Genomic DNA, 130,253 nt, shown 5'->3' on the forward strand with positions numbered 1-130,253 from the left:
TTTTTTTTGAGACGGAGTCTTGCTCTGTCACCCAGGCCGGAGTGCAGTGGCACGATCTCGGCTCACTGCAAGCTCTGCCTCCCGGGTTCACGCCCTTCTCCTGCCTCAGCCTCCCAAGTTGCTGGGACTACAGGTGCCTGCCACCACGCCCGGCTAATTTTTTGTATTTTTAGTAGAAACAGGGTTTCACCGTGTTAGCCAGAATGGTCTCGATCTCCTGACCTCTTGATCCGCCCACCTCGGCCTCCCAAAGTGCTGGAACCACCAGTGTGAGCCACCGCGCCCTGCCGCATTTCCTTAATCTTACCTAAAGGGTGAATAAAAGGATTTTTAGAAAACTATGCTATTTTTATTGATATCTAGTATTCGAGCTAAGTAAAAAATATACAACACAACTCTTAAGACATTAGCATTTTCCCCCACTTCTGGCCAGACCGTCACCCCTAAGCTCCTTCAGTAAAAATTTCTGTAACTATAACTGACCAGTGGAGAGGCCAGTGGGTAACCCCAAATAGCACCTGCCAGAGTTTCTCAACCAGTGAGGTGTTTAGTGCTGCTTACTTTTTAAAAATTTGATTTGAATGAGGAGAGGACCTTGAATACTAGAGCACAGGGTGCTGGGAGGATACAGACTGCAAGAGTGCAAGGTTTGGGACATAAGGCGCTGGGGGACAAGAGGGAAGGGTTCATTTGTATGGCACACACTAGTCACTGCTACAGCAGAGGATTTGAGAAGGACCACAAGCACGCAGTACCAGGATGCAGAGTATTAGGAAATGCACTATAGCAATGGGATGTTTAAGTGTAAGACACATCAAAGAATGCTTGGACATTAGATATGAGGTTCAAGGGAATCAGGGCATGGAGTCTGGGGAAAGCAGAATTTGAACAACCCATAGACTCATCTGGTCAGAAAATGGCACTGCAGGTTTTCTCCGTGAACTTCAATGATCACCTGCCAGGCTTTCTTTGATCTTCATTTGACTGTTAGGATTGAAAGGTTCAGCTTGTCCCTCTCTCTCTGATCCCCTCCTCTCCTTTCTCTCCTGGACCGGTCATTACCTCTGTGAACAAAAGGCATCTGAACAGCAGGGCAGACCCAGGCAGAGTGGGCACAGCCTTCCAACCATCCAGAAACTTGACCCATCACAGCTCATGGCACCTTACTTGTCTCTTCCTTATAAAAATTGGGATACTATTTTCTAGCCTGATAGATGGGAGGCTGAACCAGATGTCTTCTAGCTCTAAACTCTGGAACTCTTGGAAACAAGTCAGAACTCTAGAGCCTAAGTCTTGTTACCAAAGTGAGATTCTCCCACAGAGATTTCATGGTTCATCACTATCCTGGCTCCACCACCCCCAGCAGCCGTCACACCCTGGTCAGAACAGAATCCCACCAGGCAACTACGCATGCCACACCTGCACAACTTCCCCACCAACCCCCAACCCCTGTGAGACTTCATCCCCTTCAGAAATAACTGCTTCCTTCTCCGGAATGTAATCCTTTCCTCTTTCCAAACCCTACCCAGACATTCACTCTGCCATGAAACCTTTCCACACTAACCACCCGGAAATCCAACCATCTCATTTACTCAACAATCTCAGCATTTTCACCTCCTTGCACAACTGCCTTTTAAAACCGTTTTCTTGTATTATAAAAATAATAGTATGCTTTACACCCTTTCTGTGTGTTTGCATACATGTTAGAGTACTAAGCTTAATGTTAAGCAAAAAGCAGGGTCTCAGTAAAAATGGGCTAGAAAAATGATCTTCTCAACATCTCTGTGAGGAATTAATGATAGTTAACATTTATTTTGCACTCCTGTGCTAAGCAGTTTATATGCAGTATCTCATTTCATCAATAACCCTGTAAAGTAGGCATGATTTGTATTCCCCATTTTGCTGGGTTTTTTTTTTAAGCTGAAGCATGGAAGATGCTTAAAATATAGGCAATCTTACTTCAAACCCCACACTTTTGCCACTGCATTTAGACTGTCTTTCCACTTAACCATTAAGTAAACTGGGGTACACAGGCATTAAGTGAATTACTTGAAGTCACATGGTTGGGGCTAGAAATTATGTACTCTCCACCAGGTCTCGTGGCCTCTTTCAAGCTTTGCAATTAGATTCTCCTTTCCATGTGTGCCTGAAACAGCAAAGACTGTAATGCCAGGCAGAGCCTCTATTTCCTGGGAGGGTTGCTGTGAGGATTAGAACCAAGAAATGCTCTCAGACATGGCCTGGCAGGTGCTAGGTACTCAGCGGCAGCCTTTGACCTCTTCCCTGCTCCCCGGCTTCCTCCCTTCCACACACTCCAAAGCCTTGAACGTCCTTGTTCAACTCAAACTCTGATGTTCGGAGCCAACATCAGACTCAGCTGGCTGCCCCCAGGGTGTTCATTGAGGAGGGTCCCCCTCTCAAATCATGAAGCTGCAGTGCAGAAATGAGGTCACAGGGCCCACGCTGCTCATGCTTCCTGGAGCCCTCCTGCTGAGTGGTACGGACTTCATCCAAGAAAAAGAAAACCACCCAGTACGGACTGGAGGAAAGCATCTGTTCCATAAAGACCCTCCCCTCCCTCTGTTCACAAGGCACCTCTCCTCTCTAGTCTCCCTGTAAACTCTGCCTGTGCACCCCAGTTGCCCTCTCCTATCTTGCCACAGTGGCATAAGGCTAAATTAATTAATGTGGGTAAACCATGTGGAAAGGCCTGGCTTGCCAAGTGCTCTCAGTAAGTTTGAAATACTATTGGAAGCAGTGGAAATTGGCACGGCTACCTAGAACAAAATTAATCTCACCCCCAGGACTCCTGAGCTTGAATTTGGTTAATGGAGGCATGCTCAGCTAGAACACGATCTTCATTCAAAACACTGCGGGTATATTTCAAACTCTTATTGGGGAACAGGGAGATATTACAATTAAAAGGGAAGGAAGATGGCCAGAATGGGCATTTCCTGTGATATATGAAACCCAATGGGAATTACCCAGGAGTTGAACAAGAGAAGGGGATAACTTACAAAGTGAGGTCTGTAGGGCTATGTTGGTTTGGGTGTCTCTGGGAGACAAGAGTCTTCCTACCGTGGCATGTGTGCGTGTTCCCATCAGGAAGGGCAGCTGAACTCTTGGGCAAAAGCTGAAGCTATTGTTCACATGCAGAATTTCTATTTTCTCAAGAAAGCTTCGGTGCTACTTTTCAGGCTTTTCGACTGATTATATCAGGCCCATCCAGATCATCGAAGGTAATCGCTCTTAAAGTCAACAGATTATGAAACTTAATACAGCTACAAAGTACCTTCCCATACCAACACCTGGATCAGTGTTTAATTGATCAACTGGGGACTGTGGCCTCACCAAGATGACACAAAAACTGCCTTCACAGCTGCTCTGCACTCCTCACCACTCAGCCCCCACCTACCTCCTCTACCATTGGACCCTTTTACTGCCTCTGTGCTTCTATGATGTCCCATCCCCTAGAAATGGCCTTTGGGCCATCTATTAATCAATCCCATCAAAACCTCAGACAGGTCTCCAAAGAAGGTTGGTTGCAGCCGGGCACGGTGCCTCATGCCAGCACGTTGGGAGGCCAAGGCGGGTGGATTACTTGAGGTCAGGAGTTCGAGACCAGCCTGGCCAACACGGTAAAATACGGTAAACACCATCTCTACCAAAAATACAAAAATTAGCCAGGCGTGGTGGTGTGTGCCTGTAGTCCCAGCTACTTGGGAAGCTGAGCCAGGAGAATTGCTGGAACCCAGGAGGAAAAGGTTGCAGTGAGCCAAGATTCTGCTACTGCACTCCAACCTGGGCAACAAGAGTGAAACTCCATCTCAAAAAAAAAGAAAGAAAGAAAAGAAAAGAAATGGAGTTTACAGTGACAGTCTTTTATCCACCCATTCAGTAAATATTATTTGATTATGGCATTTGTTACAGACCCTGCTCTAGGGAAGGCCTCATCCCAGTGACTACCTGGTAGTTCCCCAAGAATGTCAGGTAGTGGTGAGTGTTTTGGGGAAAACGGTAACTAAAAGGGTTGGAAAGTTGGGGGATGAAGGCAGGAGGTAAAAGATGATGTCAGAGAAGTGGCCAGAGGCCAGGTCATGGAGACCAGTAGGACATGGAAGGACTTTGGCTTGTGTCTGAGTGAGCTGGGAGGTCCCTGCAGAGGTTTTGAGCAGGAGAGGGACTCTGCTACATATTCAAAGGAACGCTTAGGCTGCTGTGTGGAAAATGGACTGAGGGCAGGCACAAGAGGATGCAGAGAGACTGGTCTGCAGCCTATTCACCTAATCCAGGAGAGGGATGGTGGTGCCTTAGACTCAGTCACTTAGCAGTAAAGATGATGAAAAAAGTACATTCCGGATATAATTTAGAGGTGGCATTAATAGGAATTGCTGGTGCATTGAGGTGTGGTGTGTGAAAGAGAGGCCTGAGCCACCAGGCAAGTGACAGTCCCTTGTACTGAGACTGGGGAGCCTCATGGGAGGATGGGTTGTGGGGAGGTGCAGGCCAGTCATACACACCCAATCAGAGGTTCCCAATACATTTTGCGTTTTACTAAATGGGACTTTCTACAAATGGGCAACCCACACACTCACACAAGTTACAGCTCACACGTACTGTACTGTAGAGACCCGAGGCCCAATACCTCCTCAAGGGCCTTCTAGTCAAAATGGAGCCAGCCAGCCCCAACTGTTAGCATGTCTGTGCCCATGTAGGTTATCTCTGTCTCATTTTACCCATCAGACTAGATTACCGAGAAGCTCGAGTTCCCTGTTTGAAATGATCTCTCTGTAGAAACAAAAAGACGTTCAAGACCCGAGGGCTTCAAAGCAGTGGAGAAGGGGAGGGAGAAATGACACGGCGCTGTAGCTTGGGTCTACTCAGGAGAGTGGCCCCAGCATTTCTCCTACAAATTTCTTAGGTGGGCTACACGGACGGCGCTGCATTATGACTGGCGAGGGTCCTAGACGCTTTCCTTTTTAAGTCCCTTCCTCCATAAAAATAAAAACAAAAATTATATTTTATGACTGTGTTGGTATTGAGATAAATATAATGCAAGCAAGATAGTACGCATTTTTTTCTTCTGATTTTAAAAAGGCATTTTTATGGGCCCCTAAAAATATCTTGGGCTATAGGCATTGTGCCTCCTGTACCCAGTGGATAAGTTGGCCTTCTGTCTAGGAAGGAAAAGAGGTGGGTCTGCATTGGCGGTGGGCATCAGGGACCTGGACTCTTGTCCTGACTTTCTAACAATTCGCTCTGAGACCTCCCATCAGTCCCTCCACCACTCAAGGCTCCTCTTTCCTTATCTTTCTAAGGAGCATCTCTCAGCTGCCTTCAGGCAATAATTCCTCAATATTCTAACTAAAGCACGCAGACCGCTTGCTTCATTTTTAACTTTCTTACCCCAAGGGAAGGCTCTTCCTCCCAAGTATAATATTAAACTCGTTTTCTCTTTCTGGATCTTCTTCTCTCATCAAATCATGTGCTGGTATATGCAGCCACTGGTTTCCAAAAAGAGGCCATAAAACCATGATGAGTATGAAGATACCAATGTGAAAATGACAGAGAGAAAGTCATAAACATTCAAATAAATAGATAAATATAAACAAGTCTATAAACCAAACCCTGGAGGCATTTTAAACACATAATGTAGCATTTATATCTCTTACTTTGCACAGCAGAACTTTCAAAGGAATTTCATTTAATTCTATTGCTCACACCCCTAACCCCCATCCAGGAGTAATCGCTAATAACCAGCACAATTACTGCCTCCCTCTTGATCAAGGGTTCATTTCAGAAGCTCATTCTTGAATTCATTATCCTGCTGGCAATGAGTTGAATCACAGCAGATGTGGCCATATGACAATCCCCCTTGCTCTTCTTCCAGTTAGGTTCAGCGAGATGCCTGACAGTCCTGGCTGCGACCTGCGCCGCGACCTGCTCTGACTCTTGCAAAAGTAGTTACCTTTCTGTTACCTGGCCCAATTTAAAGAAGTCAGTCAGGACTTAGGAAGTGAGCAGACAATTCTGTTTTGTGATGGGCTTGTGGAATGGAGGGACACCCTACCATGGAACATGATTGTGTCTGTCTCTCTCCAGAGTGCAGGGAGCATGACCCAGCCACTCTGCACCTCCAGCAGGGACACGGGTAAAGAAGACACTGAGCAGTGTCTGAGCAACAGGCACTGTTCCGAGCCTGTATTAGTCTGTTCTCACACTACTGATAAAGATATACCTGAGACTGGGCAATTTACAAAAGAAAGAGGTTTAATGGACTTACAGTTCCATGTGGCTGGGGAAGTCTCACAATCATGGCAGAAGACAAGGGGGAGCAAGACACATCTTACATGGATGTCAGCAGGCAAAGAGAGAGCTCATGCAGGGAAACTCCCCCTTATAAACCATCAGATCTCGTGAGACTTATTCACTATCACAAGAACAGCATGGGAAAGACTTGCCCCCATGAGTCACCAGGTCCCTCCCACAACACATGGGAATTCAGGATGAGATTTGGGTGGGGACACAGACAAACAATATCAGAGCCCTTCTCAGGTACTTGCTCATCTGATCCCCACAACAGCCCATGAGGCAGATATAGACCCAGCTACAGGATTTATGGGTGCAAAATGAAAATGTAGGGTGCTTGTTAAAAAAGCAGAGAAAATAAGAGGCGGTTAAAGATACTAAAATATAAAACTTGTTTCTTTCTTCCGCGAGTGCTCTTTTTCTCTCTCCCTCCCTCTCATGGTGTTTTTATTTGCTACTTATTGTCATACTGCTTGGGACACAAAAATACTTGCTAGGTGAGTGAAGACCATCACGGGAACCCAGGGGTTCCATCCTGCAATTCAGTGTACTCCCAAATGGCCCACTGGCCACCAGGTCCCCCCAACACACACACCAGCCATCAGACTGACCTGCTGTACCCAACCAGGAGTGGAGAAATTGAGTCAGGCATCCCTTCTTCTCACAGGCCCTCCACCTCCACCACAACACACAGTGAACAGGCAGCCTCAGGGTATGGTAATCTTGATGCCAGGATACACTTCGCACCAGGATTGGGCTAAGATGCTGCAGGGTACATGCACTCAACTCTGACCCTCACCTGTGCACACCTCTGCACGGAGAGCAGCAGCAGTCACTGGGTAAGGGGCAAGGAGGAAGAGGCTGGGCAGGTCCTTGGGCTCCAAGAGGTGGGGAATAGGCACTCAAGAACCATGAACCAAGGGAGGCAGCAGGAGGTAGGACTGAGTGTGAGCAGAAGATCTAGTGGCTCGTGCTCCATTGTCCCACTGGACTTCCCTTACAAAACGCAAATTCAAGCTTTTAAATAATTGAAAATATTTGAATTATTGTGAATTTCAAGATGGTGACTGTAGAGCCCTGTTTATACAGGGCCATATGCAAATTGCACTTGTTGCAGGTCCATGAAGCCAACCCTGAGTCAATTTTATGACCATCCTCATTTGAGGGAACTCATGCTCTGTATTCTGCCCAGGGTCATAATGCAGTGAAGTAGGGTAGGATGGGAGGGGGGACCAAGACTCAAACTCAGTCATCTGCCTCCAGAGACTCATCTTTACCACTTCCCTAGGCTGTCCCTTATTCCACCAAACCTGACTGCCTCCCCTCAGGATGATCAGTGCTGCACCACATGGTATGGTGGAAAAACAAAAGACAATGCACGGCCCAACCTACAGCTTCATTCTAACTGGCTACCAACTGGCTTCATGACCTTGGCAAGTCACTTTACTTTTCTGAGCTTTATCCTAACTTACCACATGGAGGTGCTGCAGAGAAAAACCCATGGGGTCATAAAGGTACAATTCTAACAAAGCCTTTAGTGTCTAGTGGGAGAACCTTACTAAGCAGATCCCAGATCTCTCTGTCATCTCCTCCTTTCCTAGGCTTTTCCCCACCCCTCTGGGCAACTGACTGAATGTCCAAGAGGACACTGTGCATGCTCTACCATCGAATTGTTCTATGGCCACATAGTAAGAAAGGGACAAGGTTGGATCCATTCCCCACTCAGAGCTATAATATTTTCTGGGTCTGTGTACAACTACTTTGACTTTGTCATCTTAATTCCAATGGGGTTTTTCTTTCCCCTCTATCTTTTCAGTCCAACTGGCTAGTGCTCTCCATTCATGACCCAGAAGGAATCTCCCAACTGAGCCTAACCAATGTTTTCTAAATGAACATCATTGAGGAAAATTCTGACAATGCTTTTTTCTGAAATCAATTGATCAGACTGGCCCATTAATAAGCATTGACTTGAAGGGACTCCAAGTCTGTAGCATGATGAAGCAACACCATGGTGATCCTCAATCTTTAAGTCTTTTCAGCTGAACTATGGTGACTTACACTTCCTTGGACAAGATTGCAAGCATTTTCTTTGGTCTTATCCAGGAAGCATCTGCTTAGGCAGGACTGGCTGAAAGACCTGAATGGTCAGAGCCTTTGGCATTGGCCATTCTGTTGGGTGAGGGCATGTACGGTTGTGCATGATGCCCAGGGGTCTCCTTCTTTCTGGGATCCAAGTCCCACTCTAGGAGTACTCATTCACGTCCCAGATTAAGCCAAAAATATGCAAACTCCACCAGACCTTCAGTTCTAAACCTCAGTCAAAGAAGCTTATTTCATAAAATATCAAAAGGCCATGGATGAGCCATACAATGGTAGATAGATATGAACATTAAAGGAGATAGTGTGTGTGAAGTGCCCAGCACAGTGTCTAATACACAATAGGTATTCAACTAATGTCAGTCCTTAATGAAAACATCATCTCTCTTGGAGAGGGTTAGTGAGCAGAGTGATTTGTGACTCATTCCTTATGGAGATTGGATATCTGCCCTGGAGAGGGATAGAATGAGGGCACTGGATACCCTAATGAAGGTGGAAGAAGATCTAAAAAGGAATTTGAAGCAGGGCAAGGAGGCTGGAGCAAAGATTACAGAAAACTGAAAAGCCACTTCACCTACTGTGTGGCTTTTCCATGGATGAGCTCTGGCCTCACCCCAAGGGTGGAGTTAGCATAGGGGTCTTTGGTGTGATGTGAAAAACACTTTCACCCCCATACTCACTTCAGCTGCTCTACCCTCTGCAGAGACTTGAAACATGACTGTTATGGGGCAGAGAAGTTGGTCTTTCCTTGAAAAACTCAGACCCTTGCAAGAGATCAGAAGACACAAAATTTCACTCAGGCTCTTTCAAAGAATTCTCCTCTTTTTGTATCTTAAGGCCAAAAGCCTTCTGCTTCCTTGTGGTAAAATGCAGACACTTGTGTGCTTTCTTCAAAGCAAACACTCCCCGCTAATGGATTCAAACATTTTGACTGAACTCATTCAAATTCCCATCAGTTTAGCCAATTGATGTCATCTCAAATATCTGTCAGCACAACCAGCCAAGTCGATTAGACACCTGGTCTTTTTAGTTAGCTAACTTGTTATTTCCAAAAACAAAAATAAAAAATCAAGATAAAAATAACCCATCAATTTAGTTAGCAACTGACTGATAGATTCTATCAAAAAAGTACATTTTGTCAAACAATTTTGCTTTTTTTTCACTGAATCTACTGAATCAATCAGTTGTTGGGATGGAGTGGTATTGAGCAGATGTGTCAGCTTGCTGAACAAGCAGGGAGGGGAACATCACAAATGAATCATCACAAAGATTCCATCAGAATGGCCACTGCTCAATCATTCACAACAGTGAGAAATGGAATCCTGATAAGCGTACAACAGGTGATCCCCAATCACAGCAATTTTGTGCTTTGAAGAGCATTTTTCTATTCTTTCTAGAAATTTGCTCTTCCTGTCTCTTGTTGGTCCATAATTGATAAGAACATGGGTGTGGTTTCCCAGAGAGTGGTCTGATCTTTGTCCTAGATTAACCATTGACAATCAACAAGCAGATGACAGAGTCACTGAAAACTGAGAGTTCACTGTATTTATTGGGGTCTCTTGAATAGTGTATTACATTGAATTAATTCTGAAAGATGTGAGTCCTACCCAAGACCAGAGAGTTATGATAAATTCAGTGGTTGATGTAGTCTCTAGGGTTACAATCAGGGTATTTCTTTGTCAAAACTGAAACCATTATAACTAGCCTTTTCTATTCTCCTCCCTCTGCCTTTACTCTTTTTCAACCCTAGGCTCTCATCCCCTCTCACACAGCCCCTCCCAGGATGCCCAGAATCCTAACACTGTGCCAGAGCTCTCCCAGTGGAGGAATCATCTAATAGACTAAGTCACCCTAAAGAGTCATTGACTTGATGTGCTAACTCTTACCAGGGGTGCTTGTTTTTCAAAAGAAGATACCTGAAGTGGTCTGTGCTTACCCCAAAGGAGTGAGTCACTAATGGTATAATTTCAGATGCCAGGTAACTGGAGAGGGTCTAAGAGTCAGAAGACATGCTTTTAACAAAACCATGTATTTGAAGAACAGTCTTACTTAGAGAACCAGAACATATTTACTTTCAAATGTCTTCATACATAATTAAGTGGCTCACTTTTGTTGGATTCAAATTTTCCATTGGTCAGATTTTCTCCTGGTCACAGACACTTCTGCAACAGGAATAAGTTGATTATTTATTACTAGTCACTCACACCTATAATTCACTTTTCCAGTTTTTCTCTGTTGCCTATGTAGTGCCATTTTGTCAATCCCCGTGGTTTACTGACTGAGTTTTGATGGCTGGGGTAAACAAATTACTTCAAGAATGAATATGATGCAAAAAGGTCATTTCTCACAGCATTCTAAATGATGAAATTGGTGTGAGATCCAATTAATCCTAATGTCAGGAAGCCATTCACCATCATGTGGAGGCACGTTACCATAGCCTCCTATCAGCAGCATAACTTTGTATGGTACATAATATTTACCATTTTAAAATTCTAAGTAAATATCTGACAATATCCAGATCAAATGATTTTGCAGTTAAAATACTCCATGCAGTCTACTCCTTTAAAACCCATTGAAAATATAGCGCAGAGAAACAACCCTGCTTTATAAATGCATCAGGAACATCAGTAACAAACGGGTCCACATTCTTATGTTACATCAGAGGATACGTATGGCGTCTAGTGAAACTCTGCACAGTCAGAACCAAGCATGTGCCTACTTCAGTGGTCTCCAAATTTATTTACTGTGCAATTCCATTAGAAAAATATTTTTGGGCAGTCACCCCTAATATGTTTCTTTAAATATAAATTACATATGTGTACATACATCAGCTAATATGTCAAGGCACAATGCACACTTAGGTGAGGGTCATCTTTAATGTCAATGAATGTAAATCCTTGTTTAAAGTAGACTTCACAGTTTTGGCACTTTGGAGGGCCTATTCTCATCATGGCTGATCAGATTATCATTGCCTTTACTTTTACAGTGTAGATGGTGATGAGCTCATAATCAGAACAAAGGAACCAATAGCCCTACCACTTTTGTATAAATTATTTGGGCTTCTATTAGTCTTCTTTGCAAGAGTCTGATTAATATGAGTGTCAATTTTGTGTACATCCTTCTGCACAATGAGGCTTCCACTCTTCCCCGCAGTGATCATCATCATAATACAATATTGATAACCAATAGGAAGCACTAATCAAGGCAGTCTGGCTCCAGGGCCTGCATGAGCAACCACCAACATCTTAACTTTGCAATGCTGATCTTCACGCACGGTAGACAAGGACCACATGTGACAGGTAACAACTTGAAAGACAATCCTAGCCAGGCTAGTAAAGCTTGATTTCCTTCCTAACCTTTGAATAAAAATATACATAAAAGTTCTAATATTTTCTACCCATGCACTGATGGACTGTCTCATGTACCCCTCAGGGCAAACTCCCCACTTTGGGGACCACTGGTTTTAGTTCACCTTAAAATATAACCCCCTCTGGAGAAGAGGGTGAAGATGCCCACTGACACAAATCAGACTTTATGTTCTGCCAGGACTTTTGACCTCCCGGGGGCACAAAGAAGCATTGAAGAGTCTTAAATGAGAGGTGATGGGATTCAATGATTAGATCATTATTCTGATTGCAGTAAGAAGAATGGACTGTGGAGGATGCACAGATAACAGGAGAAATAATAATGGTCTGAGTTAAGGTTGCAGCCTTGAAACTGGAGAGAAGTGGGCAGAATCACAAACTATTAAAGATTTGGTTATTAATTAAACTTGACCAAGGTTAAACAGCTGGTAGGCAGCAGAGCTAAATTTAGATCCCAGGTCTCCTCACTCCCAATGCAATGATTTTTCTTCTGATTTGCCATGTCAGAGAACACCTGGTCCCTCCATTTTATCCTCTCCCAGAAAGATAGGTTATCAGGAGCCTAGCATGGAACAGCAGCCTGCAGTCTCCAGAAGGGTGATGAAGGAAGGCTACAGGAGAGGAAATGCACCGCCTTTTCCAGATACATTTATCTTTGCAGGATCCATGAGACCACTACATGAAAATCTGTTTTCGGGGTATTGAGTTCCATATTGAAATAACACATTTCCCACTGACAACAAACAGAAACTCCAAGTAACTATTCAAGTCCAGACTTTAATAAAAGCCATAACCCATCCAGCTGGAGGGGGGGAGGTGATGAGGAAGTATCAAGTTGGGGGAAGGAGAAACAGCCCCTTTTAACCACTCCCACCAGGGAACCCTCATCTCTCACGGGCTATTTGAAATCCTTACTCCTTTATGCTAAAAAGTTACCTCCTCCAAAAATTCCTTTCTAATTATTCCATCCCTCCCCTCCTCTCCCCTGCTCCAATCTCATGTAACACTATCTGGTTCCTTTCTTATGGCATCTATCAGTGAGAGTTCAGCATAGGAAACAGAAATCACTACAGGTATTTTAAGCAGAAAAAGATTTAATAGAGAGATATAAGGGCTTACAAAATTTGGGGCAGGGTTGCAGGAGGGAGCTCTAGAGGTGGGTCGGAAATTATTCCTGGAACTCTGCAAAACTGATCTACCATAAGAGCCACTACCTCCAAGGCCACCACTGAAACTATTGCATTCAAGAACCCACCACTGTATTCTAGGAATCAGTCAGCCACAATCACGACACCACTGTAGTTACTGCTTCTCAAACCCCGTAAAGCTGGTGGCTGAGCACTGAATGGCAAGAAAACATCATATGCCCATGACCTTACTTTCATCAGAAAATAGCCAAAAAGAGCAGGAAAAAATCTTTTGTTTCACTCTCACCTTCTAAATTTTACCTAAATGCCTATAACTGACAAAGTCTAATTAAAAAAAAAAAAAAAAAAACACTGGCTGCAAGGAATGCTAAGAAATCTAATTTTTAGTTATCTAGCCTCTTGGGTATAGTAAGGTACACTAGGAGGAGGACTGAGCAAGCCAGGCTCAGTTTCCACCACAGGAATTTTCCACATAATACATCCTACGTTGTTTTTATGTGTCTGATCATCCCTCAGTTCCTGGAGGGCAGGAATCATGTATGTCCCATCCTCAAGGCTACAGACATTGCAAATGAGAGGTTCTTGCTAAGGATAGACAAATAATTAAATGATGGAACACTTTGACTGTTTTAATATTTTCTTACTTTGCTTTCTGATTTTTTTTTTCATGCATTTAAATGTTGTCTCTGCATTCAATCTCGCTGAAGGCAATGTTGGTTAAGTACTTCTTGGGTATGTCCCCAAGGGGTAGCCAGAGGGTTTGGTATGTAATTCTTCAATTAGTGGGTTGTGTCTTCAAAACCAATCCCCAGTCAGGGTTTTTTCCCCTAGAGACATTTATGCCCCATAAGACTCAACCAATAGGAAACTAACTTCCTGCAAAATTGTGAAACCAACAGATCTTTCTTACATGGTCTGTCATCCCATTTTGTCAGCAGACTACCTCCAAATGTATAGGCAAGTGCTCTCTACACGATTCTACATGGTTGCTAGGAAGGATTAAATAAGATAACATAGGTACCAGTACCTACCACATAGTCGGTACTCAGCAAATATTAGTTACTTCCTTTCACCAAGAACCTTTTCCTCCATAAAAAGTATACCTTTTTTGGGTTCCTGCTAGGAGACCACCTTATCTGATCCTTAAAGAGCTATTAATGGCTAATGTATTAGTTATCTATCAAGGTGTGACAAATTGCCCCAGGTGTGACAAATTGCCCAAACTTAGCAACATAAAATGATAAACACTTATTATCTTCTTAATGTCTCTGGACAGGAATCCAAGAGGAGCATAACTGGGTTTTTCTGGCTGCGGCTGTCTAATGAGACTGCAGTCAAGATGTCAGTCAGGGCTGCTGTCACCTGAAGGCTTGACTGGGGCTGGAAGATCCACTCTCAAAGTTGCTCACTTACATGACTGGCAAGTGGATGACAAGAGCTCTCAGTCCCCCTGTAAGGAACTCCATAAGGTTGCTTGTGTGTTGTCGTAACATGGCAGTAGTTTCCCCCAGAGCAAGTGACACAAGAGTGCCTCTCAGTCCTTGAAACAACCAAAAGATTCTCTCCAATGCCTCCATTCTCTACTCCTACCCTACAGTGGGAACTGCTATGACCCCATTCCTGGGCATTAACAGTTACTTTCTGGTTTCCGTTAGAGTACGATGAATTTTTTCTTGTTCACTGTTGAATCCCCTGTGACTGGTACATAATAGGTGCTCACCAAACACTTTTGAATGAACACTATCTGGTACAGGGTGTGCTATAGAGAAATCGGTGCTTTAGAAAGATTAACCTTCCAAATATTTACTTCAGCAGATCCACTCTCATTAAATCCCTGATGGTTGGAGTCTTTAGCACTTGTGAACAACCCCAGAAAAGATGGGAGGAGAGAGGTGAAAACTGACACTTGTTGATACCTACTATATACCTACTATATACAGTACACTGGGCCTTCTGTGTGTTGCCTTACAAGGCAGTTCTCACCATCCCTGCCTCATGGATAAGGAGGATTCTGTGCCCAACATGGCTCCGGAGTAAGTAGAAGAGCTGCAATTTGGCTCTTGGGTCCATGCTCTTTTTGTTCCAACCGCTATGACCGTCCCAGTGGGTTTTGCTCATCAACACTCACCCTCCTTTTAGAAAACATATCTTCAGAGATTTCACAACAAGCTCAATTTACTTTCCAGTGATGTCCAGACAAATTCCATCTTTTCAGAGTTTTGGCTGTTTAAATATAACCAACTTATCTGTCCCATTACCTCAGTCAAGCTTCAGAGGATTTAGACAACAAGCATCTTGGCAAATGCCTTCCAGCCACTTCCAGCATGCACACATCCCTTAATGCTCAACTAATGCAACTCTAAGTAGCTTCTTTGGGAATGTAATGAAAGCTCATTTTGCAAATCTGGTTAGGCGAGAGGGGGGCATGGAATAAAACTGGAATTTGCAAAGTTCTTCCTTCATGCCAGGTCCCCTCTGCATTTCCTCCTTGGGTAGCTGGTCCAGAGGATGTCTGTTTCAAAGTCTAGTTGGTTTGCCAGGAGCCACAGGGCAATGGAAAAGAAGAGCCCTAATGTTGCTTCTCAGGGAAGATTGTTGCTTCATCCCACACAGGATTCTGGGAGGAGGGGAAGAAGCCCCACCAGGGAGTCTTTGGAGGCTCACAGGCTGTTGCCCCCTTCAGAGTAGGGACAAATGGCTCAGGAGCATCCATCTGTCTCCCTGTCTCCCTGCTCCCGTCTCCTCTTTAGGCTTGTTTGGCTTCCTTGGCTTCCTTCTTGGCACATCCCTTCCTGCCATCACGCCTACTGCTCCTGCACTGTGGCTTCATTTTCTCTCCTCTCCTCCTTTACCCCATTTTCTCCTTATTCTCCTTCCTTTCTTTCTTGTATCTATCTAAAACTTCCCAATCCTTTCACTCTTTCATTCCTTTGTGCCAATCATAACTACATTTCCCTTCTCACTACCTCCACAAAATGTCCCTTTCCACTCCAGGTGAGGCTTTTCATGTCTTTTCTTCTGTGGTAATGCACAGTTATTATTCAACTACTTATGGTTTTTACTAGAGCTCTCCATTAAGGCATCCACCACCCACTGCCAGCATTCCTCATTGGAGTTTATACCAAGACTCCATGAGGGTGCCACAATTAAAGCCTCCTAAGTTTGGTTCACCTCAACCTAAGTCCAGAGGGCCCATGCTTCTGTTCCCATCAGGGTTGGGCAAATCAATAACCGATCTGTCTCTCCTCTCTATTCTCTTGTGTGAGTTTACAAAGAAAAGGTGAGCATTTCATTTAGCTATTTCAGTAACTGAGCAAGACTCCATTTCCAAAGGTGATACACTTTTATTTCTGAAATTGTGTACCACCTATAACTAGATTCCTCAGGAGCATGCCATTGCTTCAACCCTGAGCAGGTTGCTTAGGAAGCAGTGATTTAAATTCCACTGGCCAAGACACAAGCTGAAAAAGACTGAGGTGCTTGCCATTTCCTTTCATCTGGAGATGCAGGATGCAAATGGCATTTAATTAAAGTCATAAATCTAGTTTTTGTTTAGTTGGTTTTGCTGTTGCTAAATCTAATCTGATTTTGCTTGCTTACTGAATGCTTTGACCACTAAGCAAAAATTGTAAAATAAATGAAGATAGTTTCCAGCCCCTCTCCCACCATCCCCTCTCCCTTCTTATAGCTGTCTGCACCCCAGCACTGCCCCATTACACCCCTGAGAAGCCTGTGTGCAGACCTGAGTGAGCCCAGGAATCACCTAAGGTGTTATTCAAAATACAGATTCTGTTATGGGGGTGGGGCTGAGAGCCTGCATTTCTAACAAGCTCCCAGGTGAAGCTGATGCTGAACCCTCATTCACCTGGAGTAGCAAGGGCATAAAATGTGTGCAGAAAGAGCATAGACACAAAGATCTAGGTCAGGGGTTCTCAATCCTGGCTGAACATTACCATTACCTAGGGAGCTTTTAAAAATTCCAGTGCCCGGGTTACACCAATTAAGTCAGAATCTCTGGGGAAGGGACCTGGTCATCAGCATTTTTTAAAGTCCCTAGATAAAGATGACTGTGTGCTGTCAAGATTGAGGATCTCAGTTCTCAGGGCTTCAAGGCAGGAGTGTTCACATCCACTGAACACTGAAGCTGAAAGGGAAGGGGAATGCATTCTAGAAACAAGGCTGTAACTGAACCAAAAGGAACCCCTGTCTCCTGGTAGGTTTCAGCTCTTGTCAATAGACCAGCAGGAGGCATATGTCGGGAATGGTAGGCTTTGCAAAACTCTGTAATTCCAACACCCCATGGAATTCCAGACTGGCCTAGAGTGGCCACACACATCCATTGATGGTCTTCTTTCACCTAGAGGTTTGTTTTGCTCTAACCCTGGTCTTCCCCAACACCCACAGATCACCAATGAGGTGGCAGCATCACCAGCTACTACCTGTCAGTCTTCCACCAAGTCAGGATAAAAGCATGACTTAGGGTCTTCTTGTACAGAAAATGTGTGCTGAAAGCCAGTTTTAAAGGAGTGTAGGTTTACTGCCTGTGATGACCCTAAAACACATTTTGCCAGGATGAGAAACACCACGTAAGGCACAGAGGATCGGCACACCCAGGTGCTCCACTAGGAGAACTAGGGCCCATCAGCTGGTGCTTAAGAAGACCTGAGATTCAACACCAGCCCATTAAGCATTTTCCCTACCCTCGCCAAACACCAGCCTCCTCCCATTCCAAACACCCCCATTCTGACTGCAAGTTATCCTTTTCCCCACCAGGAATACCTTTAATAGTCATCTGACTCTGAGCTTTACCTGAATAAGAAGCTCTTAGGACAGCACCTGATGGTATCTGTCCCGATTTCTACCCCCACCCAGGGACAGCCCTTCCTCTTGACTCCAAAGCCATGTTGTTCTTAGAAAATAAACATCTGTGCAGGAAAAGGGGATCAAGGTTCTGTTGAAAAGGAGGAAGGTAGCTCAAGGGCCTAAAGGACATGCCACACTGAGCCCTTACAGAGGTCAAGTGCAGGAGAAGTGCATCCTCACCAAAAGGAAGGAGAAGGTCTACATACCAGCCCAGCTTGCACAAAGGAAAACCCAGCTTCACACCATGGCACAGCACCTGAAAGGAGACGTGTGTTTATACACATTGAATCCAAAGACAAAAAGCTTAAGCTACATAAGGCCCAGCTCTAGGGAGAAGAATTAAGGACTCACATGCCCACAGTCACTGGATGAGGGAGAGAACCTTAGGGAAGAGTCCAGGGCCCAACACAAGGAGGTTGGGAATGCTGTTGAGCAAAGAAGGCTGAGACAGTCTTAGCTCCTGTGTCAACTCACTGTGTGGCCCATGTAGCAGGTACCCTCACATCGCTGACCCTGCAAAACAAGAAGAAGAGCACCATCTATAGCTTACACCCCATCTTGAGATTGATTGAGGAAATAAATTCAGTTTGAGGAAGGAAAGTGCTTTGTAACATATAAAATACCATGTGCATGGTGACTTCAAACAGTACAGAATTTGTAAAGTTCATAGTCTGCAATCTTCAGTGAATACTTCACTCATTCATCAAATATTTATTGAGCACCTATTGTGTACAAGATGCTATACTTCAAGAAAACAAGGAAATTGCCCATAAGGGGCTCCCAGCTGTCTCCTAGAGATGAGACATATACATAAACAGCAATGACAGATAGCTGAGGCCTGGAAAAGGAAAGATGAAGAGCTCTCAAGCAGTTGCTGCTGCTCCCAGCCTCCATTTAAGCTGTTTACTCAGAGATCTTCCAGCCCAAGGTCAACAGAGAGAACTGCCCAGAGCTCAGTGGGAAAGAGCAAGGATGGCTCAGACTCTGCGGGCTGGCAAGATAAGCAAATCAGCTGGTCAGAATATTATGTGCCCATGACATTCCAACATGGCAAGTTTAACTTCTTAGATCATGCAGAATAGCATTTAAACTCCTTACCCATCTCTCTACTGCCTGAATTCACTTTTGATTGGGGTTCTTGGACAATGGCCCTGAAGATGCTCAGACACACCCACATGAATACATCAGTCACAGCACAAGCATGAACAATTAAAATCGCTAATGTTTATTAGCTACTTAATATATGTTAGGCACTGCACTAAGCAACTTGCATGCATTATTTCTTCTGAAACAATCTTATGAGGTAGGCACTATTATTGTCCTCACCTCACAGACGGGATGAGAAAACCAAGACACAGAGAGGTTGTGGGGCTTCCCCAAGGATGCACAGCTAAGTAGGTGGGTGGTATGGTTTGGCTCTGTGTCCCCACCCAAATATCGTTTGGAATTTTAATCCTCATATTCCCCATGTGTCAAAGTCGGACCCAGTAGGAGGTGACTGGATCATGGGGGCAGCTTCCCTATGCTGTTCTCATAATAGTGAGTGAGTTTTCACAAGGTCTGATAGTTTTATAAGTGTTTGGCAAGTTCCTCCTTCTCACACACTCTCTCTCTCCTGCTGCTATGTGACAAGGTCCAAGTTTGCTTCCCCTTCTCCTTCTGCCATGACTGTAAGTTTCCTCAGGTCTCCCCGGCATTGTGGAAATGTGAGTCAATTAAACCTCTTTCCTTTATAAATTACCCAGTCTTTGGCAGTTTTTTTGTTTTTGTTTTTGTTTTGAGACAGTCTCACTCTGTCGCCCAGGCTGGAGTGCAGTAGCGCAATCTCGGCTCCCTGCAAGCTCCGCCTCCCAGGTCCACACCATTCCCCTCTCCTGCCTCAGCCTCCCGAGTAGCTGGGACTACAGGCGCCCACCACCACGCCCAGCTAATTTTTTATATTTTTAGTAGAGATGGGGTTTCACCGTGGTCTTGATCTCCTGACCTTGTGATCCGCCCGCCTCAGCCTCCCAAAGTGCTGGGATTACAGGTGTGAGCCACTGTGCATGGCCAGCAGTTTTTATAACAGTATGAAAACAGACTAATACAGTAAATTGGTACCAAGATAGTGGGACAGTGCTATAAAGATACTTGAAAATGTGGAAGCAAGTAGGGAACTGGGTAACAGGCAGAGGTTGGAACAGTTTGGAGAGCTCAGAGGAAGATAGAAAGATGTGGGAAAGTTTGGAACTTCCTAAAGACTTGTTGAATGATTTTGACCAAAATGCTGATAGTGATATGGACAATGAAGTCCAGGCAGAGGTGGTCTCAAATGGAGATGAGGAACTTGTTGGGAACTGGAGTAAAGGTCACTCTTGCTATGCTTTAGCAAAGAGACTGGTGACATTTTGCCACCTCCCTAGAGATCTGTGGAACTTTGAACTTGAGAGAGATGATTTAGGATATCTGGCAGAAGAAATTTTTAAGCAGCAAAGCATTCAAGAGGTGACCTTGGTGCTCTTAAAAGGATTCAATTTTATGCATTCACAGAGAGATTGTTTGAAATTGGAACTTATGTTTAAAAGAGAAGTAGAGCATAAAAGTTGGGAAAATTTGCAGCCTGACGATGTGATGGAAAGAAAAACTCATTTTCTGGGGAGAAATTCAAGCTGGCTGCAGAAATTTGTCTAACCAGAAGCCAAATGTTAATCGCCAAGACAATGGGGAAGATTACTCCAGGGCATGTCAGAGACCTTTGCAGCAACCCCTACCATCCTGGGCCCAGAGGCCTAGGAGGAAAAACAATGGGCTGGCCCAGGGCCCCACTACTGCCCTATGCAGCCTCGGGACTTGGTACCCTGCATCCCAGCCATGGCTAAAAGGGGCCAGTGTACAGTTCAGGCCATTGCTTCAGAGGGTGCAAGCCCCAACCCATGGCGGCTTCCATGTGGTGTTGAGCCTGCAGGTGCACAGAAGTCAAGAATTGAGGTTTGGGAACCTCCACTTAGATTTCAGAGGATGTATGAAACGCCAGGATGTCCAGGCAAAAGTTTGCTGCAGGGGTAGAGACCTCATAGAGAACCTCTGCTAGGGCAGTGCAGAAGGGAAATGTGAAGTTGGAGCCCCCACACAGAGTCCCCACTGGAGGACTGCCTAGTGGAGCTGTGAGAAGAGGACCACCGTACTCCAGACCCCAGAATGGTAAATCCACTGTCAGCTTGCACCCTGCACCTGGAAGAGCCACAGACACTCAACACCAGCCTGCAAAAGCAGCAGGAGGAGAGCTGTACCCTGCAAAGCCACAGAAGCAGAGCTGCCTGAGTCTGTGGGAGCCCACCTCTTGCATCAGCATGACCTAGATATGAGACATGGAGTCAAAGGAGATTATTTTTGAGGTTTAAGATTTAATGACTGCACCACTGGATTTTGGACTTGCGTGGGGCCTGTAGCCCTTTGTTTTGGCCAATTTCTCCCATTTGAAATGGGAGCATTTATCCAATGCCTCCTGCACCCCCATTGTATCTTGGAAGTAACTAACTTGCTTTTTTTTTTTTTTTTTGAGACACAGTTTGCTCTGTCACCCAGGCTGGAGTACATTGGCACTATCTTGGCTCACTGCAACCTCCACCTCCCAGGTTCAAGAGATTCTTCTGTCTCAGCCTCCCAGTAGCTGGGACTACAAGTGTGTGCCACCACACCCTGCTAATTTTTGTATTTTTAGTAGAGACAGGGTTTCAACACATTGGCCAGGCTGGTCTCGAACTTCTGACATCAAGTGATCCACCCGACTCGGCCTCTCAAAGTGCTGGGATTACAGGCATGGGCCGCCGCACCCGGCCATTTGCTTTTGATTTTACTGGCTCATAGGTGGAAGGGACTTGCCTTGCCTTGGCTGAAACTTTGGACTTTGACTTTCAAGTTAATGCTGGAATAAGTTAAGACTTTGGGGGACTGTTGCTAAGGCACAATTTTGTTTTGAAATGTATAAAGAACGTAATATCTGGGAGGGGCCAGGGGCACAATGATATGGTTTGGCTCTGTGTCCGCACCTGAATATCATCTCAAATTGTAATCCCAGTAATCCCCATATGTTGAGGGCAGGACCCAGGGCAAGGTGACTGGATCATGGGAGCGGTTTCCCCCATGCTGTTCTCGTGATAGTGAGTGAGTTCTCACAAGATCTGATGGTTTTATAAGTGTTTGGCAAGTTCCTGCTCCACACCATCTCTCTCTTCTGCCGCCATTTGAGAAGGTCCAAGTTTGCTTCCCCTTCGCCTTCTGCCATGACTGTAAGTTTCCTGAGGCCTCCCCAGCAATGTGGAAGTGTGAGTCAATTAAATTTCTTTTTTTTTTTTCTAATAAATCACCCACTCTCAGGTAGTTCTTTATAGCAGTATGAGAATGGACTATTGCAGTGGGGGAGCCAGGATTTGAATCCAGGTATTCTGTCTCCACTGTGCCACCACTGTCTAATAACACTAAAATTAACTACCTAGAGCCACCTCGGGGCAGCTCGTGTATATAAGTATGTGTGCATGTGTGTATGTGTAGGGGTGTATGTGTGTGTGTGTGTGTGAGAGAGAGAGAGAGAGAGACAGAGGGAGAGAGAGAGACTACTGCATTGTGAAATAGTCCACCACACAAGCCAGAGCAGAGGTCACCATGCTCCTAAGAGGCCAGGAAGGCACCATGGCCATGTTAGGGGTGGGTGTGTGAGCAGGATGTGTGTGAGTAAAGGAGATCAATATTCGTGCATGTGGAACTGAATTGGAGGTAGTTGTGGGACCTGAGGAGGCCGCCTGCCCGGAACAGTGGCACACACTGCAGAGAAGCTGAAAATTGTCTTGGGCACAAGTGGAGCACCCCTGGGTAGAACCGAGGGAGATTGAGAACAGTTGCTATCTTCAGAGCTTTTTAACTTCTCCCCCTAAGTAGCCTCAACTGATGGGAGAATTGACACATTACCCCTACATAATAGGGGGGCACAGCCTGAAGCAGCCACCTGCAGACTCTACATTTCTTCCCTTTATATTTCATTTTAATAATATAAAGAGTTGCATTTGACTATTGTATAAACCATGTTTGCTTAAATATACAACTATTATTCTATATTAGTTCACATCAAGCCCAATCAGCATTCCAGAAAACTGTGCTTCTCAGTGCCCTGGGCATTGACTACTCTGGCTCAGAGTTTCATGCCCAGTTTCAGGAGCGAAGGACTCAGACATGGAGAACCTCAGAAGGTTTTTGGGCAGTGGCACGACCAAGTCATGTTTTAAGATAATTTACCCATCACCAGTGGCAAGGTGGAGAAAAACTGGGGAGACTGAAGTGAGGGAAATCAGCTAGAAGGTGACCTGCGTTGGGGAGGGCCTGGCTCAAAGGGAGATAATGGGCTGACCCAGACTGAGGGCTCTGAAGGAGAACTCGATGGCTGAATAATTGCAATTGATGGAATGCAAGAGGCAATAAATAAATTGCCATTTATTCATGGGATGAGAGGGCTCAATATGTGGAACACTGAAGGGTCACCCCACTTTAGAAGTGTCACATAAGGACCGGGTGCAGTGGCTCACACCTGTAATCCTAGCACTTTGAAAGACCAAGGTGGGCGGATTGCCTGAGCTCAGGAGTTTGAGACCAGTCTGGGCAACATGGTGAAACCCCGTCTCTACTAAAATACAAAAAAATTGGCTGGGCATGGTGGTGTGCGCCTGTAGTCCCAGCTACTCAGGAGGCTGAGGCAGGAGAATTGCTTGAACCCGGGAGGTGGAGGTTGCAGGGAGCCGAGATTGCGCCACTGCACTCTAGCCTGGGCAACAGTGGAGACTCCATCTAAAAAAAAGAAAAAAGTGTCACATAAGAAGGGTGTAACGATCTCCTATAAGATTCTTCCAAACACAAGCTAAGGAGGAGCATCAAAAGAGGTCAAGTGGTCTGCTCTCTCCCCCACCTCATCTCACAGCCACTGCAGGCTCCTCAGAGCTTTTCTGCTGGAGGCCAGAATTCCCCTGCCAGGCTCTGGTTAGATTCTCAGCTGCAGAACCCCAGCCCTGGCCCTGCAGCAGAAACCAGAAAGATAAAGCCCCTGGCCCACTGGCCACCAGCCATCTCTAACCCCAGCCAGTCCTCAGAGGACCCAGAGGAGGTGGTGCTGCCTCTGACTCCTGCCCCACCCAGCCTGACCCGCTGGCCCCAGTGAGTCAGTCTCCTCTCAGCCCAGATCAGACTTACTAAGTTGGAGCTGCCAAGAAAACTCTGAGCCACCCCTAATAAAAGCCGGCACTCAGCCAGGCTCTTATACAACCCAGCCCTGAGTAAGGCACCTCTCAGCCCAGCTACTGGACTGTTTACCTGCCTTGTCTTCTTAGTGCCCAGGTGTCTCCTGGATTCCTCCCCTCCCTGATCTCCCTGATGTGTGATCCACTAGTCCAGGGGCCTCATCTGTCCCCATTCTGGCAGCCTGACCAAACATCCACCTAGCCCCACACACCTGATTTTTCACCTCCAGAGTCTACCAACTCGGATGAGTGAAGCCAGTGCTCCCAGGGACCCAGCCTGACTCACTCAGCAAGGTCCTTTCAGAATGATGCTGTCACTGAGATCCTGGTGGCAAGATGGCAGAGAGTCTGGGGGTTGTGTTTGGTGAGCCAGAGTGAAGGACAATCAAGCAGACTGCCCTAGAAAAATGAAGGCTTAGGATCAACCTCTGAAGTGCTCTTAGGTGGGAAAAGGAGTCCCTGGATCCTGCGCAGGTATAATGGACAGAACTGGAAACAGCAAAGAGAAAAAGTCCCAGGGACTTGATGTCAGCTCCACAGATACAAGGGTTGCTAGTAAGCAGGGCTGTTCTCAACAAGACTAACCTGCCTCACGGGAAAGGGACCCCAGCCAGGAGAAACTAGGTATCCAGAGGTGTTAAAGAATGGATTCCTTCATCATTTGAGAGAGGACATCCCTCTTGGTTCTAAGGTTGTAGAAATTTATGGAAACTCTCCTTGCATCAATTGCAAGGTCTTAGGCAAAATGTATCAATCCAACTAATATTCTGGAGAACCTGCTAATCACTTTTACTTCTCCAGAGCTGCTGTGGCCTCAATAACTGAGTTGGTTAGAAGATGAAGTAAGGCCAGGCACAATGGCTCACGTCTGTAATCCCAGCACTTTGGGAGGCCCAGGCCAGTGGATTACCTGAGGTCAGGAGTTCAGGACCAGCCTGGCCAACATGGTGAAACCCCGTATCTACAAAAAATACAAAAATTAGCCAGGCGTGGTGGCAGGCGCCTGTAATCCCAGCTACTCGGGAGGCTGAGACAGGAGAATTGCTTGAACCTGGGAGGAGGAGGTTGTAGTGAGCCGAGATTGCACCACTGCACTCCAGGCTGGGTGACAAGAGCGAAACTCTGTCTCAAACAAAAAAAAAAAAAAAAAAAAAGAAGTAGTAGTAAATGGGGCCATTTGAGATTCATCCCCAGATGACCAGGGGACTGGTATACTTAAGCCCAAGAGACCAGGGATAGGGAGAGAGCTTTGACTCTGCACTAATTCACACCAGCAACTCAAGAAACCCCTTTGAGCATGGGCCCCTTACATCCCGGGGCAGCAGGAGCGTACGAAATAGGCACAGCCCCTCTTCACTGGGCATGGGCGTGTTTCTGCAATTCTACTGGAGATGGATGATCTTTCGGAGAAAATAATCAGGAGAAGAATTTCAAAATTAGTACAATAGAGCAGGAGCCACAGTTTTTCTAACCATTGGAAGAATTTGGGTCCAAACCTAGACACTAAGGACTCCTCACAGTCTGGTTCTCACACCCTAGTTTTGTCTTTGATTGCCTGCTGACATCTCTCCCATGCTGTAGCAGAGTCCATGCTGGGACTTGCTTGCCCAAACCATGTATTTTCTCAGGCATTTCTCTGGAGTGTGCTCCTCTTTCTCACCTGCTTAGCCAAGTCCTGACATGGAAGCTGAGCCCAGTCTCCCCAGGGCTGGGAGGGCAGGGCAGCCGCTCTGTGCTCTCTGCACCGCCCTCTTGCCCTCTGCCCTCTGCCCTTGTGCCTCCTGCTCAGGACACAGTGCCTGCTCACTGCTTCTCCTGGGCACTCGAATGTGAGCCCTTTGCAGGCAAGGACTGGGCCTTCCAGCAATGATCCCTCCAGGGTAGCCCACAGGCGAACGGTAGATATTCAACAAGGAGGGTTCTTACAAAGAGGATGGAGGAGCTGGTCTGTTTTGGGAGCCCCTTGCCAGACATTTGAGGCCTGGTTTTTGGAGAGACGTGGGACTGATCCAAACAGCCCTCTCTGTCCATATTTCTGAAGGAGAAGAGGAGGTGTGGGCAGCCAAGGAGAGTCTGAGTGCGCCAAGCAGATCATTATGTGTTCTTGGAAGCAGGTTTAATGGACTGGCGCTGAGCTGAGCTGGGAACGGGCTGAGGCCCTCAGCCCGGACGTGGCTCGGGCAGGGATTTCACATCCAGTTCTAACAAGTGGCGACGCCTTATGGAAACTTTTGAAAGCTGTTCCGTTTCAGACCAGCCAGCTTGTACTTCATCTGGCTGCTCCCACCCTCTCTCCCTTCAATTTGGGAGCACGAGAAGAGGGAAAAGTAAGATCACTAAGCGCCTACTATGTGCCAGGAACCAAGTCAGCAATTTCACTGTCCTGAGAAGCCTACGTTGCCCTTCAGAGACATGGAGGCCCACGCAGCCCCGAGTGGCAGAGCAGGGAGGCAGGAGCAGCCCCACCTTACAGCCTGTGCTCCTTCTGGATGCGGAGACTTGCTCTCCACAGGGCCATTGGTGCTGCATGTCTCGCCCCTACCCCAAAGCCAAAATTCCCCGTTGTAACAGAATAAACATTCCCGTGGCAAAGGAACGCTGTATTCCCTAGAGGAGGTGCAAGGCCCTGTTCCTGCAGAGGATACCTAGGCTTGAGAAACACAACACCGGGCTGAGGCCCTGGACCCAGGCGCTCAAGGGCCAGCCGCTCGGCTGTGCATGGCCCAGCCAGGCAGTCAGAGTAATGGAGAGCGCAGTGGGGAACTGGGTCTAACCTTGACTCTGCAGCAAACTGCTCATTTTCTGGGTCGTGCAAATGTCACAATGAGGTGAGCTTGCTCTGGAAAATGCGGAGAGCAACATACACATGAGAAACAATTCCTATTTTGCTTTCCAAGGACATGATTTATCTGTAAATGGGAATATTGTCTGCATACAGAAGGGACTCAAAGGTGGAGTACCTTTTCGGACAGTACCCTAGAAAGAACTTCCCTTGTGCGATAATAATAATAAAGGGATTTTTAGGTGTAAGGCTTTCTGCTGGGTGGTATAAATGCAGAAATTAGCAAGGTAATGGCCCCTGTTCTTAAAGGGATTATGAAGTAGACATATTTTTTTTTTCATCAAAAGAAATATAAAAATCTTTAAATTCTTACGGTTAGGAAATAATTTCTGAGTATACCCATTCTCAACTCCTACCTGTATACTTCAGCCCCACCACTTAAAAGAACACTATATTTCCTTGATTATATGATGCATATTATTTTCATATTTTAACATTTCTAAAATCAGGATGCATCTTGCAATTATGAATGGAAGCATTTTCTTCTTTCTTTATGATACATAAAATAGTGATCAATCTTACAGCTGATAACATCTTAGATTCCATGAAATATGTTTAGGAAAAACCTTTATCATTACCACTTTTCAGCTAGACTTTTAATAGATTTCATAGCCGCTGAATTTAACACAAGGCCTTTCCGGAACATATCTAGTTCATCCAGTTGTATAGTGTCATGCAGATTGTGTGTCTAGATATCTGATTGCCCCTGCTTACTTTTCATATGGTTGGCTTGGAGGGAAATTTTTACCAAGGGCCAGGGATGCTGTATCACCTCTTGGCCACCAGAGGGAGAGAGCGCATTGGAGAGGAACAGGTTCTGGGGCTTGTCGGATTTCACTGTCTCCTAAACCTTTCCAGCATGCCCCCTCTATGGCAGTGTGCCCACCCCTTACTGAAACCCTACCTACAGGGTCAGAATACAAGGAAAGGCCTCCATTCCGGAGTTATGGCAGCATCAGGGTTAGTTAGATTTGAATGACATTTGCAGACCTACACAAAAATTCACAGTGGTCTAATGAGCTCCTCCTGGGAATGAGAACGGTGCTAGACATGACAGGGGGTTCTGCCTGCAGAAAATGCATGGCTGGTGGGTGGCCCCACGCTGTTCTGAAACCACTGGAGATCCCTGAGATCCACAGAGATTTGTAAAGTTATGCAGAGAAGTGTTCCCTATCTATCAGTCACCTGTAGCCTTGCTCACAATCGCTTGCTCCCCCCTCCCTCTCTTCCTTCCATATTTATTTATTGAACCCTTACTACATGCCACGCACTGTGCTAGGAGCTGGGGTCGAAGCAATAGACAGAACAGAGGAGGCCACCGTCCTCATGAAACCTAAGTTCTGGTGGGAAGATAGAAACCATACAAATAAATATACAAATCTGCTATAAGGAAAAATACCTGGTCCCATGAGAGTATGTGACAGGAGAACACGGTGGGTGGATCTGCGAGGGTTTATTTAGCAAGTGATCATTGAGACAAAGCCTGGCAGAAGTGTAGGGGTTGACCAGGAAGAGTGAGGGAAAGGTCTTCATGCCAATGAACCAGCACTTGCAGAGGCCCTGAGGTGGAAAGTGTTCAACGCCTTACAAGTACTAAAAGGAGGCCAGCATGGGGCCCGGAGTCATGGAGCCAGAAAGCAAGGGACTTACTAAAGCACAGTGGCAGCTCAGAGCCTTGCACACCCTGTCAAAGAGGTGGTTTTCCATCTGAAACCACTGATGGGCTTTAAGCAGGGATCCAACATGAGATTAATATGGCAACTCTTCCCTGCGGGGCATGGCTTTGAGGAGAAACCTGGGAAAAAGTAGGGATATCCAAATGAAAGTCATTGAAGATGTGGTAAGAAGTGATGGTGGCTAACTGGTGACCATGAACGTGAAGGCATATTTTTTAGAGACAGAATTGTTAAATTTAGAGAGTAAGGAGAAGGGAGCATTAAGTGTGGCTCCTGAGTTTTCTGAAGGAATGGCTTGGAAGGGGAAGATGACTTTTCCTAGGGTGGTCACCTGTGAGGGAGGATAGGATTTGGGAAGGCAACATGATGAGTTGTTTTGGCAAATTAAGGTACTTGGAACGTCTATATGTGAGTGTAAAGTAGACAACTAAATCTATTAATGCAGTGCTCAAAACTGGGCTGGAAATGTGAGTTTGGAGGGTCATCGGCATGGAGATGGAATACGAAGCCATGCTGAGGGCTGACGTCACCTGGGTAGGAGCACCAGGGCTGAGAAGAGGGCCCGGAACAGGGGCCTGCAAAATGCTCCTGTTCCACGAAGAAGAGCCGCCAAAAGAGAGTGTGAAGGAGCAACCAGAGAGGGGATCAGGTATAAAGGCCAAAGAGTGTGTCAAAGAGGGTGATCAACTCTCAGAACACCACTGAGTAGCCTGGCGGGATGGGGACTGAAAGTGGACTTGCCATGGAGGCCTTAGAGACCACAGCAAAGGCAGCCATAGCAGAAAGCAGACTGAGCTGGACTAAAGAGAGAAAAGGGAAGCACCCAGTGTTCACCTGAGGACAGCAATCCAACTTACAGTGAAAGCAATCTACTCGGTTATTACCCTTGTTCTCTAGCCATGTTCAGTTGTTTGGTGAAAGCATGGAAAAGTTAGGCATTTGGGTTTATCCCGGCTGGAATTTCACCATACAAGCATGAGGGAGGGAGACAGGTGTAAGAGAGTTGGAGGAAGTAACATAAGGGGCCATGAAGTTAAGTTGGTCAAGGAGGGAAGGGAAGACAGGTGGTTGTGGGAGCTGAAGGGCTGTCAGAGGGGTCACCTGAGCAGGTGAGCCAAATGTACAAGAGGAAGTGGCCAGAGGAGAGATCTGACTTTCAAGATTTCCAGTGTGTGTGATATTAAGCCCATGGTGGGACTGTGGAAATCAGTTGCTGAAAAGGGGAGATGAAAAGGTTCACTGGAGATGAGAAGGACAAGGATCTGAGAAGCCAGAGAACAGGATGATGAGTTATCTGCCTGGACATCGAAGCTGCTTAAAGTTACTGGAGGGGAATGAAGATGATTAGTAGGAGCATTTCAAGTCTTCACTGAATGACAGAGTGACCAGAGAGTCAGTAACGCAGCAGTGGGCAGTTGGAGAGGGTGGTATGGCCATTTGGGATAAGCCTCAAAGAAAAAGGGTTTCTGCCCAAGCAAGGTGAGTGGTGCTCAGAAGAAACTGTGGAGAGTAAGAATTCCTCTCATTAGGAGGAGGAGAGGTAATAGCCTAGCGAAATGGAACTAATGCAAAATCAGAAAGGGGACTTTATCCCCTTTTGAAGGGAACCCTGCAATCCTTGAGCGGTGTCTGGAATGATGAGTATACGGAATGGTAGTACCCATGTTAGGGATCTGTGATCCCTGTCCTAAGAGAGACTGTCCTACACTGAAGGGATGCAGCATGGAGCACGGAGCAATGGGGAAAGCTCTAGGTCATACTGAGAGGAGACTGCATGCAGGTCCAAAACCACCTCTCAAATAAATAAAGAAAAAGATATAACTGAGCTGGAGGAGGCTAGAGAAGAAAGGCACAAATGGCTGGATGGGAAGGAGAGAGTACAGCACTACCAAGGGGAAGCCAGACAAAACCAGGAAACTGAGGACCTCAGGCAAAGGATGTTCCAAAAGCAAGTCATGGCATAAGCCCTGAACCTGGTGGTACGGGGACAGGAGCCCCATGTGGAAGGGAAGCTCCTTCAGCTGGGATGCACACAGCTCACAGAAGAATAGACCAGTGCTTCCTACTGTTCCTAGGGAAGGGAAAGAGGGACGGGGCTGGAAATGGTAGAGGGAAGAGAAGGAAGACTGGAGATCAATTGTAAGCAATGTAGCCTCCATAGAAATTCAGGAAGAGTTTCTCTTAGACACCCCCCACCTCCAATCAGTACTGGATCTGTGTGTACGTATCAAGGGGAAAATACATGTACCACTAACTACCACAATAGGATGGCACAGCAGGCAATATGAAAGGCAGAGAAAAAACACTCAGTGATCAAGAGAAAAAGAGAGACTTCCATTCTGACTCAGTGGTCAGGGATATCTTCATCGACCAAATGGACATTCTTCTGGACGCGGAAGAATGGGAGGATTTTGAAAGGTAATGAGGTAGAGAAATGTCCTCGACTCTACAGCTTGTGCTGTAGATCCCACGTGTGTCACTGTCCAACCCCCAGGACAGACCTGAGGTCTGAGTCCAGCCTCAGCCAAGTCCCTCTGGGCCCCGTCCTGACTCACTAGCTCTTTCCCTTTCCTTCCGTCTAGTCCATCGATAGAAGAGTGGCTGTGACCCGAAGGAATGTCTGACCCCCACAGCAGTCCTCTCCTGCCAGAGCCACTTTCCAGCAGATACAAACTCTACGAGGCAGAGTTTACCAGCCCGAGCTGGCCCTCGACATCCCCGGATACTCACCCAGCTCTGCCCCTCCTGGAAATGCCTGAAGAAAAGGTGAGAAGTGTCCCTCCTAGGATGTTTCCTGGGAGGGAGGGGATGGGAAAAGTGGGAGCAAAAGATGCCGCTTTCCCACCTTCCCAGTGAACTTAGCACACTGAGGAAGTGCCACTGTCAGTACATGGTGACACCCATGGTGGGTCCTACCTGGCCTTAGATAATGTGGCTCTTTGTGAGACATGATTTTAAGGACAAGTACAGAATACAGGCACTGACTCACCAGTCTTTCAATCAGTCTCCAAAATCTTTCCCCTTAAACCTGCTCCCTTGAACTACCCTACTGTCTCCAAAGGGAAGGCCTTTGTTGAAACGCAGGCCATTAGCATCCTCGGTGGTAGCACAGAGGTAGACTGGCTGGCCACTGCTGCAGTAGAGGGGGACTCAAGACTGCTGGGATGGCCTTCCAGAGCTGTCCTGACTTGCGATGAGGAGGTCCCATATCTTCACTCATCACTACTTTGAAATTACAGAAGGTATTGGATCTGCTGTGCATACATGCATATCTTAATTTTTAGTATGATTATAACTGCATTTCAGTATAATTGGCTTGGTTTGCCGTCCTATTTATCTGATCTTTGCATTTACAAACATTATTCTGAAAAGAAGCTCATGGGCTTCATTAAACTGCCAAAAGAGATCCATGGCACAAAGGTGAAGAAATCCTGCTGTGAAGAAGGTGCATGGTCCTGGGAAGAGCAGGCTTGTACGGGGCACTCTATGCAGCCGCAGACAATGGGCATGTGTTCCACCCTTTGTCTCATGATCCTTTATTTTTATCAAAAAACCTGCCACCCTCCTCTATCCCCAAATGTCCCTGCTCTCAGAAAGCTGTATCATTTGATGTCTGGTTGGTTTCTCCTAAAAGGATCTCCGGTCTTCCAATGAAGACAGTCACATTGTGAAGATTGAAAAGCTCAATGAAAGGAGTAAAAGGAAAGACGACGGGGTGGCCCATCGGGACTCAGCAGGCCAAAGGTGCATCAGCCTCTCCAAAGCAGTGGGCTACCTCACGGGCGACATGAAGGAGTACAGGATCTGGCTGAAAGGTAGGAAAATACCCTGGGGAGAGGCAGCCAGACCAGGCCAGGCCAGAGAGACAACCCTCTCTCCGGTTTGGTCCAAAGCTGCTCCCTCACTCATTCACCCTCACCCTGGGTGGATCTGCCCAGGACTGGACCTCACCCAGGGCTGGAGTCCACAGCTAGGGGAACTTCAGCCCTAAGCTGACTCCAAGGGGATATGATATACCCTACTGGCCTGGAATTCTCATGGTTTCAGAATTAAATGCATTGACCTTAGTTCTTTGCAAATTGCTCGTTCCTATGTGCAATAGATATAGGACAACCATATTAGCAACATATAAGCCATTTCCCAAGCTAGCTGAATGATCATTCCTTCACTCGATTTACTTGTTGCACAGCCATTTATTATGTGCCTGCTATGTGCCAAGAAAATATTGGTATCATCCTTCCCAGAGCTTCAGGATTCTTTCCTTTTAACTTCTTCTCGAACTAAACACTGAAAGGAACGCCACACCCTTCACTCCCACTAGCCCCGACACCTGCACAAGTGGTCGTGGAAACCAAACCAGCAAACAAGGCAGAATGTACGCCCCTCTCCTATACCTGGCCTCCTCCAGGCCCTTACTCAGTACTGATTTTCACAGCTGGGCTACAACAATTTCTTCCCAGTGTCTTTTCTTCAGGCTACTTTCTTTGCTGCTCAGATACCAGCCCTTAACTGAGTCATCCAGCACTACAGAAAAAAGAATTTCCTGCCCCCACCCCCCCACCTTCCCCACCCTTTCTTTTGGACCAATAAATTTCCCTTGGAATGCTCCCGGGGCTTCTTTTCCAACCAAGCCAATGGCTGGAACAGCGTTAAATTGTTCTCACCACGGTGCCTCTGTCTATATGGCAAAAACTACCACCCACTGCAGAATGATTGCTGGGCTACTGAGAGATTTGGGCTGGGCACCAGCCTCCCCTCTACCCCCACCCCTCCACCCTGACCCCTGGCCTGGCTGAATGGGAAGGGTCCTGGCTTGCACATTCCTGTTTGCCTTGGTTGCCATGCCAACCAGCAGTTCAGCAGAGCAGCCCAAGCTGAACCTGCTGATGGCTCACTCTCTGTCTCTTTCAGACAAGCACCTTGCCCTCCAGTTCATAGACTGGGTCCTGAGAGGGACTGCTCAGGTGATGTTCGTCAACAATCCTCTCAGCGGCGTCATCATCTTCATAGGGCTGCTGATCCAGAATCCCTGGTGGACAATCACTGGGGGCCTGGGGACAGTGGTCTCGACCTTAACAGCTCTAGCCTTGGGCCAAGACAGGTGGGTCCCTCTCTATAGGGATTTCAGCAAGATGTGTGGAACAGAAAGTAGAGAGGTGTTTACTTGAGTAATCAGTCAACCTTACCCTCCCAGCCAGCCAAAGTCTCCTGAGTATCAACTTTAAGCAGGTCACTGACAGTCCTTGCAGAATTACACTGCTCCTGCTCACAGCATGTGACAGTGTCAACATTCATTTGACTGTGGAGACTTCTGCAAACACTGCCTCAGAGGGAGGTGCAGAGGAACAGCTAAGCTGTTCTTCCCTCACAGAGCCTACCATCTAGTTGAAGGAGACAAGATTAATAGGCAATAAATGTCTCAGAATAATACAGGACAGTATATAATTGAGTTCAGAGAAGACAGACATTACCAAGTGCTGGGAAGATTAGAGAGGCTACCTCTGAGCTATAAAGTTTGCATATGGGGGATCGGAGAGAAGGCGAGAAGAGAGAGGAGGACAGTGGGGGAAGGGGCACTGAGGAAGGGGAGCAAACAGGGCTGGCAGGAGGCATAGATACAGATGTGGAAGGAGAAGTTGGCCTCGCACTGGCTGGTGCAAAGTCAAGTAACAATAACAAGGGCCAGGCATGGTGGCTCATGCCTACAATCTCAGCACTTTGGGAGGCTTAAGACAGGCAGATCACTTGAGGCCAGGAGTTTGAAGCCAGTCTGGCCAACATGGTGAAACCCCGTCTCTACTACAAATACAAAAATTAGCTGTGCATGGTCGTGCATGCCTGTAATCCCAGCTACTCGGAAGGCTGAGGATCTCTTAAACCTGGGAGGTGGAGGTTGCAGTGAGCCAAGATCGTGCCACTGCACTCCAGCCAGGGTGACAGAGCAAGACTTTCTCAAAAAAAATAAAATAAAATAAAATAAAAAATAAAAGAATAAAAACTTGCATTTTGTAGAACTTGACCACTTCCTCAGACTTTGCCGTATATTTTTCCAGTGGCTCCCAAACTTTCCTGATGGTCAGAATCACTTAAGGTGGTTGTTAAGAAATAGTTTCAGGCCAGGCATGGTGGTTCACACCTGTAATCTCAGTACTTCAGGAGGCCAAGGCGAGTGGATCACAAAGTCAAGAGATTGAGACCATTCTGGCCAATATGGTGAAACCCCATCTCTACTAAAAGTACAAAAATTAGCTGGGCATGGTGGCGCTTGCCTGTTGTCCCAGCTACTTGGGAGGCTGAGGCAGGAGAATTGTTTGAACCCGGGAGGCGGAGGTTGCAGTTAGCCGAGATCACACCACTACACTCCAGCCTGGTGACAGAGCGAGACTCTGCCTCAAAAAAAAAGAAAGAAAGAAAGAAAGAAAGAAAGAAAGAAAGAAAGAAAGAAAGAAATCGTTTTGGCCCGCTCCTCCCCCTTCCTCTCATAGCTATGAAAATTCAGTGGATCTGGGAGTGGGTACTTTTAACAAGGTCCTCCTAGATGCTTCTGATGGTCAGAGAAGTTTGGGAAACACTGGATTATCCCCTATCTTAGTGTTTTTCAATTTGGGGATCACCAAGCCATTTCCAGATCATGAATTAATTGTCAGCAGCATTTTTTAAAGTTAATAGCATAAAATAAAACTGATGAGAATTATCCATATATGGTAATGGTAAATATTATTTGGTGGAATTTTTGTTTCGTTTATGTTGGGGATGTGTGCGTGGGAGAGAGAGAAAGAAAGAAAGTGAAAGCTAAGTCATAATATACAATGCATTTCTTACAGTGGGTTTCTCTCAAAAAAAGAAAACTGAGAAGCACTGTCATAGCTTATTAACTGTGACTCTTACCACCACTGCACAAGGCACAGTGAAGGGAACAGAGTCCACATCTTGCAAGTAAGGGAAAGGAGACTGGAAGGGGGGAGAGCTACCTACCAAAGGTGCCACAGCCAGTGGGTGGCAGGACTTAGGCTTGGAGGCATGACCTGCATCTTCTGGGCTCAAGGTCATGCTGTCCCCATCATGGCACCTGTGAGGACAACATGGTCAGAGGCCCATTGGTGAACCCAAAGTAATCAGAGCTGGAAGTGTTGTAACGAACGTCAGGCCCAGCTGACGTTCCTCATTCCACTGAGGGAAATCCATGAGTCAGCAGCCTGGTCCTGGTAAGAAGTTGCTCATGCACCTCTAGGGTGGCCTTGGAGGACCACTCGGATTCTAGCATGCTAGGAGGCCATTCAAAGTCAGATGGATGAGAGGCTGAATTCTTCTGAGTGCAGATCTGGTGGGTGAGATTAAAAATGGGCTCCAGCCAGGTTCTTGTGTCTCCTTCAGTTAGTGGGCCTCCTATTCCTTGTTCCCATGTACCTATCAACCATGGGCAGCTGGCACAGAACTGAGCCCCTGGCAGATCAGCCCATGCCTCACTGCTTCATCACTGTGTGCTGAAATTTACCTGGGGTGAACTCTGTCCAGCCCACTGCCTTCTTAGCTGTGTGACTCAGGCAAGTACTTCCCCCTCCAGCCCCATTATCCTCATCTGTATAATCTACTGTCCAGCTGAGATGAGCCCAAGACCCTCCCTGCGCTGACACTCTGATTCTTTGATTATCCTCCCCACCATTAATCTACTGGTAAACATGCCAAGCCATTCAGAGAGTCACTTCACAGACTGCGGTTTTACAAGAGGCGATGCACACCAGGCATGCCTAATCCTCACAAACACCCTGATTAAGAATTTAAGATAAATATGCATCAGATAAAAACCCAGTCCCTCAGCTTGGCTCCCCAAGTGTCATTTGATGGGTCCTACAGTACCTAGTGCTCAATCAACATCACACTTGTCCCTAGTTAAGTACTTTTGCTTCTGTGATCCCTGACACCAGCTGTACCTCTGTCTATCTAATTCTACAGTTCCCTGGAATCCTTCCTCCCCCAGGGAGCCACTCCTGATTCCCTCTATGCTCTCTGAACTTTTCTTTCTCTCTGAACAACCACAGAACACATCCCAGTACTAGATTGAATTGTTCTGTAATTAATTTTTTTGATTCTTCTTTCTCTGGATATATTCTAAGCATGTTCAGGAGAAGTTGGTTTCCAATGTGCCATATACACCCACAGTGCCTAGAAAAGATCTAGGCTTTGTTGCTGACAGGTCAGTGTCTTGTTCTACATCATAGGCTCAAAGCTCTAGCCACTGGACACAACATCCATACACGTATCTTCTAATGAGCCACGAGCTCACTGCTGTACACAATGAACCACTGACACAGTTGCATATTCTAAGCATGACCTCCATCACCCCCACTACCCTTTAATCACCCCCGCTGTCCCCACCCCCAATTCCCTACTAGCCTAAGACTATACTTTACAGATGGTAACTGAAGGTCAACAACACCAACGCTGCAGTGTCCTGATGGAATGTGGTCTTAATGGAGACCTTTTTGGCACTGGAGTTGAACCCAATTTTGTATATTTTATAGTCAGGGAGGGAAATCCAGAAACCACCAAAGTTTTAGTAAAAACAAGAGTTCTGGAGGGACACTCTCCACAGAGTGGGACAGCTATTGGCATTAAAACAAAAAAAAGCACTAATTTATATCACCAAACACAAATGGGAAAATGTAGAGAAAATGCAAACCCACTAAAAATAATGATTTTCCCAAAACATGGATTTCTGCTCCTGAAGTGCTCCCCAGTGGTCTTCTCTGCCACCTCCCTCCATCCCACCCACTGCCTGTCTCCAGCTGCCCCCATATCTTCCTGGCCTCTAGAGCAGCTGACCACACAGCTTGTCCTGTGTCCAGTACAAGTGTCCACACATGTGCCTTGTGCTACAGCTTTCTTGGAGGAAGCTGTCTAGATATGCTCTCTCCTGCCCCTTTCCCATCCTCCTGCTCTCCTCTTATCTAGGTCACTAGACCTCCTGGTCACTACAGAGGTGAAAGGTCCTCCCCCTTCCAGACCTAAGCCACAGCCCCTGCTGGGTTGGAGCCCTCCTCTAGCCAGAATTCCCTTCCTGCATCTCAGGGAGCCCTAAGCTTCCAGAAGCTTCTGCCATGCAAGAACAGCCAACACATGGTAAGGTTTAGCATGCCCACATTATTCATTCAACAAATACTAGCTGAGCACCCTCCATGCACAGATACTCTTGACATTGCTGGGTTACTGGGTCACAGCAACGGACACACAGACACACTTCAGCCCTCATAGAACTAAGGCAGGGGCAGAGGGACTGACCACAAGCACACACAGGTCACTCCTTGGCAGGGGCCTTGCATCGCAAGCTGCCTACGCCCCTCTCTCACCCACAGCCTATGCCCCTCACCCGGCAGAGCAATTAGAAAGGTCAAGGACAGTGTTTATTATGATCAGGAGGAGAATTGTAGGTGCACACACCAGCTTCTCCTCTGAAAAAGAAGGAGGGGCTAGACTCATGCTTGGATACTACCACACTTCTGGGCTGCTCCTCACCAAGGGGCACCTGGGAACCCAAAGCTAAACCAGCTTATTCACTCTGGTGCAGACATGCAGAGAGAGAAAGTACGCAGATTCCAGCTACAGAGAATTTTTTTCTTTTTTTTTTTTTTTTTGAGACAGGGTCTTGCTTTGTCACCCAGGCTGGACTGGAGTGCAATGGTGAGATCTTGGCTCACTGCAGCCTCAACTTCCTGGGCTCAAGTGATCCTCCCACCTTAGCCTTCCAAGTAGCTGGGACTACAGGCATGCACTATCACGCCTGGCTAATTTTTGTATTTTAGCAGAGATGGGGTTTCACCATGTTGCCCAGGCTGGTTGAACTCCTGGGTGCAAGTCATCCTCCCACCTTGGACTCCCAAAGTGCAGGGATTACAGGCATGAGCCACTGAGCCTGGCCAACTACAGAGAATTTTACACAATGTAATCATAACACTCTTTCTCCTTCCTTCTCTTCTCTCTCCCTCACTCCCACACACAACTTCCTTGTGTCACACCTCAGGTTTCTATTATATTTCCCTCTATATTTAGCAGTCTAAATCTCCACTGATAAGCAAAGAAGAGCTTAACCACAGACAAAGTGCATAATTTTAATTGTTGATCAGCAAGACAAGGGTGTGTGTGTGTGTGTGTGTGTGTGTGTTATCAGGAAAGGTGCTGGCGGCTATGTGACTGCCCAATATTCATTGAGTGAACTGACTTTTTTCTAAGCATTATTATTAAAGGAATCATCTAAATTAAGCATATCCTCAGAGAACCAGGAGGGAGGGGCCCAGTAACACCACCAACTTCAAATGCAAAATCAGTCTGTTTCACCGCCAGGTCTGCCATTGCCTCAGGACTCCATGGGTACAACGGGATGCTGGTGGGACTGCTGATGGCCGTGTTCTCGGAGAAGTTAGACTACTACTGGTGGCTTCTGTTTCCTGTGACCTTCACAGCCATGTCCTGGTGAGGCACCTCATTTTTTCTGCTCACAGCTCCATGGGGCCCCCAAGACACTTGTGTCTTATACTGGCCAGAGACAGGACATACACATGTGGGACCCAGCCCCTTCATAGCCAAGTTAGCTTGTCTGACACCATGAAAGCCCATGAGTTCTCTTGTAACACAAGGGGGTCATTTGGAGATATGGAATAAGGAGGATTCTTTTGTTTGTTTGTTTGTTTGACACAGAGTCTTGCTCTGTCGTCCAGGCTGGAGTGCAGTGGCGCAATCTCGGCTCACTGCAAGCTCCACCTCCCGGGTTCACACCATTCTCCTGCCTCAGCCACACAAGTAGCTGGGACTACAAGCACCCGCCACCACACCCAGCTAATTTTTTCTATTTTTAGTAGAGACAGGGTTTCACTGTGTTAGCCAGGATGGTCTCGATCTCCTGACCTCGTGATCCACCTGCCTCGGCCTCCCAAAGTGCTGGGATTACAGGCGTGAGCCACCATGCCCGGCCAGGAGGATTCTTTAAACCAACAAAAGACAACATTTTTTTATTGCAATGGTAATCTTCCTGAACGACATTCTTAGTAATAAAAGTCAGAATTTCCTAAGTTATTCCTACATGCTTGACACAGTGCTAAGCAGGGCTTATGCAGTGCTAAGTACGGCTACATTTGCCAGCAGTTTACGGAAGGGAAGACCAAGGCATGCAGAGATTAAGTCACTTGCCCCAAGTTGTACTTTGTGGAAGTTTTTGATGCTGGCATTCCAAATCCAATCTGCACTATTAAACCCCAGGTTGCATGGGAATTGTCTATTATGTGGCGTAACCAAGACCTAAAAGCTGAATACCTGCTTGCGACAGAAGCAGAGAGCTTTCTTGGAACAGAATATTTATATGTAAAGCATAGAATCTTTGAACTGGAAGTATCGGTTGAGATCTTGCTGGGCAATCACCTCATATTCTAGATGAAATAAGAAGGTCACCATGAAAGGGAGTTAGGAACAAATATTCACCTAGCGAAGGGTGTGCTGGGCCATTCACACACATGATCCTTAGTTCATGTAAATTTACAGCAGGTCTGTCAAGCATCTTGGGGTCTCTGCAGTGTGCTCACTGTCATGGTGAACCTTTGTCCCCCAGACCCTGACTTCACATGTGTATACCACCCTGTTCTCAACTTCCCTCAAACAGTGTGATTTATTCTTATTGTCAGCAATAAATCAGACAGGATGATTTACTTTTAACATCTCTAAGAAGTAAATGTCTTTCCTTGGTTTCAAAGTCTGCAGTTACTAAAACCAGTTAGTTTAATTTAGCTTAACTACTCTTTTATTACTTTTTAGTAGTGCTTGCAAATAAATTACTACATTAAGGATTCTGGGCAATTTAGTTTTCTTCTTAGGGTTTCGTTCTTAATCCATTGGGACAGAAAGCCAAGACAGTCATTTCTATGGGGATTTTCTTAATGCCCCCCACGTTCCCGCCTGTGAAAAGGAGAACTTGCCCTCATTTGCAATACATGTGGTTTAAAACTACATAGATTAAGCCCCTCAACACAGCTCCTCAACCACATTGCACTGGCTGGCAATTAGACTTCAGTGCCCCCCATCCCACTTCCCAATTTAAAGGACAAAAAACACTGAGCACCCCACCCTGGGCTCTGTGCTACTACTCCAATGCATTCATCAATCCATTTATGGGGACGCTGAAATTCAAGTCATAGGGTAGGTATTCGTAGTGCCATTTTCCAGATTCATTCAATAAACAAATATCTGTTGAGTGCCTGAACTATTTGTTGAGTGAAAGGTTGACCCTAGATGCTGGGAATATTTGTAAACAAGGAAAAGTCTCTATTCCCTTGGAGCTAACATTCTTCTTGGCTAAGACAGAAATAAACTCATAAACTAGTTAATAAAAGGGATCATTTCAAGATGTGATAAGTGCTTTGAGGAAAGCAAGAGAGGCTAAATGGGACAGCAAATGATTCCAGACATGTGTGATCAGGGAAGACAACTTTGCAGAGGGGACATTTGAGCTGTTGCCTAAATGGTAAGAAGGCATCTGTCATTTGAAGATGTGGGTGAAGGATGTTGCAGGCAGAAGCAGCCCGCAACTGGGGAAGTGTGATGTATTCTAAGAAGAGAGACAAGACTGGTGTGGCAGAAGCCCAGTGAAGGATGGAGGAGTGGCAGGAGGGGAGGGCAGGGACTCGATGAGAGTCAGACCAGGTACACCCTGTAGACCCAGTAAGCCTTTGGATTTCTATATCAGCTGTGATAGAAAGCAGTTAGAGAGTTTTAGGCAGAGATGTGATGGGATATGGTTTAAATCTAAACAAATCACTCTGATTGCAGGATGGAGACGGATTTTAACTGGAGTAAGAGTGGATGCTGGAAGCATCTGCTACAATAATCCACAATTGTCTGCTACAAAACCCCACAGAGATGACAGTGTTTAGATTAGAGTGATATCCATGAACATGGTAAGAAGTGAGTGGGTCTGGGGTATATTTTGAAGAAGATAGAGGCAACATAACTTGTTGGGAGGTTGTGGAAAACCAAGGAGAGGAAAAAAAAAAAAAAGAAAATTGAATACACTCCTTTAATTTGCCTAAGTACCTAGGTTGATACAAAAGACCAAGAGAAGAACTGGTTGGTGGCAGGAGACAGGATACAAATCAAGAATTCTGTTTGGACACATTATACTATAGACTTCCATGTAGAGATGTTGTAAAGGCAATTGGATGTACAAATCTGGAACAGTGATATGATCAAGATTTGGGAGGTGGAAGCACACAGAAGCTTTCATCTATGGTACTAAAGGCTATCACCCAACAGAGAAGATTTTTTAGAAGAGAGAGAAAATATTCAAGACAGAGTCCCATAGGCTCTTCCAACATTTAGAAGTCTGGCAAGAGAGGGGAAAAACCATCAAAAGAGACTAAGAAGGAACAGGCAAAAAGAAAAGTAAGAAAATCCAGTGTCATGGTAGCCCAGACAAAGTATTTCAAGATGGTGGGCAGGTCCAACTGTCAAATCAAAGCAATAGGGAATGACCATGGACTTAGCAAGATAGATGCCATTGGTGAAATGGACAAGAGCCATTTCCATGGTGTAATGAGGGCACACACCCGACTGAAGTGGGTTTGGGAAAGACTAGGAAGAGAAAGATTGGGGATAGCACAGAAAGCCAACCATTTCAAGGGCTACTGCCCGAAGGGGAGCAGAGAAACGGAGCCACAGCTGGAGTGGGCATCAGGTTAAAGGGGGAAGATGTTTAAAGGTAGAAGATACTAGAGCATGTTATATCCTGATGAGAATGATCCAAAGAAAAAGAAGAGATTGAAGCTGCAGGAGAGAAAGGAGAAAATTACAGGAATGAAGTCCCTGAGGCAGATTAGATCCTAGATCCAAAGAACAGGGAAAAGAACTGGCCTGATGAAGGAGCAGGGATGCTTCCATTATGTGAAAAAGACAGAGTGGCAGATTATGTGGGAAGAAAGCAGACAGGGTGTGGATTTTATGGCTGGGAAAACAAGCCTTTCTCATCTTGTCACTTCTATTTTCTTGATGAAGTAAAGCCAGGTGGTTGGCGGAGGCTAAAGGGAAGCAGACAGTAAAGATTTGAGAAGAAAGGTGAAAATGTGAAATACTTGTCTCAGCAAGTCGGAGAGTTAACTGGTGAGGGATGTGTAGGAGGGTTGTCAGGAAGTCTTAAATGCCTTTTTGAAATTCATGGTCATTCATTAAAAGCAGACAATTTAAACACATCATGCAACTTCAGGTTTTGCCCAGCAGGTCACTGAGTGTGGATGATGTGGGGTATTTGGTGTCTAGGGTGGCTGGTGCCTTCCAGAGGAAACTGAAGCTAAGGGAGATTAATTACCTAACATTGTTCCTTCAGCCTGTATGCATAGGAGTGAGTCAGGATTTGCACTAAGCTTCATCTGTCTCCAACATCCATTCTCCTTCCAAGGAAAAGATGAAGAAGACAGAGGGTACAAACAACTGAAGGTTCTATTTTCCCCTGGCAGTTTCCAGAGTAGCTCTAAGTATTTTTGCTGAAACTAGACCTGAAAATTACCCATATGCCATTGCAGCCTCCTCCTAGAGGGTCAGTCTTCTAAAATGTTATCAGAGCCTTGAACAATCGTCATTGTACACCTTGGTGATTCAAAGGCAATACATTACATTTTGTTTAGTTTTCTCGGTTTAAAAAACAAGGAAATATTTCCACTATTTTATAAAGTGTTTTACTCAAAATAAGTTACGATATTTTTAAAATTTGTTTCTCAGAGGTGTAAGCTTATGAAGCAGATGACGATAAATTGGCAAAAAAAAAAAAAAGAAAAGAAAAAGGTAAGAGCTGAAATTGAATACATTATTCTTTTCCCTATCCCAGATCATTGGAACACTGGAGTCTCAAGGGGGCCAGGAATGCTGTGCCTAGGAGAGGAGGCAGTGGATGATACAGTGGCCAGAGCTGCTGAGACAATGTAGACCTCAGGATGTCACAGGGATTAACCCTCTGTCTCTTCCATCTTCAGCCCAGTTCTTTCTAGTGCCTTGAATTCCATCTTCAGCAAGTGGGACCTCCCGGTCTTCACTCTGCCCTTCAACATTGCAGTCACTTTGTACCTTGCAGCCACAGGCCACTACAACCTCTTCTTCCCCACAACACTGGTAGAGCCTGTGTCTTCAGTGCCCAATATCACCTGGACAGAGATGGAAATGCCCCTGGTAAGTTACCCAGCGGTGATGAGTTGAGGCCCCCATATTCCACTGCAGACCTTCTCGCCAACCAATTTGTGGACTATCCATGCTCTCAACTTCTCTAGAAATATCTATACCAGATGATGGGCCTCAGCAGGGTATCAGAAAGGGTTGCTGCCACATCCATAGATCCTTTCACCAGTACTTATTGAGCATGTAACATGGCCTGGACACTTTTTCAGATACTGATAATACAAGACAATGACATCCTGCTCTTATGAAGCCTACATTCTATACGGGGAAACAGATAACATGCAAGTAAACAGATAACATGCAAGTGAACAGATAAGCGTTGACAGTACAGAACTGTGGTGGTTGAGTGAAAGGTATTAGATAAAATGTATAGTCAGATAAAGGGGCAAGATACTAAAATAAACATTTAAAATTGGGATTTTAAAGGCATTAGCATAGAAGACAGAGGGTTAATTTTTATATACTCTCTCCCTTAGTGGTTCTCAGGCAGGGATAATTTTGCCCTTTGGAGACATTAGGCAATGTCTAGAGACATTTTTATTGTCAAGACTAGAGAGGTCCCCAGCACGCTGCTCCCAGGCCACTTCCCTCTTTCTCTTTGAAACAACAGAGAAAGGCCTTCCTTTTCCTTTTTGTTTAATCAGCTTGTTGTTGCTATATAAGAATTATGAGGAGTGTGAAGAAGGCCTGGTGCTTAGTAAATTTCCATGGCACACCTGACTGCCCTTCACACCAGGGTGTCAGCTGCGGCCTGGGAGCAGCGTGCTGGGAGGGAAGGCCACCCTGGGGCACAGCTCACCAGGCTGAAATATAGATCCCAGCGGAGGAAGCTTCATTCTAAACCCAGGCTCCATTCCAAGGCCACTCATTCCCTCATTCCTCTCATTCTTGACCGCTTGGGCTTAAAATCTGCGTTCCCGGATGGAAAGGTGGACGTGAACTCCCCTCAGCATCCCGCATTCCTCAGATGTTGGCAATCATGGGATATTTATTAAATAGACTTCCAGCCTGTTCCCAACATTTAAGCTGAGTTCCCTGGTCTGGTACAAAGTGTTTTCTAGGTTTCTATAAATAAATATGATTGAGTACCCCTCCCTTGCCATTCCTTTCACAAGATTATAAACTCTGGTCCAAACAGCATTTGGTTATTAAAAGGCCATTCATTCAGAGACAAGAGTGAGCAAAGTTTAAGAGCCCTCTAGGCTCTTCAAATACTACTCCCTGAAGAAATCATACTTATTCCAGAATTAAATCAAATTGTCAAAAAGTACAAAATTTGGTCCAAAGGGAGAAACTAAATTATTCCCAACATCTACAGCAATGTCTACAGTAGATCATCTATAACTAATCTCCCATTGCACACTAGACTCACCTGAGGACCTGCCATGCCCCATATCAATTAAATCAGAATGTCTAGGGAAGAGCTGGGCATCAGTATTTGTTTAAAGATTCCCAGGGGATTCCACTGTACAGCAAAGTTTGGGAACCACTGACCTAATCAATTCCTATTTGTTAAGCACCTATGGTGTACCTGGGCATAAAGGGCCCTGTCCTCACAGAGGTCATGTGACCTGGCAATGGTGAAAAGAACTACAGAGTCTTAAAGCTGGAAGATCATCTGCCAAGCCAGCCTCTTGTTACAGACGAGGATGTGACATGCTCACAGTCACACAATGAACTGTGCAGAGCCCTGATGGAAGCTGGAGCCCTCTACTCCCAGGCCAGTGCTCTGTCTGCCCTGCCATTCTCCCTCCTTTCTTTTTCTGCCCTCAAAGGACTCCAAAAATATCGACAATTCAGCCTGGCCACAGAAAAGCCATCTGTCAGCACTGCCAAACAAATCCTCCCCAATTCCAGCACCACCAAGTTACTCTCAGGCTCAGGGATGTCTGGGCTCCAGGCCATTCTCCAGATGTGCCACATACTACCTTTCTACAATGCTATGCGGTCTTCGAGAGCAGGGGGCATGCCTACTGCTCCTTTCCAAAGGCGCACAACCCCCAGTGAATGGGCAGGGGCCGCCAAAGAGGACGTGTCAGCAGTGGCTTGACAAAGAGACAGCAAGGGTGACAAAGACCTCAGACCTGAGCTAGGGGTCAAGCTCAGAGCCTCTAGCCTGCACTTGACCAACAACAGGCTGGGTGACTTTTAGTCAAATCATACATCAAAATGGCCTACTGTATTTTCAATATTCCTAGAATATTTGTATGGATTTCAGAAGGTCTAGAGGAAATCCCCGAGAGCCCTGAAACTCCCAGCGGCATTCTAGGGAGGAGGTGCATTCTGGTCCCCTCAAAGCAGAAGCCGTATGTTCCTCAGAGGCATCCATGCCCAGCCCATGTTGGGGGCCCTGGCTTTGCATGAGGGATGCTCAGATGCCTGCTGGGTGGTAGAGTGAGGAGCTGTTTGTTCCAGCTCATGCCTCCCATGTTCTCTCACATGCTGGAGGGTGCAGTCATCCTCCCGTTCCACTCCATTACTCCCCCGAGGAATGGCTCAAATCTGGCCCTGAGTCTGGTTTTTGCATTATTGTCCCATGCTCCAGTGACCTGTATTCTGTTAACTTTGCAGCTGTTACAAGCCATCCCTGTTGGGGTCGGCCAGGTGTATGGCTGTGACAATCCCTGGACAGGCGGCGTGTTCCTGGTGGCTCTGTTCATCTCCTCGCCACTCATCTGCTTGCATGCAGCCATTGGCTCAATCGTGGGGCTGCTAGCAGGTAGGACAGAGCTCCCTCTCTTCAGGTCCTCAGGATAATTCACTCAAGGTCACTTTTCCCCTACATACAGCAAATCTTCCAGACATTCTCTTCCCTGCAGTTTTAAATACTTTCAGGGAGCCGGGCACGGTGACTTACGCCTGTAATCCCAGCACTTTGGGAGGCCGAGGCACATAGATGACCTGAACTCAGGGTGAAAACCCATCTCTACTAAAGAAAAAAAAGTACAAAAATTAGCTGGGTGTGGTGGTGGGCACCCATAATCCCAGCTACTTGGGGAGCTGAGGCAGGAGAATCGCTTGAACCCAGGAGGCGGAGGTTGCAATGAGCCAAGATCATACCACTTCACTCCAGCCTGGGAAATAGAGTGAGACTCCGGCTTAAAAAAAAAAAAAAAAAATACATGTGGAGAGATGCAAGGGGGTAAGAACCAAGTTGGCCTGCAAACTGAGCCCCTGGAGCTGAGGATGCTGGAGGGACACAGGGGTAGGGGCGGGAGCAGTAACCAAGACCAACTGTGATAAAATAAATGGCCCAGCACTCTGAAATTTTTGGTAAGATACAAAGAAAATTGTTCTCAAACATTGGATTGCCACTTAACAAATGTGCTTTAATATTGCTACCTGTGTATACGTATGTATACACATTTAAATAGGTATTTGCTCTTTCTGACAACAGAGTCAGAGATTGGGGTAGGAGCATTGGGAGTAGGAACCTGTTTTAGACTTCTTCCAATATTTTTCAAAGATTTTTTTGGAAGCAAAACTTTAAAAAGTATTTTTTATTTGGAAATAGTTTTAAACTCATCAAAAAATGGTAAAAATAAAAATATGAGGCATCTGTAAATTCTTTCCCCAGATGTACCCACTGTTCACATCTTACTCCTTCTGCTGTATCATTCCTCTATCTACATATATCCATAAGTGTATAGGGATATTTTTCCAGAGCACTTGAAACAACTTTTAAAAATATTTAACTCTTCAAACCTTTTTGGAAACTTTCTTGCTAAGACTGCAGTTGCTGTAGTCAAAGCAGTAAGAAGGGGCCTAGAATCCCACCTCCTTGCCTCTTCTCACCCAGGAGGAAGTAGTCAGACCTCCAAGTGAAGCCTGTGGCTTTGACAACTGGTTTGGAAACCACTGTTCTCTTTTCATTGAAGGTCTCCTAAGACCGGATGCCATTTGTAGAGGCTCTTTTGATGGGCAGGTTTGGAGATGTGGGGTGAACAACAGCATGGAGGCCACTCTGAGACCTGGCACCAGTCCCAGGGTGGTCTTTGTTCTGTGGCCCAGAATCAGACAGAAATACCACATCTTGTCCCATAGCCCTGTCAGTGGCCACACCCTTCGAGACCATCTACACAGGCCTCTGGAGCTACAACTGCGTCCTCTCCTGCATCGCCATCGGAGGCATGTTCTATGCCCTCACCTGGCAGACTCACCTGCTGGCCCTCATCTGTGGTAGGTGTTCAGAAAAGCTGACAACCAGGTTACTCTGGCTATTCCTTCCCCCCTTGTTTATGTGAAACCCATGGGGACCACTAATCAATACTGTTCAGCAGTGACAGAAAGGCCAATGGCTTGCGTCCTAATGCCAGTGCTGCCCTTAACAGCTGGGGATTTCAGGTCCCTTTTCTGTCAAATGGGATCACAACCACCGAATGGTATTATACTTACACAGTGTTGTAAAGTTTATAAGGAAATCACATATGCATTTCCTTGTGTGCTAATGACAGCATTCCTGCTCTCTATAACTCTTCATTCAACAACTGTTTATACAACACCATCAAGTGCCAGGACCTAGTCTAGGTATAGAAGATACCATGGTGACTACATCCTCATGAAGCCACAGCCTAGCAGGAGAGAAGTAATTGCACAAATAATTACTAAGGCTGCAGCGTCCACAAAGGTTGTTGGAATGATCCAGTGAGGTGATGTACCAGGAGCACTAAAAATCATAACCACATTATGGAAGCTCGATTTCCATAAACAGAGAATATGCTGCCAGAAGGGAAATCAGCCATAGTCCTTCTCATACACCTGTATCCCAGCACCATACCCTGTTATATAAATATACAAACTCACTTAATCCCCCCAAGAATACCACCAGGCATAGCCTGCCTGGCCCATTTTACAGATGAGGAAATGAGGCTCAGAGGGGCTAATTAACTTGCCCTAGAAGATAGCTATTAATGGCAAAAGGGAGAGTCAATCCCAGCCCCAGCTTGCCACCAGCTCTCCTCTCCTGGTATTGTTCTCTGGAAGCAGGACAGGACATTAATAAATAAAACTAGAGTCAAGGAAACAGAAGACTAGCATCTGGAACAGCTTCTCTTTTGTTTTTTCCCACTTATGCATGGAGACTGAGAATGACTTCCATATCCCTTGTATCCCCTCAGCAGCCAACATGAGGCTGGGCATGGAGACAGTAGACCTAGTAAATATTTGTCAAGTTAAAAGTGCCTGTTATTTTGAGGTTCAGACTGTAACTGCCTTTGGCCTTCAGAGAAGTGGCAGATTCCAGTGGCTGGAATCATCTGGGAAGCCTACAGGGGGAGGCTAGGGTTTATCTCAACACTTCTAGTAGGATCTGAGTTGACAAAGAGAGAGGGAAGAGGTGTTCTGGACAGAGAAGGAGAAAGAGCAAAGCTGCAGGCAGAAGGAGTTTGTCCAGAGGCACCAGCTACATGGACGAGCTTTCTTGACTGTCCTCAGGACCCAGCTCCCATGGGGGAACCCAGCTGCCTGGCTCCTGGGGATTGGTTCAGGGGTCTAGTAAGGTTCAGCCCTGGTGAGACTTGGTGAACATCAAGCATCATCACAGCTGCTCACAGTCTTGAATAGGAGGGACCTTGGCAGGAGCTCGTATAGTCTGACCACTCTTCCCCTACAACAGACAATCATCCAGCCTGTACTAGCTCTTCGCTACCATCAGCATAGACTAGCATATGATGTGTATTGACCCCTGACTCCATGCAAGGCCACTATGGAAGCAGGGAGGGGACAAAAGGAAATATATGTTTTAATCTCTGCCCGAAGAATGAACAGTCTGGTGGGAGACTGGCCTCACCTGTCTACAGAGATAACAAATGCCAGGCAAGCATGCCAGGTGTCAGGGCATGGTGCAGAATCTGAGGCTGCAGGAGAGAGGGTGGGGCTCCTGTTCTTGGTCTGGGCTCCCTGGTCTGCAATGGCAGTGGCTTAGGGGGAAGGCCCTGGGAAGCTCACTCTGGTGATCCTTGTTCCTCCACAGCCCTGTTCTGTGCATACATGGAAGCAGCCATCTCCAACATCATGTCAGTGGTAAGTGTGGATTCTCCTGAACACTACCCCAAAGTGCTCTTCCCAGAGCTTCTGGACATATGGGGTTGTGGGGTCTGGGAAAGGAACATTGAGCGGGTAATGGTAGCTGGTGCTCACACGACATCTCTCTTAAGGTTTATCTAAGGTTGTCCGGAGGAGGATTGACAATTGCATACATGTACCTCTAGGAGAGGGAGGTGTGTGTGTGTGTTGAAAGATTGCAACGTAACTAGCAGTGGAAAACACGACGGACAGATGGAGCTGTGTGACTGGACATGGGGGAACATCCTCAGGCCAATTTTCAGCTCCATCATTGAAAGATTCTGATTGTGGCTCAAATTATCTGTTTTGTTTTTGTTTTCGTTGCAAGACAGGGTCTCGCACTGTTGCCCAGGCTGGAATGCAGTAGTGCAATCTTGGCTCACTGCAGCTCCAACCTCCCAGAACTCAAGCCATCCTCCCAGTTCAGCCTCCCAAGTAGCTGGAACTACAGGCATGCACCACCATGCCCAGCTGTCTTTTGTATTTTTTTGGGTCTCACTTTGTTGCCAAGGCTGATCTGGGCTCAAGTGATCCTCCCACCTTGGCCTCCCAAAGTGCTGGGATTACAGGCATGAGCCACTGCATCCAGCCCCAAATTCTTTGACCAACTACTGTGACATTGCGAATCCAGGAATATCAATGCCTTCACTGGAGGGAGGAACTCCATCCTCAACGCCTGTCACATCCTTCTCCCCCAGAGTCCCCAGCCCAACACAGGAAACTAGGAAACTTCTTCAGTCCCCAATGCTTTTGTTTCCAGGTGGGCGTGCCACCAGGCACCTGGGCCTTCTGCCTTGCCACCATCATCTTCCTGCTCCTGACGACAAACAACCCAGCCATCTTCAGACTCCCACTCAGCAAAGTCACCTACCCCGAGGCCAACCGCATCTACTACCTGACAGTGAAAAGCGGTGAAGAAGAGAAGGCCCCCAGCGGTGAATAGCCATGTTCGGGGAAGAAACGCTCTTTGCCTGACCTAATGTCCTCTCCCTGTGTTCTCCGCTCTGGTTCAATCAGTTGCAGCACTCACCCTCTTTGCCTCTCCTTGCACCTGTGTAGAACCAAGCACACCTGTAACTTTCTTTCCCTGAAGCTGATTTTCATTCTCTGCCAGAATCTCCATAACTATCTATTGTGCGACATTAAGGGATGTTGGTATTACAGTAAAATTTCCGGAGTTAGCAATAAGGTGTGTGTCTTAAATGTTGTTGACTTAAAACAAAAACAGTAGTCTTTTGGAAAGGTAATTAACAGGTGATCTTCTTGGCATGTTGAACTAAATAATAGATGCTATAAAATTACACTTGTTGAGTGGTTCCTATGCAGACACAGAGTAGGGGGGTAAGTCAGGGGACACAGGCTAGGAAGGGAAGGCTCTCTAGTGGCTGAGCTAGAGACTAATGACCACAAAGAGACAAAGAGAGGAATTTCACACTGATGGGATTTTAAAGTCAAAACAGGGATGATTGGGGCAGGAAATTATCTAAATAAGGAGTCTTAACCATTCAGTGGTCTTTGTAAGGGGCAAGGCGATATTCCATAGCAGGGAGGAATTAATAAATTAGAATCCTATATATGACTTTATTATGGAGGATAAGCATTTCTTAGTTTAGGTCAAACCAGCATCTCTTTAAAATTTAATTTTTTTAATTTTAAGTTCTGGGATACATGTGCAGAACATGCAGGTTTGTTATATAGGTGTATATGTGCCATGGTGGTTTGCTGCACCTATCAAACTGTCATCTAGGTTTTAAGCCCCACGTGCATTAGGTAGTTATCCTAGTGCTCTCCCTCCTCTTGCCTCCCATCCCCCAACAGGGCCCAGTGTGTGATGTTCCCCTCCCTGTGTCCACGTGTTCTCACTGTTCAACTCTCACTTATAAGTGAGAACATGTGGTGTTTGATTTTCTGTTCCTGTGTTAATTTGCTGAGAATGACAGCTTCCAGCTTCATCCATGTCCCTGCAAAGGATATGAACTCATTCTTTTTATGGCTGCATAGTATTCCATGGCGTATATGTGCCACATTTTCTTCATCCAGTCTATCAAGACTTTGCTATTGTATACAGTGCTGTGATAAACATATGTGTGCTTGTGTCTTTACAATACAATGATTTATAATCCTTTCAGTACATACCTAGTAATGGGATTGCTGGGACAAATCAAACCAGCATCTCTAAGCAGAGATTTCAGTTAAGGAAAGTACCTGAGTTCCATGTGTAAAAAGCTTGGGAAATTTACTTCATTCTTCTATTTGCTTGTGAGCATGGGAGGCTTTATGAAGTGTATGATATTTAAAACAAATAGGTAGCCCTGACTATAGAAAGACAAACAATTATCTATGAATTTCATAATTTTGTTTCTCAACTATAGTCAATAGCTTTCATTTGGTCTTTAAATATATATATATATATATATATACACACACACACACACACATATATACATATATACATATATATACATATATATATGTATATATACACACACACACACATATACAAAGATATATATAGATCGGGATCAGCAAACTTTTTCTGTAAAGAGCCAGATAGTAAATATTTTCTGCTGGGAGGCCATATATTCTCTTTGGCAAAGTCTTAACCCTGTCATCATTATAGCATAAAAGTAGCCATAGACAACGTGTAAATGAATGAGTATGGCTATGTGTCAATAAAACTTTATTAAACAGGCAGTGAGCTAGATTTGGTCCACAAGCTGTATTTTGCAGATCCCTAACAGAGACAGTCTACATACTAATGCTTACAAACTGGTGGGCAGTGCATAGGCCCAAACAGACACCACCAAGTCCCTCACGACATAGCAAAGGGGTTTTACATGCTGGGTGACGGCATGAAGACCCTCAGGAAATGGAGGATACCCAGAAAAGTGACAGTAGCATGACTGGAATCAGGAGGACCTGCTCTGGGGCTGCTGGAGAACTAGGATACCCAGTGATGTGCACTAAGGGGTGCAGTTTTAAACCAAGACCTGCCTTCCACATTGTCTGGGAACTATTTCTAAGATTCACTCTTCTCCAACCTCTCACTCTGTTGTTCTCTCATCTGCCAGAAAGCACACCACTCTTGGACAAAGAAAAACTGATGACCCTTCAGTGCTGGAGTTTTCCAGGCAGGAAGGACAGGGAGGTTCAGAGAATCCCAAGGTTTGAAGGGAGTGTGAAGATCAGGTGGTCCCATCCCATGATGCATGAAAACCTCTATAACATTAGGATAAGGGCTTCAGTTCTCTGCCGGGTTTCCAGAACGGATTCAATTACCCAAAATGGAGGCAAGACTCCCAAAGTATTTTAACAACAGATAACCAGAACCAGAGACCCCATTCATTGCCCTGGAAAATCCCCTCCTGTCTTCATTAAGCTCTTTGAGGCTGTCCACCCAAAGCATTGGGTCTGATTGGGAACTGTCTTTTAGCCATGCTTACTGGATACCCAGGAGAGGAAAACTATTTGGATATAAAAAATTATTTCAGCTGATTTGGACAAGATTATCACTTTCTTTTCCCACCAACTCCCTCCATATCCCCCACCCCTGCCAACTCTTCACCTCATCTCACGAGACTGGAGAGCTCCTGGAGTGATCTTGTCCCACCTTCCCCAGGGCTTCCCCACCTCATCCACCTGCTGAATGGGTAGGTAAAAGATCTCTAAACTTACAGATTCACAACACCAACATGAGGTTGCATGGGGGCAGGCCATGATGAGAGAAGAAGAAGGGTTTGGGGACCCATATTCTGGCAGTTTTTCTACCATCACCCCAAACTACAAGCAACAGCTCTTGGCTGTACAAATGAGAGTGTCTATGTTGAACATAAATATGCAATCATTAAAGATGTGTCAGTTTGGAGAGAAAGGGCCTTTAGAGGAGGCTGTGTCTCAAACTCTTTCCCTATCTCACCCATCTTCCACTCTCCCTCTCCCAGTCTCTGCCCTCCCCAGCACTTTCTCCCATCTTTATCTCCTCTCATACAACACTGATGAATTCTATCAGCCATGACAGTCTTGTCCTGCTGCACTTTAAAATGGCAGATCTTAAATCATCTTTCCAGTTTCTTCCATAATTGACATAGTCAAGTTTTCTGCTTCATCTTGAGTCAAGCTTGAGCATTTGCTAAGATATAATCAATTTCCTTTAGCTTTAAATGTTTGTGGCCATAGAGTTATTTATAATGTTCTCATAGAATAATTTCAGTCTCTCCTGTATGCATGGTTTTATCCCCTTCTCATTTCTACTCTTACATAATTTTGTTATCTCTTTTCTTTAATCAGGTTTGCAAGGGGTTCATTAATTTTATTGACTTTTTCAAAGAAGCGATTTTGGATTTATTTGTCCTTTCTACTTGTTTTGGTTTGTTTTCTATTGATTTATTTTTCCTGTTTTCTTAAGGTTTAAATGTTATTTTCTAATGTTTTAAAATTGATGTAGAATTCCTTCATTTTAGGTCTTTCTAACAACAAAGCCATTTACAGCTATTAATTTTCTCCTGAGTACAGCTTTAGCTGGATACTATAGGTTTTAGAATAAATGAGTCTACATTTATCATTTTTTAAATAGTTTGTAATTTTAATTTGTATTCCTCTTTGGTTGAGGATTATTTAATAATGGGTTTCTTAATTTCTAGCATTTAGGAATCTTTTGATTTTTTTAACTTTGTATATCTAGTTTTATTGGATTATGAGCAGAAAACATGGCCTGTAAAAATCTTTATTTTAAAATTGTGTGAATTTTTCTTCATTGTCAAGTACCTGATTGATTTTGGACATAAAAAATTAAATTTTACTTTGAAAGAAATACATATTAAATTGATTTGTTAATTGTATTATTCAATTTCTCTATGTTCTTATTTTTTTCTATATGGGGTCTTAATTCTGAAAAGGGTTTGTTAAAAATCAACTATAATTGTACAGTTTCATTAGTTTATCTTTGCATTTCTAAAACATTTACCTCATCTAATTAGTTACCACATTGTTTGATGCCTATTAATTTATGACAATCTTTTTCTTCAAAAATTTTGCCTATTATTATAGGTTACCCTCTTTATTCTAGTTAATGCTTTTTTTTTTTTTTTTTTTTTTTTGAGATGGAGTCTCGCTCTATCGCCCAGGCTGGAGTGCAGTGGCACCATCTGGGCTCACTGAAAGCTCCGCCTCCCGGATTCGCGCCATTCTCCTGCCTCAGCCTCCAGATTAGCTGGGACTACAGGCACCCGCCACCATGCCCGGCTAATTTTTTGTATTTTTAGTAGAGATGGGGTTTCACCGTGTTAGCCAGGATGGTCTCGATCTCCTGACCTCGTGATTCGCCCACCTCGGTCTGCCAAGGTGCTGGGATTACAGTCATGAGCCACCGCGCCCGGCCTAGTTAATGCTTTTAACCATCACTCCAACTTAACCAGTATTAATATTGTTGTACCTTCTTTCTTTCTGATATTTTGTTATCCCTTTGTTTTAACCTTTATCATTTCTTTTAATTTTTAACTTTATTACTTTTAACTATATTTTTTAAAAATAACATATAGCAATGTTTCATATTTTTACCTAATCTCAGTGTTTCTGTAATTTAATAAGAACCTTTTCACATCTTATGTAATAACTAATATACTAGCTTTTTTCTTTCACTTTTTTACTATTCATTTTTCGTTTTTTTGTTTTTTCATTTTTCTCGTTTTACAAGTTTGATCATGATACTGCCTCTTTCTTTCTTCCCTTTGTTAATTTGGAAGGTCCACTGTTGTTTTACATTCTGCTAGCAGTTACTGCTCCTTTCCCAACACTCATAATCAAAAGCATATTTGTCTCTCACGAGGTCAGGAGATAGAGACCATCCTGGCTAACATGGTGAAACCCCGTCTCTACTAAAAATACAAAAAATTTGCTGGGCATGGTGGCGGGCGCCCGTAGTCCCAGCTACTCGGGAGGCTGAGGCAGGAGAATGGTGTGAACCCAGGAGGTGGAGCTTGCAGTGAGTGAGCCGAGATCGCGCCACTGCACTCCAGCCTATGAGAGCGAGCGAGACTCTGTCTCAAAAACAAAAAACAAAAACAAAAAAAAGGCATATTTGTCTCTTGTTATATAAAAACAAGATGAAAAATACTTTTCCCTGACAAGATACCCCATTTCTCCAATGATCTTTCCCTACCCTGAGGAACTAAGGCCTTTGAAATAATTTCACTATTCCCCTTCCCAGCGCCCCAGTACCTAAAATGCTTTTACTTCTCCAGCTATCTCCCACTCCTAAATTGTGCTAAGACCATTTATCATTTTTAATTCTTTCCCCTTGCAATATGCCTCTTCTTTTCACAAGAATTCTTACTGAGCCCCTACATCATACATTCCCAGCCATTCTATCATCCATTTGGAGTTTACCATTTGTATTGAACATGTTACATTTTATTACTCTTTCCTCTGTTCTTCTTCCCCTGTCTTGCTATCTCTGTTCCAATTCATTTATTGTTTACAACTCTTTGTATTTTCTTCAAGTAATATATGAGAGAATATGGTGACATATTCTTTGACCCTTTGCATGTCCACGGAGTTTCTTGCCCTGGCAGATGGCGACATTTTGGAGGCGAGGGGCTCCTGCCCTGCAGTCTCTCCCCTCAGTGGTCTCTAGATATTGTTTCTTCATTTTCTGGCTTTTGAGTGTTACACATGAGAAATCTGGTGCCAATCTCATTCTTTTTCCTTTGTGAATAACCTGTTCTTTCTTTCTAGATGACAGTTAGTTGTCCTTTCTGTCTTCGGAGTTCGGGAATTTTATGAAGCTAAGCCCAGGGGCGTGTCTTTTCTCATCAATCCTGCCTCTTAATCTGCAAACTCAAGTCTTTCTTCAGCTTAGCAACTTTTCTTCTAAGATTTGATTATTGGTTTCCCTCCATCTCTTCCTTTTTCTGTTTCTGGAACTCCTATATCCGTGTGATGGGCCTCTTTGATCTCTATTTCGAGTTGCTTATGTTCTTCTTCACAATTTTTATCATTTGTATTTTGGCTCTGCTTTGAGATATTCCTTCCATTTGACCTTCCAGGCCAGTGATTTAGGTCCCAACAATAACCTTTCTTTTCTTCAATTCAATGGATAAGTTGAATTTTTTTAGTTTAAAAATCATGTTTTTAGTTTCAGAAAATCTTTGAGAGCTAAAATAGAAGCTCCATGTGTGTTTATGATATTTTTTTAAATTTTCTATCTCCTCTTGCTCCAGAAATCAGATGCAGCTTCTCACAACTCCTGGCCCCAAGCTTCTGCCCATTCCCCTTAATCCATCACAGATGGGCCCCTGTGTAGCCTGCCCAGGGCCATTTGCCAACTTTCATAAGCTGAGAAACTCTGTCTGCCTCATGGCCTAACCTCATTCACTCATTCATCCAGAAGACATCGCATGAGGAACTATTAATGTGTTACTCAGGCCCCAGGATTGACAACAAACCAGGAAAGAATCAGACCAGCTCCTGCCTTCAAGGAATTCATTTTATGGGAATTTACCTGGCCAGGTGAATAGTCTCACCTGAGGTGAAGATGAGGATGTGGACTGCCTGAGCCCACTGAAAGTCACAGCACCACAGGTGTTTTTTTTTTGTTTTGTTTTGTTTTTGAGACGGAGTTTTGTTCTTGTTGCCCAGGCTGGAGTGCAATGGCGCGATCTCGGCTCACTGAAACCTCCACCTTCCAGGTTCAAGCGATTCTCCTGCCTCAGCCTCTTGAGTAGCTGGCATTAGAGGCACCCACCACCATGCCCAGCTTTTTTTTTTATTTTTTAGCAAAGACGGGGTTTCACCATGTTGGCTGGGCTGGTCTTGAGCTCCTGACCTTGTCAGGCTGATCTTCTGTTTAAAAAGTGTTTTAGGCATGATTTTAAGGGTTCCAGGAAGATTTCAGTGCCTTGTCCCCTTGTATCCCCTATCTTTCCATTACCTGCAGCCCAAGCATTCCCAGCCATTCCTTCAACTTAAGGCTTTGAATCTGTTCAACTGTAAACAGTCCTGAGAAGGTACCACAGTAAACATGATCAATCATTTGTATCTTAGGCCAAAGGAGCCATTTCTGAGAACAGTTCTGATGAAAAGGGAAGAAAGAGTACAAAGAAAAATGGGTGGCACATTTCGAGAGGGTCTTTGGCAAAGGAGGGCATGCCAAGATGAGGCCAAGCTGGATGGATGAGGGTCTGGAGCACCATCATCTCACAGGGGATGATGAAGCTGGTTGTGTTTGGCTTGGAGAAGAGACGAAAGAGCTGGAGCTGTGTGTGTCTGCAGTATTAGGTAATGCATGTGGGAGAAGTCAATTTGTTCAGTGTTTCTCCAGAGCACAGAGGGAGTGCACTAGGTACGAGTGATAAGCAAACGGACTTTGAATCAGTGGAGAAGGGCACTTTTTAACAATGGAAGTTGCTTGAGAGATAATGTCCTATAAGGTCCTAAGATTTCTGCCCTGATAGTGCAGGAGCAGGGTGTGGAGGCCGGTTGGAGATGCTTGTTTTGGGTGGGTAACCAGACCAGATTACCACTGCAGCCTCTCTTTTCCAATTCTCAACGTTCTGTGATTCTATGGCCCTGAGTTCCCATGGAGGAATAAAGAGGAGCTATCACCGAGGTGGTAAAAAGGTAAGAACATGAAGACCATGTGTACCAAAAATATACCACAAGTGCCTTTGCTACTTTTCTAGAGCTTAACCAGTTAGCCATTTGGCCACTTTACCAAAATGCTCAACATGGTTGCTTACATGGACAAAAGCTGGGGACCAACATTATTCAACTCTCCTTGGCATTGACTTCTCCTTCCCATCACTCTCTCTCCCTGAAGGGACTCTCTTTCTGGTCAGCCCTCTAAGATCTGCCTGTCAGGAAACTGTCTTCGCAGCCTGAGTTTGTGGTTATATCAGACCAGTGTGCAAACATCGTGGAACATTTGTTTATGCTTTCCTGTATGAGCCTAAACTTTGTTTTCTTGGGTCATAAAGGTTGTGATGGCCTGAGGACAGCTCTAATCTAAAACCAGGTGGGGGCTGGCAGTTTCAGTATGGGCATGATTTCTACTCAATAAACCATGGTCTCATCTGGTAACTTTAAAGGCATTCACATTTTATGTGAGACTTTTTTTACTTGCCTGGTTTTTCCTGTCTCTAGCCATTCAGAGAAGATGAAAGAATCCACAGGGAGCCCTTCTACCCCAAGTGGAACTAGAAATTCCAAGACCCCAAGAAGGGGGCAAGGGGGAAAATGACAAGTCCTTTTTAACCCTCTGCAAATTGATAACAAGGACCTCCCAACCCCCTTCTACCGCTGCACAGGCTGCTAGAGCAGAATGAAGCAAAGTAAGCAGCCCTTTGGAGAACTTCCAGCTCCAGCTTGCATTTATTCCACATGGACTTGGGCCCTTTCCCTTGAAGGATCTGACCTCCCCAAGTTTAGCTCCTGGTGGTCAATGCAGGCCTCCTCCCTCTGTAAAGTTGAAAATGTAGAATTGAAGGAAGCCACGAGCATTGTGAAGAAAACCTTGTTCTGAAGTGAATTTCAATTGAGCCTTCAAATAAAGAGTCTGTAGGCACAAACTGATCTCTTGAAGAGCCCTTGGTATCTGAGCTCTAGCCTTTATCTAGCTCTAGTCAAGGGGACAAGATTATACCTTGGCCTTCTGCTTTCCAAGGCAGCACTTTATTGCCCCACCCTGAGTCTAGTGTTTGTGACAGATACTCACTACATCTTGAAGAACCACGGTTCCATTTGGCTAATGGAATGTGTATGAACTTCCTGAAAGCCTTCTTAAGCAGTCATTTCCTGTCTTTTCAAATTAATGACATATTGCTCACAGGTGGCTCCCTGTCATGTCTGGAATAGGTGGATGCTTAGGTAGCTGGAGTGAGCGCATCTCAAGAAGTTCAGGAGCCCTTGGGAGAAGCCAGGGCAAGAGAACAAGGGACAGCAGCAAGGACTGAGCCAACAGACCAGCCAGCAGGGACAAGAAAAACGTGAAGGCTCCGTGTTAACCAGCAGATAGCCATGGGCCCTGAACTAGCAACACAAGGACAGGCCTCCATGCAGGCGACCGACCTCCCCTCCACACCATTCCCCACCACTCCTTGGAATGTGGGGGCCTGCTGGGCTCCTCCCACCCCCTTTGTTTGCTTTCCTTCCTCACAAGGCCCTAGTGATTAGGACCCCTCTTCAACAGTTCCAAGACACCTGGCACAGTGGGAAGGGGGCCTTTGACGTCAGTGGGGGAGTTTGTCTACTCAGGTGTAGCTAATTTCCTCAGAGTGAGGTTTTGCTTCTGAACCTGGGTAGGCTGCCTCACACCCCACCACTGAGTGTGTGTATGTGAAAGGGGCAGGGCAAAAGCTTGGGGGTTGATGCATGACCCATCATACTCACAAAGCCAAACAAAACATGTTTGGATTGGGCCCCTTCCCCAAACTCCAGGCCCCCAGACCCTATGGCCTCATGGGACTTGCAATGGCCAGCTCCCTAATATATAGATCTCAGAATTCTTCCTGCTGGTAGGGGTTCGTCACACCCTTCTTGCTCTGAGAGGGTCCTGCAGTGAGCCTCCAGGTCCCCAGGACCCCAGTCAGCAGGAATCAGAAGGAAGAAAGGTCTGAAAATTTCCATAGAACTAGAAAGGTAGCATCTAGTATTGGGCTGTGCAGAAATTTCCATTCAGATGCTGATGGCAATACTGTTCCCCAGCCTGTGCCCTGCCCCTATGGGGAATTAAGGGAGTTTATTGAGGTGGGAAGGCAAATTGGCCCCCTGAGGGGATAACACTTAAATAATTGCTTTAAAGGCAAATGCTGGGGCAAGAATTCTAATGAGAGGTGCAACTGGGAGGTAACCTGTGGGACAACAGGGAAGCTACCAGACAGTCCCCAGCTCTGCCTCTTTAAAGGAAACCTACCTGATCCAACCAGGTCGGGGGAACCACGGTAGCTGAAGCTAGTCCTCCCCAGGGAGTTTAGGAAATAGTCTTTTGGCAGGAAGGCTGGGGGGGCGTGGGTGAGCTGCAGAAGGGGCATTTGTCTTTCTTCTCCCTGATCCTCCATGGTACCCTTCCTCAACTGGCAGACGTGCGCCAGGCACAGGTTCAGGGAATGCAAGCTAGTGAATTTATAGCAAGTCAGACAGAGGATGAGCTGGAGGGCTCAGGGAGGTGAAGGGGTTGGTGTTTAGGAGAAGTCACAGCACCTGAAGTTGAGGACCAGAGACGCCGCCCAATCAGAAGGAAGCTGCTTCTTTCTAGTCCTGATGATCTAGATTCCTCCTACTGCGTGCAGGAAATCAAAAGGAGCCCAGGTAAGAAGTCCTGGGGGAGAGAGCTGAACCAGGTACACGTCCTAGCCAACAAGACCACTTAATTCTTCAAAGGAAGAGAAGAAAGAAAGGCTAGTCTTGCTCTGTTTCTTCCTTCTGTTGAACTGCATCTGGGGAAGACAGTCCTGGGGTGGGAACCTTACTAAGAATTCCAGAGACAACATAGATTTTGGAAGCTTCAGCTGGGTAGGCTTTTATAGATGAGGAAACCACGGCTTGTACAGAGACTTGTCCAGGTGGTAAATGAGGCTGGACAAAAGTCCAAGTATTCATAACCCTGAGTACTTCCTGCTCACCTGCTGATGAAACAGGCTCATCCATCAGCCCTCAAATCCCTCACCACCACACACACCCACTGGATGAGCCTTCTCGTTATTTGTCATCCTTTCCATGACTCTATGACCCACAGCTGTGACATCAGTTTGGTTTCCAGGGCAGCACTGTGCTGAGTTGGGCCTCTGGGATGTCACCTCTGGCTAATGAGATAGAGCTGAATACCTTCTGCCCACGATTCATTACCTGCGGCTTCCAGGGAAGATGCTTCTGCTCCAGGCTCCTTGGCCTCTCTCCTCAGTTCCTGTACCCCTTCCTCAGAAACACCAATAGAACTGGGTTCTCCAGTGTCCACAAATGTCTTAACATCCCAGCTCCTAACAACCTGTCTCCTCAGGGTCCCCCTTTTACATACTCAGATTACTGTAGACCTAGTCTGTGCAGCCACTGACAGTGGATGTGTCTGGAAGACAAATAGCCATGCCATAAGGAACAACATCCCAGGATATTGAAGTTCTCTGATCAGAGAATGGAAAGCCTTGTAAAGTATGTGATATCCTCCAAAACCAGCACCAAATGATATAAGCCTTGGTGAACTTGGTGAGGGAAAGCCATCCTGTGAGGCATGAATGTGCCCAGATGTGATAGGTAGTGCCAGGCCTCTACCTACTATCACCACCCTGGCCTCGTTGGACCCCTTCTCTCAAATGTATACGATGTCCACACCCTTCTGTGTGGCTACATTTACTCTAAAGTGCCTGATTGGTATTGGCTTTCAGGATCACTGTGTTGACAAGGATTCTGAGGCTGTATCTAGACTTACAGGGAAAGAGTGCTGGGATCAATTAGCTACGTCTGCCATAGGTTGCCATAGCTTCTGCATAGCTATGTCTGCCCTAGGTAGCTCAGAAGAAGGCATAGAAGAGCATGTGGAGAAAGAGAGTATGAAAGAGAAGCCAGTATACAATTGCTCAGAACTTTCTATGGCCTTTCAGGGGGTATTGCGATTGGGATGACACACAGGTGTTCATTATTTTTTGGTAATTTTTGTAACTCCTTTTGAGATACAAAATAATTCTTAATTTTTTTAATTTAAAAAGTTGCAAATCCATTGACATCATTTGAGAAGTCTCCAACTGTCTGTAAAACACCTACCATTGCAGGAGTAAAGAATCCAAAACCAGGAGGTCAAAAACTTGCTTCCTAACTGATCAGCTGTGTGGCCTCAGGTAAGCCAATTATCTCTGGGCCTCAGTTTCCTTCTGCCAATGCTCAAACTCAAAGGATCACTTGGTTACACATAATTGCTAATTCCAAATAGTTTCATTAGATTGGAATGTATGTATTGAATACTTTTTATGTGCATTGTAACTAACAATAGGAAACTCCACTGCGGCCTCAACTTCAAAAGGTGTAGTCTAGAGTACCCTCTGCAAATACAATGGGAATTCAAGGGCTGGAATCATCCATATGGCCAAATAAGCCAAGGATGTCTTCATGGAGGAAGTAGAACACAAACCAGACCTTGAAAGATGGATAGAACTTAGGCAAGAAGAGGGATGGAGGGAGAACAGAGGGCCAGTGATAAGGCCAGAACACCTTGGCAGGGTGTGCGTTGGGAAAGAAAAGGGTGAGGCTTGATGAAGTTGTTGTAAACACATCAGGAAAGCCAGGCAGAGGAATTTGAGCACAATATTCTTGGCAATAGGGAGCATGTAGGTTATTGAGTAAGAGAGTGACATAATAACATGGTCTAGCTGCTGAAGCTAAGAATGGATTGAAAGAGGGAAGATCAAAATTAGGAAGACTGATGATACAGACATGCAATTCTGAGGGTGTGGGCCAGGGTAGGAACAGTGAGAAGAGAGTGCAAAGTCATTCTGGAGAAAAATCAGTCAGGTGTCCCGCAGTTAGAGATGGGGTGCTCTGACCTTTGTACTCTCTTTAACCTCATTTATGAGGCTTTATCATCAGGCATCATGAGGTTCAATAAGGCATCAACTTATTTATGCTAATTAATGTCTTCCCCACGGAATGAGCCAAAGACACCGAAAGAAATGAGATTTAGGCTAGTCCTTTGGCCAACAAGTGAGCTGCGTGGGAAGGAGAAGAGAAAGTTTAAAGCATTTGCTATGAGGATGAGTCTCGCTTCTTTCAAGGTAACAGTGACTCATACCCCCACCTTCTTAAAAATAAAAAATTGGCTAATGGATTAAGAAGTTGAGCCTTCCAAGTAATTTTATCTCCAAGTGTTCCCATGGACCTGGTCTTCCTCTTCATTCCATGCATCTCTCATCCACCTCCCAGTCCAGATAGGAAGTCTCAGGAAGACTGGGGTTTTTCTTGAGGAAAGGGAGCCATGGTTTAAAGAGAACTAGATTTGAGAATACCTATCTTAGGCCATTATATTCCAAAGCAGAGTTGAATTGAAAGATTTTGACTAGGCCGGGCACAGTGGCTCACGCCTGTAATCCCAACACTTTGGGAGGCAGAAGCGGGTGGATCACCTGAGGTCAGGAGATTGAGACTATCCTAGCTAACACCGTGAAACCCCATCTCTACTAAAAATACAAAAATACAAAAAAAAAAAAAAATAGCTAGGAGTGGTGGCATGCGCCTGTAGTCCCAGCTACTCAGGAGGCTGAGACAGGAGAGTTGCTTGAACTCTGGAGGCGGAGGTTGCGGTGAGCCGAGATCACGCCACTGCACTCCAGTTTGGGTGACAGAGCGAGACTGTGTCAAGGAAAAAAAAAAAAGAAAGAAAGAAAAGGAAGGAAGGAAGGAAGGAAAGAAAAGAGAGAGAGAAAGAAAGGAAAGAAAAGAAAGAAAAGAAAAAAGAAAAGAAAGAAACTGAACTTCCAATGGGGAGTAAGGTTTAGGGAAATAAATCTTAGACTACAAGATAAGAGAGAAGAGACACCTATGTCTTATCTACACTCAGCTCTGCCAATAGCTGTGTGGCCTAGGGCAAGTCATTCCATTTCTTGTGGCCTCAGTTTCCAAATCTGTAAAATGGGAGAGCTGGACAAGATCATCTCAAAGCCTTTTTCAATTCTAACATCCAATGCCTTAGAGAGTTTAGAGAATGATCTTTGAAAATGTCAACTAAATATAACTTCACAGAAAAAGGTACCATCCCACTTACCACCCACAAGTATACATATCGCACACACAGAGAATAGCCTGGGAAATTACAAGTCTTAGTGCAAAGCTCAACTTCCATGTGGAGAAACATTGTCCAAACTGTGGCCAAAGCATAGTCAGTCAAAGCATAGAACTGGTTGTAGAAAAAAAAAAAGATCAAATTATATGTGATGTGTCACTTCAAAGAAAGTGGTTCTGGTATTGCAGCAAGGAAATTGCCTTGTGGTGTGTGGGTGTGTCCACAAACAACAGATCAGAGGAGTAAGAGGCCCAGGAAGCTGGGGAGGGATGGCAAATAGGTCTTGATGGTAGCCTCTCATGCTCCTTATTGTTGGACATTGCAACTGAAAGATGGACAACATCAATCCGCCCCCAGGAGAGAGTAAATCTTGTTCAAAACCTGAGAAAGGGCCAGGTGTGGTAGCTCACGCCTGTAATCCTAGCACTTTGGGAGGCAGAGGTGGGCAGATCACCTGAGGTCAGGAGTTCGAGACCAGCCTAACCAATATGGTGAAACCTTGTCTCTACTAAAAATACAAAAATTAGCCGGGTGTAGTGTCTCACACCTGTAGTCCCAGCTACTCGTGAGGCTGAGACAGGAGAATTGCTTGAACCTGGAAGGCGGAGGTTGCAGTGAGCCGAGATCATGCCACTGCACTCCAGCGTGGGTGATACAGTGAAACTCCAACTCAAAAAAAAGAAAAAAAAAACCCTGAGAAAGACAACTCACAGAAAGTGTAGAGGCATGGACCTGTTTGGGTAAAGGTTGATTTTCAGAAAGAGGGTAGATTATTATTTCCCCTCTGAAAGAAGTCACATATGATTTAGGTTTATTTTGTTCTTCTCAAAGAAATTGTAATAAGTGTTATAACTTTATTTCACCAGTGGGCACTTCTATGAAATTTGTTTTTTAACCTCTGATATTTGAACAGTTGGCATGAGTTAGAGGCATGAGTCCTTCAGGATCACTACTCCCAAGGAAAGTGTTCCTGAACAAATCATCATGGCTCATAATTGTTCTTTCCTTCTCTGAGTCAATCAGAAGAAAGCACCATTGGCCTCCTGCCTATTAAAACACAGGATGATGGCAATCCTTGACGGCAGGGACCGTGCCCCTGAAATGGTCCTGAAAGGCCCCCAGGGTGAAGCTACATGCACCGGGGCACTTAATAAGGCTTGTTAGAGGAGGGGAGAGCAGCAGCTCCTATACCAAGCAGGTATGCCAAGGAGTTACTCAGCTGCTGAGGCTCACCCACAGGTTTTCCAGGACATGCGTGTAACTGCCCAAGAGAGCCACCCCTGACCTCCAAGCAGCCAGGTGCTGTGGCAGACTCCCTGGGCCCAGGCCCTCTGGCCATAAACATCATCTGTTTACTGCACCATGCTGTACAAATACTATTTTTAATGTGTGCCATGATATTGGAAGTGGGGGGGTGGCAAAAAGTGATTAAGGCAACAATTATTGAGTGCTTATTGTAAACAAAATTTACTCTTGAGCTATAGAATGCCCAGCCTCACCTCAAAAGAGCTTAGGGTTTCACAACCAGACGGAATGGACTTATGTAATATCTTAGGAACCAAAATAAACCACAGGGAGCCAGCTCTCCATCTTCCATGGCCCATTTTCTTCTCTTTCATTAACTGAGTTCTTCCAGCTACTCTTTCAGAGCTCCTGTGTTTCTTGTTAGTTGATCATAAATGACCAACCTTTATATCACCGTCTATAAACTTCCACTCTTTTATCCAAGTAACACTAGAAATAATCAATCCTTGCCCTGCAATTTCCAAAGCCTCACACAATTCAGATATAACTTTTATCAGTCTATGAAGGACTCTCACCTATATTTCAGTGTCTATCAAACATTTAACATTTATACTAAGATACATTATTTTTAAAAAACTGTTTGTACCCTGAAATATCTAATGACTTTGTCCATTATACTAGTCAGAAATTAAAATACAGGCTGGACGTGGTGGCTCATGCTTGTAATCCTGGCATTTTGGGAGGCCGAGGCAGGAGGACCACTTGAGCCCAGGAGTTTGAGACCAGCCTGGTCAAGATAATGAGACACTGGCTTTACAAAAAAAAAAAAAAAAAGAAAAGCCATGCATGGTGAGGCATGCTTGTAGTCCCAACAATTCCGAATGCTAAGGCAGAAGGATCACTTGAGTTCAGGAGTTTTAGGCTGCAGTGAGATATGACTGTACCATTGCACTCCAGCCTGGACAATGAAGCAAGATCGTGTCTCAAAAAAATATTAAAATGCATAGGATAATTATCCCTCAGTAATGTGTTCAACAAACACTTCTGAGTACCTACAGTATACCACATTCATGATAGTTAGTGGGGAGCCAAGCAAGGTAAAATGGCATAATCCTGGCTGTCAAAGATCTCACCATCCTATAAAGATGACGGTCAAGAACATATGGTTAACTCTTAGCAAGGTAAGCGTCAATGCAGGCAGGTGTAAAATGCCAGGTGTGCCCTAAGGATAAAGAGCTATCTTGCCTGGAGCAGAGGGGCCTAGTTCCATCAGAGGAATGTGTCCTCCCTCAGGAGATACCAAATGTTCACACATTTGAACACTGCAAAGTTATTTTCCAGCGCATTTTGTAAGCATTATCTCATCTCCATAACAATATGAGAAAGAAATGGCAGGTACCCCTCTGAGATATCTGTCATCATTTAAGTTTGGATTTGCAAGGTCAACCCTACAGGGTCTGTATATTTCTTTCTGGGAGAATTTCATGCCTGCCATTCAGGAAACTGTCAGTGGGATTATGTGACTTGCAAAACACCATGCAGAAATTAGTGACTTCTGGTTCCCACCAGTGTTACTGTTTTCTTTTCTCCCCACCTCACCAATGGCACACCTCATTTCTAAACATTTGATAGACATGTTCATAATCTTCTTGAAAGTGTCTTTATCCACGATGAAAGTCCTAAGAATTTGTCCCAGAGGCCAGTGGTAAATTGCTTTATCACCTTCACTGTAAGTGTCTGCACAAACTTGAGAAGCTTGCTATTTTATCTCTAATCTTCTTTGTGGCGTCTGTTCCCCTCTTCCATTCTCAACTCTTGGCTGCCACATCGTGAGGAGCTGCTGCCCTCCCTGGGTGGTCTATAGCCCAACACTCCAGTCTTGGCCACGTGAGAAAGGTACTTTCTGTTTTTGATTTTTGCAGCTGGGCCATCAACTCTAGGAACACATAGCACAGAATCTGGGCTGCTAACTGTGAAGAATCAGGGAGTGGAGGCTGAGCCACTGGCCTTCTGTAGCCATGTCAGCTCTGCCAGGGCAATCACCTACCCACCCATCCAAAGACCTTCCATCAGCAAGCCCAGCACTCTCCACCTATGTTACTATGGCTGACTCCTCAGTGAACAAATCTGGAGTATCTTAACAACCAGTAACTTTCCAGGTAGACATTGCCTTGTTTTGTTAAACTGGAGTGCCTCTTTGGATATACGAAGAATAACATTGGTTAGTAAATGGTGTTTGTCATGCCCTCCAATATCCAGGTACAGGCCCTAGACTAAAAGGAAAACTCCTTTCTTGCACCAAACAGGTCTGTGCCATCCAATATAATGCAGCATCAGGGTGGAAAGAGCAGTGAATTGGGAACTGAGAGACCCAAATGCAATTCCTAGCTTTGCCATGATTAATGAACTGTATGATTTGGGTGAGTTAATTTCTCTGAATGGGGAAGGTGAACTGTGATCTTGAAACTCCCATTCAGTTCTGAGTTTATGATTCTAAGGTCAAACTAGGATCACCAAGGGGATGACTGGGGTAGCAGACACTTGGCATATGAGGAACAAGAAGCAGTGGACTGGCAGAGGTGCCTTTCCAGTCTGGCAGACACGCTCTGGGGAATGGCACTATGGGAGAACGCCCCACTTGGTCAGGTGATGCAATGATACCCCTCATCATCCTGCATGAACCCTGCCTGCACAGGCGTCCCAGGACAAGTTGACACTCCAGGTGTCTCTGAAGTGCAGAGTTGAGGGGCACTTCTCAGTCTCAGGAGTTATAGCTCAACACTGACCCCTGGACAGGATGCTGAAACAGTAGCTGCTTCTCCATCCTGAGCCAGAGGGAAGGGACACGATCAGGTGTGTAAACTTTCAGCATAAAAATATAGACATGGCTGGGCGCTGTAGCTCATGCCTGTACTCCCAGCACTTTGGGAACCCCAGATGGGTGGATCACGAAGTCAGGAATTCAAGACCAGCCTGGCCAAGATGGTGAAACCCTGTCTCTACCGAAAATACAAAAATTAGCCGGGTGTGGTGGTGGGCACCTGTAATCCCAGCTACTCAGGAGGCTGAGGCAGGGAATTGCTTGAATCCGGGAGGTGGAGGTTGCAATGAGCTGAGATTGTGCCACTGCACTCCAGCCTGGGTGACAGAGCAAGACTCCGTCTTAGAAAAAAAAAAAAAGTATAGACAAGACCTGCTTTCCTTAATCATACATGCCCCACAGACCCTCTTGTTGTTGGCCCTGCTATGTTCTGAGCTTTGCCATAGTTGTTTCTACATAAGCAGTGTGATCTACCCCAGTGCTTTCCAGCTTTCGTATGCACACGAGTCAGCTGGAGATCTTGTTAAAAGCCAATTCAAATTGAGTAGTTCTGGGGTAGGGCCTGAGATTCTGAATTCCAAACAAGCTCCCTGGTCCACAAACCAGACTGAGTAGCAAAAACGCAGAGAAAAGGATTGGGAGCTGAGTCATGTGACTCACCATTTGTAGGATGCCAAATAAATCACTCTGAGCCTCAATTTTCCACCTTTTAGTGATAATATATAGTGCCCATTCTATTCAAGGCACTACTGAAAAGGCCAAGAGAGTCAACCCAGAAAGCATGCAGATGTAATAGTGTGAATGTTTTCTACTGTTCCAAGCAGCTGCTGGACCATCTAACTCTAGTGTGTACTAGAGCTCCAAGCAAAGCAAGGTAAAACTGCATACCACCCAGGATCACCAGATTCTCCAATTACGAGACCTGGGTGCGGGTGAGGCGGTAGGGCTAGGAGCATGCACTTTAACAAGACACCAAGGTAATTCAATGCTGTCAGTTCTTGATCCACACATTGAGAGACCCTATCCCAAGTGATAAGAGTGCTCTGCTCTCCCGATAGTGTGAAAATTGAACATAATAAGGTACAGCAGAGTGCTTCTTGTAGCTGATTACAGACTCAGGACTCCTAGCTCCCCATAAATTGGTATTGGTCAGGCTTTAATAAGCACAGAATTCACCCAGTGGATCTTGTTAAAATACAGATCCTGATTCCATCAGTCTTGGTTAAGGCCTGAGATTCTGCATTTCTAACAAGCTCCCAGGCAGATGATGCTGATGCTACTGGTCCAGGGACCACAGGGACCACACGTTGAGTAGCAAGAGCCGATGTCAGTTCTCAGCCCAAGCTGCATATTGGAGCCATCTTTTAAATACCATGGGCATTCAAAACTTTAATTTTTTTAAACTGGTCTGAGGTGGAGCTCAGGCATTTTTTTAAAGCATTTTTTAAAGCATGTTAGAATCACCTGGGTGATTCTAACATGCAGGCAGTTTTGGAACTCCCTGCCGCAGATGAAGTCCAAGACGCTGGCTGCCACCTGCTCATGCCAGTGCAAGTTGCAGCTAAATGGGTCTTACAGTGCTTCCTTGCACACTAAGAAATAAGGCAAACTGCTCATCCATTTCTTGACAGACTATAACTTGGGTTACTGTGGGGAGAGGAAGTAGAAGTTTTAATGGGAGAAATAGAGAAGCTAAGTGTTTTATGCAGAGACTGATGCAATGACTATTCCAGCTTCAGGCTTCACTGCTCTCTCCTTTCCAGCATCTGTGTGATTTTTCCTGGCTCTCTGCTTGGCTCTCTCGGGTGCGGACCAGGTGGGACACTGACCTGTCTTGTTTTGCCCCTGGCTAGGAGGCGGTGGGGAGCATCCACCCACAGCAGGCCCAAAGGTGGAGGAGGGCTCGGAGGCTGTGCTCTCCAAGCACAGGAGTGTATTTCACATCGAGTGGTCATCCATTCGGAGGAGGAGCAAAGGTGTGCATGTCCTCCCCCTCACGCTTGGATCCCTGCCTTCCTAGTCTCTAATAAAACAGGGACAATGGCAATACCTACTTCACAGGGTGGTGGGGAGACCCGCTGGAGTCAGGCTTGACCTCTCACACCTGACCTCTGACCAAGGCCACAGTTCCCCGGATGTGTCTGGATGCCCCCTAGGTCTCGAAGAGGCTGAAGCTGGGACAGGCAGTGAGATTCTGGGGTCTCAACCTGGCTGCACATTGGAATCACCTGCATCCCATCCCAGTGACTCGTTTAATTCATCTGCAGAGCAGCCTGGGTGGGCATCAGGAGCTTCTAAAGCTCTCCAGGAGATTCTAATTTGCCAGCAAATCAAAAACCACTGGTCTAGGAGGCTAGAGATGAACAGTTCCCATCTATGGCAATGGTGGGGAGGCCAAGGGCACAGGTAGAGATCCATGGTGGGGAAAGTGCTGCCAAAGGCCAGGAAGAGGGTATCCAAGGGCCGCTAAAGCTGAACAAGTGGAGGCCAGAAATTTGGACGTGGAAGCTGAGAATATGTGGCAGCAAACAGGGAGGAGTCTGGGGAGGTTTCCTCAACCAGCTGCAAGGTTGGAGCAGCCTCATGAAGATCCAGGACACAGGGGACCATCTAATCCTGCCTCCAATCCCCAGAGAGGGGGCAGCATTGCCCAGAGTCACACAGCTGACTAGGGCCACTGTTGGGAATAAAAGTGACTCCCGAGTTAGTGCAACATCACATGCTCCCCAGAAGATGCCTGAATGACCTTCTTCCTCCAGCTCCCCCAAGTCTCATCATTTCATACCACAAGTCAGTTAGCCCAGAGAAATGGACTTTGAGTGAATATGGGAAAATACACGAGGTGGAGAGGGGATTGCCGAGGACATTGCACATCTCAAGGGCCCCTGTAGCTCAGGAGTTTGTCTTTGATAGAGGTTCCCCAGCAGAGTGTGGAAGAGACCATGGTTTGCCTCAAAGGCTTAATAAATTCCTCCTAACATCGTCTCAGGATAGGGGCTGTGGTTGGGGAGAGCATAGTAGAGAGCTCTGCAGCACTGGCAGGCAGAGAGGAGCTTCAGACAGAAGCAGCGGGTCAGTGGGGATATCACACACACAGGCCTCCAATTTCAAGGGATCCCCTCTGCTTCCTACTCTTCCTTTCAAAGCTTTCAAAATGAATTTGTTTCTCCTGAATGGTGTCACCTCCCAACCATACTGGTATCTGCAGTCCCTGTCCCTTCAGAAGTGGGAACACAGTGCCTTCGATGCATCCCTTCTAGTGTTTTGACACCCTGACGACTCATGAGTGCAGAACGGGGGAACAGGCAATTCAGTCTGAAAACACAGGGTAGTCAGAGCCCAGCCTGCTATTCTCACACTTGACCACAGGAGGGAACCAAAGCATCAAGAAGGAAACTTCCAGGGGCCTGAACATCTTTCATGATGCATAAAACCCTACTGAAATTGGTGGTCTCTAAAAGTAAATTACCTGTAATAATAAAAATGTTTAGATCCACATTGCAAGAGTTTTCTACAATTACAAAGGCTTGCCAAAATCTGCTTCAAGAGATTACATGGATGTCTCTTGTCCTAATCCCACCAGCCATTGCTACTACAATACCTTAAAAAAAAACAAAAACAAAAACAAACAGAACAGCCTGAGGTCATCCAGGTGAGGAGAGTCATGGCCAAATTCAAACACAGATTATGCATGGCTCATGGCTCAGGCAGCTTAATACCTTATGAACAGGAAGTGAAGGGCTTCAACAACAACCAAGTTTCCTTTTTTTTTTTTTTTTTGTTCACCTTCAAGTTCTCCATGCGGAACAGGAGAAAGAACCCTGGATTCCGGGATCAAGCACAAGTCACTGTCTCTCCAGGCTGCTGTTTCCTCATCTAAAAAAATATCAAGGTTGAGCTAAATGAGGGCTTCTTAATTAAAAGTTAGTGGAATCTCTGAGCTCCCTAAATTCCTTGTAAAATGCCCTGTTTATATGAAGATGTACACTTTTTTCCCCAAAGCGAGGGCCCAGATGGATCCATGACCAGTAAAAGAACAAAAGAGCCTTCGAGCTGCAAGGCCCCATGATTCTGTGCTTCCTCAGTAGGAACAGGAAATACTGCATAATCTTAACACCTCTTGAGCCTTGCAGGACATTAGCTTCTGAGATGCCAGAGTAGAGGTGTCCTAACTGATGGTGCTCTTTCCTTCTAACTCCAGTGTTTGGAAAAGGCGAACACCAGGAAAGACAAAACAAAGACCCATTTCCCTATCAATACCGGAAGCCCACAGTCGAGCTGCTTGTGAGTACTGAGTGTCCTGAATCAGGGACAGCGCCCTACAGTCACAGAGCCCACAGCAGATGAGGGAGCTGAGAGCTGTAAACAAGGTTCTCCAATTTAGGCAAACTTTTCTTGCATTCGTATTTTCTGAAATGTAATTACCTGGGACAAAAATGTCTCTTTCACAGTTTACTTTGTGACTTTTCATATTCCTTGTATTTGAATTATAATCAGGCTTCCTTTAAACCCAGTATTCAAGCATTTAGGAAATAAGCTGGTGCCTGTTTTCAAAAACAGAATCTTCACATGTTCAATTTCATACCCTTATGTTTATGAACAGTTATATCTTAAAGACTAGACATGCCAGGGAGAAAGCCATTTCTTCTGGAAAGAGTATTAATGTTAAAAAAAAAAAAAAAAAAAAAAGACTAAAAATCTGTGGTTAATCTCAGTTCTACTGTTTGACCTTGACCTTTGAAAATGAGAACCTCCACTTGCCAGAGTCCTCCTCCACAGAACGAAAGTAAAGATGTTATCTTACTGTGCCTCGCGGTAGTTAACCTATTAGATGAGGTCATGTGTCAAACAAAAGACAGTCTAATCTACAGAAACAGGGAGGTTAAATAGCAATTTAATGAAATACCAAATGACAATCTTACTTGGTCCCTGAGTGATCACAAACATGAATTCTCAGTGTAAGAACCATCGAATGTGGGAGACTCTTGCCTATCTCTGTCCTGGACAGGATCTGGACACCATGGAGGAGAGCTCTGAGATAAAAGTGGAAACAAACATTTCCAAGACATCCTGGATTCGGAGTTCCATGGCTGCCGGTGGGAAAAGGGTCAGCAAAGCCCTCAGCTACATCACAGGAGAGATGAAGGAGTGTGGAGAGGGACTTAAAGGTAAAATTCTATGAGAACAACACTGACCCTGACCCTAAAAACTCACCTCCACCCATCCCCAGGAAACCCATTGCCATGGGGGTTCCCTATAGACTAGACTTAGACTAGACTGCACTCTGTTACTGTGGTCTTTCCTGGAAGCTGGGAGTTTTGCTGTTAAAACAGACATACAGCCTCTTGAACTATAAATAGCAATACATGTAAGAGTGTGAGCTCATGAGCTCTCATTTCTGAACAGAACACTTCTGCTATCTCAAATATCCCATCTGAATATTGCAGACAGGTGTTTTTTGCATTGGGATTCTAGAGCCAGCATTCTAGAAAAATGCCATCTGGATGGTTCATGGGAGAACTGTGTCTACCATGCCAATAGGTTCTCTTTAGCAATCTTTCCAGAGCTCAGCCCATGGGTTTAATGCCCTCTATGCAGCAAGAACATGTTCTTGAAAATTCATGGTACCACCACAGGGGGCAGAGACAGCTCGGGGTACCTAATCCCCCCTGCCAGAAAAACAACCTCGAGGTCACATCTGGCTGGCGATGGGTCTCAAGAGTTTTCTTGGCAGTCAGATGCTCTCTTGGGTTCCTTGTTTACCATCTTTGGTGGCAGGTGAGAGCAGGTGGCTGGCTTCCTGCAAACCCACTTCGGATATCCAGATTCCCTCACACCCTCCATCTGCCCACCCAGAGCTGCCCACACTGAGCACTTGCCTACTTCCTGCCCCGGTTCCATTTCAGACAAGTCCCCAGTGTTCCAGTTCTTTGACTGGGTCCTCCGAGGCACATCTCAAGTGATGTTTGTGAACAACCCCCTCAGCGGCATCCTCATCATCCTCGGCCTCTTCATCCAGAACCCCTGGTGGGCGATCTCAGGCTGCCTGGGTACCATCATGTCCACCTTGACAGCCCTCATCCTGAGTCAGGACAAGTAAGTCCCAGAGGCTCAGGGTCCAAGCATGTAGCCAAGAAGTCACTCCCCATGGGGACCATTCTTCCTCTTCCCAGCTCAGAAATCCTCAAAATAAGGACACTGACAACTAAAAATGACTGTTCCCTGGTTATTTTGTCATAGCAACATATTTCTAGAGAAATATGAAGGATTCATAGGGTTGTCTTCCTTCCCCACTCCCAGAAGGGTGGTCTATTTGAAGGTGTGTGTAGTCAGGCCCCAGATAAAAAGAATCTGACTCAATAGGAAAATGTAAAGGGCCCTGGGGAAGCCCCTGCTCCACCTGACCCTCCCTCTCCTGCCAGGTCAGCCATCGCGGCAGGACTTCACGGCTACAATGGGGTGCTGGTGGGGCTGCTGATGGCCGTGTTCTCAGACAAAGGTGACTACTACTGGTGGCTGTTGCTACCCGTCATCATCATGTCCATGTCTTGGTAAGTTTGCTTTTGAAGGGTTGTGGGTTCATATCAAAGGCCACCAACCTTTTCATCCCAACCCCATGACCATCTGTCTAAACGTGATATTAAAGTGGCATGTATTTAGCTTGCACATCAGAAATGTCCACTGGAATAATAACTAAGTTTATACCATGGTAGCCCCATGCTAGGTCTATACACAGTATCCCATTAGCGACCACCCTTTATTATTCTTTTAAGATCTAAACGGTTTTTGGTCTCACCCTACCAGAGTGCAGAGAAAGAAACTGAGGCCCACATTGGTTAAGAGCTGCACTATAGGGTCCTGTCAGTTTCTGGAAATCTTTTCAACCCTCCCCCACCCCGGCTTTTCTAAATCCTTGGGACTCCTGAGCAGACCAAGACCACCTCCCAGGGTAGGCTGAAGGCCCAGCCACGGGGAAGCCTTCAGTGCCTGCTCTACCCCATGTTGAGAAAACACAGGGCACCCTGGCCACAAAGCCCATGCACACAGCCACTCAAAAAACATTTGTTGAATGAATGTGATTCCCTCCCCTCTGCCTCCCCAACCTGATGCCTGGGGATGGAGCTATAGGATTCCTGAAGGAAGTTCTGAGACTGCCTGCCTTATATCTTCTTCTGAATTTGAGTCTGGGTGCCCCACCCTGTCACTGTGCAGGGAGGAAGAGGCCCAGGGAAAGACCTGCTCAGGGCCAGGCAGGCTCCAGAGAACACCCAGCAGGCTGCTTTTCTCTAGGAAGGCACAGGGAGCTGCCACTGCAGCACAGTCTAGTGTTATGACCAGGCGGCTTCCTGACCAGCATCTCTCATGCTTCTGCCATCAGCCCCATCCTCTCCAGCGCCCTGGGTACCATCTTCAGCAAGTGGGACCTCCCAGTCTTCACACTGCCCTTCAATATCACTGTGACTTTGTACCTGGCAGCCATGGGCCACTACAACCTTTTCTTCCCCACGACACTGCTGCAGCCTGCATCCGCCGTGCCCAACATCACCTGGTCAGAGGTACAAGTGCCCTTGGTACGTATCATGGAAGGAGGAAGGGCAGGTCTGTCCACACTGGATGTTAGTGGCATTTGCATATTTTGCACATCAGAAACATCCACAAGTAATAATTTTTTACAATTACACAATACCAGGCATTCTACATACACGTCTCATGAGCTGCCACCATTTTCTACTTCTGAGAGCAAAAAGGGCTAGTTTTGGTCTCACCCTATGATAGCACAGAGAAGGAAACTGCGGCCAAGTTAAGAGACCTGCCTTAGGTCTTACAGCCAATTAGGGAGGAGCAAAGTCAAGACTAGAACTTCAGCCTCCTGACTTCCAGCCTGGGCTCTTTGTGGATGTTTAAAAAGTCTTTTTGAGGCTTACAGCTTGCGTTGTGCATTTTCTTTCATTCAATCACACGGAATCATTCAAGTCGTACACATCATGCTACCATCTATTGGCTTAAGAAGTCATTGTTCCAACCTCCAGAGTTTATTCCCTTCACTCGCCAAAGCTGGGCCTGGTGGCACATGCCTATAGTCCCAGCTACTCTGAGGTGGGAGGATCGCTTGAGCCCAGGAGTTTGATGCTGCAGTGTGCTGTGATTGTGTCACTGCACTCCATGAGACTATCTCCGAAACAAAAACAAAAAACCCAAAATCAAATCGTTTTCTTGCTAAATACTGGTGCTTCTCAGTGTAAACTCAGGGCTTTTTCTACTACACCATGCTGTTGGTTTTAAAGCACAGGTGTTCTTTCATTAAGAAACATATAACAGAGCTTTTAAAGTTTTTTTTTTAATAAGTATTCTGTATATAATCCTGACCTCTGGAAGTCAGCCAAGGTGATTAATAAGAAGCTGCACTCACAGTATTAAGTCAGCCTAGAGAAATGTGCCTATTAGCCAGCCACCTTATCTAACAAGGCACATTTTCTCCGAGGCCCTCCTACTTTCCGTTACACGAAACGGCCCCACAGTCTGGCGCTCACTCTGAGACTTCATTATTGGCAGCTCATCATCTGACCACAAAGTCACTTGGGCTTGTTGAAGGAACTTTCTCTAAAATAATGATGCCTCGTTTCTCTTAGCTTTCCACAGTAAGCAACAGCGTGGTGTAGTAGAAAGAGCCCTGAATTTACACCGAGAAGCACCAGTATTTAGCAAGAAAACTATTCAATTTTGGGGTTTCTGTTTTTGTTTCAGAGATAGAGTCTCATTCTGTCACCCCGGCTGGAGTGCAGTGACGCAATCACAGCTCACTGCAGCCTCAAACTCCTGGGTTCAAGGGATCCTCCCACCTCAGCCTTCTGAGTAGCTGGGACTACAGGCATGTGCCACCAGGGCCAGCTAATTCTTTATATTTTTTTGTAGAGATCGCTCTTGTCATTGTTGCCCAGGCTGGTCTCAAACCTCTGGCCTCAAGCGATCATGCCACCTCAGCCTCCCAAAGTACTGGGATTACAGGCGTGAACCATCGCACCTGGCTGAGAACTATTTGTGTTAGTCGGATCCTTGATCATTTTGTGTGTGTGTGAGGACCTTCTTGGACCAGAAACAAGAAAAGGTGCTGCGCTGGCAGTTCAGCTTCTTAAGCTGCTCATTCTTAGTCTACCCAATTAATATCCTTTGGAGACAAACTTGCTCTAAGTGGCATGCTATGGGGAAATGATGTTAGAAAATGCAGATTTTAGATATTGCATTCTGTATGTCACAGTTTCAGTTGAGAAGAAATTTTGAAATTTTATAGAAATGGAAAAAAATGAATAATCCTGTACAAATACTTGAGACCCACCACCACCACCACCACCACCACCACCACTCCACCAACATTCCAGGAAAGAAAAATTCAATTTTGTGGCATTGTTCTTTAAGAAGTAACTTTCTGGCCAACTGAATGGATTATGACAATGATTCATATGTTTTGTCTTTTTGACCTTTAAAATTAGAGCCTTGAGTTTCTGATAAATAAGTGGTGAATTTCAGAGGGAGTGTCTAAATTTCCCAGCAATGTTGAGTCCCCACGGGTTCCTCTGCTCTTGTGACCACTGAGAGCCCCCTGAAGGGTGCAACTGGCTGAGGACAAAACTGCCCATACTGCTGCTTCTGTATGTGCAACTCTCTCTTGCCTGTCCTCTTTGCCCTGCATGGTGAGGCCAGAGCCCTCATTCTGTTCTCTGCCCTGGGTAACAGGAGACTAAGCCCAAAGCCTAACCCACTCAGCCTGTCTCCTGTACACACTCACTGTTGCGTGAGGGCCCCCGAGCTGCAGGATCTCCCTCCCCCGCCACGCGCAGAGGGAAGAGTTCTCTAGAGAAGAGCGTCCTTGCCTTAATCTATATACACGGACTCACCCCAGGACACTGCCTCTCCTCAGCTTCCTGCCCATGGGCCTTGGCTAGACCCTCCAAAACACAGTCCCTGTGGCTGGGGAAGCCCGCATTTCCAGGATCCTCTTCCCAAACTCTAGGACCTTTGTGCAGGTGCCCACAAGGCACCAGACTTTTTCAAGTGCTTTTCCATTCACAGACAGGCCCCACCAGCCCCAGAGATAGATGGAGGACAGAATCAAGCAGGGTGCCCTGGGGGTTTATTAATCAAAACAGCAGATGCTGGGCGATACTACCTTCTCCTGGCCGCTCCTGTAGATACTAGTTGAGTTCCTCCTCCAGACCTTACTAACACAATCACACCCCGAACATGTTGTGCTTGAAAACACACAGGGCCATTTTTTTGTCTAATATTTCACCTTCTCATCATCTTTTTAGCTTTAAAAAAAAAAAAATCATGGCCAGGCGTGGTGGCTCATGCCTGTAATCCCAGCACTTTGGGAGACCAAGACAGGCGGATCACCTGAGGTCAGGAGTTCAAGACCAGCCTGATCAACATGGAAAAACCTCATCTCTACTAAAAATACAACATTAGCCGGGCATGGCGGCACATGCCTGTAATCCCAGCTACTCGGGAGGCTGAGGCAAGAGAATCTCTTGAATCTGGGAGGCGGAGGTTGCAGTGAGCCAAGATCACGCCATTGCACTCCAGCCTGGGCAACAAGAGCGAAACTCCATCTCAAAAAAAAAAAAAATTCACAAAGGGTTTTTAAACCCCAACTTTGATCAGACATATATTACTTTTCTAATCAATAGTACCCTACCTTGAAAGGTTTTCAGTTTCTCTTCCCTGAGGGATAAATGCCTCACGCTCATATTTCTAAATAAAGGAAACTCAACATCCTAATCCATCAGTGTTCTAAGAACTCAAGATTAAGATAATAAAGCTTTTGTTCCTGTTAAAGTTAACCTATTTGAATAGAAACAAAAATCCTGGACATCCATTGCAAAATGTTAGTGGGAAGGGTTCGGTGCCAAGTCTCTTGCAGCCAAGGTCAAGTTGTCTCTTTTGCCTCCATAATGAGCATGTAATCCTGTTGTGCCTACAGCTTTTGAGAGCCATCCCCGTTGGAATTGGCCAAGTATACGGCTGTGATAACCCCTGGACTGGAGGCATCTTCCTCATAGCTCTGTTCATATCCTCACCTCTCATTTGCTTGCATGCAGCAATTGGATCCACCATGGGGATGCTAGCAGGTCTGTGTCCTCACTTCCCTGGGCTGTGAGGGGGTTAGAGCCTGGGGCCAGCTCCAAATAAAATGGTGACTCTCATCTTCAACACTCCACCTGCTGATTCCTGTGAACTTTCCCTCCTTCTGTTGTACCCTGTTTCTCCATTTTTGATCTAGTCCCTTTATCCTCCCCTGAGCCACAGCTGCCCTCAAGAAAGGCTTTGGTGTTAGTCATTCACACCTTAGTATAAATTTAAAGTTTGGGGGTAGTTTCTTCCAGGTATATTTACATGTTAAGTCATCTGCAATGACAACAAGAAAGATTTGTTCTCCATTAGAGAATTAAGGTATCAATGAAGAAGGAGAGGTTCTCTTTCTTGGCAGGGGAAGGATATTCTCTGGACTGTTTAAATCAGACTTCTGTCCTTACTCAAAGAATCTCTTCAACCCATGCCAGCTTAACTGCTACTATTCATGGGACTCTATGGCCGTTTGTTTCCTTTAGATGTTTTTTCACAGAATAAAGCCAGAAGTCCTTTTTGTATAACTACCCAAGAAGATAACTGGCTCCGGGCTTTGAGGACTGTGGTAGGTTTCAGGGCCAGCAGATGGGCCCCATAAGACCCTAGACCCAACCCTGATGCCTGCCTTCTGTCACAGCACTCACTATTGCGACGCCCTTTGACTCCATCTACTTCGGCCTGTGTGGCTTCAACAGCACCCTCGCATGCATAGCAATAGGAGGCATGTTCTACGTCATCACCTGGCAGACGCACCTCCTCGCCATCGCCTGCGGTAGGTACTCCCCACAGAGGATTTGTTTCCTTTATAAAAGGCTTTTTACATAAAACTGGTTTTTTATGTTTTTTATGGTTATTTAGTAATTAATAGATTAAACACTATTTACACTGAATACTCACCGTTCAGTCACATGAAGACGGTGGTGGAGGTTTGATTGTTGTTCCTGGGCTGTCTCCTGTGATTGCTACTCTCCTGGCGGGGGTTGGAGCAAACTGACTGAGCAACTCTTATGCAGGTTACTCCTTACATATGGAGTTGGGTGATTTACATCATCTACAGCGATTCACCTTAAGCATTCAAACATTAACCACAGACCCTTCAAATGACTCCTGTTTGTTATATATTTGTTCAGAGTCCCAGGAAATTAGATCGACTGTAACAATTTGGTAGATTTGTATGTCCTCATCCTTGAACATCCTTTATTTCTTGATGTTATATGAATGGAAACCAAACAAAACTCCTTTTGAACAGAACATTTAAAACAGAAGCTCTATTTCAATACATCTGTAGACTCTGTGAACATTATCTATATAAACTTATTTTTAAAAATAAATTTATAATAAAAATTTTCCAAATATTCTTGCTAGGGAAGATGTTCTGGATCAGCTATGGCTACATATTTGTTTCCTTAAGATAATTTGTAGATATATTTTCTTTTGCATTTTATGGCAGTGACTACAAACTCTAAACAAGATACGAAGGGTAAAGCCGCTGTCTTTTTCATTGCTCTTCTTAAAATTACTTTTTCACCAACCTAAGGCCAGCACACTGTAGTTACTTAAAAAAAAAAAAAAGTAGCTGTCATATTGCCCAAATAAAAGGTAGCCATTCACCTAACACCCACCACAAAGTAGGCACTTTAAATACCTCATCTCTACCTTAACACTAATTCTCAAGGTTGGTATTACTATTCGTATTTTGCAAACGAGGAAAAGTCGTGTCAAAGAGCAAGACTAAGGTGAGACAAGGGAGACACCTGGGATGCAAAATTTAAGGAGGTGCTTACTCTCAGGGCCAAGCAGGTGATGACCCTGACATATCCCCGTGACCCTGAGAGTGAAGGCCACCTGAAATTTTGCACCCCAGGTGCTTCACTCACCTCCCCAAGCCCCAGCCTTGACAAAGAGGTGAAGTGGCTCAACTGCGTGTAAAAGACAAGGCTGAGACATGAAGCTAGGTCTTCCTCCGTCCGAACTCATTAAACTCCCCACCCCCTTTCCCAGCATGGCACCTCTCTCTGTTCCAGAAGCCTCTGATAAATCAAGGTGCACTCATTGGTTTCAAGGAAACTGAGTCACATCATCTCCCAAAAGTGCCAATGAGCCTGACTATCTCAGGAAACATGAGAATACACTAAAGTGAATTTTAAGCCCCTGTAGGTGGATCCTTGAACTTTTAGACAGACTACACAGTAATAATAACTAACATTTATTGGTTTTCACCAAAATACTTTTCCAAATATTACTCCATTTTATCATTTTTAGAAGCTGAAAACTCCAGCTTTATTTTGTAGCCGTGGTGCCTGAGGCTAAGGGAGGTAAAAGGACTTGCCTGTGGGCAGAGGTAGAGTCAACCCTCCTTCTACAAGTTAAAGAAAGACCTGGAAGCATCCAGTGATGTACTTATAGACCAAAAATGGGAAAGCAGTCTATAACACATACAAGTGGAGTTTGGGGGACATTTTATTGTTGTTGTTGTTGTTTTGAGACAGGGTCTTACTCTGTTGCCCAGGCTGGAGTGCAGTGGCATGATCACGGCTCACTGCAGCCTCAACTTCCCAGGCTCAAGTGATCCTCCCACCTCAGCCTCCTGAGTAGCTGGAGCTGTAGGCGTGCACCACCATGCCCAGCTAATTTCTATATATATATATATATTTTTTTTTTTTTTTTTTTTTTTTTTTTTTTTTTGTAGAAACAGGGCTGCACTATGTTTCCCAGGCTGGTCCTGGACTCAAGTGATCTGCCCACTCAGCCTCACAAACAAATGTTTGTACAGGTTCAATGAAAAGAAGAAGTTGAGGCCATCTAGAAAACCTGGAACACGCAGTCAAGCTTACTTGTGTGTAGGGCCCATTGATAGGCAACCAGGAGGCAGTGAGAGCAGGAGGGAATGATAGCTCCTTCAGCAGACAGAACAGCCCCACTGGAATTAAACGTCACTGTGAATATTTTAATTTAAATTAACTTTAACTTCTTAATAGGCCAGCATTTTTACATGACCTGAAACTAGACCTATGCCTAAGTTCTTTCCTTCCATAAAAATGTCCCAATGGCAAAAATTCTAAATGCTCAGAGATCTTTAAAATCAGTCGTCATTTATATTATTAAATTGGTTTGGGCCTCATCCCATTAAAAATTAAAAGTCTGAATGCTAGAAATGAAAAGTCAAGGAGTCCTGAAGTTTTTAAAGATTCAGAGTCAAGACTGTGCCACTCTAGGCTCTCTTAGTGGCCCAAGAGCTCCACATAGGGTCGGAGCAGGTGGCCCAGTGGGGAGGTGGCTGCGTCCAGACCGTGGAGCTATAACTTCTGTCCAGAGTCTCAGAGGACAAGAACATCTAGGATACCAGCTGGGAAAGGACATTACAGGATATCCCTGGCTACCAACTCCAAGTTCTACTTATTCACTAAGGGATATTCATGTTTAACAAACAAATCTTAAATGCCCAATTTATGTCAGATGTTACACTGTTGGTTTTCAACCAGGGGTAATTTTCCCCTTCCCCAGGAACATTTGGCAATGTCTGATGACATTTTTGTGTGTCATACCTGAGGCTGGGGGAAGTGCTACTGGCATCTAATGGGTAAAATCCAGAGACGCTGTTAAACACCCTACAATACACAGGACAGTGCCCCCAGAATAAGGAATTGCCCCATCCAAAGTGTCCATGGAGCTGGAGCTGTGAAACCTTGGTACAGGTCATCTCATTTAATCTTCCCTCCAGCCCCATAAAGTGTGTGGATGATATTAATATCCCTATTTCACAGATGGAGAAATGAGGCTAAAGGAAGCTAAATACATTGCTTGAAGTCAGGTCTGCCTGACTGTAAAAAGCTGTGCTCTTTGCAGGACACCATACTGTTTCCTGAAGCCAGTGCTTTTTCTACTAGTAAAAAAATCCAAGCCCAGAACAGTTAGGCCCTTTTCCAATATCATACAGTCAGTGATGGATAAGACAGGCCAGGTGGCCACGCATCCTGTTGCAAAGGTTCCTTCCACCACTGCCTGCTCGGCACATCACCTGAGACAGACAGTTTTCCCTCCAGCCCAGGCAGGCTGCATGTCTCATTTCGTCTTCTTTCTTCTATCCTTCCTCCTCTCTCCCGACTCTGCAAGCCCTACAGCCACACAGGAGCCCACACGGGGTTTTCGGAGGGTTTTCCTGCTAGTAACAACACCAAATTTGATAAAATAGCAAATATCAGTGGGAGAAGAGGGAGACAGAATGAATCCTTTGGCTCTGGGTCCCAGGGAAGATGGATGGAGTTGGAGTCTTCCATTCCTCACAGACCAAGCCCAGAGTCCCACTCAGGCCATCTGGCTCCCCTCTATTCTGGGGCCTTGGTAGTGCTTGGTTTGCCTCTCTCTTTCCAACCTCAGATCTGAGAGGCTGATTAAGAGCCCACTCCCAGAGCCAGATGGCTGGAGCTCCGCCACCTGTTAGCCATGTAATCCTGGGCAAGTTGCTTGAACTCTCCATGCCTGATACTAACAGTGCCCAACTCCTACAGCTGTTGTCAGGATCAAATTAGATCATTTGTGAAAATGATGAGAATAATGCTGACACATAGGGAATGTCCAGTAAGTGCTGACCTCTATTATCTCTAGTTAAACGATGTATGTTAATTAATGAGGATTCAGCAAACACAAAGGATGGCATGGGCTCCTATTCGCTCTCAGAGAATAAGCTGCCTGATGTGACCCATGAAACCCATTGACAGCCCCACATTCCACTTCATGTAACTCATTTAACTCATTCTCTTTTGTTTGTTTGTTTGTTGTTTGTTTTTTGAGACGAGGTCTTGCTCTGTCACCCAGGCTAGAGCACAGTAAGTAGCATGATCATAGTTCATTGCAGCCTCAAACTTCTGGGCTCAAGCCATCCTCCTGCCTCAGCCTCCCAAGTAGCTGAGATTACAGGCACATGCCACCACACCCAGCTAATGTTTTTGGTTTCTGTAGAGATGATATCTTGCTTTGTTGCCCAGACTGGTCTCAAACTCCTGGGCTCAAGTGATCCTCCCATCTCAGCCTCCCAAAGTGCTGGGATTACAGACGTGAGCTGCCACTCCCGGCCATGTAACTCATTCTTTAATCTCATCTACTCTTCCACCTTGAATCTCCCCTCCAAAACAAAAGGGGCTTCTCCAACTGAAATATAGGCTGAACAGTCATATTATTTCACCTCTCCGAGCCTCAGTTTTCTCATGTGTGAAATGAAGACGATAATAGTGCTTACACTGTAGGAATGCTGAAAGCTATGGTAATATTGCTACTAGCTGGGCACACAATAACACACTAATAAAGGTTAGCTCTTGTTAATATAATCCTAAGGACAATTGGGATGTTCTCAGCGAGAAATGAAGGGTTTGGAAGCAAAGGCCAATTACACTAGTACATTTTAATAGCTTCTCCCCTGTTGCCGGCACTGGGCTCATTCCCAGTGGCCAGCCTCGTCATGCCTTCCGCAGAGCCTCCACGACAAGGCACTGGGCATGTCTAGTCTTCCTCAAGCTTTCAGAATGCTGCTCTTCCCTAGAAACCCATATTATGTTAATAACTTGTGATGAAATATTCCAGTAGGGAGTTCTGGGATTCACTTGCCTTTGCCATATAGTAAAATTTTCATTTATGGTTTATGCTGTTAAATGTTCCTTTACTGGAATGCAAGGTGGTGGGACCCAAGAGAACCATAACAGCTCAATTCTGGCCCTTTTTAACAAGTTCATCTGCTGTCTTTGCTGCACCGGCATTTGCATGGAATTTAACAATTTTAAAGCTGCCAAGCAATGGAAACATAACTCACATTTTTAAAAAATCTTAGAGATAGCATTTGTGGCATAAAATTGATGGGAAGAGAATATGTAGAGCAATCTTGAGGTGCTATTAAATAGTTACTGGTCTATTTCTTTTTTTTTTTTTTTCTAGCACTGTTTGCTGCCTACCTGGGTGCTGCCCTGGCTAACATGTTATCTGTGGTGAGTCAACACAGGCTCAGAATGTGCCTACAACATCCTTCCTGGTGTCCTCTTGGCTTCCCCAAACCTGCTGAAAACCTCTCTCCTCTAAGAACTCTTCCCCAGTTCATCTCCCTTATTTCAAGTCACACTACTCACTTCAGCACCTGCTAGGCAGAGGGAGCCAGGCCCCAAAAGTTTACATTTCAACGGTGGGCCAATCCATTCCTATCATCAGTAGGCCAGGAACTCCTTAGAGGAAATTTGAGGAGCATTATCTTGTAAATCAAATTCCTTTCTATCTTCCTCTATAACTATTTTTAAATCTTTATTATTTAATTTGTGTGTGCCTGCCTAGCTAGCTTGTGAGCCAGCATATATCTTTGCCCCACGGCAACTAACTAGCTCCCCTCCATAGAATAAGGGGAGTCAAACACCAACCAGGCGAGACAGAAGCCAGAGCTGAGGCTTAAGGTCACGGGCCACAGTCTGGGAACCCCTTCCTTATCTGGGCTCCAGTGTAGGGTGATGTGTGAGGTCAGGAGGAGCCCATGCTGGCCCCCAACCCCAGTGCAGAGGGCTCAGGGCCCCACTTGCAGATGGTGCCTCCCCTTGTCAGATAAGGGTAAAAGGGCACACTTTGCATGGACAGCCAGAAGTCCAGGTGATCCTGCAGATAAGGAGGGAGTGGGCATTCTAGTAACACCTGCCTAGATCTCTCCCTCACCTTTAGTGAGAATGGGTGGTTTGGACTTAGCATAAGAAGGAATTTTTCTAAGCAGTAGAATTTGCCTTCCCTGATACTATCCCGTCTTCCCCAGTGAACTAAATCTCTTTTCTGGGCCTCATTGTATTTGTGCACACCTCGGCTAAATACTTGATGTCATACAGTTTTGTGATGAGTCTAGTACTCATTGGTCTTCTTCTACCCTCAGCCAGTCCTCTCCCTTGGAACAGGGACCTCATCATATTATCTTTATCTCCAGTATCTGTTATAGTCTTCAACACATAGTAGGTGCTCAAGCAATACTAGATGAATGAAGCCCTAAGATAGTGAGCCTCTGTGATAGGGTGTTTTAGAACTGGGGTTGAATAGCGAAGCATCAGAAACTCTGAGGGGGAATAAGGGCATGAAGTATTGGCTCTAAGGCTCCCTTCAGGCTTTATCAGCCTCCAACTATACCCATCCATTCACCCAGTCATTCATCCACTAAATCCGTGCCATGTGCCTTCCTTGAACAAGGCACTGAAAGAGATGCAAAACAGGAAGCTGCGATTCCTGATCATGGATGTTTACAGTGATGACTGGCCTTTCCCTCTGTTTTCAGAGAAGTTACAGATTAGACTATTCAATTTAGACATCTTTCAAAACAAAATCAAGTTTACCTAGTTTGCCTACTGTGTTTAAGACATTGTGTTGGCCACTCTCCGGAATATAAAAAAGTACAGGCTATTAACTCACCTTAAAGGAATTTCCCACAATGTCATTGAGGAACAGGAAATAAAAATGTTGAATGACATTTATGGGACCATCCAAGCCCTCCTCAGAAGAGCACATAGGAGCTGTACTCTTTTGTTTTCTAAGTGGCACATGTATATACAACCTCATGTCTTCAACAATGCTGCCATCTGTTTGATGATAATAACTACATATTTAGGATCATTTGTATTGAGTACTTGGTATACACTAGAGGCACCAACTCTCTAAGTAGGCTTTATTATTCCTATTTCACTATTGAGGTCTCAGAAAGATTAAATGGCCATAGCAAGGTGATCAGAACTGAGATTCAGTTCTGGGTCTGTGGAAATCCAAACCAACATCCTTTCCAATGTAGGACTCCAAGGGTGCTTCCCAAACACTTTGTGCAGTCTTAGTGGGGCTTTGGAAGACTCGCTGAATGGAACTCATCACTCATGGGTGCCCCTTACAGACTCAGCTCTGGTAGCAGGCTGTCTTTGTTGTTCCCCAAGACCCACCCAACAGTGCCATCTCTGGACACACACATGACTGGCATTGTTACTCCCATGGTAGTATCTGAGGTTTTTACTGCTTATAATAAGATGATGTTTCGGCAAGAGGGGGCATATTTGATGTGCCTCGTAACTGAAGTTGCAGGCTCATTGTTAGCAAACTATCCATTCAAGCTATCTCAAATGAAGAGTGGAGAAGAGTACTAAAAAGCCTTAGAGCATCTCAAGAAATAAAAACAGGTCAACATCATGAGAAAAACAGCTGGAGATTGGAGAGCCCTTGAGAAGAAAGGCAGCTGTGCTCTGTCTCCAGCTCCATAGGACAATGATGACACACCTTTGCCTCTCTCCATCTCTCTGCTCACTTTCCCTGTGTCTCTCTGATGGGTTACTTCTACTGCACACATCCCCCAATGGCCACACATCCCTGGTTTGTTCCCCAGTTTTTTCAGTTCCAGAACCCTGTAGACACAGTCTCTGTGCCTCTTAGTTCAACTTCTCAAGAGAGGGATTCTGTTGGCAGAGGGCACTTTCACCTGCCTATAGGAAGCAGTGTTTGAGTTGGGTGCCGATCTCTAGTCCAATCAGCTATGACCAAACAGAAAACATCTTGAGCTACCAAATGGCTGCCAAAGACACTTCTCCAACAGGGGCTGATAGGAGAAGACACAGGATGACCATAGTTCCTAGAGTTAGAAGTCTAACCTGGCCAGAAACATAGCTTCTGAAAAAACACAGCCTCTACAAAAGGCATATTATGTTCTGATGACTTCTACATAAGGGCATATTAGCCCAACTATTAGGGTTCCCAGTGGCTGCATTTTGAAAACTGTGCATTCACCTGTTGCAGTGCAGATTAATAGCACTGGCATGATTTTATTTATATTGGTCATCAATGAAGTATCTTTATCAATGCCCTCAAAGCAGTCCCTCCTGTCCCCAGGGCTGTAGGTGATTGATAAGGGCTGATTAAAACAGCACGAGCACCTGATGTGACCAAGGCTTATCTGTGTTCTTTCTCTCCAGTTTGGATTGCCGCCCTGCACTTGGCCCTTCTGTCTCTCAGCTCTCACCTTCCTGCTCCTGACGACCAACAACCCCGCCATCTACAAGCTCCCGCTCAGCAAAGTCACCTACCCAGAGGCCAACCGCATCTACTACCTGTCCCAGGAGAGAAACAGAAGGGCATCAATCATAACAAAGTATCAGGCCTACGATGTCTCCTAAGTTTCCCTGTCTAAAACACATCACTGTAAATTCAGGCTTCAGCAGGCAGTCCAGATCCCCAGGATAAGAGACCACTTAGCCTTCCCTTTGGTCTGTTCTGTGACTCTCTCCCCAAACACAAAGAAGCGTGTATGTAGTCACCATTCCAGAACTTCTCTTTTCTAAGATGCACAACACTTATCAAAGATATGTTTAGTTTAGAGTTTATACCCTTAGTTTTCCCATAAGAGCTCCCTTTGCGGGGAACTTGCCCTCTTCTGCGAAATAAGCCTCATCCTTAAAGAGAAGTCACCGGCCGGGCACGGTGGCTCACGCCTATAATCCCAGCACTTTGGGAGGCCAAGGCGGGTGGATCACGAGGTCAGGAGATCGAGACCATCCTGGCAAACATGGTGAGACCCCATCTGTACTAAAAATACAAAAAATTAGCCGGGCATGGTGGCGGGCACCTGTAGTCCCAGCTACTTGGGAGGCTGAGGCAGGAGAATGGTGTGAACCTGGGAGGTGGAGCTTGCAGTGAGCCAAGATCACGCCACTGCACTCCAGCCTGGGCAACGGAGTGAGACTCTGTCTCAAAAAAAAAAAAAAGGGAAGTCACCAAGAAAGGGATAGAGGTCAGTGACATGGTCATCACACACCTCGGTCATTTAATATGGCAAAACACAATACCAAGAACTGTGCATTAGCCCGGAAGGCAAGAGGGTTGGTTCTGCCCCAGCTCTGCTGCTAATGAGCCCCTACCAGGTTGAGCAAGTCCTTCCCCACTCTCCACCTCCATTTCTTAATCAGTTTCATGACAGGGAGGGATTTGAAAGTCCTTTCCACCTCAAAAGTGTTGATTATTCTCTCTCTCCTATAATCTGATGAAATCAGCATGACAACAAGTAATTACTTTAAGTAAAGGACAGAAGGGTTACCCAAGAAGAGGCAGGAAAATGTTAACGTTCTATAAAGTTTTATTCTTGAGTCATAGGAAAATGCTCTCCAGACTTGGGGTTAGGAACCTAAATTCACTGAAAATGCCAATGTGCTTTCCTTTACATTACAGAAATATTTCTGGAAGTGTCAGATGAAAACTGATCTTTATCAACACTCAAATCATATTATAAACAAATGTGTTTCCCTTTGTAATATTCATAATCATACTGTCATTAAACTGTTTAAGTTTGCAAGTCGGCATCAGGGTTTTCTTAAAACGGGGCTCACCTAGAGGTTCATACATTGCTCACTTGAGGGGTTTTCCATGGTCAAGCATGTGCCTGAAAAGAGACAAGGATGGGCTCAAAATCATCAGAACAGGGTTTGATTTGCTTATGGAGCAAATTACACAGAAATGACCTTGGACTTGGTTTTCTGTTTGAGTTGAAGCACAGATTGTTAATAACCCATCTCACTATTTAGGGTAGAGTCTTTTAGCTTTGTGCCCCCAAATTACAAATCAAGCCAGTCTTGAGTGGCCAGTAACCCTTGTTCAGTCACTCTGGTTATAGTTTCAAGCTCCTAAGCCACAAACCTTCTTTGTGGAACTCCATGTGGCCTGACCTTCCCACCCCTTCTCCAGAGGGGAATGAACCTCTCATAGCACCATAGTGGTGCCTCCCACCACCCTCCAAGCACACATGCACTCCCAGTTTAGTGTCATGGGGATGAGGACATAAGAGGCAATGTGGGGAAGGAGAGGTGGGGACAGACCCTCTATAACCACAGCTTTAAGAATTACATTTAACCAAATCCATCATTTGGAAAAAGCTAATTTCTATGTTTGCCTTTTCTTGGTCTGCCCCCAAGATTCTGGCCATCTTTTAACAGCCCAAGAGCACTGGGTGGCATATTTCTCTTCCACATCATATCTAGCCCATATGACTTCTCCAGGAAAATGCAGCACTTAAGGGTGGAAACAAATCCTCCACATAGAAAAAGCAAACGAGTCACACTCCAGAGGCTACCTCTGAGTTTGCAATCACACCTTGAGGCCAAGAAGGTCTCAGGCTGTATTTTAATGACCGTGGAATTAGTGCTCTCTGAGGATTAAGCATCCAGGAATTTCACCAGAAGGCTCTTTATGCTCACAGCTCACTCAGTTGCCCCAGAAACTCCAAATGATGACATACAACTATTAAAGCACCAGTTTTCATGCATTTTCCACCAAAGTGTTATAATCTGGTTTTATTAAGAGCAGGAAACCCTTCACATGCATGCTGTTCTTGTTATTGACCACAAATAAAACCCTTCAGCTGTTCTAAGTATTTCAATATCCTCACCTATAAAGCAAGTTGAGTTGGCCCATGATACTAAGCAAAGTAGAAATAGATGGGGTAGAAGAATTTGACCTATGAAAACATACAAGGTCTACAGAATACCAAAGTAGCTAGTCTAGTCCAGCACTTCAATTAAGCACCAACAGTGGAGAGCTGCAGCCGGCTCCATCAGTTCCTGAGAGTCCACTGCACAAGTGAGCACATTTCTCCCCATGCCATTCAGTGACATCACATTGATAGCTTGAAACCGGCCATGGTGGGAGTATTTACATCACAGACATCAGCAAACTACAAATCTGGGCATGCACACAAGACACCAACACATGTTTTACAAGCACACATACAAACAAACAAACAAAAAAAAGTATACAGGAATGTGAGAGGGAAAAGGGAGTGAGGTATAAAAATAAAAGGACAGGACCGGGCACGGTGACTCACACCTGTAATCCCAGCACTTTAGGAGGCCAAGGCGGGCGAATCACCAGAGGTCAGGAGTTCGAGACTAGCCTGACCAACATGGAGAAACCCCATCTCTAGTAAAAATACAAGATTAGCTGGGCATGGTGGTGCATGCCTGTAATCCCAGCTACTCGGGAGGCTGAGGCAGGAGAATCGCTTGAACTCAGGAGGGAGAGTTGTGGTGAGCCGAGATCGCACCATTGCACTCCAGCCTGGGCAACAAGAGTGAAACTCTGTCTCAAAAAAATAAATAAATAAAAGGACATACACACCTATATATTCCAGACAGGGGCCTCGCATGGGCCCATGAAGATATGCTGGGCACCAAGGCACATGATTAACTCAATTGTTGGGAAAATTTTTTAAATGGGTGGAGCAGAATGTGTGCTACATATATGTCCACAAACATGCACACACACATGCACAGTTGTTTTTGTTTTTTTTTTCCTTCATCGAACTAGCCCATTGATGGCACATAATAGCCCTGAGAAATAGTAACTGAGTAATTGACTGAAACACCCTCCTACCCCTCTGTCTCAATGGAGCTGCTTTTCTATTCTCTCTACAGAATAAGTTCCGTAGAGAGAATAGACTCTATTGGCTGGAATTTGAAAACTGTTTCACGCACACAACGTCCTTATAACAGATATACACGCTCTCAACTAGGCCAACTGACTTGCCTCCAGAACTTATTGCCTGTAGCCTCCTTCCAAAACACATGTGTAGGGTTCAGGGAAAGAAATTTTCAGAGTAGTGCACGGCATCTAGCCCTCAGCATTCCATCATTTTACGAGCAATAGCTTCAAGCCTCTTTTGCAAACGGTCTTCTGCAAAAGACCGTTTGTTATTCAGACATTTAAACTATGTAATGGTCTCAGGTGAGGGGCAGGTAGATAGATGGTAGATTGGTAGTTCTCAAACTCAAGCATGTATCAGAATCACCTAGAGACCTTATTTAACGCAGGTTAGTGGGCCCTATTCCAAGACCGTCAATCAGTAGACCTGAGGCACGGCCTGAGAATTTCCTTTTCTAACAAGTTCCCCACAGATGTTGATGCTGTGGGTATAGGGGTCCCATACTTTGAGACCCACGAGATAGACTTAGAAATAGGATGCTGCCTCCACTGATTTATTTCCCTTTCATTCATTGTATACTGTAATGCACTGGTTGCAAATCTACGAATAGATGCACTGGGTGTGCACCTAAGAATCATCTGCAAGGCTTATTAAAACACAAATCCCTGGGCCTCAACCTCAAAGATTTGGATTCACTAGATCCAGGTGGAACCAAAAATCTGAGCTTCTAACAAACTCTCAGATGATACAGATGTGGCTGGATCCAGGTCCAGAGATCATTGCACAGGTTCTTACTCTTGGTTAGATCAGGATCCTCTGATTCTGATGCCAGGCCCTACCTCAGGCCAATTAAGCTAGCAATGGGCCTGGGCACAGGTAATTTTTTAAAGTTCCTGGGGTGATTCTAACATGCAGCTGGGGCAGGAAAAAAACGGTGCTGCCTATTTCTTGGACCCCAGCTGTTTCTAATTTGAGTCACTCTTCAGCACTCCGTTAACCCCCAGTCCCCATCCTCAGTTCCCAGGTGGGTTTGCATAAGGGGTAGTAGACCTGCCAGGAGATGCAGTGAGAAGCACTGAGCACTGAGGCAGGAGGAGCACAGACAGCACAGAGAATCCTCTAAAGTGAAGTTTATCTCTTTCTCACTGTTGTTGGGGGCTCACCCTGCACCACAAAGAAGACTAGATAAAGAAAACCACTAACCAGTAACATCCAGCTCAGTAGGCTGAGCACAAAAGCAAGGTTTTGCTTTGGCCCTAGACCTAGAAGCCTGCTGAGTGAGCGCCTTGGCCCTAGAAAAGAGGAGCAAGGGGTTGTCTAGAGCCCCTCCGACCACGCTGCTCTCAGTCAGGCACCACAGACACAGGCAGAGCCGGCTAGAGGTCAGAGGCATGGCCCCATTGAGAAGCAGCAGGTGTGCCCTGTGAGCAGGTAGGATGGGGTTAAGGGCTGGCCTGGAATGGGGGCAGAAGGTGGAAGTTGGGGGAAATGGTGATGAGAGCAGTTATTGCAAGGGGGCAAGCCAGTGGGCAGGCAGCAGGCGTAGAAAAGCAGCTCCACTGAGACAGCCATGCAGGGAGCCCTGTGCAGGCAGACAGCTGTGGTTAAGGAGGTGGAGAAAAGCAGAACATGGAGCCATGTAGAGAGCAGGTGCTGGCGGCCAGCTGGTACTGTAACAGGAAGAGGGCAAAAAAAAAAAAAAAAATAGCAGTTTTTGCCATGGGGTGAGGCTCCACCCCTCTTTGAACTGTCTGGTGGGGCCAGGGCTGGGGCTGGGACAGGGATGGGGTGGCTTTCACTCCTTTCCCCAGTGCTTGCTTCTTGATGGGTCAGTCTGGGTCACTAGGGTCCACCTGTCACTTACGGCATGGCCTGAGCAGTAGTTTCAAGGGGTGTCAGGGGCAGGGAGGTGGGCAAGTCGGGCAGCAGAGCATTATAAACCCTGGTGCCCAGGCAACAGCCCAGACTAGCTCTATCAGAATCTTACGGGTGGCCCAGGCCTGGGTGGTTTCCAAAGCTCCCCAGGGGGCCCCATCAGTAGAAGGTGTGGGGGCTGCTCGGTGCTGTGCTGTGCTGTGCTGCGCTGTGCAGGGCTGCAGGGAGAAGATTCTCTAGAGAGCTCTTAAGTGGGAGGAGCCCCAGGCAGCATGATTTTGTCAAATGGAGATTGTCTCTGTCCCTGAGGTCAGAGGAGGCCTGTAACCATGCAGTTCTTAACCTCTGGATTTGGACAAATGTAAGCTGTGTTCCTGGCCCCTCTAAAGACCTGTGAATCCTATTCTGCTCATCTGTGTGTAGTTCTTGTTTTTAAGCTTCCAGAGAGACACTGATTCCTAGCTAGTTTCTAACCCTAGCATACAGCAAGATGGAAAGCTCAGGACACAAGATTAAAGTGACAGCCTGGAGGGCAGGACAGGGAGTCTGGGCTGTGGCTGGAGCACCCATCACCATTCCTGGGCCACAAGCCGCCTTCAGGGACTGGCTTCCTGTTCTCCCAGGCCCCACTGTGGCTCCTTGGCCTTAGCCCCAGGTTCTCAACATGAACAGACTGTGAACTCCTTGTGAACAGGGATGAGTTTTGTACATTCCCCTAACTGGGGCCTCTCTCCCGCAGTGAATGAGTGAGTAAGTGACAGACACAGTTATACTAAAGTTATAAGTTACGTCCAGCAAAAGAGAGGCATTGCCTTCTCTGTTGTCATCTGTCCTCCCATCAGTGTCTTGCAAGTCTTAATAGCTTTTGAACAAGTGAATCATATTTACATTTTGTACTGAGCCCCATGAATTACGTAGCTGGTCGTGTGCTGAGCTCTTGGTGGCAACTGGAGCTTGCTCTCCCATGGCTGCAGCATCAAAGATCCCCCTGGGCTAGTTCTCTGCTTTCAAACTCCTTCCTCACCCATGACAGCATGAGACAGCAACACAACACCCCAATATACACAGAGCCTCACTTGTGGGGTACTCACTTGACAAGCACCCCAGGGAGCAAAGGAAGTGCAGAGAGAGGTGGCACCTTCTATCCTGAAGACCCAGCACACCCAGGCTCCATGGTGCAGGGACTGGAACAAACCAGGAAGGCACCCCACAACCAAAATATTTGTGGATTTTCCCGCTGGAGCAAAGGAAAGACCCAGACAGATCCCTACTCATAATCAGCTCATGAAACGCCCTACTGGAGGAAGACAGAAAGAGTAGCCGGCTTTTTCCCCATCCCTGCATACTCCCCTGGGTGCTCTTTGAATCAATGTTTAGCCGGATTTCACCCAATCATGAGCGTGTGAGTGGGGAGCACCCCCGTGACTTGGCTTCCTGCCCAACACATCACACCACAACCTGTGAGTAACTCATCTTCCCCAACACATTATAACCTCTGAGGGGCCAGATTATGTATCTTCATGGCCCCCATTCCAGGCCTGGCACATGGTAAATGCTTGATACATATTTACTGACAGATGGACCCCTACTTCAGCATCCCTGTAAGCCTGAAATTAATTCCAGGAGGTGGGTACTAAGCAAGATAATGTTTAACCAAAATGCAGATTCTAGCACCTCCCCTGAACCCTAAGATATTGGGATTCAGTAAGTGATGGGGTATCTGCATTTTTACCTGCATCACAAATGAGCTAAGAAGGCCAATTCTCCTGGCTATCTGAAGAACTGAAGGAGGTGGGTAGACAGAGGGGGCCTCAGCACAGGAATTTGAGTAGAATTCACGTAGAAGCCCAGGACATGATTGCATGAGTGGCCATGGGTCAGTGTGCAGCTTGCAAATCCAGTCATTGTAAGGCCTTATCCTAGAAAGGCCCTGACGGGGACTGGGGTTGGGGGGGTGGGGATTGAGGCAGGTGGCTACCATCTGTCAAGAGCAGCAGCAGACCTGCAGCTGGCTCCATGGCTTCTGTGGCCCATGCCCACCCTCCCTCCTTACCATCACAGCAGTCGCCCAAATGGCTCAGAGAGGAGCTCATGGGAACCACACTTACTGCTGACACTGGGGGAAAAGAATGGAAATATGATTTGGCATAACTTGAGGGACGTATAAATGGTTTGTGCCTTTCACACCCCAAAAACTTCAATTTACCTCCCTCATGAATGTCTTAGTAGCTTCTGCATTCTTTAAGAAAACTCTAGTTTTTACATAAATTTAATATTGACCATATAATTCAACATTCAATTTTATGTTATCTGGTATCACCTGCCACCTGGGTGGAGGGTCTTATTTGCTCAGCAAGGTGTGAAACTCTAAAGTCAAAGACCTCATCTTATAATTACTTGAACACAACATACTTTGGAGACCAAACATATTACTGAGCACAGGATATCCTTGCTGCTTGATTCACTTACTATTTGAACTCCTGGTTCTGAGACTGTTATCCGAGGAGAATAAAAGGGTGCTGGATGGGCTTCCATGGAGAGATGGAAACTGTCTGAGTGTTAAGGGCTCAGGCTACGGAGGAGACAAAACTCTACTTCTGAAAGTTTCATAGCTTTAGCTCTTATATTTAGGTCTTTGATCCACTTTGAGTTATTTTTTGTATATGGTAGTAGAGTCCCCAATCTTCTGCAAGTGGATATTCAGTTGCCCCAGTACTATTTATTGAAAAGACTATTCTTTTTTGCATATGGGATTGTTTTTCAGAATCCAGAAAAATCTTTAATTCACATTCCTCTTGCTTTAAGGTAGTATTTCCGTAACTCATCAGTCATGGGTCTTAAATACATATCCAAAAGAAAAAATTTTAAATAAGAAAAAGTCACATGATCCAATGAGATCCAGGTACATTAAGCCAAATAAAGTTTAACATCTTTCATTAGCATTGGCTTCTCAAAGAGTTTAATGCCAGTGTGCTTTTAATGAATCACTTATCCTTCTTTTATCAGAGAAGGGTGTGTGTGTGTGTGTGTGGGTGTGTCCACATATTAACATCTCTAGGAGTACACTTCCAAACACCTCGAGTTTTGGAATCATTCTTTTGCAAGAATAGACTTACTGGCTTGAATGCTATTGGATTGTTTTAATTTCATCTTGGAGAGTTAGGCTAACAGGATGGTTGGGGTGTGTGTGTTTTGTAGACTTGTAGCTTTTATCTTCAACCAGGTCACAGCAGAAATAACACAATAACCTACGAATTCCTCTGGGGTGTTTTTAGCAACTGAATGTAGAAGCCACAATTTTAGTTTGTTTCTGAACTGTCCATTTTTTTAAACTTAAATATTAAGAAGTGTGTTGTTGTTTTGTTTTGCTTTTTGAAAGTGTGGTCCAAGAACCACCTGAATCAGACTCACTTGGATGTAGTTAAAAAGCGCAGATCCCTAAGGCCCCTTCAGACCTAATAGTCAGAAACACTGGGGCTGGAGCACAGACTGCAGCTCTCCCTCCGCCCCGCCCAGGATCCCTGGTGATTCCTGTGCATATCGAAGTTTGAAAAGCATGCTTTTCCTTGAAATTAAGAGACAGTGAACCCAGTTGTCTGCAAAGAGATAGGGGACAGAAACTGACATGTACCTAGGCGAAGATGGCTCTTTCTGTACCTTTGTCACTTCCCTTCTTCATCTGCACTGCCCACCTTCTATGCCCTTTTGCATGCTCACACATCCTTCTGCATGATGAACGGAATTGGGCACACTGCACACTCCTTGGCTTATGAAAGTTTCACACTGTCAGCAGAGGGCGCCAGAGACCCTCCAAAAGCCACGGAATGCTCCATTTGCTCGTTGCCCTCCTTTTGCATTCCAGGCTTTTCATTCTATTCTAGGCATCTAGTTTTCCAGGCTTAGGCCTGTCCCCCATCTCACTGATTCTCAAAGGGACATTGGATCTCAGGAGAGTGCACAGCTTCTAAGAAACGCACTTATTGTGGGGCCCGGAAATTTATTTAATGCCTCTGAGCCCAAATTTCACATCCTAACAAGGAACTAATTTATTAGCCTGTTATTGTAGTTCTTTTAATGGTTAAATGAGGTAACAGGTGAATGTGCCCATGAAGGTCAGCAGCCCAGTGACTGCCAGCACCCTGCCACTGCCACCACTGGTGCAAGTGTAAGCATGAACACTGGCAACCCTGCTCCCACCTGCACCCTGCCACAGGTACAAGTGCACACAGGAATGCAGCAGCTCTACTTCTGCTGGTACCCCAACCCCGCCAAGGCATAAGCACCCTGTGGTGCTGCCACAGGTGCTAGAACACGTGAGTGAGCACAGATCCTGCTGCCACCGCCCCAAAGAAGCACTTTGTCTGGCACCACCCATCAGAGGGTTGTGGCTAGTAGACCAGGAACACCTTGGCCCCTCCGATGCAGCAGGTTCCCAATCTCACGGGGCCAGATAACAAAGCTGGGGTCCTGGTACCAACTCCCCAGACTTAGAGTCCACCAGGAGTGCTGAGCTGAGCCGTGGCCCCTAAAATCTTCCAGAAATGAACCCAGTCAACTGAACCTACCTTATACCGTAATGAAACCCCCAAGGGCAGCAAAGAAGAGAAAAGCAAAGAAAAAAAAAAAACATGCATCGAAAGGACAGCAACTTCAGAGGTTGAGGGAACATCATCCCACACAGATAAGAAGGAATCAGCACAAGAACTCTGGCAACTCAAAATGCCAGAATGTTTTCTTACCTCCAAATGACCACACAAGTTCCCCAGCAATGGTCCCTACCTGGGGCTGAAATGGCTGAAATGACAGAAAAAGAATTCAGATTACCGATAGGAACAGAGAACATTATCATTGACATCCAGGAGAAAGTTGAAACCCAATCCAAGGAATCTAAGGAATATAATAAAACAATACAGGAGATAACATATGAAATGGCATTTTGAGGAAGAACCAAACTGATCTGATAGACCTGAAAAACTCACTTCAAAAATTTCATAATACAATCACGAATATTAACAGCAGAATCAACCAAGCTGAGGAAAGAATCTCAGAGTTTGAAGCCCAGTTCTACAAAATAGACAAAAATAAAGAAAAAACAATAAAGAAGAATAAACAAAACCTCTGCGAAATATGGGATTATGTAAAGAGACCAAATCTACAACTCCCTGGCATCCCTGAGAGAGAGAAAGAAAGAGAGAGAGCACGCACATGACAGCGAGCAAGCACAGATCACAAGCAACTTAGAAAACATTTAAGGATATCAACCATGAAAATTTCCCCAACCTCACTAGACAGGCCAATGTTCAAATTCAGGAAATGCAGAGAACCCTTGCAAGATACTATACAAGATGACCACCCCAAAGGTACATAGTCATCAGATTCTTCAAGGCCAAAATGAAAACCAAAATGTTAAAGGCAGCTAGAAAGAATGGGCAGGTCACCTAAAAAGGGAATCCCACTAGGCTAATAGTGGCTCTTTCAGCAGAAGCTCTACAAGCCAGAAGCAACTGGGGAGCCTGTATTCAGCATTCTTAAAGAAAATAAATTCCAATCAAGAATTTTACATGCAGTCTAACTAAACTTCATAAGCAAAGAAAAAATAAGATCCTTTTTAGACAGGCAAATGTTCTTGGAATTCATTACCACCAGACCTGCCTTACAAGAGATCCTTAAGGGAATGCTGAATGTGGAAAGGCCATCACTGGCAACTGCAAAAACACATTTAGGTACTGAGACCATTGACACCATAAAGCAACCACACAATCAAGTCTGCATAATAACCAGCTAACAACAGAATGCCAGGATCAAATCCACACATACAAATATTAATCTTGAATGTAAATAGCCTAAATGCCCCAATTAAAAGGCATAGAGTAGCAAGCTGGATAAAGAAGTAAGACCAAAGTATATGCTGTCTTCAAGAGACCCATCTCACATGCAATGGCATTTATAGGCTCAAAGTAAAGGGATGGAGAAAAATCTACCAAGCAAACAGAAAATAGAAAAAAGCAGAGGTTGCTATTCTAATTTCAGATAAAATAGTCTTAAAACCAAAAATAATTTTAAAAAGACAAAGAACATTACATGATAGTAAAGGGGTTCAATTCACCAAGAAGACCTAACTATCCTAAATAGACATGCCCCTAACACAAGGGCACCTAGATTCATAAAGCAAGTTTTCAGAGACCTATGAAGAGACTTAGATAACTGCACAATAATAGTGGGAGACTTCAACATCCCACTGAAAGTATTAGACATATCATCAAGGCAGAAAATGAACAAAGACATTCAGGACTCGATCTTGACACCTGACCAAATGGGCCTAACAGACATCTACAGAACTCTCCACCCAAAAACAACAGAATATACATTCTTCTCAGCTGCACATGGCACATACTCTAAAATCAATCACACAACCAACCATGAAACAACCCTCATCAAATTCAAAAAATCTGAAATCATACCAAACACATTATCAGATCACAGAGCAATAAAATAAAAATCAATAGGGGCCAGGTGCAGTAGCTCACACCTGTAATCCCAGCACTTTGTGAGGCTGAGGCAGGTGGATCACCTGAGGTCAGGAGTTCAATACCAACCTGGCCAACATGGTGAAACCCTGTCTCTACTACAAATACAAAAATTAGCTGCATGTGGTGGCACACGCCTGTAGTCCCAGCTACTCAGGAGGCTGAGGCAGCAGAATTACCTGAACCCGCGAGGCAGAGGTTGCAGTGAGCTGAGATTGCACCACTGCACTCCAGCCTGGGTGACAGAGCAAGACTCTGTCTCAAAAAAAAAAAAAAAAAAAAAACTACTGACATGAAGAGCCAAGATGGCCGAATAGGAACAACTTCAGTCTACAGCTCCCAGCGTGAGCGACACAGAAGACGGGTGATTTCTGCATTTCCAACTGAGGTACCAGGTTCATCTCACTGGGGAGTGTCGGAAAGTGGATGTGGGACAGTGAGTGCAGTGCACCGAGCATGAGCTGAAGCAGGGCAAGGCATTGCCTCACCCGGGAAGTGCAAGGGGTCAGGGAATTCCCTTTCCTAGTCAAAGAAACGGGTGACAGACAGAACCTGGAAAATCAGGTCACTCCCACCCCAATACTGTGCTTTTCCAACGGTCTTAGCAAACGGCACACCAGGAGATTATATCCCGCGCATGGCTCCAAGGGTCCTACACCCATGGAGCCTCACTCATTGCTAGCACAGCAGTCTGAGATCAAACTGCAAGGCGGCAGCGAGGCTGGGGGAGGGACGCCCACCATTGCTAAGGCTTGAATAGGTAAACAAAGCAGCTGGGAAGCTGGAACTGGGTGGAACCCACTGCAGCTCAAGGAGGCCTGCCTGCCTCTGTAGACTCCACCTCTGGGGGCAGGGCATTGCCAAACAAAAGGCAGCAGAATCCTCTGCAGACTTAAATGTCCCTGTCTAACAGCTTTGAAGAGAGTAGTGGTTCTCCCAGCGTGCAGCTGGAGATCTGAGAATGGACAGACTGCCTCCTCAAGTGGGTCCCTAACCCCCGAGTAGCCTAACTGGGAAGCACCCCCCAGTAGGAGCAGACTGACACTTCACACGGCTGGGTACTCCTCTGAGACAAAACTTCCAGAGGAACGATCAGGCAGCAACATTTGTTGTTCACCAATATCCACTGTTCTGCAGCCTCCACTGCTGATACTCAGGCAAACAGGGTCTGGTGTGGACCTCTAGCAAACTCCAACAGACCTGCAGCTGAGGGTCCTGACTGTTAGAAGGAGAACTAACAAACAGAAAGAACATCCCCACCAAAACCCCATCTGTATGTCACCATCATCAAAGACCAAAGGTAGATAAAACCACAAAAATGGGGAAAAAACAGAACAGAAAAACTGGAAACTCTAAAAAGAGTGCCTCTCCTCCTCCAAAGGAATGCAACCCCTCATCAGCAATGGAATAAAGCTGGATGGAGAATGACTTTGACACATTGAGAGAAGAAGGCTTCAGATGATCAAACTACTCCAAGCTAAAGGAAGAAGTTCGAACCCATGGCAAAGAAGTTAAAAACCTTGAAAAAAAATTAGACGAATGGATAACTAGAACAACCAATGCAGAGAAGTCCTTAAAGGACCTGATGGAGCTGAAAACCAAGGCATGAGAACCATGTGACGAATGCACAAGCCTCAGTAGCCGATGTGATCAACTGGAAGAAAGGGTATCAGTGATGGAAGATCAAATGAATGAAATGAAGTGAGAAGAGAAGTTTAGAGAAAAAAGAATAAAAAGAAACGAACAAAGCTTCCAAGAAATATGGGACTATGTGAAAAGACCAAATCTACCTCTGATTGGTGTACCTGAAAGTGATGGGGAGAATGGAACAAAGTTGGAAAACACTCTGCAGGATATTATCCAGGAGAACTTCCCCAATCTAGCAAGGCAGCCCAACATTCAAATGCAGGAAATACAGAGAACGCCACAAAGATACTCCTCGAGAAGAGCAACTCCAAGACACATAATTGTCAGAGTCACCAAAGTTGAAATGAAGGAAAAAATGTTAAGGGCAGCCAGAGAGAAAGGTCGGGTTACCCACAAAGGGAAGCCCATCAGACTAACAGCTGATCTCTCGGCAGAAACTCTACAAGCCAGAAGAGAGTGGGGGCCAATATTCAACATTCTTAAAGAAAAGAATTTTCAACCCAGAATTTCATATCCAGCAAAACTAAGCTTCATAAGTGAAGGAGAAATAAAATACTTTACAGACAAGCAAATGCTGAGAGATTTTGTCACCACCAGGCCTGCTCTAAAAGAGCTCCTGAAGGAAGCACTAAACATGGAAAGGAACAACTGGTACCAGCCACTGCAAAAACATGCGAAATTGTAAAGACCATCGAGGCTAGGAAGAAACTGCATCAACTAACGAGCAAAATAACCAGCTAACATCATAATGACAGGATCAAATTCACACATAACAATATTAACCTTAAATGTAAATGGGCTAAATGCTCCAATTAAAAGACACAGACTGGCAAATTGGATAAAGAGTCAAGACCCATCAGTGTGCTGTATTCAGGAAACCCATCTCACATGAAGAGACACACATAGGCTTAAAATAAAGGGATGGAGGAAGATCTACCAAGCAAATGGAAAACAAAATAAGGCAGTGGTTTCAACCCTAGTCTCTGATAAAACAGACTTTAAAACAACAAAGATCAAAAGAGACAAAGAAGACCATTACATAATGGTAAAGGGATCAATTCAACAAGAAGAGCTAACTATCCTAAATATATATGCACCCAATACAGGAGCACCCAGATTCATAAAACAAGTCCTTAGAGACCTGCAAAGAGAGTTAGACTCCCACACAATAATAATGGGAGACTTAACACCCCACTGTCAACATTAGACAGATCAATGAGACAGAAAGTTAACAAGGATATCCAGGAATTGAACTCAGCTCTGCACCAAGCGGACCTAATAGACATCTACAGAACTCTCCACCCCAAAACAACAGAATATACATTCTTCTCAGCACCACACCACACTTATTCCAAAATTGACCACATAGTTGGAAGTAAAGCACTCCTCAGCAAATGTAAAAGAACAGAAATTATGACAAACTGTCTCTCAGACCACAGTGCAATCAAACTAGAACTCGGGATTAAGAAACTCACTCAAAACCACTCAACTACATGGCAACCGAACAACCTGCTCCTGAATGACTACTGCATACATAACGAAATGAAGGCAGAAATAAAGATGTTCTTTGAAACCAACAAGAACAAACACACAACATACCAGAATCTCTGGGACACATTCAAAGCAGTGTGTAGAGGGAAATTTATAGCACTAAATGCCCACAAGAGAAAGCAGGAAAGATCTAAAATTGACACCCTAACATCACAATTAAAAGAACTAGAGAAGCAAGAGCAAACACATTCAAAAGCTAGCAGAAGGCAAGGAATAACTAAGATCAGAGCAGAACTGAAGGAAATAGAGACACAAAAAACCCTTCAAAAAATTAATGAATCCAGGAGCTGGTTTTTTGAAAAGATCAACAAAATTGATAGACCACTAGCAAGACTAATAAAGAAGAAAAGAGAGAAGAATCAAATAGACGCAATAAAAAATGACAAAGGGGATATCACCACCAATCCCACAGAAATACAAACTACCATCAGAGAATACTATAAACACCTCTACGCAAATAAACTAGAGAATCTAGAAGAAATGGATAAATTCCTCAACACATACACCCTCCCAAGACTAAACCAGGAAGAAGTTGAATCTCTGAATAGACCAATAACAGGCTCTGAAATTGAGGCAATAATTAAAAGCTTAGCAGCCAAAAAAAGTCCAGGACCAGATGGATTCACAGCTGAATTCTACCAGAGGTACAAGGAGGAGGTGGTACCATTCCTTCTGAAACTATTCCAATCAATAGAAAAAGAGGGAATCCTCCCTAACTCACTTTGTGAGGCCAGCATCATCCTGATACCAAAGCCTGGCAGAGACACAACAAAGAAGAGAATTTTAGACCAATATCCCTGATGAACATCGATGCAAAAATCCTCAATAAAATACTGGCAAACCGAATCCAGCAGCTCATCAAAAAGCTTATCCACCATGATCAAGTGGACTTCATCCCTGGGATGCAAGGTTGGTTCAACATACACAAATCAATAAACATAATCCAGCATATAAACAGAACCAATGACAAAAACCATATGATTATCTCAATAGATGCAGAAAAGGCCTTTGACAAAATTCAAGAACTCTTCATGCTAAAAACTCTCAATAAATTAGGTGTTGATGGGATGTATCTCAAAATAATAAGAGCTATTTATGACAAACCCACAGCCAATATCATACTGAATGGACAAAAACTGGAAGCATTCCCTTTGAAAACTGGCACAAGACAGGGATGCCCTCTCTCACCACTCCTATTCAACATAGTGTTGGAAGTTCTGGCCAGGGCAATCAGGCAGGAGAAGGAAATAAAGGGTATTCAATTAGGAAAAGAGAAAGTCAAATTGTCCCTGTTTGCAGATGACATGATTGTATATCTAGAAAACCCCATCGTCTCAGCCCAAAATCTCAAGCTGATAGGCAACTTCAGCAAAGTCTCAGGATACAAAATCAATGTGCAAAAATCACAAGCATTCTTATACACCAATAACAGACAAACAGAGAGCCAAATCATGAGTGAACTCCCATTCACAATTGCTTCAAAGAGAATAAAACACCTAGGAATCCAACTTACAAGGGATGTGAAGGACCTCTTCAAGGAGAACTGCAAACCACTGCTCAATGAAATCAAAGAGGATACTAACAAATGGAAGAACATTCCATGCTCATGGATAGGAAGAATCAATATTGTGAAAATGGTCATACTGCCCAAGGTAATGTACAGATTCAATGTCATCCCCATCAAGCTACCAATGATTTTCTTCACAGAATTGGAAAAACTACTTTAAAGTTCATATGGAACCAACAAAGAGCCCACATTGCCAAGACAATCCTAAGCCAAAAGAACAAAGCTGGAGGCATCATGCTACCTGACTTCAAACTATACTACAAGGCTACAGTAACCAAAACAGCATGGTACTGGTACCAAAACAGAGATATAGACCAATGGAACAGAATAGAGCCCTCAGAAATAATGCCGCATATCTACAAACATCTGATCTTTGACAAAACTGACAAAAAAGAAACGGGGAAAGGATTCCCTATTTAATATATGGTGCTGGGAAAACTGGCTAGCCATATGTAGAAAGCTGAAACTGGATCCCTTCCTTACACCTTACACAAAAATTAATTCAAGGTGGATTAAAGACTTACATGTTAGACCTAAAGCCATAAAAACCCTAGAAGAAAACCTAAGCAATACCATTCAGGACATAGGCATGGGCAACAAGGACTTCATGTCTAAAACACCAAAAGCAATGGCAATAAAAGCCAAAATTGACAAATGGGATCTAATTAAACTAAAGAACTTCTGCACAGCAAAAGAAACTACCATCAGAGTGAACAGGTAACCTACAGAATGGGAGAAAATGTTTGCAATCTACTCATCTGACAAAAGGCTAATATCCAGAATCTACAATGAACCCAAACACATTTACAAGAAAAAAACAAACAACCCCATCAAAAAGTGGGCAAAGGATATGAACAGACACTTCTTAAAAGAAGACATTTATGCAGCCAAAAAACACATGAAAAAATGCTCAACGTCATTGGCTATCAGAGAAATGCAAATCGAAACCACAATGAGATACCATCTCACACCAGTTAGAATGGCAATCATTAAAAAGTTAGGTGCTGTAGAGGATGTGGAGAAATAGGAACACTTTTACACTGTTGGTGGGACTGTAAACTAGTTCAACCATTGTGGAAGTCAGTGTGGCGATTCCTCAGGAATCTAGAACTAGAAATACCATTTGACCCAGCCATCCCATTACTGGGTATATACCCAAAGGATTATAAATCATGCTGCTATAAAGACACATGCACACATATGTTTATTGCAGCACTATTCACAATAGCAAAGACTTGGAACCAACCAAATGTCCAACAATGATAGACTGGATTAAGAAAATGTGGCACATATACACCATGGAATACTATGCAGCCATAAAACATGATGAGTTCACGTCCTTTGTAGGAACATGGATGAAGCTGGAAACCATCATTCTCAGCAATCTATCGCAAGGACAAAAAAAACAAACACCGCATGTTCTCACTCCTAGGTGGAAATTGAACAATGAGAACACATGGACACAGGGAACATCATACACCGGGGCCTGTTGTGGGGTGGGGGTAGGGGGGAGGGATAGCATTTGGAGATATACCTAATGTTAAATGACGAGTTACTGGGTGCAGCACACCAACATGATACATGTATACATATGTAACTAACCTGCACGTTGTGCACATGTACCCTAAAACTTAAAGTATAATAAAAAAACCTACTAAGAAAATTGCTCAAAACCATACAATTACATGAAAATTAAACAACCTGCTCCTAAATGACTTTGGAGTACACAATGAAATTGAGGCAGAAATCAAGAAATTATTTCAAACTAATGAGAGCAAAGATACAACATACCAGAATTTCTGGGACACACCTAAAACAGTGTTAAGAGGAAATCTTATAGCATTATCTTATGTCAAAAAGTTAGAAAGATCTCAAATTAACCACTTAATTCACATCAAGAAGAACTAGAGAAACAAGAGCAAACCAATCCCAAAGTTACAGAAGACAAGAAATAACTAAAATTAGAGCTGAACTGAAGTAAACTGAGATGTGAAAAACCATTTAAAAGGTCAACAAATCCAGGAGTGAGTTATTTGAAAGAATAAATAAGATTAATAGACTGTTAGCTAGATGAATTAAAAAAGAGAAGATCTAAATAAACACAATCAGGAATAACAAAGGGAGATTACCGTCAACCCCACAGAAATGCAAAAATTAAACCCTCCAACACTGCTATGAACATTTCTAGGCACACAAACTACAAAACATGAAACAATGGATAAATCCCTGGAAACATACAATCTCCCAAGATTCAACCAGGAAGAAACTGAATCTCTGAAGAGACCAACAGCAAGTTCCGAAATTGAATCAGTAATAAGAAGCCTGCCAACCAGAAAAAGCCCAGAACCAGATGGATTCACTAGTGAATTCTACCAGATGTATATAAAGAAAGAGGGGGTACCATTCCTACTTAAACTATTCCAAAAAATAAGGAGGGACTCCTCCACAACTCATTCAATGAGCCCAGCATTATCCTGATAGCAAAACCTGGCAGAGACAAAACAAAAAGAGGAAACTTCAAGCCAGTATCTTTGATGAACATAAATGCAAAAATACTCAACAAAATACTAGCAAACTGAATCCACTAGCACATCAAAAGGCTAATCCACCATGATCAAGTAGGCTTTATCCCTGAGATGCAAGGTTGGTTCAACATATGCAAATCAATAAATGTGATTCATCACATAAACAGAACTAACAACAAAAACCACATGATCATCTCAATAGATGCAGAAGTCTTTCAATAAAATCCATTATATCTTCATGTTTAAACCCCTTGACGAACTAAGCATTAAAGAAACATACCTCAAAATAAAAAGAGCCATCTATGACAAACCCACAGCCAACATCATACTAAATAAGCAAAAGTTGGAACGATTCCCTTTGAGAAACAGAGCAAAAAAGGGATGATTCTCACTGCTCCTATTCAACATAGTACTGGAAGTCCTAGCCAGAGCAAATAGGCAAGAAAAAGAAAAAAAAGGCATTAATAGAAAAAGAGAATAATTCAAACTATCTCTGTTTGAAGATGGTATGATTTTATACCTGGAAAACCCCATGGTTGCTTCACAAAAGCTCCTATTTCTGATTTCAAAAACTTCAGCAAAGTTTCAGCATACAAAAATTATGTACAAAAGTAGCATTTCTGTACACCAACAATGTCTAAGCTGAGAGTCAAATCAAGAATGCGATCCCATTCACAATAACGACAAAAAGAATAAAATATCCAGGAATACACTTAACAAGGGAGGTGAAAGATCCTACAATGAGAATCACAAAACACTGCTCAAAGAAATCAGAGATGACACAAACAAATGGAAAAACTTTCCATGCTCATGGATAGGAAGAATCAATATTGTCAGAATAACCATACTGCTCAAAGCAATGTATAGACTCAATGCTTGTATTAGTCTATTCTCACATTGCTATAAAGAAATACCTAAGACTGGGTAATTTCTAAAGAAAAATGGGTTTAATTGGCTCACAGTTCTGCAGGCTGTACAGGAAGCATGGCAACATCAGCTTCTGTGTAGGCCTCAGGGAGATTTTACTCATGGCAGAAGGCAAAGCAGGAGCAGACATCTTACATGGCAGAAGAAGGACCAAGAGAGAGTGAGGAGGTGCCATGCACTTTTAAACAACCAGATCTCATGAGAACTCACTATTGTGATGACAGCTCCAAGGAGGATGGTGTTAAACCATGAGAAACCACCCTCATGATCCAATCACCTTCCACCAGGCCCCACCTCCAACACTGGGGATTACATGTTGAATCATGAGATTTGGACAGGGACTCAGATCCAAATCATATCATTCCATCCCTGGCCCCTCTCAAACCTTATATCCTTCTCACATTGCAAAATCCCATCATGCCTTCCCAACATTCCTGCAAAGTCTTAACTCATTCCAGCATTAACTCAAAAGTCCAAAGTCTCATCTGAGACAAGGCTAGTCCCTTCTGCCTATTAGCCTGTAAAAGGAAACACAAATTAGTTATTTCCAAGATAAAATGGATATATAGGCATTGGGTAAATACTCTCATTCCAAAAGGGAGAGATCAGCCAAAAGAAAGGGTGAATAGGCCTCCTGCAATTCTAAAACCCAGCAGGGCAGTCATGGGAAGATCCATCCCTGTGGGCTCACAGGGCAGGTTTATCCCGTGGCTTTGCAGTGTTCAGCCTGCATGGCTGCTCTTAAGGGCTGGTGTTGAGTGTTTGCAGCTTTTCTAGGTACATAGTGCAAGCCTTTGGTGGGTCTACCATTCTGGGGTCTGGAGGATGGTGACCTTTTTCTCACAGCTTGACTAGGCAGTGCCCCAGGGGGTCTATGTTGGGGGGGGTCCAACCCCACATTTCCATTCCACACTGCCTTAGCAGAGGTTTTCCATGAGGGCTCTTCCTCTGCAGCAGGCTTTTCCATACATCCTATGAAATCTAGTTGGAGGCTCTCAAGCCTTAACTCTTGCTCTCTGTGCACCTGCAGGCTTAACACCACATGGAAGTCACCAAGGCTTCTAGCTTGCACCCTCTGAAGCAGTGGCCCAAGGTGTACCTGTGTCCTTTTTAGCCACAGCTGAAGCTGGAGTAACTGGGATACACGGTCCAGTGTCTCAAGACTGTGCAGGGCTGCAGTGCCCTGGGTCTGGCTCATGAAACCATTCTTTCCTCCTAGGCCTGGCTCATGAAACCATTCTTTCCTCCTAGGCCTCTGGGCCTGTGATGGGAGGGGCTGCTGCAAAGGTCTCTGAAATGCCTGCCTTTTCCCCCATTGTCTCGGCTGTTATGATTTGGCTCCATTTTACTTATGCAAATTTCTGTAGCCTGCTTGAATTCCTCCCCATGAAAATGGGCTTTTCTTTCCTACCACATTGCCAGGCTGCAAATTTTCTGAACTTTTACACTCTGCTTCCCTTTTAAATATAAGTTCCAGTTTCAGGTCGTTTCTTTGCTCACACATTGAGCATAGGTTATTAGAAACAGCCAGGCTACTTCTTGAATGCTTTACTACTTGGAAATGTCTTCCCCCAGATAACCTGAATCATCACTCTCAAGTTCAAAGTTCCATAGATCCCTAGAGAAGGATCAAAATACACCCAGGCTCTTTGCTAAAGCACAATAAAAGTGACCTTTACTCCAGTTCCCAATAAGTTCCTCATTTTCATCTGAGACCTCCTCAGCCTGGACTTCATTGTCCATATCACTCTTAGCATTTCAGTCACAACAATTTAACACGTCTCTAGAAAATTTCAAATTTTCCCTCACCTTTCTGTCTTCTTCTGAGCCCTCCACACTCTTCCAACCTCTGCCCATTACCCAGTTCCAAAGTTGTTTCCACATTTTGAGATATCTTTATAGCAATGCCCCAGTCCTTGGTACCAATTTTCTGGATTAGTTTATTTTCACATTGCAATAAAGAAATATCTGAGACTGGTTAGTTTATAAGAAAAGAAGTTTAATTGACTCATGATTCTACAGGCTGTATAGGAAGCATGGTGGCATCTGCTTCTGAGGAGGCCTCAGAGAGCTTTTACTCATGGCAGAAGGCAAAGCAGGAGTAGGTGTTTTACACAGCAGTAGCAGGAGCGAGAGAGAGAGGGGGAGGTGCCACATACTTTTAAACATACTTTTAAACAACCAGATCTCATGAGAACTCACTATCATGATGACAGCACCAAGAGTGGATGGTGTTAAACCATAAGAAACTGCTCCCATGATGCAATCATCTCCCACTAGGCCCCATCTCCAACATTGGGGATTGCATTTTAACATGTAAAATGTTTGGATGGGGACACAGATCCAAACCATATGAATATTATTCCTATCAAACTGCCAATGACATTGTTCATAGAATTAGAAAAAAAACTATTTTAAAATTCATAGGGAACAAAGAAAGAGCCTGAATAGCCAAGACAAGCCTAAGCAAAAAGAACAAAGCTGGAGACATCACATTACCCTACTTCAAATACTTTGGCAAACTAGACTTCGGTTACAAGGCTACAGTAACCAAAACAGCATGGTACTGGTACAAAAACAGACACATAGATTGATGGAACAGAATAGAGAGCCCAGAAATAATGCTTCACACATACACCATCTGGTCTTTGACAAAAGCCAAAAGTCAACAGAAACAAGAAATGGAGAAAGGACTCCCTATTCAATAAATGGTACTAGGATAACTAGCTACATGCAGAAGATTGAAACTGGACCCCTTCCTGTATCATGTACAAAAATCAATTCAAGATGGATTAAAGGCTTAAATGTAAAACCTAAAACTATAAAAACCCTGGAAGAGATAACCTAGGAAATATCCTTCTGGACATAGGCCCTGGCAAAGATTTTATGAAAAAGGTGGCAAAAGCAGTTGCAACAAAAACAAAAATTGACTAGCAGGACCTAATTAAACTAAAGATCTTCTTCACAGCAAAAGAAATTACCAAAATAATAAACAGACAACCCATGGAATGGAAGAAAATATTTGCAAACTATACATCAGACCAAGGTCTAATATCCAGAATACATAAGAAACTTAAACAATTAATAGGCAAAAAACCCCATTAAAAAGTGGGCAAAGGACATGAAGAGACAATTTTCAAAAGACCTACACATGACCAACAAGCATATGAAAAAATGCTCAACGTCACTAATCATTGGAGAAATGCACATCAAAACCACAAGAAAATGCTATCTCCCACCCCACAATAGCTATTATTAAGTCAAAAAATAACAGATGCTGGAAAGGTTGCAGGAAAAAGGGAACACCTATACACTGCCAATGGGAATGTAAATTAGTTCAGCCACTGTGGAAAGCAGTGTGACAATTTCTCAAAAAACTTAAAAAAGAATTATCACTGGACCCAGAAATTCCACTATTAGATATATACTGAAAGGAATATAAATTATTCTACCATAAAGACACATGCACAGATATGTTCATCACAGTACTATACACAATAGCAAAGACATGGAATCGATCTAAATGCCCATCAATATTTGACTGGATAAAGATAATGTGATACATATATACAATGGAATACTATGCAGCCATAAAAAGAAATAAGATCATGTCCTTTGCAGCAAGATGTATGAAGCTAGAGGCCATTATCTTTTTTTGTTTGTTTTTTGAGATGGAGTTTCACTCTTATTGCCCAGGCTGGAGTGCAATGGTGCAATCTCGGCTCACAGCAACCTCCACCTTCCGGGTTCAAGCGATTCTACTGCCTCAGCCTCCTGAGTAGCTGGGATCACAGGCATGCACCACCATGCCTGGCTAATTTTTGTATTTTTAGTAGAGACAGGGTTTCTCCATGTTGGTCAGGCTGGTCTCGAACTCCCGACCTCAGGTGATCCGCTCGCCTCAGCCTCCCAAAGTGCTGGGATTACAGGCGTGAGCCACCAGGCCCGGCCGCTAGAGGCCATTATGTTAAGCAAACTAACACAGGAACAGAAAACCAAATGCTGCATGTTCCCACTTATAATTGGGAGCTAACCATTGAGTACACATAGACATAAAGAAGGGAACAGACAATGCGGCCTTCCTGAAGGTGGAGAGTGGGAGAAGGGAGAAGATCAAAAAACTACCTACCAAGTACTATGCTTATTACCTGGGTGACAAAATAATCTGTACACCAAACCCCTGTGGCACACAATTTACCTATGCAACAAACCTGTACATGTATCCTGAACCTAAAATAAGTTAGAATTTTTTAAAAAATGAGATAACAGAGGTGAAGCTCTTTGATCAGCTCCTGTTACTTTCCATAAGGCAATGATTTGCATTTCTAGAAAACCAGAAACCTTGAATTACAAAAATAATGTTGTAATTTTGTAATTTAAAATAAATTTTAAATTTTATCATTAACAAATTATTAACAAATCTAAGTTCAGTCATGGCTGTCTTTCATCCGTATACTCAGAATCCTTCCATTTCCTCCATAATTTTTGGCCTTAACCTTGTAATTTTGCTGGCAGCACCAATGGTGAGCAGAAGAGCACAGGTTACAAAAGAGAGTCTCCCTCCAACAGATCAGCTCCATTCTCATGCTTTACACTCCACTCACTCAGCTTTCTTTCTCTACATTATGCTCATCAATTTTTAAAAATATGTAGTTAAAATTTTGTTCCCTGGCCAGGCACAGAGGCTCATGCCTGTAATCCCAGCACTTTGGGAGTCCAAGGCAGGCGATCACCTGAGGTCAGGAGTTCAAGACCAGCCTGGCCAACAGGGTAAACCCCGTCTCTACTAAAAACGCAAAAAAGCAGGTGGGTGGGGGCCAGGCATGGTGGCTCATGCCTGTAATCCCAGCACTTTGGAAGGCTGAGGTGGGCAGATCACGAGGTCATGAGATCGAGACCATCCTGGCTAACATGGTGAAACCCTGTCTCTACTAAAAATACAAAAAATTAGCTGGGCATGGTAGTGGGTGCCTGTAGTCCCAGCTACTCAGGAGGCTGAGGCAGGAGAATGGTGTGAACCAGGGAGGCGGAGCTTGCAGCAAGCCAAGATTGTGCCACTGCACTCCAGCCTGGGTGACAGAGTGAGACTCTGTCTCAAAAAAAAAAAGGAGCTGGGTGTGGTGGCGGGTGCCTGTAATCTCAGCTACTCGGGGGGCTGAGGCATAAGAATGGCTTGAACCCAGAAGGAGGGGGTTGCAGTGAGCTGAGATCGCACCACTGTACTCCAGCCTGGGCAAGAGAGTGAGACTCTGTCTCAATAAATAAATAAATAATTTTGTTCCCTAATTAATTGTGCTATAATTAGCACTATGAAAATTTATTCTGTGAAGACAATTATTGTAATAGGTACTCTGGTGGTGATGGTGGAGGTGGAGCTGGTGGTGGAATTGATGGTGATGGTGGAGCTGGTGGTGGCATTGGTAGTGGTGGTGGTGGTGGTGGTGGTAGTGGTGGAGGTGATAGATTTTCCTGCTTAGCATCCCTCAGAGGTTCTACCTGTCTGAAGGATAAAGCCCAAACTCCTGAGCTTGACAGACAAGGCACTTCATGCCCCAGCTGTTGCTTATCTCTTTAAACTCACTTCTCCCCATATACACACACTCACTCTCACTTACACTTACTCACTAAGCTCTTCCACATTAAATTACTTTCTGAGCCTCACACCCAATGCATCTTAATTTTATTGTCTTTGTTCATGCTATTCTTGTCATCCCTTTCTTCCATTTTCCACCAGAAACACACCTATTCAGTCCTTAATACCCAGTTCAAATGTCACTAGCATCTTTTGTGAGGACTTCTCTGACCTTCAAGGCAAAGTTAAGTTTTCTTCCTCAATACTTTTGTACACTTCGTCTCTAATATTTCTGATCTGGCTTTTAAGAGGCTGGTGGGGTCTCCCTTCTCACCAGAGGTGGCCTTTTGATTGACCTCTCCACTGGCCCCTCTAGACTGATATGAGAACTCTGGCCTGCTGCCCTCAGGGTAAGCCAGCAGTCACTCCATTACAGGATCACACACAAACCATGAGGTCGAGCATCAGGGCAGGATGTGCTCTGGGCTCAGAAAGCCTATAACAAGTTTTTTGGTTTTTCATATTTTTCTTAAAATATAACATCTATCCAGAAAAGTGAGCAAATCATAAATGTACCACTTAATCAATGAATTTCCCATAAATGAACACACCAATGTAACCAGTATGCAGGTCAAGAAACAGAATATTACCAGCATCCAGAAGATTCTCAACAATTGGACATAAAAATGCATTTTAACTATTTAAACTTATTATTAAAAGTTATCAATTTTCAATATGCAAGCAGTTACTAGCTTTTTGAAGACATTTTAGAAGTGACAAAAGCCAAAATGCCACTGAGGAAGTCACTCTAAGGGTCTGGAGACACTGTGTTCCATTCCAAAGAAAAACTCAAGCCCTCAAGTCACCTGGGCCCCACCGTGAGTACACCTGAGCCTTGGAGCTGAGCCAGGTGCAGGAGAGACAGGTACATTATCTAACTGAGTGAAGCTGTTACTGAAACACCAGGGGTTCAGTCTAGATCCTACTGCTCACCCCACAGAAAGCCAATGACTGAGGTGATGTTGCCAAGGAAGAAGGCTTTAATCGGGTGCTGCAGCCAAGGCAATGGGAGCTCCGTCTCAAATCCATCTCCCCCGCTGACTAAAAGTAGGGATTTACATAGCAGAAAAGAAATGTAACAAGGTGTAAGAAAACAGAAACTAGGGAGGGGCAAGGAAGCAACGATGATAAATAAGGGATTTGGCATCTCATTGTCTGGATGCAGCAATTTGTTCCAGAGTTTCAGGTTTTTTATACTTTTTTGAGAGGCCTGAAGGTCATTTCCTTAAAAAGGAACTCAGATAAAACAAATGTAAGTTTCAATGTTTAAGACAAGGGTCCATTTCTATGTTTATCCAAAAAATAAAAATAAAAAAATAACATCTATGTGACAACTGGGTCAGTTTCAAAACAACCAGAGCTCTCTGGAGAACAAGATGACTTCAACTCTGAGGACATTCCAAGCAAGGGAAAAGGGAAGTGAGGTGGAGAACAGCTGTGACTGCTTGCCCGCCAACTCTATACTGGTGTCTCTACTAAGGACTTCACATATACCTTCTCACTGATACCACTGAGATGGCTGTCCCCCTTTTAAAGAAAAGAGAAAGGTAACAGGACTTGTCCCAAATCTACATATTATGATGCTCAGAAGCCCCCAAACCACGATCTCAACCTATTTGGCTCCCAGTGCATCTTCCTAGAAGAAACAGCACAGGCAACGGCCTGGGATGGGAATAAGGACAATTTGTCCCAGGGCACTTCCCCTGTGAAGGAACTGACACCTTCACGCAACATCCCATTGAGGAGTAATGAGAGTTAAGGATGGAGGTGTGGAGTCATGCCCCATTACAGAGGGAGGGTCCTGAAAACATGTAGAGGAGCTTTGATGGAGGGCATCTCTCATTGGCCCCAACCTGCTACTTCACCCTTCCTGCCCCTCCATGTGTGATGGTTGAGAAGACTGCGCTTGTGTGTGAAATCTTGAGTGTAATTTTTCTTCTGCAGATGTCTTGATGTTTCATGTGGGTGTGTTTGGTAGTCCCTACTGCCCTGGGATTTTCTATGACAGAAAATGTGCTGGCTCTGTTATTGACACATCATCCCGGCCCCCAGGAGTACACAGGGGTTTGGAATGGCACCCTGACCTCCTGGCCTGATGTGCTTTCAGGAAAAGCACAATCCCAGCAGCTCACATGAGGCAGTGGGAAAACAAGCCTGTGTCACTGCTGTGTGTGCACGTGGGTTCCAACACATTCCTCCTTTATCCTGAGAGGTCCTGTATTCCAGGGAAGAGTGCAGAGCAGCATGTTGCTTACCACCCCCTCCACTGACTTTCAGGGCCCTTCTGTGAGGCCAGCTGACCTGCCCAGGGACCTTGCCGCCCTCTGTTGTTGAGAGCTGCAGGGTTAGAGGCACCGTATACCCTGAAGTGTGCGGGAGGCTGAACAGGTGCCAACACTCCACCCCTCACCAGCCCTGGACAGCTCACCTCGCCAACCCTCTGTTTCCTCAGCTTGTAAAAGGAAGATAATGCCACATGAAATGATGAGGAAGCATCTGCCCCACCCCATTAAAACATAAGTCCTAAAGGACAGAAATCACGGCTGGCAGAGCCAAGCGCAGGGACCTACTGGGGGAAAGTGCTGAATAGGACTCTGATGAATGGCTCTGTGTGCTCCTCATCCTCCTGCCTTTAACAGCTAACTGGTTCTAGTTGCTTCTAGCTGGCTCCAACTGCTTCTAGCTGGTGCTAACTGCTCCCCTATGCCCATGCTCTCATCTTCCCTGTCACTTCTGTGCAAACAATCCCCAAATTCGGTGTCTCCAGCCCTGGATTCTTACCCAGTCCAAAATCCCACATCTCCAACTGCATCCTGGCCATGTCCACCTGCCTGCCCAGACATCTCAGACTCTGTCACAGAATGGACTCCTAGTTCCCTTTGCTCCACTTCCTATTTTCATTTTAACATTGTTATTAAAGCATGATAGATTTACATTGAAGTGTACACATCACAAGTAGACAGCTTGATGAACCTTCATGAATGGACACACCCAGGTAACAAGCACCAGATCAAGCAGCAGAACATTATCAGCATCCCAGAAGTCCCCCAGGGCCCTCTTCCAGGGATGACCAATGGCCTGACTTCTGTCTGCTTAGCCTGTTTTTGAACTTTGTATAAATGAAATTATACAGTCTGTTCTCTTCCGTGTCTGGCTTCTTTTGGTCAACATTGTGAGATTCATTCATACCATTGCATGGAAGTGTAGACCACCCATTCTCTTGCTGTGCAAGTACAGTATTACTTACCCAATATATTGCTGATGGCAATCAGATTGTTTCCCTTTGGGGGCTATGATGAGTCCTGCTGTACTGAACCTGATGGTGCATGTCTTTTCTTGTGACTATATGTACACATTTCTTTTGTGTATAGTCCCAAGAAGGAATTGCTGGGCCATGGATTATGCATTTCTGCTCTCAGAGATGCTGCCAGCAGTTTTTTTGGGGTTTTTTTTTTGGTTTTTTTGTTTTTGTTTTTTTTTTTTTTGAGATGGAGTCTCACTCTGTCACCCAGGCTGCAGTGCAATGGCGCGATATTGGCTCACTGCAACCTCCACCTCTCTGGTTCAAGTCTCCCAGGTAGCTGGGATTACAGGCGCCCACCACCATACCCAGCTACTTTTTCTTTTATTTTTAGTAGAGACAGAGTTCTACCATGTTGGCCAGGCTGGTCTGAAACACCTGACCTCAGGTGATCCACCTGCCTCAGCCTCCCAAAGTGCTGGATTACAGGAGTGAGCTGCCGCACCTAGCCGGTGCCAGCAGTTTCTAAAGTGATCGTATCAATGTACATTTCTACCAGCAGTGTGGGTAAGTTTTGGCAACTCCACTTCCCTGCCAACACTTGATGCCATTTTTGATTCACCCTTCCATGCCTAAGGTATTTCTTTTTTCCTCCAGAATGATCTCATATTTTCAGCCCTTTCCTCTCAGTACTGTCCTGCTTCAGGAGAGCTCACAGTGAGGCTCCCTGGCACTGGCCCTCAGGCCACCCCATGGACTGCTCCCAGGTAAGCTCCCTAAATGCTGCTTTCATCCTCACACTGTTCTGTCCACAGAACTTCAATTACTCCTGATCTCCAATTAATTTAGAGTTATATCTGTTCATCTGGTTTTTGACACTCTGCAAACCTGGTCAATAATCCAGAAGACCTCATCTTTCCTTTGGGCTTCATAATTCCTACATATCATTTTCCAATGTCATAATCTCTCTTCCAGTAAGTCTCCAGCATCAGCTTGTTTGGCAGGAAAACTGTCTTCTTTGTTAGCAGTTCTGTAAGGAACCCTCCCCTCCCTACTAGCTGGAGAGGGTGGTGGCAGCAAAGCCTCAGAGAATTTGTTCCAACCCCCTTGTTTTCAGAGAAGCCCCAAAGTTGTAAAGAACTTTTTTAAAAATCCTAATGACTTGGCAGGTTGTCATAACTTTCTTAAAGTGGCAACCACCACTTCTTATTTGTTACTATTCTTTATTTAATACGAAAACAGGCAGAACTTTGGAGCTACGGGCATCAAGCATCTGCTGCATTTAGGGAGGTTTTATTTTTATTTATTTATTTTGAGATGGAGTCTCGCTCTGTCACCCAGGGTGGAGTGCAATGGCACAACCTCGGCTCACTGCAACCTCCGCTTCGAGCAATTCTCCTGCCTCAGCCCCCCAAGTAGCTGGGATTACAGGTGCCCACCACCATGCCTGGCTAATTTTTGTACTTTTAGTAGAGATGGGGTTTTCACCATGTTGGCCAGGCTGGTCTCGAACTCCGGACCTCAAGTGATCCACCCGTCTCGGCCTCCCAAAGTGCTGAGATTACAGATGTTAGCCACCGTGCCTGGCCAAAGGAGGTTTTAGACCAGTAGAAAGTGTTTGAAACCTTCCATCATTACAGAGAATCATAGAAATGCATGGAAAATAGAGAGCAGGCAAATGATGCTTATTTCTCCCACATGTTAAGAAGAAAAATCAGACTGCTCTGTGTTTAATATTTTCTTACAGTTTATATAGTTATTACTTGAATGTTATATAGTTATTAGAATGTTATATAGTTATATATATAACATGTTATATAGTTATATATATAACATGTTATATAGTTATATATATAACATGTTATATAGTTATATAAATGTTATTATAGTTATTACTTGAATCCTACTTTATATAGGAAATCCCAATGCATTCTAATTCATATTGCCCATATTATGGAACATAGAGCATAATTTTGCTATTTTAAATGGCATAGGATTCATAGTTGCATCTTGTCTTTGATAATGTAGTATTTTTCTTACTTGTACTTTATTTGATGGTGAGTCCTTTGGTAGGGGCAGTAGGGGCTCCATGTCTGGTCATTGTATCATACAACATGAGGAAGGGAATGTCAGAAGATGCTATCAGTTCTGATGCCTTATGCAAACATAAAGAAACAGTGCTTTCCTTGTGGACATAAGTGGGGGCTAGATTCACAGGCCATGACTCACAGCACACACCTTCTAGTCTGATCACAGGCTGTTTGCAGCCCCTAAAATAAGCCATGCTTCTCTTGGCTTATCCTTAAGTCTCTCCCCTGAAGGCCATTCTCTCTTTTCCTGCCTTCGCTAAATGCTACTCAAATATTAAGGGCCTTATTAGGCCGACATCTTTAGTAAAGTTCCTTCTGCTTACTCTAGACTCTACTGATATTACCCAAACTCTCTTAATCCTAAATCGTGTCTGCCCACAATTTAGCACTTAATTGCATATCACGTAGTATCATTTAAGGGAGACTTAAAATCTGGCAGTTCTTGATTGAACTTGACGGGCATCCTATCCCTCCCTGGAAGATCACGTAATAGGTTCCCTTTTAGCTAATGATATTACAAACCCCTTGTGTGCTAAGGAAGAAGCATTATTTTGCCCCAATGTCACCATTGATCTTATGCAGCTTTGACTTTCACTGATGCTCCCTGTGTCTTATTGCCTCCCCAGGTGCAAGAACTATCTCACACCTCACACCATTCCCTGGAGTCCTGAGGACTTACCCAGATACTCAGTAGGATGGGAAATTGGGGGTGAAAAACGACAGTTAATTGGAAGGGCATGGCCTGCAGCCTGAGAGAAGTTGCTGAGTTTGGAAAGTAGGAAGGCGGTGAACTGGCCAAGGGATCATGAGTTTACAGCTTGTGACCACGATGTAAAGGAAGAAGGACCAGTCCCATTCCACACCTGATCCTTAGGGGCCTCAGGCCTCTGGGTTTGGCAGCTGGGATTGGTATTGTTCTGTGTCATCCACAATGATCTCTGCCAAAGAGGGCCTGAAGATACAGGCTTCCTTCCTGCTTGCCATCTTCAGAATGGCTCGGGTGTCCCCAGAACTGGCCAATCTATGCACCTAGAGCTGAGGCTTGACACTCCCCAGGTTCAGGGCAGTCCTAGAAGCAAGCTAAAGCCTCTCCCCTTGGGGTAGATCTCCAAGGCTGGCATCCTGGGAGCTTGGTGCATAAGGCTTATTCACCTGCCACAGGAGCTATGAGCTCTGTGTGTGTCCCCAGTGGCAAGGGCATTGACCCTGGGCTACCTGTCCCAGTCACAATTCTGGACCCCTGCTCTGAGGGCTATATTTAGAGGAATTCTACCCCGACTTCCCTGCCAACCTAGAGACACACACACCCTATCTCAGGACCTCACAGGAACTCATCCTAGTCTTCAAGTATTAGAGTCGTTCACCCATTTATTCATCCATATACTTAACAAATAACTATTATGAATCTCCATGAGCCAGACACTGAACTGGGGCTACATCAGTAAACAAGACCATCCCAGACTCTGCCCTCAGGAAGCTAGCCAGTGAGTGGGGAAGCTCTATAAAGCAGACAGTTGCAAGATCCTGTAATTACGGTGAGAGGAAAGAGAAATATTTTGGGAGATGCATGCCAATGACTGTGGCCTGAAGTTTGACCTTTCCTCCATCAGGGAGTCATAATGGAAGATGCTTACCCATCCCTGTCCTGGGGTAGGAGGGATAGCAGATGGGATGGCAGTGTCATTTAGAAAATTGCCTTCAAAATGTCTATTTTTATAATGTAGGCTATAGAAAGTACAGTTCCACACAGTGTTTTGTTATTTTGGCCTTTTGGACAAAGAAGTTGTATGTATACTGGTGTGGTATAGGAGAGAATTACTGCAGGGTCCCTGAATTTACAAAGATCAAGGAATCCAAGGTGGAAAAACCAGGGCATGGAACCCACCAAGAAAATGTTTCAAGAAGTCCCCTGAGACCCTGGGGTGGGGATTGCTCCTGCAATGCAGTGGGTGTCAGTCCTGTGAGTGGGCAGGATGCAGAGGCCTCTGGCTAAACCACACAAGGTGCTGCCAGACTCCCTGGGCTGGAGGAAGCCCTGCCCCTGTGCGTGCAAGCATCACCCTCCCGTGACATGTGATGATGTCTCATGGTAACCGATGGCCTCAAGGCACCCACCAAACCTATATGAAGCAACCAGCACCACGCAGAGGGTGGGACCTGATGGAGTGACTTGACGGAGTTTAATGGGAGGACAAGGCTTGGCCTAGAGTGTTGCCTTCCATTGGTGTGGCCCAGCATGCAACGGCACACTCCCTGCTGCCAGCTGGAATGCCACCATGACTCACTTGGGCTCACCATGGCATCTCCAAACAAGACATTGGAATTTGTAAACTGTCCCCACTCCAGGGGCTGAATTCATGCCTTTTCACCTAGTCTCAAGGACAGGGATGCTTTACAGCAGTGCTTTCCAAACAGTAATGTGCACACAAATCCCCTGGGGACCTACTTAATGCAAATTCTGATTCTGAAGGTCTGGGTGGGACTGAGATGTTTCATTTCTAAACAAGTTCCAGGGGATGTCAATCTTGCTGATCTGGGGACCACACTCTGAGTAGCAAGACCTGAAAACATTCACCAAAGTGAGTGAAATTTAACCTTCACTTCTCCTTCACAAGGAAGGATGATCGGCTCCACCATCTGGTGCTCACTCAGCAAGCATTTGTTGAGCCTAGGAACTGAGATAATGGTAACACCATTGGCGGAAATAATGAAGTCAGAGACAGGAACTGTTTTAGGAGAAATAATAATAATTACCTTTGCTTGAATGCCTGTCCTGTTCTATGATCTTGTTTGATCCTTATATTTGGAAGGTAGGTATTATTAATCTTCATTAATTTCATAGTGGAATTAGGCTCAAAAAGGTGAGGTGATTATCCCTGAGGTGTCATTGCTGGCTGGAAATTGAACCTGGTCTATTAAACTCCAAAATCTACCTGATCCCACTGTGAAGCAGTTCCTTGTTCTAGAGAGTGGGGAATTAGGGTTAAGTAGATTCAACACAGTGGCTCTCAACCTTGCCTGCACGTTAGAATCACCAAGAAAACTTTAACCCCCCCCACACCCCAAACTAATTACAATAGACTCTCTAGGGGAGGGATGCTCTATCCACATTTTTTTAAAGCTCTCCAGGTAATTCCAATGTGCAGACAAGCCTGAGAATCACTGAGTTAGCCCAACTCTTCTCCTAAGAAGTGAGCAATTGAGAAGCCAATAAATGAAATGGCAACGTTGTCAGAACTAGTATCTCTCCATTCCTTCTCCAGGACTCTTTCCAATAAACTGGCTAAACATAACATGCTGTAGTGGGATGAAGCAGAATGGGAAAGAAAGTAGGATACAGGAATTTGCCAAGGGAAAATACATAAGGAGCTGAGAATCCAAGCCAACACTGAAGGCAACACACATTTAGGAGCTGAGGAGAAGATTCTGAAAGATAGAGAATTTCACCAAACTAAAATCCTTAACATCAAGAACAACATTTCTTCATTTAGGAATCCTCCTGTGTTTGGCATCTCTTACATAATGGATGGATGAGTGAACGGAGGAAACGAGAAAGGTGGTGTGGCTCTAATGGACAAGAAAGTTCAGAAGCCAAGTTGAGTAGGAAATGGGTGTCACATTGGGATTGAGGAAAGGCATAATAACAGGTGAGATGGCTTTACCCAGTGTGAATCTACTGAAGGAAGGACTACAAAAGTGAATGGCCTCCATGAGGAAGTCATATTGTAAGGTTTTCTGATTAGGATTAGGATGATTTTTAAATAATAGAATGGAATACACCAAGTAGAGAAATAAATGGAACAATCTGCTTGAAGCAAAAAAAAAAAAAAAAAAAAAAGGCTAGGGACCTTGCCTTTTGCCCTATGGTCTAGGGACCATAATGCACCATCTCTTGCCATAATCAAGAGAAAAGGCCAGAGCCCCCCACCATCTCCTCAAAGAGAAATCTTAGATAACAGAACAAAGTTCTGGGTACTCCACCAACCACCTGGGATGCCCCTGGGTAACTTCATCCTTCAAGGCTGTCATGGATGTTAAAATGAATTTCTCCTTTTTAAACATTGAGGATAAAAAGCTATTGAGGACCAAGTGTGATCTTTCCCTATAATCCCAGCATTTTTGGAGGCTGAGGTGAGAGGGTTGCTTGAGGCCAGGAGTTCAAGATCAGCCTGGGCAACCTAGCAAGACCCCTTGGTTACAAAAAATAAAAATAAAGCTATTGAGCAATTGGTTGTGAGACTTACATGGCAGTCAAGTCTCTTGGGGGTTCTGTAGACCCCAGGTTTTATAAAAGTGTGAGTCAGAAGGAGCCAAAATGCTAAGTGACATTGGGCATTAAAAGTCCACATGGGGATATTGTTTTACTCATCATATCACAAGGTGTGTTTAAGTTTCTGCCTAGGATTTTCCATCTCACTCAACAATGTTTAATTCCTTGTCCATGTTGATGTGGGTTTAATTGTGAGATGACAGACACTTGTCTTCAAAGATGACATCTCCTGAACCATGCCTTAGACACTCTTCTGTATGAAGGAAGGACATTTCCTCACCCATCCTCACTCCCCTGGCCCACTTTCAGACCTCCACTGACACTTTGGGACTGGCTGGCCGGCGTGCCAGTGTGTCATGCTGCTGGGGACTAGAAAGCTAAGTGACCTACCCAGGAATAAACTCTTTGACTTCCCTCACATCAGCACATCCTAGCCACCTCAGGCCACAGGACAAAACTAAACATTAGCCCCCAGTTTAAATATGTCCCTTGGTCCAGGTGTTGGGAGAAAATAATCAGCAACCTCAGCTGAGTGAGAAAAAGACTGCAGGTAGGGAAAATGGATAAACAATGGGAAACCTGTGTCTCCTTGTGTATGCCCTATTTCTTCCCACATTGCTATTTCTCCAGGACCCACAATTGACACCCCAGTTGGGAGAAGGCTCCACTGGTCCCAAGAAGCTGAATTAAAAGCTGGCTTCTTCCAGTACCAGAAACAAAGTCAATGCGAACATTTCTCCAACTAAGAGTTACAATAGTGTTGAGAGTCGCCATCTTTTGTTTAAAAGCAGGGGTTTGTGATTAATTAGGAGCCCTCCTTTTAGTTCTATCACCATTTATTCATCTGAATCTTGAATGAGAAATGGAAAATTTTGTATTTTTCCAATGCTATACAGAAAGGATAATGGTGCAGTAATGCCTAGCTGATTTTTAAGTACTAATAAGAGATGTAGCATCCAAAATAAATAAATAAAGCCTTCTCTACTGGGTGTTAATCTTGCTTTTGAAGAAAACTTGGACTCGGGTTTATTCTTTAACAACAGGATACCATGTTAGAGGTACAGGGGATTCTCCTCTATGTCTATAGTATCCCTGCAAACTGCATTTCTTAGGCCAATGCTGTTATAGTGAGAGTTGCTAAGGCTGTGGTCAGTTAAATCGTAATACTCCAGTTTCCCAACTCAAGAAGTTGAGGATGCAGTGTTGTCCAGTTTCATGTCAACTAATGGAACAGGTCATTGAATAGTTTGTCCAGTTTGCCCTTAAGTTCCTTCTGCCTTTGCCCCACAACCCAGCCTCGGTGATACCAAGAGAAAAGAAAGTAGAGGCCAGGGGAATGGGAGGAGGGGTCAGGGTCAAAAGACTTTGAATCAGTCTCCAGCTCTTGGCCGTCAATTGGTGTAAGGCAGGAGAATAGTAACAGGGAGGATTCCTAATAACCACAAAGGTCATTAAATCAGGCTGAGCGACAGAACTGTGCAGCTGGCAGATGCTCAGTCTCCAGTTGAGACAAATGATGAGGAAGGGGCCTGAGCCAGCTGCCACCTCCCCAGCTCCAGAGAAGAGTCGCACTTTAATACACCTGCCCCATCCCAGCCAGGCCCCTGGTGAGTAACTCAGATCCTGATCTATGCATGGGCAGTTTAATGTTACACATAATTTTCACCTCAAGAGTATGTAATTGGGCAGCACCCACACTCAGGAATTCTATAAGACATTCTCATGCTTCTCTGTCCCCTCACCCTCAACAAAGAGCATGGCAAGGACTGCAAGTCTGGAATACAACATTCCTTTGCAGTGTGTTCTGAGCCCACGGATGTTTTGGTTTGGTAAACCTTCAGACAAAAAGACAGCAGATCGATCTGGGTGCCCGGCGAGCCGCATTCGCAATGGTGATGCCAGGCCATCCCACTTCCTCTTCCCGGCCCAATTATCAAATCGAGCTCAACTTCCTAACCTTGGGGCCAGCATCCCCTTATCTTTTACAGTAAGAGAACAATCCGATGCATGTGGTTTACCCTTAGCAGGGGCCTAGGGAAACGCGGCCATGCCAGTCCCCACCCCTCATTTTTCCAACACTTTACTCTCCTTTTCATCTGAGCCTAAAGAGATTGAGATGATTCTCCTCCTACCTCTTTCCCTATTGTTCCTCACTGGGAAATGATTTTTTCTTTTAATCTTGAAGAAACAAAAGGCGCAAGCCTGGGAGGGAGGATGATGCCCCGGGTGGTTTAGTGGATGGGATTTGGCGCTCTCACCACCATGGCCCTGGTTTGATTCCCGGTCAGGGAAGCCTTTCTTCTTGCCAGGCGTGGTGGCTCATGCCTGTAATCCCAGTACTTTGGGAGGCTGAGGCAGATGGATCACTTGAGGTCAGGAGTCTGAGACCAGCCTGGCCAACATGGTGAAACCCTGTCTCTGCTAAAAATACAAAATTAGCTGGGCATGGTGGTGCATGCCTGTAATCTCAGCTACTCAGGAGGCTGAAGCAGGAGAATCGCTTGAACCCAGGAGGTGGAGGCTGCAGTGAGCTGAGATCACACCACTGCACTCCAGCCTGGGCAAAAGAGCAAGACTCTGTCTAAAAAAAAAAAAAAAGAAGAAGAAGAAGAAGAAGAAAAAGAAACAAAAGCTGGCTTCTCAGTGTTCAAAAACAATAAAAATGAAAATTTTTAAAAGCTCAAGGTATTGCTAGACAATATGGCTCCTTGCACAGACACACTAGCAACCCTTTTCTCAAGACATTTTAGTGCCATCTTCAAGAACTTTGTTGCAATAAACACATAAATTTCTAGGACACTAATAGTGACCCCCTTAGACGTGGTGCATTTGTGCAGTGCACAACCTGCACACCCTTACGCATTGGCCCATGACACCAGAGACTACATTATGAGCCTTACACTGGTCTGATTTTAATTTAAAAGCTGGAAAGATGACAGATAGGCATCTGATGAAAGTTGTAGGTAGGGATGGAGATTACATGAACCCTCTGCTTTGTGCAGGAGGAACAACATCTCTGGATGCTCCCAGCTATTGATCCCCGTTTACTCCTAAAATGGATGGAATAATTTCAGGACTGCATTTAAGGGGAGCTAAAAACTTAGGGACCTCAGTGCCTCCTTTCATCACCCATCATTGTGTTCCCCCAGCAAGGGCAGGCAGTGGAGGTTTGAGTGAGACTTTTGCACTCTCTGCACTGCCTTGGTTCTTGGCTTCACTCTAGGGAATGCCTACATCAAAGGGTCCCCTCCAAGTGTCGTTCTGGGAGTTTTGGCTCTCGTCTGGTACCTTTTTATCTGACTGTTTACCAAACCAAAGAACTCAGTAGGCTCAGAACGCACTGCAAAGGAACATTCTGTTCCAGACTTGCAGTCCTTGCCACTCTCTTCGTGGGGGGTGAAGGGACAGAAAAGCATGAGAATGTCTTGTAGAAGTCCTCAGTGTGGGCACTGCCCAATTACATAATCTTGAGGTGCCAATTATTTATAACATTAAACTGCCTATGCGTAGATCAATATCAAGCAGCAATCAAATGAAACAGTGTTATAATTTCTGATTAAAACAACACAAATTTAGAAATACCAACAAATGCAAGGTATTGTAGAAAAAATATGAAAATTGTGTTTTATCCATAGTTGCATTCCCCTTTCTCCATTTTGTCACCTAGTTCTTATGTCCTCTTATGTATATTTGATGAGCTGCCTCAAAATCTTTCTGGAAAGAGAGAGGTCCATTATGAATGAAGAGAGCTATTGGATCCTGACTTCATCATCCGGTACCTTCCGGCCCAGATGGGACTGTGCATCGTAAGATATATTCTAAAAAATAAGACAGTACCAGAACTGTTGCAGAGCTAGGGAGCATGATTTCATGGCCAGTGAGGAATAGAGATGTAAACTGCTTAAAGTGCACAGAAGCCCACTGCGAAATCCAAATAGATTTGGGCAGAGTATGAGGAGGGGGAGGAGAGAGAAAACATTCTAGGGGCAGAAGCTCCAAGAAGAAAGTCGAAGAGGAGAGCAGCTTTATGTATGTTCATTTGTGATTGTTCCAGGCAGAGAGATGGAAGGTGCATTCACTTGGTATGGGAACAGAGAGGGGCACCGAAAGAGGAGATGCAAGGGAAAGATCAAGGAAAGACAATGTTAGGGCATACTCAGCAAATGACTCTCTGGAAATAATAAAGGAGCTACTGTAGAAAGAACAGAGAAAAGTTCATTGTATCGTGCAATTAGGCTGCTAAAACACCGAGAACACATGTGTGCACGCAATGAGTGCCCAGTTGTCTACAGCAACAGGGTGGCAGCAGACCCTGGCATCTCAGAATCCTGCAGTATGAGAATTTGGCAAGCCCTGCATCAGAAAGCTACCTAGTTCACAGTTCTTGAATGAAGCGAATGGTTTCCTCTGTACTCATAACTGCACCCCTTCTGATGTCAAAGCAGGGAGAAGCTTGTCCCCTTATTCAAGCCAGGAGGCAGGTTCCATTTGGAAACCCCCAAGGTAAACCAGTGCTGATTGAGAGGGGCTGACATCAGAATGGGGGCACCTCTACATGTTTGGCACGGTGCTTTGAAGATGTCATCCCTCATCACAACTTTATAAAGGAAGAAAAGTTACCCCACTTTACACTGAGGAATCTAAGGCTCAGAAACTGTGAGTAACATGCCTAAGGTCATACAGCTTGTCAGAGAAAAGCTAGTATTCAAACTCAGGTTTATCTGACTTGGAATTCCATGTGCCTTGTGCTGCCTTGTGCATACAATATGGCAAGGCTGTAATTTGTGGCCCCCACTTAAGGTGTGGCTTTACAGGGACCAGGAGAAAGGCCAGGGAGGGAGGGTGGGTACAGAAGGAGGTGGTTTTTCCAAGGAGGTCTGAGATTCACTACACACCTTCAGCCCTGACCAGTGCCACTGAGGCAGAAGGCTGCATGGGTGTCATGTGGAGGCAGCTTCAGGATGAGGTCCATAAATATGCATCATGGCCAAGTTGAGTGAAGGAATGAATGGAAAGCAAACATACAGGCAGAAGTTGGAAATATTGGACAGCACTGGAGTGGCTAAAAGTACAAACTTTGAGTCAGACTTTGAGCAAGTTACTTAAACTCTGAGCCTCAGATTGCTCATCTACAAAATGGGGACAATAGTATAATATAGGATTTTTGCAAATGCTCTACCATTTGTGGCAGTTATTATTCTCATTACTATCATTAGCATGATTATTTCTATCAGGGACAGTGGCCCATTTGCATAAGGAAGTCATGAAGACACTAGTATGATTCCTTTCATTCCCAAAGCAGGCCACTCACACTGTCTCCAGAAGATTCATTTTTCTCCTTCAGGGAAACCCGAGGAGCTTATTTTCTCCTTATTTTACCAGGGAAAAAATGTTGGAAGGAGATTTGCCTGAACCTGGAAACTCTTATTATGAACCTAGACCTATACACACCCTACCTCAGCTGCCCGGGAGGCACTTGGAGGAAGGATGTCCCAAGCCGGCAAGAACCCTGTGGTCTGGCGGGTGTCCAGTGGGTGGAGCCAGAGAGCTCCCAGCCATGGGCCACCTGGCTGAAGGCTGATAAGTACTATCTGCACATCCAAGCAGGCAGGAGACCCAGATGAAAGACCTATGACATCTGCATGGCTGGCTGTGGGATTACATATATATATATTATATATTTTTTAAAAAATATATGTATATGTATATATATTACATATATACACACACATATATTCTATATCTACACATATGTAATATATGTATATATGTATATGTATTATATGTATATATACATATATACATGTATGTATGTAATATAGATGTATATATGTTACATATATACACACATATACATATATACACATATATATTTTTTAAATTCTGTGCTCATAAAAGTAGATTTGAGTTAGATTTTTGCCATAACAAGCCACAAAATTGAAATTTAAAAAGAAGGGGGAAGGAAGAGATATTTTAATTCAGTTTTAGATTTCCCTGCTATAGAATGTTTGCTTCCTGACTTTTAAAGAGGCAGCAGAGTATGTCCAAGAATTCTCACCTGGGAAGACAGACATTCCAGGGAAACACTGATATTTTTGTTTTCTCCTCACTGGGAAAAAGGCAGCTGGCCTTCAGAAAACAACTTGCATGTACCTTATCTTTCCCACCCTCCCAACAGCCCCTCAGG

At 44.9% G+C, this 130,253-nt stretch overlaps 1 protein-coding gene across 1 annotated transcript; it reads left to right on the forward strand.

Annotated features, from left to right (window-relative positions):
* Positions 1-31,153: 31,153 nt before the first annotated feature.
* SLC14A2 (solute carrier family 14 member 2) lies at positions 31,154-90,091 on the forward strand. The gene is made up of 19 exons (XM_019014255.4): positions 31,154-31,326; positions 32,195-32,375; positions 33,472-33,661; positions 38,899-39,027; positions 43,563-43,755; positions 46,333-46,480; positions 47,806-47,940; positions 49,733-49,782; positions 50,585-50,759; positions 70,499-70,621; positions 72,847-72,929; positions 73,654-73,813; positions 74,552-74,741; positions 75,068-75,196; positions 76,024-76,216; positions 79,624-79,771; positions 80,407-80,541; positions 85,695-85,744; positions 88,721-90,091. The coding sequence occupies exons 1-19, from the start codon at positions 31,177-31,179 to the stop codon at positions 88,919-88,921; spliced, it is 2,763 nt and encodes a 920-aa protein (XP_018869800.1). The 5' UTR covers positions 31,154-31,176; the 3' UTR covers positions 88,922-90,091.
* Positions 90,092-130,253: the final 40,162 nt, after the last annotated feature.

Source organism: Gorilla gorilla, chromosome 17 (genome assembly GCF_029281585.2).
Source record: "Gorilla gorilla gorilla isolate KB3781 chromosome 17, NHGRI_mGorGor1-v2.1_pri, whole genome shotgun sequence".
Taxonomy (NCBI): Eukaryota; Metazoa; Chordata; class Mammalia; order Primates; family Hominidae; genus Gorilla; species Gorilla gorilla.

What these genes read in the sequence shown, in the direction of transcription:
- SLC14A2 (XM_019014255.4), top strand. Translation starts at nt 31,177, where the DNA reads ATGTCTGACCCCCACAGCAGTCCTCTCCTGCCAGAGCCACTTTCCAGC. An exon ending in CAGAGATGGAAATGCCCCTG is followed by an intron (nt 43,756 to 46,332) that starts GTAAGTTACCCA and finishes TTAACTTTGCAG; the next exon opens with CTGTTACAAGCCATCCCTGT. An exon ending in CAGAGGTACAAGTGCCCTTG is followed by an intron (nt 76,217 to 79,623) that starts GTACGTATCATG and finishes TTGTGCCTACAG; the next exon opens with CTTTTGAGAGCCATCCCCGT.